Source organism: Alternaria triticimaculans (assembly GCF_023758025.1).
Source record: "Alternaria triticimaculans strain BMP 0046 chromosome Unknown scaffold_11, whole genome shotgun sequence".
NCBI lineage: Eukaryota > Fungi > Ascomycota > Dothideomycetes > Pleosporales > Pleosporaceae > Alternaria > Alternaria triticimaculans.
This window is the reverse complement of record NW_026055968.1, coordinates 726157-834153: the sequence shown is the minus strand read 5'-3', so window position 1 is coordinate 834153 and position 107997 is coordinate 726157. Positions and strand designations below refer to the sequence as shown.

Below are 107997 nucleotides of genomic sequence, written 5' to 3'. Positions count from 1 at the left end.
CAGCGTGTACCCACTCAATCGTACCGCCCGCTCCCCGGGGCCCGCCACCTCCACCCAACGCGCGACAGCCCTCTCACAGCTCTCGCTCTAGACCATGGCAGTGGCACGACTAGTAGACGCTCGCGCTCGCCGCTCATTCGGGCCCGTACGCATAGGCGCATACCTCCAGAGCAGCGCGATCAAGAGAACGATGGGGATAGATCGTTGATGAGGAGGGAAGAGGAGAATGTTAATGCGCGCTATGGAGAGGAGGAACAGCGGGGCGCGAGGATGGATGAGACACCTCCTAGGATTGGGCGGGTGGAGAGGAGGATGTTGGATTAGGTGATATGTGGGCTTTCTTATTGGGTGGTGTCTAGAGGATGGTACGGTATGGAACTGTTTGAATACGCTAGGTCATCATTCGTAGATGGATATGCCGTTCAACACGTGCCGGCTGGATGCGCACAGGCAGATTCTGAGTATAAAATCTGCCCTCTGGCCTCTTCTCTTCTGTTCATTCAAACTTTCATATTCAAATTCTTTTTTCCAAAATATCACGATTACCCTCCATGGTGCCTGTCGCTCTTTCCAAAACAGCCGACGTCCATTATCATGTGCAAGTCACCAAAAGGTCCCCATGACCCGTACATGTTCCCTCCTTCGCCTGCCGATACCAAAAACAATCGCCAGAAATGGTCATGTCGTCGTGTCCGCCTGGCTTCTCTCACAAAAACCGCCCGAACAACACATGGCCTCGCAGCATTCTCGCCATCTCAACCTACGACGCGCTCCCGACATATAAAAGCCTCCATTGAGCTATCGGCTGCCTGTCTCCTCAACCAACTTCCAAGAATTCCTTCGCAAAAATAAACGACGTCCTTGATCATGATTTCGGCTTCGCGGTCTCGAAAAAGATGACCGACGAGATAACATGTGCGAGTCGCAAGAAACGGCTACGGACCGTTTGCATGTGCTTCCGGTCTTTGCAAAACGATGGAGTATAGAGTGATGGGGAGTGCCTTTCTCTTCCTTTCTCCCAAAAAGCGAATGCTATGGGAGAATGTTTCGGGAATTGTCCGCCGCGGCCTCAAAACGACATGACAATCCTGTTATGCTACGGACACTGGACATATAAAGCCTACGGCTCGACTCGATCTCTCCCCCTTCCACCTAACTTCCGCGAAAAGACCTGTCGGAAACCAGAATTGATGAGTTCCATAACTATGGAGTTCGTGCCTGCGTCTCTCTCAAAGACAGAACGAACATTATGATGGGGGCAGTCAAAAAAGAACCGACGAACCATTCGATGTGCTTCCTCCTCCGCTCCGATCCAAAACACACGAAAAGCTCCTCGATGCTGCTGCTTCTGGTTCAACTTCTCATCTCGCGATGAACCCCGAAAGTACGAAGCATACTTCCCATGTGGCTGTGCGTCTGCTGCTGGAGTATAAAATGCGGTCGAGATCGAGTACTCCTTCTATACTCTACACCACGGTACCATCTTCCAAAACATCGTCAGCATCAGTCACATGTGCTGCTCTTTTTCCGGAAAGTCCAGACGTACATGGACATGAGAAGTGTGCGCCGGAGCTCGAAAAAACTCACGAGAAGAACGCATGTGCTGTCTGCTTCGCCGTCGCATTACGTCGACAAAAGCCGTTGAATGCTACAACACTTCCCAGTATACAAGCATTTTGGCAACTTCTTCATGCCGATGTGGGACAACGCTGGCGACGTATAAAACCACCCTCTCGGTGTCTCGCTACCTACTTCTTATTCTTCACTTTCTGGGGTTATTGTCCAAAAATACCATACGCCGTCTGGACGATCTGCTCCTCCTCTTTCCAAAAAACAAAACGTTTCGAGACATGGCTGTGTTCTCCTCCTCGAAAGCCTCACTCAAAAGCATCTGGAGATTGCTGTATGCGACTCTCCGCTGCCCACCTTCGACAAGAAATAAAAGAGGACACCTAGGATGCTGCTGGGCGGTCTCTGGCTCTTATAAATACCTCCCGTTGGTCGACCCCCCTACCTCCATCATCTTCGACAACTCTTCCTCTCAAATTTTGTTGTGGCCTTATGATGGTCTGCTTGGCTTCTCTTCTTCCAAAAATACACACGACTACGGAATGTCGCGCCTCGTCCAAACCGACAAACTCGAAATACCCGATATCACCAAAAATATGTCAAAGCAGCGCCTCATGCTGTTCCAAAACGTCCGCCGGACTCTTTCATGCGATTGCGGGTGCAAGGCAGCGGATATAAATGCTCCTCTTGAGCTCTTCTCGGCTTTTACTCCTCATCCTCACATTCATTGCGTGCGCTTCCAAAACTCCGGAGATGAGTTGGATGTTCGCTCCTCTTCTCCAAAATGCATCGCTTCGTTGTCATGGCTGCGTGCCTTCTCAAAGACGCAACGTACGCACTGATGGCTGTCTGCTTTCTCCCAAAATGAGTCTGCCGACTTCGTAATGGCTGCCTGCCTTCTTCCAAAAACCTGATCACCTCTTGGAATGACTGTGTTCTTTCAAAAGGCAGGTGCTTCGTTGACATGTCCGCCTCGGGATGTCGATTTCTCAGATATTCCGGCGCAGTAGAGTTGGTCTACTCTATTATAACGCTCGATTTGTACAAAATTATTCCTCGAGATATGCATGTCTTCTCCTCTCCGCCAAGATGCGTCGCCAGATATGGATGGCGGTGTTCTGTTCAGATCGAAAGCCAAAAGAACGATGATCTGCGTCGGCGTTACCGATACCTCAATTACTTTGGCGCAGTACACCCTCACTCCCCATTCCCGAGCTTGATCTGTTCAAATCAAAATCAAAAGGCCGCATGGTCTCGGCAGCTCTCCAAAAGAAACAAATAGAGATCCACGGCATGGCTGTGTTCCCGAAATCAGACAAGACTACAAAGATGATCTGCGTCCGTATTTTGGGCATGCTATATGGCTTCGACCCTTCTTCCTCGAAAAGTCTCTCCGCCATTTGTGGTCTTTTCAAAGCGCGAGTTGAAGAGATGATGACTGCTCGTCGTTCTCGAAATCTATGGATATCGTCGTTATGGCTACTTTCTCCGATAAAAGACTTCACACTTGAAGAGGCCGAGATACCGAGGCAACCCCTTGTCGCGAATCAAGACCGAAAGCGGCCATGGCCTTTCCTGGAGTACGGGTATTTAATCTGCCTGGAAGCAACTGGATCTTCACTATCCAACCCTACATTCGATCTATCCAAAACCAACTGGGTTTGATCTGATGACCGTTGCTGTTCTCTCAAAACGCAGTGGCTGCAAGGATATGATTGAGCTGTCCAAAAAAGCTTAAATATCATTCGGATGGTCGGCTTCGGCATCACAAAGATATCACACACTTCCCGTTCTTCTTCCCTGAACATCCATACCACCAATGTTAGGTGCTTGTTCCGAAAACCTTAAGTAGAAAGTTTCATGACCTCTGGGCTTCCACAAAAGTCCACTACTTCGGCCTTATGGTCTTTCTGTTGAGAATATTTCCACCTTCACTTGCATGTCGCGGTCCGGCCCCGCATGTATAAAAAGCCATCTCTATCGACCCGGTTTCTACTCTCCATCCTTCCTCCCATTGTGGAGTCCAAAAGAGTATTTCGAATATTTGATGGAGTCCGTCGCTTCCAAAAAAGTCGTATCAGCGATTACATGCGGTCGTTCCTCGGAAAGGCTGTACTTACAGTTGATAACATCGGATCTGCTACAACTATGCGACTCCGCTAAACAATCGAAGTCTTCAGGCCAACCACGCCATGCAGTATGAAACCAGTCAATTACACGGTATGGTCCTTCTTCTGGAAAGAGAGGATTCTGAAATTCATGTTCTGGCCCGGCGTTGCGAGTACAAGAGCCCATGGAACGGTCTTAGCTGTCGTTCTCCGTTCTCCTTCCTATATTGGAAACTTTTCCAAAAAAGCTACTGGTAGATAGTATGGAGTCCGTTGGTCTTCCAAAACTTTTTGGACATCGTCTATGATCTTGTCTTTCCAGAATTGAAACAAAAAAAGAGATTAACGGGATGATCTGTGCCGGCAGCGGCAATAACATTAACGCCTACACTCTGGCTCACGAATATACTATCTTCGAATAACTTTCAAATGCTATCAAAAATATACACCGTCTATTCATGTTGTTCTCCAAAAGCCAGACTCCTCACATACCGCTTTGGCCTCTATAGCCAAAATTTATCGCGCCCTACGACATGTGGAGTCGCGGGTATAAAGCTATCCTACATTAACCTGATCTGTACTCACTATCCTCCTATCTATCTCGCTGAATGTCAGAAAGAACAAGTGGATGTCTTGATAAACTCTGCTGTTCTTTCAAACATAATCATTACGCCTAAATGACTTTCTTCTTCCAAAACACGTTCTCCAAAGCCTAATGATCTTTGTCAGCAGTGTGTTCAAACTCACGCTCGAGATCCTTTTCTGGCATCTCTCATCTCCGAATAAATTCTGGAAAATCCAAAAAGCAGAGGCCCCACAAAATAATGCTGTTCTCCAGAAGCCAGACTCTGCACATACCACTCTATCCTCTAAAAACACCTACACCAGCACTGGATGCGCTCTGCGGGCGCGGGTATAAAATCTACCTTCTCGTCTCCCTTCTTCCTCTCTTCATCCGCACACTTGTTGTGTGATTTACCAAAATGAACAAAGTCGACTTTCATGGTTCTGTCTTCTCCCAGAAGATTGAACGCGTCCGTCGATGACCTTCCCTGCTGATCGGCGAACAACAAGACTCGGTCCGCTTCCCAAAATATGTTCTACTATCGTTATGGGTGTCTTTCAAAAACACTTACAACGTCAACATGTTTTGAGAACGACGAAAGATGAGACATACCATATCATGACTGTTCTGCACAATTTGGACCACTCTAGGATACCCAAAAAACACAAGATTGGTGGAGCTACGTTTGCTGCTGGTGCCGAAAACGCCGCTAGATCGATACATGTTGGCGTCGGTCGTAGACGTACAAAAATCCATGGAGCGCATTTATGGCCTCCTATCAGATTGGTCCAAACAACTACATGGAGCTGCAGTGTGGTTGGAAACGGTGTCTTACTTTAAAAGCTCTAAAGGCTCCCCTCATGGCTCTGGGAGTAAATAAATACAACAGTCGTTCACTGCTTGCTTCTTCGCTCCACTCAATACCTCTGTTGTATTTACGAAAAATACGACTTTGCATCTACATGTTTCCTGGTTTTCTCCAAAGCTTCCTGAAAATTGAGCCATGTGTCGAGCGAGTCGGTGTTTCCAAATATCCAAACAAAAGCCTTAAAGACCTCCGCGATGCATTTTTCAGCGCTCGTCTTCGAAACACGATATCGAAGACAAGATGTCTGCGTCGCGAGACCATCTGCGGTCTAGGGCGGGAGTATAAATCGTGCTTTCCACGGTCGTAGTAACTTCCCTCTTTACTACCATTCATCGGTGATATTTCCAAAAAGAACACCATGCTGCTTGCATGTTTGAGCTGTGCCGCTTTGACCAAAACGTATACGGATTCGATGCATGTCTCGTCTGCGTCTCCGGGCAGGACAGCTTCATCAACTATCAAAAAACACTTTCCAAACCAGCATGAGATGTCGGTCGAGAGACGTCGTAGCGATATCGCAAGTGCAGGATCGAGCCGGTATACCTATAAAACCAAAACCACACCCGTCCACGTCGATGCTTCCTCCGCCCTATCTTATCTTCATTCTTCCGAAAAGGACCAAGTTACTCCTCCATGACTTGCTTCTCCCGGCAGTTACTTCTGAGTCTCATCCACGCACGTCATATCCTACGCACAGTCACAGTCTCACGTCCACCCACCCTACGAAACCGTCAAAAGCAATATTCACCACGTCTCCGAAACAGCGTCATAAATGCCACGTGCCATACTGAGCTACGCCGCTTCTTCAAAAAAACGAATTGAGCGTAGCGCGATACAGCCTGACCCGAGTTCGAGAAGCAACTCCGAAGCGGACGAAGTGGATGGAGTGGATGAAGTGGACCGTGATATCATACGTGGTGACACGTCACATGTTTTTGAGGACAGACTGCAGAGACAATAGTACTGCATGTGCGGGGTGCCGCGGTGGTGAGGGTCCGCGGAAGGGGCATGTCGGTGCGTGGCGTGGAGGGTCAGATGATGTTTGCATGTATTGTGAGGTGTGTTGGTGGATGTCGGCGGATGTTGGTGGACTGCGCCTCTATTGCATCGTGAGCATCGGTGCTAGCCGGTGGGCTTCGAGTTCTCGCCATCGCCATAAGCCATCGGGTGCGCGTCGCCAAGCCTTCATCACGAAGCGGTCGCCTCTCAATACGTGTTGAGCTGTCGCCGATTGTCTATGAGACGTCGCCCGGGTTTGACGTCGGCACTGCGGGGTCCGACATCGAGGCAAAGAAGACGACGAGACGAGACGAGACGAGACGAGACGACGAGAAGGAAGACTCATATCTGCGGCAAGATCAGTCGTGTAAAGATCAAATCCAATGACGTTCTTTTGGGGGCCGCCTGTCTTCTTGTGGCCCAGCGACAACAGCTACAGCCTGAAACTGCGAAGCGCTGAGGGACAGCCAGCCCGGGCCGTCGCAACGCTCGCAACCGCCAGCCCTCAAACAGCAACAAGCAGATCTCCCGCCAGCCTTACACAAGCAAATTGCGCAAGCAAACCGCATACCGGGACATCTTCCAACGGTTGCGACAAGCTCCGATGCTGCCATTTTTGGGATTGGGGTGACACAAGCGCTTCTACGTGGGCGGCTCGCACGAACCCGGCCTCGATATAGCAGCCGCGGGGAATTGGGCGACTAGTACAGAGCCTCATCTGGCGCTTCGGCTAGGTAACCTTTTCGAGGCGCGTGGGATGCAGGGATACGGATTCGAGATTGATGAGGTTCAGCGCGAGGGGTTACATGACCACGTCGCGGATCGCTTAGACGGAGGACCTGACATAGGCAGGTGGTGGAGGAAGTGATGCTATCCAGTAGTCGGCGTGCAGCGACTTGTCTTAGCTGGCTCCGACCTTCTAGAACCGGCGACGACGATGGTGGAAGCGTGATTGGCGAGATGCGCGAGGCGGTGCAGCGGCTGTTGAGGTGGTCTCGAAACTGCGAGGCCGCGACACTGATTGGTACGCTTTAGTTGCATGAAGGTCCAGTCTTGGCATGCTCGAATACCGCGTGTGCGCTGGAGCAGGGCAGCAGAAGACGAACATGGCGTTGGTCGTGCTCGCTGTCATCCGTCGTCGCCCAAAGAGGCTGGTAGCATCTGGGATGGAAACAGGTGTGTTGAAACAAAGATGACTTGTTTGCAGTGCGCGCTGCCCAATGGGCGCAGACTAGATCCCTGCGCATGACGGCGATCCATGGATCGTGGTGGAGAAATCCGAGCTCCGTCCACCGTCTGGCCGAGTGGAGTTGCGATAGACACGCTGTCATGCGACTGACAGATGGCAGGGAGTAGTCACCTTGAAAAACTATGCCGTGCTGCATGCCGTGGTATGCCGTCGAGGCAAGAGGGATGGCATACGATGGCACGGCAATGCAGCAGTGTAGTGGCGGCTGAGCCACACTCTACTCCATGCTGCGAGCCTCTCCCACGGCTACGGCCGAATTACACGCATGCAACGCGTGTTCGTGAGGCAAAATGCTTTTCTGCCCAAGAGGCCAACCAAGAGTAAGCTGGGCTCGAAGAGGCTGGGTTGTAGTGCATTCCGCCCACAAATTCGTCACCGTCTGCTGGCATTCCGCTCGGGAGATATATGGGAGCAGGTGTGCTGCTACTGCGTGGTCGCATGCTATTCATCAACCGTAGTGCTCTGGCTCCACCTGTCCCGACTCACCGCCTCAATATCTGTCTCCCAACCCGGCAACGTGACCCAGCTACGAGGCCAGCAGACCCTCTAGTTCCGGCCAGCCTTCCACAAGCACCGTGATTGTCGCAGTACATAGCGGTCGCTGCTGCCGCAAACTCGAGGCCTGCAGTGCAGCAAACGTCGTGTCTGTACCAAGCCAGTATTTCGCGCACTCCACTCCAACACCTCGACTCCAACCTGCATCCATCTAAAACATACTCGACCGCCTTCGAAACGCGATTCGCATCACGGCTCTATTGGCTGTCAATTTCGCACGCCTAGAGGGCCCTGCGCTGCGTGCAAACCATTGGCTTGGACTTGAAACAGCCTATTCCTGGGGTCCTGCACCTCACCACTCGCAATCTTCCAGGCACCCCAAACGGGCCAAACAGCCGCTGGCCTGAGTCCGGCGTGGCGCGCTACGTAGCTGTTTCCTGTGCGTGAGCTCCATCCATTGGATCCCACACGCAGCCGCCGAACCACCACCCCAAAGGATCCGACCCTCGACTTGGAAACGCATCGCTACCCGCTCAAGGGGCCTGCGAAATAAGTATCACGCCGCCTGCCGTCGATACTTCTTCCTCACAGTCAGTCACCGGCTTCACTTCTCCATCCTCCCTTCTTTCCTCCTGTCATCCTAGCGGTGCAGGTGCCATTCTCCACACTCCGGCAGTGATTCGCGCTCCACCACCGACTTTCCCTCCGACTTCCCAGACTGGCAGCGCCATCTCCCGTAAAATTTCAATCGCTTTGCACCTTCCGACTGGACTCGGACTCTTCACCTTAATAATTCTTGCCTTGCCTACTCTGCCGACTCAACCTCGTCGTCAGCCACGCAGCCTCGGACTCCCGCTTACCATCGTTCAGACCGGAATTCCGACTACGCCTCACTACAGGGCATACACGGCATCCACATACAGTTCGACATTCACTTAAGACTTCACATCACCTTCGAGACTACTACTCCATCAACATCATGCCTTACTCACCAAACCTCGTTGCCGAGAACGCGGCTGCCCTGGACCACTTCATCCAGCTCCCAGTGTCACATGACATGATCTCGTACCTTGCACAGAAGGCCACACAAGTTATCCGCTGCGAACCCTCCATCAACAAGAACCTCCCTCCCACACCACCAGCGTCGCCTCCTCAGCATGCTGCCTCCAACATCCGCGAGCCTGCCCTGCCATCAGTCGAGGAGTTCATCACATCCATCGTCGAGAGGTCACATGTCCAGACTGCAACCCTTATGACTTCGCTTGTCTACCTCAGCAGGTTACGGTCGCGCCTTCCTCCCGTTGCCAAGGGCATGCGATGCACCGTCCACCGCATCTTCCTCGCCTCCCTCATCCTTGCGGCTAAGAACCTCAACGACTCCTCGCCCAAGAACAAGCACTGGGCCAGGTACAGCGCTGTTCGCGGCTACGAGAACTTTGGCTTCTCCCTCACCGAGGTCAACCTCATGGAGAAGCAGCTTCTGTTCCTCCTTGACTGGGATCTCCGCATCAACACCGAGGACCTCCACTACCACCTCGAGCCTTTCCTAGCGCCCATTCGCGTCTGGCAATCTCGCCAGGCCGAGAAGGCCAGGCTCGCAGAGAAGGAGAAGGAGCTTGCTCGCCAACAATACCAGCTCACCGCCGAGAATCTCTCGCGCTCAGTCCACCCATATGCGTCGCAATCCTCCCTGTCTTCATATGCTCCTCGGACCCAGAGGGGACCACGCTACATCCCATCCTCCCGCGCACCATCGCGCACCCCATCTCTATCACCACCCACCCGAAGCTCCTCGGTCTCCACCTCTTCCGAATCACCCGTCAGCCTTCACGACGAGCCTTCAGAAGCGATCCTCCAGCGCTACGACGCAGACCAGGGCGCCAACGTTGTATATATCAATGGCCCTCACTCGTACGTCCCCAAGCAGCAACACGCACTGCCGCTGTACGACACCCAGCCCTCGAAGAAGGTCAAGACCTCAGCGGGCGGCATCTTCAGCAGGATGTTCGGCCAGACCGGCGCCTACGCCGGCCGCCAGACTACCTATTAATGCTATTCGCTACCCCACCACCCTCGCTTCAACAGCCTAACGACTTTCCTTATTGTTCCCCAATGACATGATCTGATGAAAAGATGCTCACTGGATGGGCATCTCTTCGCCCATCTCGTCATCTCTTCTTGCATTGGCCGGCGTTATAACACAATCTCAGCATTTGCATAGCACAGCATTGTACCGGCGTTGGGATATCAATCAAATCGGAATCTTGAATCGCATCTATATTGCGATTCTCGGCGCGACCGCCTCATAGTAGTTTAGCTCTCTTATAGCTTTCTCACAGCCCACAAATAACTATATTTCGCGGGTCCTCTGACTTGTCAGATGTCTTTGCGAGTAATGGGAAAAAAGGAAAAATAAAACATTTTGTTCAAAACACAATTCTTCCGTCTCGTGTTGTTTCCGTCTCCGTCTCGGAAAGTATATTCTTGGCAACGGGCGTTCTCCTCTGTCAGTGTGATTGAATGACTCTCCCTCCCGTGTATCCCCTTCGCGGTTCGCAATTTCCGTAAATTGGGGTCTGACATGCGCGCTAGTGTGTGGGACGGGTATCTTATCTAGCTAGTGCGGACGGATTTCATTTACAGATAGGTCCATGGTTTGGTGGCGCACGCTCTTTCTTGACGCGATTCATCAATACGCGACTTTGTCCAATATTTCTCGCATCGCATGATGTTTCTCATGCCGCACCCAAACAGGGTGGTCTAATCGCTGTGCGGTAATTCGCGCGATGCGGAAGATGAGCAAGATGGCATGCAGGCAGCACAATACTCAGCTAGGCATAAAATCTTGTTTCCATAGACATACACAGCATGAAATACACCGGTCACTACTCCTACACAACTCGACAGTACAGCCACAACGCCATGCGAGACCTCAGTAGAACGCATACTCGCCAACTCGCGATGGTATCCAGTCGTTCTGCCTTGTACGACACTTTCTGCGGGCCGCATGCGCAGCCACAATAGGCTGACCACCTTGCCGACCACACATGACACTTCATACGAACAACTGCACCTGTATACCTGCTACAGAGCCTCCGCAGCCAATATATCTCCAGCTGAATGATGAGTTTGAAGACGGCTGAGTCGCGCCGGTCAAGCAAGAAGGCTGCCTCACAACCTCCATGCACCCTCGTCATGTTCGGATCCGAGTCCAATAAATCCCACCGGCATCATCATCATCAAACCTGGGAAAACGCCATGCGCATGCGCATGTCCCACATCTATCCCGTAACCCGTAACCAGAACTGCAGAAATCTTTTACCTCGGCATCTCACCTCTCCTATCTAAGCTATCCCTTGGTGTAAATCCACAAAATGCCAGATAGCGATGGATGGCACGGCAAAAGATCGCAATATACGATATGCAGGAGTCAAGGAGCTTAGGGGGCCCGCGTAGATCAAACGGGTTCTGAGTGGCAGGAGAGATGCGCTAAGCCTGGTTTGGGTATGGTGGGGGGTTTCAGGTGGGTGGCTTGGCGGTAGGGTGTTTGGGTGTGACTGGTCGGTTAGTCCAACCGAGGAGGAAGGAGGGGAGTTGCGATGGTCGGTATTTGTTGGAGTTTGGGATTGGTGAGTTGGTGGATTGGGTGGATGGCGTTGACGCGTTTTTGATGCGCATGCAATTGCGCGTTGAGAGCTCGAGGTGGAAAATGGAGATTGTAGGTGGTGATGTCATCGACGGTCGTGATCGGGTGGGTCTCAGTGTGCGACGCGGTCGCGTTGTGTGTTATGCACGATACTCTTCATCCTTCTCGTTATACTTGAGCTCACGCGTTCCAGCTTATTGGCCAGTCAGCGACGTGCTCCAATTTTCTTGCGATGCGCCAGATGAACCGTTCACCGGGTTTCAATGGCGCAACACCTTGCGGCTCCCAGGCCTAGGTACCTGGGACACTCCAGCTACAATACCCAGGCACCTTCGGCAGTCAACGTCCGATGCTCAGTTAGCAGAAGTCCTATACCGTTTAGTGCATACGAAACTGCACAATGCTTTAAGGCCTACATTCATGCTGCGTTCCTCCATCGAGTAACACGCATTACCTGCCAACCCGACAAGAGCAACACAAGAACGCAACAAGGAGAACCCGTCGTCCTTCAGCTGGATATCTGCACAATAACGATATCTCGTCCTTGTATAAGATCATGCACATCACCAGAATTATGTGAAGACTTACCGCATGCAGCCACGATCACAGTGGATCCTTCGTCTCAGGCATGAAATCTCGCCGCACCTGATACAACAACTGTCAACACTTGCCTGGTAACACGGGTAGCCTGGCATGCCAGTGCCCAAACACTCAACCACCGTCTAAGATGGCCAACATGAGGAATTCCTTTCGCTTTTTGCATCTTCGTCGCTCGTTCTACATCCACCTTGAAGGGTTTTCGCTTCTTTTCGTAACCGCTGGCCGGTCCCTTTTTCGCTCGTTGTTTAATTTTTTGTAATGGTTCGGCAATTCACATTCTTACCGGGGGATCGGAGGGATACGGGTGATGATGGCAGGACGGTGCGGTATAGCCATTGGGGACGGTATAATACTTTCTACGGACTTTCCTTTACGACGACGCTTTCGACGGTTCTTTTGCTGGCGCAGCTCAACGAATGCAGGGTTACGGGTCAACTCTTCACTCTTGCGAATAGGTTCCCGGGTTCCGCTGCGTTGGTCGTACAGCTTCTTGCCGCCTTCTTTGGACTTTTGCATCTCGCCGTTATTTGCAAGCTTATCAACTATGCGCTTCGACTACGGCTCAACAAGGTCAGCGTTTCCCTGGATGTGTTGCGCACTTGGGTGGATATGAGCATCATGCGCGTGGATTGGGACTTACCTCTACGGTTCTTCTTTCCCTCCGTATTCGTCGTTCTTCTCAGCCTTGTACCTGCGGCGCTCTGGGCTGGTTCGATGACACCGTCGGTATCGCGGACGGTGGACAGCGGTATGCTTTTGATTCCAAGCTACGAGGATGTGTCGATGATCAAAGAGTATCCGATGATGATTGGTAGTTCGGGACCGTCGCTGCGCACGCAAAAGGGCTTCTTCACGTATTCGGTTGGCCAGCAACAGAGCAGTCAGCTTCTGGCATCAGCGGCTCAAGCGTCTTCTTTGGGTGGAGGACCCCATGTCCATCGTAAACTCGACAACACGCAATTCAGCTACCGAGGCCGTTCATATGGGGTCGGTGCATCTATCGGACTCATGGACCAAGGGATCAGGTCGAACAGCCAGGTAGCAGGATACATCTACCAAGAGGAGGGCTATCTGGCAAACGTCACCTGCACATACAACGCAACTTCCAACTTCACTCTTTCCGGACCAGTCAACGAATGGATCTATGCCGCTTCCGGCAACTTACCTGACAGCGAAGAAGGCCCAGAATACTCAAACTACATCGGCCACGACGGAAAAGCCATCGTAGCGATGGGCGTGGCGTACAGCGACCGTTCGCCTCGCCGCTACCTCGCTATCGCTGCTGGTCCAGCCTACTCCTTCCTCAACACCACGCAATGCGAATTCGACTTCACCCCCACACTATTCAACGTCACCGTCGACGTCGGCAATCTCAACATCACCGTGAAGCCCGTGCGCACCATGCCCGATTTCAATCCTCAGCGGAACGTTACGCGCACGGTTGTGCGGCAATTCGAGCTCATGTCTAACGACATGACGAATCTGTATGTTTCGCTTCTAGGTGAAGCGTTCAACTCCAGTATCGCGGCATACAAGATGTCAGAGACGTTCAATAACCGGACATTTACTGAAGAGGAAGCAACACTGGCGGGTCTCACGAATAGCATGGTTGCTATGGCTGATGATATGTTGGTTGCGTATGCGTCTGCGCAGCTCATGGTTGGACGCATGTTCAATCAGCAACCAGCGAAGGTCTACGTCTATGCGCTGCAGTTTGGGCAACCGAGTTACATCTACGCTATTTTCACGCTCAACCTCGTTATCATCCTCGCTGTAGTGTTCGAGGCTGTGCGCACAGCAGCGTGGTCTGCGCTCGGCCGCTTCAACTATCTCGATCCGCGTGATCTCATCGTCGCTGCATCGAGAGGCGGAGGCGACATCGCAGCTGCAGCCGACGATATCATGGAGCGGAGAGAAGGGAGGAGGATGAAGCACATCTGGTTGCTAAGCGATCCCGACGGAGGCAACGGGTCCCTCATCGTCAACTTACGCGGCGACCAAGACGGACACGTCAAAATCGAAGTGGGCGCTGGTCAATGCAACAGAGACGCAGAGAGCGCATACCCGCCAGACGAGAAGAGCATGTATGTGGAACATGGCGCTGAGACAGAGCGGGGGCCGTTGACACCCAAGACACCTATGAAGATGAAGGTTGGCATTTTCGGGTCAAAGCAATAGAAGACATGGGCTTGAGACATTGCTCAGTGTTCGGCGCTTGGTGCGCTTGGTGGAAGTGGGTGAAAGAAGATGCGTAGATCAGTTAATGAGACTTTGTTGAGACTTTGTGGTTTGGTCAGATGATGAGCATGTGTGGACTGGAGTGAGTGACGCTGGAACGTGACGGAGGAGGGTATGCGAGGAAGTTTGGGCCAGGGGATGGGGGATATAAGAGGATGAGGAAGTTCATGATGGAGTGGACATCAACACATCATCACATCTTCACTATCATCTCACAATACCAGCACAACAGCATTCCAACCCTTCTTATCATCAAACCACCAACAACCACCCCCAATCATCTCACCAAAAATGTCATACTCACGCGTCACCCTCAGCGCTACCCCCTCCGCCTCCCGCGGCACTCTCCTCGCAAAACTCAACTCCTTCTTCCGGGAGGCCCAAACGGACACCCCACCCTCCCCCCACGAATTCGACGCCTGGTTCTTCGCTCTCACCATCGATGATCGCGCCATCGTCCACGATATCCTCCAACCGCTGCACACCAACTGGCCTAGTCAAGTCGAATATCCCAACGTTATCGCGTTGGTGCACTGGCTGCATGAGCACCGTGCTGAGTACCGGGTGGAGCGGGCTGCTGCGGTTGCGGATGGCGTTGTCACGCCGGAGGTAGAGGGAGGAGACGAGAACTTGACAGTGGAGGGGGTCATGAAGATGATTGAACAAGTCTTGGCAGCTCAGCAGGAAGAAGCGGCAGCTGCGCCTACCGTACCTGAGCCCGAACCACCCGTTCCTGAACCTACCTGCCCTGGAGGTATCGACGAGGAGGAGCCGCAGCCGCAGCCCATTCATCCTCACCCATATCCTGTTGATGGAATGGATGTCCTGGCCGTTCTCGTCATGGTCCTGGCTCCGGCATGCTTGGTACGTCTCCTGATGATCCTGTTCCTGTTCTCGGTTCTCCGACAGGCCTCTAATGGTACGCGACATCTCTAGATCGGTGTGGCATTGCATCGGCGTTGGTTCCGGTAGTTTCTGGACTTCAGCGTTTGGGATAGAATTGCTTTGAGGATTTGATTGGAGTTTGCGTGGTTTCCTTTCTTTACAAACACTCGCTGGTAGACTGACTGACTGGGTTTCGTTGTTGTCTTTCATTTAGAGGTGTTCTTGTGGTTTCTTGTGGTTTTTTTTGTCTTTGCAAACATGTCTTGGTAGGCGTTGTTGGAGTTGGGAGTGTTCTTTCTTGTAGTTGCAAACGTAGACAATAGACAAACCGGAGCGATTCGGGATATAAACGGTGTACTTCCTGTGTGAGAGTGAGTCTTCATCCGATAGCATCATCCATCATACAAGAACAACTTACAATAACCATCAATCTCAACAACACGATACCAACAATGTCCAACAACAACAACAACAACAACACCACCCCCGCCAGCGACGCCACCATGGCCGAGCGCCTCGCCTACTACGAGAAGTCCTGCAAGCGAGCCGAGAAGCGCATCGAGAAGAAGAAAGCCCTCGTCGCCAAGTTGGAGGAGGAATATGCGGCTCTTCTAGAGCAGCTCACCGAAGCCAGGCTCGCACCGAATCTAGACATGGAGCGCATCGAAGTCCTGGATGCGGCGATCAAAGCGAACAATGCAGAGCTTGAGACTGAGGCTGGGCGACACGAGCAACTGTGCGAGGACTACCAGAAGCTGATTGACATGAAGAATGGGTCGGAGGCGGAGTTCATCGCTCGTGTCGCGGAGTATATGGATAAGGAGGAGGAGCGTGACGGTGGCGATGGCGAGGATGGAGAAGGACAGGGAGAGGGCGAGGCTGCCTAGGTCGAGCTAAGAGGCACGGGGGATAGAGATGGGGTCTGGTGGTGAGTTTAGTAGCCTAGAGTAACTCATTGCGCTCTCTCACTGAGGTCAGAGGCCGACTTTGTGCTCGCGCAAGCCTTTTCCTTAGAAAATACATGTCTTGACATGAAACTTGTGGAGTCATTCGCAAAGTGAACGTGGTACAACCTCATGATTTGGCAGTGGACGTGAGCAAATTGAAAGCCAAGTGATCGCATTGAGAAGAACAATCGGCGTTGAAAGGCAAATAAAAGTACAAACGGTAGACTATGCGAACGCTAAGGGCATGAGGTGAAAGCAAAAAGACAACCAACGATAACAACGATAATAACGATCAAGCACCCCAGTCCACCATGTCACCGGTCATGCCCAAGCTTCAGGTACTCTCATCGAGGACCTGGTCGCAGACAGCGCGGTGCTTGATGAAGAAGACGTCCAAGCCCAACTTAGCCTTGGTACCTGAAGTGAGAAGAGCCTGGATGTTGTCGCACGCTTCAGGGTGATGCGCACATAGATCAGCGATGCAGACCGCCAGCTGACCTGTAGCCATCTTGAAAACGGAGTAGGAGTCGCAGGTATGAGGCCTGGTCTCGGACACCCATTCTTCGTAACTCTCATTGTTGAGCGTTAGAATGGCATGGAGTAGGTCGGCTACGTCCTGGCAGTTGACTCCGGGAACCTCTGGGTCGCACAGGGAATACAGGCAGATCCTTTGATCCTCAGGAGTGAAGGGGAAAGAATCGAAATCCGTCGGGAGAGATGGGATGCTCGCTTGCATCGGCGCCGCGATAGCTCCTGCGCAGTAGCAAGTATCGTTGAAGTGTCCGCAGAAGTCGCAGTCAGGTTCGCACTCGCATGTGGGGGCCCGGGAGATCACCGGAGCATCGATGGCTGGGTAGACTTTCTTCATCTCCTCCATAACCTCCTCGCATGGGAAGCCCATCAGGAGTGAAGCATTCACGGGATCGCAGACTGTGGGGTATATGGCACGAGCATACGACTCTAGTGCTGATTCATCGCAATCTTCGACTCCAGTGTGGTACCTCCGGACGATGTTGCACAGTGTTGGGATTACTGAGTGATGTGGGGTTGGTAGGTGTGTTGGCTCAATGTCGTCTGGAGTGTTGCGAGCTGCAGGGACCCGACGTCTTGCCGGGTAAATGACCCTGGCTAGGCATGGACTGTTTCCTGATTTCCGTGGCTTCTTGCAATCTGGGCAGTCTGTTTCGCGATGTGCAGGCGCAGGTGGTGTGAAAAAGCCCCCGCGCGACGTGGTGGAGGTGGTGTCCGATGGTTCTGGCCTGTGCGGAATTGCTGGTCCTGATACGGTACTCGCTGGCCTAGGCGGAAGAATCACTGACGATGTGGATGGTGCCGGTGCGAAACCGGGGGTGGGTTCATCGGAGAACTCAGCGGTCATGCCCATGGTATACGTGAACTTCATGGTATGAACCTCCCGCGATTCGGAACCGTCCGTGTCAGATCCGGAGTCGGAGTCGGTATCCTCTGCCACATGATCTGGAAGGTTGCCCGTGTGAACTTCAACGCTGTCTGCACCGTGGTGTGTAAGGCCAAAATATGGGTAGTCGTAGCACGACATGATATCGGCAAGAGACGTGGAATCTTTCAATGTAGTCACGCGTGGTGACGTATCGCAAAGGACAAGCTCAATGTTGTCTTTAGGGGTGCAAACATGTGTCTCAACCTTTGCGGAGCCGTAGAAGCTCTGGTGACAGCTGTGCAAGGCGATCTTGTTGTGGAAGGGGTTGCCTCGAATCGGGTCCAGGCCGACCCAGACCTTGTCTAAGGTGTCCAGGTCAATCGTGTAGGCGAAGTCCATCTCGTTGGCGCCCCTGTTGATACCTTCGAACTTGTCGGAGATCTTGATGGCAACACCAGGATTGAGGGGGGACCCAAAGTGCCATGGTTCTCGGTACTGGCCATGAGGCTTGAGAGGGACGTTTTCGGTGAGTGAGCTGCTGAGCCACTGGGGTACAGACCAGATGTAGACCGTGTATGGGCAATGGTTGGTGACGATAGCTCCGGCCTGAGCCAGAGCCGCGAGTGCGAGGACGGAGAAGGCTTGTCCGAGCATTGCGTTGGAAGGGTTCGGTATGAGAGATGATGCGGTCAGCAGTAGCAGTAGAAAACACTGGAGAAGGGGTTGGAGAAGAAGACGAGAGTCGGGATGGGAGGTGCAGTTTATGAGCGGTAGAAAGTATGTTTACGTGTCGTCATAACGAACACAGGAAGTTGTAACATCGCCCGTTGCTGCCATAAGTTGGAAAGATTTGGGGAGGTGCGCCGGATGCGTTGGAAAGTAGCTCATGCATTTCGTGAGATTTTCCAAGCCTATTGCTACCCTAGCTTCCTGTTAGACACCCAGAGATATCAGTGCGTAACCATTTGAAGATGCTGCAGCTGCCGTAGCCGATTCTTAGATGCTAGCAACGTGTGGAACAGTTCTTCGAGGTCCATGGTGCTTGCTCATGTGGCTGGAAGGGCGATCACGATCTCGCGAGATCGCTTTCCTGGCGCAGCAGGTCCATTTCGGGAATCGCCTTCTCCTTACCAGTATGAACTGCCACCATGTCTCGAGAAGGAGAGCACGATCAATAACCACGGTCGGTTAAAGGGAAGCCCCGGGGCCGGTATCTGGTGATCAGGAGATGAAGCGCGTCGGCGCACGGCGGTGATACTTTCCCGCCTGTGCGTGCTTTGGCACAAGGAGACTTCAGCGTCGTGTTATCACCACAGGAACGGTCGCGTAGGCCGCCATGCACGATGGGTGATCTCTTGAACTCCATGGTGGTGGTTGTATTGTGGGTTTGGGGTTGGTGTGGACAGATGCGCACGGCAAGGAAAGTCGCTTACTCAGCCCCTCACTCGCAGCTTGAAGCACTCCGGCTAGCGTCCTGGAGACCTGAGGCGCGAATGAAACACTGCAAACCTCAGCATCAGTGACAGTACAATAAGAACAGAATGGCCCCGTATACTGTTTGCGCAAATTGCGCATTCTCACACATCTCACTTCTCGCTCCTGGGTAGCATTGTCGCCGTAATAGATACTTTCAACGTCCGATTCGCGTCCAAGCCTCAACTACGCGCCGACGCGCCCCACCATCCTCCATGATTCAACAATCCTCTTGTATCGACATGCCCACCATGTCTTCCTCAATAAGGGAAGTACCCGTCCAGCTACCGAAGAGCTTCGACCGACCCGACGAGCCATGGCACCACTACATCAACGTCGATCTGATATGGTACGTCCTCGGGTACACGGTCTTCCACCCATTCGTATCATGGGTCGTGGTCCTGTGTCTGCGCGCGCAGTATACGCCTTATGAGAACATCGAGATGCGAATTGCCATGGCTTGGGCTATGCTCATGACCGTCACCGGCATCTTCGGGCTCATCAGCGACCGGATCGCATGGGGATCACCGCGCGAGGTGGACCTAGAGGAAGAGGTCATTGTCATAACGGGCGGTGTTGACGGTCTCGGCGGTCTGCTGGCAGAGACATATGGAATGCGCAATGCCAATATCGCCGTCCTAGACATGAAAGAGGTCGATGAAGATGAGGCGGAAAACAAGGGCGTGGTTTACTACAAGTGCGACGTGAGCGATGCAAAGCAGGTTGAAGCTGCCGTAGCCAAGATTGTCGACGACGTGAGTATTCCTCTGCTAGGACACCGTACTCTGCTAACGACTATAGCTCGGCGCTCCGACGATCTTGATCAACAACGCTGGTATGGTGCAGACCAAGTCAATCCTCGATTCAACCGCTGAAGATGTGGAGCGGTATGTATACTCTGAAATCCTTATTGACATCTGCTGACACCTCACCAGCACCTTCCGCGTCAACACCCTGTCTCAGTTCACCACCCTTCGTACAATCCTCCCGCACATGCTGAAGGAAGGCCGCGGCACCATCGTAACCGTTTCCTCCGTCCTCGGTCACCTCGGTGCCGCCAACCTATCCGCATACACAGCTTCGAAAGCGGCCCTCCTGGCGCTGCACCACTCGCTTCGCGCGGAGCTTGCACAAAACCCCGCCGCAAAGGACATCAAGACAATCCTCGTACAACCTGGTCAGATGGGTACAACAATGTTTGCAGGCCTCAAGACCCCAAGCAACTTCCTAGCGCCTGTTGTCACGCCAGCGGATATTGGCAAGGACATCATCAAGCTGATCGAGAGGGGTGAGAGCGGCGAGATTGCGCTTCCTTTATACTCGAAGTATATCCAGATCCTTGGTGTACTGCCTGTCGGCGTGAATCATCTTGTGCGGAAGTGGAGTGGCATGGATAAGGCTGTTGGAAAGATGGGTGAGCTGAGGCAGAGGCAGAGTCTGACGGAGAAGAAATAATGGGCTACTGATACCCACGATCTAATGACCTACATACGCGGATGGTCTCGGATTAATGTACAATACACGTTCACGGTCCATGCGCCCCAATATCGTGTGCGACTCTATTGCTTTCCATCAATCAATCCTGCAATGACACTTCCCATAGTGTTCTACTATCACGGCATGCATTTGCATCAAAGAGCTGCGCACAGCAATACACGAATCAGATCACACCAGCGTTCACATGTGAACGATGGTTTGCGGGGACCACTAGCGCCGTAGGGCTGATCTTAGCGAGCGCTCGCACATCTCGACCCTGAAATCGCGACGACGACATCATCATCACCACAAGTAAATGTAAGAATATACCGGGCTATTCTGTTTGGTCTAGCAAATTTGCATGCGACACATACTAATTGACTACCAGACTTCCTCTGCCTCAAATCAACACAATGGCCGACCAGAAAGCATCCAAGTACTACGCTGCCGAGGAGGAGGCGCAGATGAAGAAGGTATGCGCATTTCTCGCGATGAATTTTGAGTCGGTGGAAAGGCATATTGGCAAATGTTGGAGTTATCGCGAATATCGAGCTAACGACCCAATTCACAGGCGCGCAAGACAGCCCACCCCACCAAGTACCGCGAGTCGCTCGCCCCAGGAACCGTACTGATCCTCCTCTCTGGCCGCTTCCGCGGTAAGCGCGTCGTGCTCCTGCGCCAGCTCGAACAAGGCGTTCTCCTCATCACCGGCCCCTTCAAGTCCAACGGCGTCCCACTGCGTCGCGTCAACCACCGCTACGTCATCGCGACGTCCACCGTTGTCGACATCGCTGGTCTGGACGAGGAAGTCGTCGCACGCGTCAGCAAGGACGAGTACTGGGCGCGCGAGAAGAAGGACGGCAAGGGCGAGGACGACTTCTTCAAGGACGGCGAGACACCTGCTAAGAAGGAGACGGATCCTCAGCGGATAGAAGACCAGAAGAAGGTGGACAAGGCGCTTATGGCTAATATCAAGAAGACTCCTGATCTTGAGTCTTACCTGGGTGCTAGCTTCGCTTTGAGGAACAGCGATAGGCCGCATGAGATGGTCTTCTAGGCGTTGGCACGAGACCGGGGCGAGAACGAAGCAAGGACGAGACGAAAACGAGGTGGATATCTGCGGCAACGGTCCGACCGGGAACGACGGTTCGAACGAGGATGAGCACCTGGACGCTACGAGCGATACGGTACGATTTCATATGTAGATGAGATACCCATGAACCAAAATTCACAGCACCAACACTCCATTGCTCGCAACTGCAGCTCTACGATGACTGGATTACGATATTTTCTCCTTCGTGCTACCTCAATTTCAATCCTTACCTCCTGGCGTCATAAGTACTGCCTTGAGCATGCAAGGTTCTTTGGGGGCTATTTTTGATGGCCATGTGTGGCTATACACGTGGTACGTACCCCTCAATGGCAGCATGCAAGTCTACATACTACTTCTGAATTCTAGACAACCCCCTGTCACATTCCAGCTACGGTGCAGTACCCCTCCAAGAATCGACGAATGGGTGTGCGCACCAGGCACATCATGCGTCTTGATGGAGGGGTCTCGGTGATGTGCCAATGTGGCACGGCGGCTTTATTCATTGCCACATGAACTGCGATTTGGTAGTCCACTAGGCTGTGCTGCATTCTGTGGGAGATTGAGTAGACGATTGGCAGGTGTCGACAAGGCTGCGATTTTGGTGTGCTCCAGCTGCAATTCGAACGAGGCGAAGTAGCTGTGCTAGCGAAGATCCATCGCATGGGGGCTACATCCAGTATAACAGCCTTGCTCAGGTTCCCCCCGTGGGCTCTGCGACTCTCTGATCCTCGTCTCATTTTTGATCATGGCGCAACAACAAGAACAAAAGCTTCTCAAGCACTCCGAAGAACCCCAGCCAATAGCATGGAAAACAGGCTTCTGGCGCCGCCTACCCTGGGCCGGACACCTCGCCCTTATCGCTACACTAGTCGCATCCGCTTTCATGATCCAAATTCTGGTCACATCGGACGGTCAACCTATCGATTCTTGGACGTACCAACCCACCGTTTTGCTGTCGATCACGTACACGCTCGCCAATCTCGCTCTCCAATATGCCCTAACACAAGCGATCACTGTCGCTTGGTGGGTCAAAGCACTTCGAGGCGATGCGAAGGTCAGAGACCTACACCACATCTGGGCTTTCGGACATGGCGTCAAGGATATTATGTTTGCGGGTCGTTCGTTCAATATGATCGCCCTGACGGCTTTGGTCGTAACGTTGGTGCCTATCAACGGTCCTTTGCTTCAACGAGCTTCTGTCATCGAAAGCCGAACTGGTGCAATCGCCAGGAATCTGACATTGAATATCAACAATGAAACCTTCTCTGACACCACCGGTTTGATCACTGGACGTTTCCAGGAAGCTAATTCACTTGATGTCAGGTTCACCCAGAATGTGAAAGCACATAACAACCGCGATCCGATCAAAATGACCGATGCGGGATGCATTGGAACATGCAAAGGTGTCATAGCTGGGGCAGGTTACAAAATCGATTGTGCCAACGACACCTACACACCTTACAATCTGACTCTCGACCCGGTTCACGCCGAAGCGATGACATTTTCCCTCAACTTCTCATATTGGGAATGGGAAACGGCCCTCACAATCATCAATTATACATCAGCCATCAAGACTGGTGATGAGTGTGAGGGCTTTCTCACTCGGACGAACTGTACGCTCACGCCTGCCACTATCGAATATCCCTTTATCATAAGCAACAACACTATCTCTCTTGACCCAGAGAAATCTTGGAAGACTGATAGAGCGACTGCATTCCATGTGAAACACTTCATTCCGCAAGGGCCTGGTGTCAAGGGGACTTTACACGGTGGATTTTGGCTGTATTTGAACACTCTCTACTCGTCTAGCTCATTCACTAGGCACGAGGGCGTCTACCAATGGGGCTCAATGAATACTGGCACGACTGCCATGCGTTATGTGGACAACATCGGTGGAGGATGCTCGGGCAACTTCACAGATCCGACTTTCGATATCATGAGCGATGCGCGAGAACTAGCGTTTCGAGCAGCACTCTACGCAGACCATATTCCGGAAACCACGTTCCAAGTTGAAGTGCAGCAGGAATGGGCGAAGATCATATACAGGAGTCACTACATCTATCTCGCCTTCGCCGTAGCTATCACCTTAATAGCAACTCTATGCGTTTTCAGCATATCTCTGGGATGGTGGCACCTCGGCAGGGAAGTTTCGCTGTCACCAATCGAAGTCGCGAAGGCGTTCGCTGCGCCAGTGCTACAGAACGCAAGCTCGAATGCGGAGGTAGAGGCACTAGTCAAAGAGATTGGTTCAAGACGAGTCAGATATGGAGCTACATGGAACGATGAAAATGACATCGAAGAGACACAGCCTAACCTGCGATTTGAGGAGCCTGGGGAGTGCGAAAAGCCGCAGAATGGCCAGGTTTTCGGTCATTGAGCTGGTGATAATTTGGGTTACGTTATTCATGGCTCAATCAAGATCGCGGGCTTGTGTTATCGGTTGCTGGTTGCACCTGCTTTGGAAGAGAGTGTAATGGCGTCATCATGGGCCGAGGGCAAGGCTGTGACTTCCTTCTAACGCGTATCTGCTGCTACTTCGCGATCACTTCATCCAGTGAACCCCGTTTCCTTGGCGATGAGATGAAATCATTCCATGTGGATACCATCAGGCCATGCGATAAGGTAGTGACAACGCCACAGCATGACCTCACTCTCGTGCCAGCTAAATGTCAGCCACACTCAACTTCGACATACACTCTATTATACCTTTACCTACGCACTCTTTCGCCGACTAACAACGGTCCGATGCGTCCCCTTCAGGAACTGGCCCAGGACGCCAGTGGCCACGCCAGTCCCAGTAATCACGAAACAAGCGGTTCTTTCAGTGGCACTACTCGTAGTGTTGTGTCTGATGATAGCGCACAAGATGTACGTGACTGCCTCAACGTGGAAAGAGCCGCAGCTAACAACATATGACAGGAGAAGCTCGTACAGTTTCTGGCATCATCCACCCTTGATGAGACCAGTACTAGCAGTTTGCTCAAAACGTTCTGTAGGGACATGGAACAGCCGGTGTATTCATCACTAGGGGGCCGATGTAGTTTCGCCTTGCCTCGTCTCGTTCTCGAATACTGACATGAGCCAGACAAGTATCGATCCGCTGATGGAAGCAACAACAACATCCACCTGCCTAACGTCGGTAAGGCTGGTTCTTACTACGCGCGCATGGTCACCCCAAGACATATACCTACAAAGCTTCCCGATCCAGAACTGCTCTTCGATACACTGCTCGCGCGAGAAAACAAGCCAAAGCCACACCCCAGCCAACTATCGAGTCTGTTCTTTGCCTTCGCGGCTGTCATGGTATGCGATGTGTTTCGTACAGGCGACGAAGATAACGATGTGGCCATGACATCTTCATACCTGGACCTATCGTCACTATACGGGGAGTCCGAGGAAGCACAGAGCTCGGTCCGTACTTTCGTCGATGGGAAGTTGAAGCCTGATGCATTCGCTGATACAAGGATCCTCAGCCGGCCCGCAGCGGTAAGTCATGAGCTCTAGTTTGTTGTGTAATTGCTCATCTTTGGCAGTCCTCTGCCCTGATCGTATGCTTTTCGCGGTTTCACAACATTGTTGTCGAGCAACTGGCCATCATCAATGAGAACGGTCGATTCAGCCCTCCCTGCAACGCGGCTGGAATTGACACTGGGTTTTACAAGCGAGCTCTCAGCAAGCGCGATAACGACCTCTTCCAGACTGCACGGCTGGTAACGACCGGATTATACATCAACATTGTCCTGAAAGACTACGTGCGCACGATCCTCAACCTACAGTGCGTAGATTCATCGGTGACCTTGGATCCGCGAGCAAAAATAGAGGGTATTATCGGGCAGACAGACTTTGATAAGGCCCGCGGCAACCAGACAAGCGCCGAGATCAACATGATCTATCGGTGGCATTCGACCATATCGAAGAAGGACGAGGACTGGCTCACAGAACACATGTCTATGATATGTCCAGATATGAAGATTGGCCATCTGACATTAGAAGACATGCGAGCTGGCATGCGTCGACATGCTGCTATACCGCCTGCGGATCCTGGTCGGCGTGTCTTCGCTGGTCTCGAAAGGAAGAACGACGGCTACTTTCGCGATGAGGATATCGTTCAGATACTCACAGAAGCCACGGATGAAGTTGCCATGAGCTTCGGCCCACATCGGGTTCCTCTGGCGTTGAAGGTGATCGAAGTGATGAGTATTGAGCAAGGCCGGCAATGGGGCGTAGCTTCTCTCAATGAGACCAGACGATTCTTCGGGATGACGTCTCACACCTCGTTCAGCGATATTCACTCCGACCCTGACGTCGCTGCCGCGCTCGAAGTCTTGTACGAAGATGTTGAGAACGTTGAGCTATATGCCGGAACTATTCTGGAAGAGCCAACTGCCCCGATGACTCCGGGATCAGGTCTGTGTGCAGGAACGACGGCGACCAGAGCAGTGGTGTCACATGCGCTCTCTCTTATTCGGGGTGATCGATTCTACACCGTGGACTACACCCCGCACCACCTGACAGCTTTTGGGTTCAACGCAGCTTCCAGCGAATACTCAATCGATGGCGGAGGTGTCATGTACAAGCTACTGATGAGAGTCTTTCCCGAATACTATCGTGGCAACTCGATTTACGCGCACTACCCGCTGACCACGCCTGTGGAGATGAGACGACGACAGAAGTCTCTCGGGCACGAGACAGATTTCTGCTATGAGAAGCCGCGCTACGGGTCGCCTCCCACAGTCATCACTGATTACAAGATGATCCTCCGCATTCTTCGTGACCAGACTCTGTACACGACAGCTTGGACTCATACCTTGCGGCAATTGGAGTATCAACCACACGTTCTGCTTGGTCATACCATAGCTGCCATCAAACAGCAAGACATTATTCGGCAAGCTATACTCGGCCCAGAGGAGTCTGTAGAAATCTTTGCGCACTTCCTCAACCTGAAGACCACCCAGCTCGTGCAGAACAACAGCAAGTGGCTTTTCAAAGTTGCCGAGATAGACGCAATCAAAGACGTGGCAGCTCGCAGCTGGACACAGTTTGCGGCATGTCTGTTTAACATCCCGGTCAATGACTCGCAAGATTCAACGGCCAGCTTTGATGACAAGCAGCTCTTCAGCAAAATGATAGCAGTATTTCACTTTGTTCATCTAGACAACAACCCTGCGAAGTCTGCCGCACTCCGGAGGGATGCAATCACTGCAAGCGAAGAAATGTCGAAAGAGGTCAGGGTTGTTTGCGAAGGAATGAAAGCATCACCCGTTGTGCAGTTTCCGGATCCCCGCAAGCGACGACATGCGAAGCGCAATCTCATGCCAGACCATGGAGCCAAAGTGATGCAACGGCTTTTCGACAATGGGGCAAAGGTCAAAGAAGTTGTCTCTCTGGTGGTCATACTTGCCGTTGATCTTGTCGTGTTCAGCACCTTTGCCGTAAGCCTAGAAGTCGCTTCATGCATACACCCCTGCTGATCATTACTAGTTCTGCCAAGTCATCGATCTCTTCCTCTCGGAACCTTACCATTCTACGCACTGGCCGGACATCCAAAAACTGGCGAAAGACATCACACCAGCAAACTCCGAGGTACTGCGCGCATACGTGCTTGAGGCTCTGCGCCTTATCACACCCGCAACTGGCTTCCTCCGCATCCCTAACACCTTTCTCACTACTAGCGACTGGCGGCACGCAGAGGGTATAAACAAGGGTGACGACCTGATCCTCGACGTGGCAACCGCATCTCGCGACCCCGCTGTCTTTCCTGACCCCGACAACATCAACCTCGACCGTCCACACGAGCTATATCTACCATTCATCGACGGGCTACACGGAGCACTGACCAGGCCTATCATCGTTGCTGGTTTAGTCACCCAGTTGCGTATCTTTGCTCGGATGGAAGGTCTCAGAAAGGGGCCAGGTACGCAAGAAACGTTGAGGCGGGAGGTTCAAGAGGGTACTGTGAGCTTTTTGAGCGAGGCTAAAGATGAGTGGGTGCCACTGCCAGTCAGTAAGTACAGGTTCGCTACATGAACTGTTCGTGGGCATTCTAATCATCTGGAATAGGCATGCGAGTGCACTACGATACCTTCGACCCTACTGCATGCGCGACCTTGGCATGATGAGTACTATCATGATGAGTACTATGATGGACATCATTTGATTGAAAGAATGATAGAGACGCCACACCTCCAACCAAACGAGTTACATAGTAGTCTCAAAGATGTATCCTTAGTCTCCTACTACTTTACCTCCGCTTTTCTTCACATTTGAATCCCGCGACTCGTTCCACATTGGTCGTACATTCACTCTAATTCCTTTAGCCCCGCATCTAAGTATTGGGATTGAACCAATTGCCATGCCTAAAATAAGACTCGTAGTAGTAGTACTCGTGACGATTCTCGTAATTAAATGCGCATAATGTTCCACAGCTACATCTCGGAGGCCTATTGGAGGATTAGTAAACGTCTGACACAAATCATAGGTACCTTGTTACTCACAGTTCCTCATCCGGGGTATCAAGAATGACTTTCAACGCCGCTTCCTGGTCGTGATGGCGCTGGCCCTTGAAGATCGCCTCCCACTTCCCTTTCGTGACCGTCTTCACAGCACCGGTCAACGTCACCGTTAATCTCTCCCCCAAGCTCTCTTCCTTGCACTTGTTAATCAGGAAGGGATATGCGAAGGTACAAATCCAGTCTACTATCGTACGCTGACAGCAAATGTAATCTTCTCCTCCATATCGAGGCAGTCGATGTTTATCGGGTCTACAGCCCCAGGGGCTGCCCTGGTAGCCGTCATATGGTGTCCGAAAGCGGAGATGTAAGTCACGGAGGTTGTCAAGCTTTTGAAGACAAGAACCCATTGACTCAGAAGCGGTAATCCCGATCGGAGAATAAAGCAGACTGACGCCGAAGAACTCAAACCACTCCACGTTCGTGAAGTTCAACTCGATCTTACTCAGATGCAGGTAAGCCATCGCTGGACCCGCCCACGCTTTAATGGCTAGGACGAACAGGTCTGGTGTGAAGAACCGGCTACGCATTCGTACCCAGGCGAAATGGAGGAACTCGTTGCGAATCGTGGAGTTTACCGCCGAAAGCGAGAGACTCGGTTTGTGCACAGGAGGTCGATCTTCCGGCACACGGTTTTCATCCCATGGGGACGCCAACAATGCCTCACCCTTTAGACGCATGAACAAACCGGGGTGATAGCCCAGCCCCAGCGTTAGCTGAGCTTCACATCCGGGCTCTCCATCGGGCCAGAAGCAGGTGTACTCTTCAGCGGTGCACAAACTGTTCAGCGGGTATACTTCACCACCAAGCGCGGCCTTGTAAATCTTCTCTCGGATCTCAGCCGGAAAGTCCTCGAAGCGACGTTTACTGCCCTTGCCCTTGTACCACTTGAACTGCAAGTGATAGCCAAGGCGACCGAGCCATTCGCGCGACTTGACACTCTTCGCGAGCCAGCCATCGAAAGACACCCACTCCTTCTTGTATGTCTCGTAGATGTGGATAGTCTCGGCAGATGGCGACGAGCCGCTCGGCAAAATGGTAACCCACTTCGCCTGTTTCACACTATCCTTCTCAACGATTTCGAAGTAGTAAGACTTGATATCGAAGAGATTCATGTAAGGCGGCCAAAGCGGAGGCGCGTCGTTCACAGGCCGGATGTTGACTCGCAGAGCGAAAGCAGCGAAATTGCGCTTCTTCGGCCTGTTCATCGTGTGGTACATCTCGGCGAGAACGGGGTCGTTGAAGTGCCATCCTTTGTTGAACTCGTACGTGGTTTCGTCGGTGAAGCGGCCGACTTGCCCTTCTCGTGGACATTGCATCATCTCGAGCGCGCAGGTGATCTTGTCGTTGCGCGCGTCGGGCAGGACGCGGTTGTACTTGCGAGGGCGCTTTGCGAGATCGTCATCGGCTGGAGGATCAAAGATTGCTAGGCGACTTAGGAGGAAGGTTGGTGCTGCTGCGTTGAGCTTTGAGGACTTGACGGGCACGAAGGCGGGTGCTGTGGCGGTAAGCTTGGAGCTCGTTGCGATACCAGTGGTTCCGAGGAAGTTGTCATGGTTGAACCGTTGGGTGGCGGAGCCGAAAGTATCCGCGTTCGAAGGAGCGATCTCGCGCTCGTACTGCCAGCGGTCGTAGGAGGGATCAAGTAGGTCAGAGGGGATCACCTCGAAGCCGCTCGAGTGTTGTTGAACGGGATAACCGTGATAGCCGACGGGCGAATGCACATGGTAACCCCAATACTGATATGGTACGAACAACGGTATCCGAGGAAGAGTAGGACGAGCTATGTCGTGTTCGGTACCTGACTGCGAGTGGTAGTCAGGGTCGGAAGGCTCCGCGGAGAGACCAGAAGCAGCCATTCCGGACATCGTGTTGGAGTTGAGGAAGCTGATGGGCCTTGTAATTGAGTGTTCTGATAGACAAGGGCTTGATAGATCCGGGCATATGCACAGGGAGGTGATACTAGCGCCAAACAATAAAGACGGTCTGTGCATTTTGCTGTAGGCAGTAGTAATAGGGAATGGAGTAGCGTATACAGAGGCTTCACTTTGCTTTCTCTGGTTTCTTTCGTATTAGTTGGGCTACTAAACAACCAGAACGGCTGGTCAAAATACCTGGTGTATTAGATCGTGGCAACAAAACTTCTGCAAGGCTACCTACACGCGATGTTGAAGGCGTCTTTGAAGCCTGTGAGTCTCTCAGGGCGCAATAGAGCATGATGAAGTAAGTCGTTGATATGTTTATGGTCTTGAAAGCTATCTTCGATTCCAATGTGGCGAACACGTAAGTGAGTTTCTTGTTCATACTCGTCTTGTTTGATGTGTGCAGATTGCGATCTTAGTCTCTAAAGCTTCACTCATTCTTCGTCCAGTGAAGAAGCATGATCGATTACGACACCTTCTATCAGAATTCCAATGGCTATTCGCGTTTGACAATATCTGGTGTACTCCTCCGGTCATTTATCAACGCAATCCCGCTTTGCGACGGGCCTGTTGGACTGGATGCCTCGGTCTTCCGAGATACGGATGACATGATCCTAGTCTTGGCTCGCTCAAGAAGCATCGTCCTATTCCTCGCAGTCAAAATCGTCGGGCGGAGGTAATTTGTTCGATGGAAAGTCGGAAATGTAACGGTTACCGTGTCTAGTCTTGCAAGGCGTGCGACAAAAGCATGGAGGTGGGCTATCCATATTGTTAGCAAGTAATCAGTGTGGGAAGCTTCTTAAAGATGAGTAGATACTTACATATCTGCTGATGGGGTATCCAGAATGGCCGCCTGCTCAGCAGCGTGGTCCATTACGCCATCCTTGTCCCTTGCAGGCAACGCGAGGAGTTCATTCCATTTGTCCTTTGTGTCCTTTTTCAGGATCCCACCCAGTCTCACCTTTGGCAGATCCTTTACAAATGGCCAAGCGAATGTCATGATCCAGTCGACCATTGTACGCTGACAACAGACAAAGCTGACCATTATTGACTTATCGACATGACGCATCCCATAAGGATAGTAAGCGGCTCCGTCGTCTGGGCTTCGAAACCAAAGCTGAAGACTTGACAGTCCATCCAATGTAGGGAGTATAGGTCCAAGAGACACACCGTTATTCATACTAATGTTGTCACGAAATCCGACGCCGAAGAAACTGAACCAATCGGACATCGTGAAGTCGAGAATGAGATGATTGAGCCAGTTATAGTTCGGTTTGGTACCCGCCTCAAGAACTGATCTGAGCTGAATCGGTGAGAAGAAGCACTTTCGGGTGTCCTCCCAGCCAGCTTGAAGAGCCTCACTATAGGTCTGTCTGTTTATAGACAAGAGGGCAAGATTGGGCTCGTAAGCGGAGCACCCTGTAACTGTGTGCTCACGTCCATACAGCCGTGAGGGGTGGCGCTGATCGATTTGACTGCTGTCATGCCAACTGCGGAAACCCAGGCCGAGACAAACCTCAGCGTCCTTGGATTTAGTCAAAGGATAAATTCGAGGACCGAGAGCAAACTCGAAAATCTTCATGCGCATCTCCGTTGGAAGGTCGGCGAGCCGGAAGTGCTTCCCATTGAGCTCCCAACATATGCGCTGCGCCCTGTAGCCCCTCTCGCCAACCAAGTCTTCAGCTGGCGTCTGGCTGGAGAGCAGCCAGTCTTTTAACAAGATCCATTCTGTACCGATCTTTAAGTGTAGATTATCCTCTGTCGGACCGGGCATTACTGGGGAAAAGGTTGCCCAAGCGGTGAGGGGAAACTCATTGAATCTATCCATAAAGGTATACAGCTTGCTGCAGTACGTGGTGTAATCGGGCAAAACCAGCCAGAACGGTGGTGAATTGTTGGTAGGTTCTACTCGGAAATGCATGTCTGCGACGCCGATGTGGTCCGCTTCCATGTCGCGAATAAGAAGTGTAATGTACCACATGACTGCGTCGTTCTGGCGAGGAGCTGGTTCGAAGTTGTACGTGTACTTGTTCGGTCCGTAGTTGAGCGATGGTAGTTTATCGAAGGGTGGCGGACAGTATCGTAAGCTGTTGAAGCGGTTGATGGACTCTCCTTTTCCACTATCCGCTATCACCATGCGTTCCAGAGCGAGTATTCGGGTCTCCAAGTCAGGTATTTCTGACGACATTGTTGGTAGCGTTCGTATGTGGAGGTTGAGGTAGAGGTAGAGGTTGAGGTTGAGGACAAAGATGCTAGTAATGCTGATCCGTGATGCGGGCGCAAGTATTGACAAAAGGAGGGAGGAGTTGGCGAATAAATAGTCCAGTCAGCGCTAAAAGTGAATAAGTCAGCAGGCTCCAAGCAGAGAATCATGTCAAGAGAAGGTGTTGGAAGCCGGAGCTCCTAATGCGGTCAGTGCGCCCATTCTCGCTCGAAGCGCATGATGGAAGTTGCAGGCGCAACCGCCGAGGTTTCCTGACCCTTTTCGTTGAAATGCTTTTTCGTATAGGTATAGTATAGGTCACTCAGATTGCGACTGGATCGGTGATCTCTGAGAGGAAGACCATGTTATCGTCTCTGGATTGAGTCGACCAGCCATGATGCAGGCGAGCACACTGAGCAACGCACCGCCAAGGCTACAAAGAACAACAATTAGATTGGTCAAGAACGGACGGTGCTCAAGCGGTACGGCAGATGGAGACAAACCCAACCCCCAGAAACGCCTCGCTATACCGATACTCCAAGACTAATTGAGCTGCCTTGCACTATACTCACCACAACAGATAAGCGCCAACGAACAATGAAGCTATGGAAAGCCCTTGACTTCTCAAAATATGTGCCGCGCTGGTACCCTCTGTGCCACAGCACGACTGCTCATTGTACGTGACGTTATTGGCCGTCGCAGCAACCTGGAAGACAGAGCCATTAAAGTTGCCGTAGTTGTAGTAGTCGACGAGTATCCAATTCGGCGGACGAGTCCACATTTTTTCGCAGTTTTGTACGTTAAGACCAACGCTGCCGTTTCCGGACACAGCATTGATCTCATCGAGAAGGGAGTATGCCGGTATGAGGATGCTGCTTACACCCGGGAGGCTGACTTCGATGTTCAGGTTGTGGTTCATCACGTACATGCGCTCGCGTGAGACTTCTTCTGGCTGATTTGGGGGTCGTTGCTCCGTACAGGGGAACGCGGGATCGGTTGGCGAAAAGGGGGTTTGCCACTGGTAGTTGAATTCGCTGAGCAGCCACGGGACTTGTTCCTGGTCTGCACCATAGTCCAACATCACCACGACACGCTTAGTCCTAATAATCATCTCGGCCAATGTGGGCCAGTCCGTCAGGTTCAGACTAGCCGAAGGCGGTGTCCATACGTATTCCATAATTCCTGAGTTTTGAAAAGGTGCGATATAGTCTGTCGCTGGGTTTCGGGTATCCTGACCGTTGTTGTTGCCCATCATGATAGCAATGACTTCGAACGGGTTCTGGTCGAGCCAGCCTTTGACTGTTGCGAGGTATGATTCGAGGGTGCCCACGTCGAGCAGGCTGCAGGAGGTATGGCAGAGGCGTATAGCGGAGGTCTCGTTGGGTTTTTGGGTCTCGAATTGCACTGTTGTTGGATGTCAGCCAGAGGTTTCTAGTATCGTGTATGATGCGCTTACACCCTCGAATTCCATCATTGAGCTGATTAAGCACTGGGTAGTCTTGGTTGCTGGCTGCGTTGTGTGGCCTCACGAATGGGCTGTTATGTGCGACGACCATAGAGATGTTGGAAAACCTCCTCTGGCAAAACTCGACGTATCCATTGCATGGCTGAGTATTAGTCGGGCTTGGACGAGCAGATGTCGTGGTCGTTGAAGCAGTGCCGTTTGAGGATTCGGTCGAAGGAGACAGCCCGACTATGGCTGTCACCTCTTGTGTTGTCGTCGACGATGTAGCGGTGGCATTCTGCCGTCCGGAGGTGAATGTGCTTAGGACAATGCCCGGGAGACCGCTCGAGAAGTCGGCGGAGTAGGTGCTCGTAAAGGTACTGGAGACATCGACGATCGTTTCCGTAGAACTGCTAGGTATAGGCGTATCTGGTGCGGAGGAGGGAGAAGACTGTGCGGTTATAGGTATCGGAAGTAGGGCCAAAGGGAAGAAAAACAATGTAGGAATCATGAGGGCGATGCGATACGAAAGAATGACGAAGTACTAGTTAGCAAATGTTATGCAATGTCGGCATACAACTGATGCTATGCGCTGCACTTATCGAGAGACGAGGTCAAGACAGTCTGCCTCACCAGCACTACGTTGATGGTGCACCTTAGCTGACATTCGCCGGAAAGCACGATGACGGCATTGCTCGCCTCGAACGCCATCACACGTTGTGTCGGATCTACGCGGGGAAGGCTGAATGCGACCATCTCGAAGACCTATCCGTCCTGGGGAACGCCTTTCGCGTTAATCGGAGATTTATGGGTCCAATAGTAGCCACGCAATGGTTTGACGTAGTAGACATTGACTGCAGTAGGGCTGGCGTTGGCAGCAATAGTGCTTGTGGCGGTTTTGGCGTACGCAGGTCTCAAGAGCCGCGTCGTGAGGCATTCTGACGCGTCATTAGCCTCCAAGACTGCGAGTCACGACCGATAGGAACATTGAACGTTGAAAAGAGTGCTGAATGCTGATTTCGCTGTGGGCGTGTAGAGAAAGGCTGGGGTTGCGTACGCGACATGGAAGACGCCCAGCCTCGCGTGACACGCTAACCGCTCCAGGGCTTAAGCTTCAGGGACTGAGGGTCAAGCCTCACGGAGGTCCACCCCAAATGCTTCAGCCCATGAATGCGAGCTTTGGGCCGATTAGGCACACTACTTCCCTCAGAACTCTCGTCGCCTTTCTGCTCTCTAATGTGTTGTTTCCTTATCTCCGGAGCACGACTCCTGTAACTGGAGGCATTTGGAGGGCTCGTTCTAGCCTCAACAACAAAGAGCATGTCGGCTGAGCCTAATGACTACTTTGACATTGGAGACACCGAAATGGACTTTTAAACCGGAAAGTAGTCAGTATTGATTGTCACATAGAAGTCATGCTTCTTCCCGTCACCATTCTACTGATCCCAACAGCCGTAACATCGACGCAGGTCCACCTCACATCCGGATTCGCCGCAAACCTCCATCTATCATCTGATCAACGAAGAAGGCAATGCGCCTTGAACTCACACTAGAAGCCTGGACTTAGTTCAGGCAATCTCTCACACAAACACCCTCTTAACCCCAACCTTAACACAACTCGGCGGATCTAGCAAAAGCAGTCAGCACAGTCCCACCACCCCAAGATCAACATCTACCGGAAAACAAAAAAGCACCAAACTTACCAGGTTTCCCAACCCCCGTCCCCCACACCAAAGTGTGCCTAACATACCCCGTCCCATAGTACGTGAAGCAGACCCACCAGCGATAATATCCCGTCCACTCCCCCATTTCCGGTTTCTCCGCCCCCCAAGTAATCGGATTCTGGAAATTCAGTACGTCGTTGTTGTCAAAGGAGAGGCTGCCGTCGCCACTGTAGGTCATGGCGAGTTGGGCAATGGATAGGGGAACGATGTCTTGGGGTTGGAGGAGCACAGAGAGGTCGATGGGGTAGGGGTCGTAGGGGATGGTCCAGGAGAGGATGCCTTGGGTGCCGAAGGTCTGGGTGGGATGTTAGTGGGTGCGAGGAATGGGTGCTGTGGGTTTCTTTTGGTGGGTGATAGGGCTGATGGGGAAAGCAGGATAGATGTGTATGGGAGACGTACGTTTGTGATGGCAGTGTCGGTTGTGTTGTGGGTCAGGACAACGGGATACTGCGCCCCTTCTTCTGAAAGCGTGGGGCAAAGCGTGAAAATTGCTGCACCTGCATGGCATGCAGATAGCGTTTTGCCGTTCAGGGAAGGATCTTCAGATATGAGGACGAGGTTGAAGGGGTCAGATTGTATGGTGTAGATGGGTTCACAATCGTATTCGCAATCAGCGTCAGCGTAAGTGAGAGCTGCGAAAGCAAGAAGGATAGGAACAAGTTTGAACATGGCGGCGGTAATCTGTACGGTGCGTACAGGTGCAGACGGAGTCAGAAAAGCTAGGGAGAAAGGACGCTGGCTTATAGATATCTATAGAGGCGGCCTTCGATCACATCACGATGACTGGCACCTGTCAGAACGTACACGTAGAACGGATTGCGCATGTCAAAAGAGTGTCATTATCTATTAGCATTAATTGCGTAGCACGTCAAGTCGTAAATCCCGATTGGGCTTTCCTCCATCTCCCCTCTTCTCATCCAACCATTACGGGAACAGATTCTTCCATCACAATTTTTCGCTCTAGACAAACACCCTCGTCACGTTGACAGAGACACAGGTTGGGTTGTCTGGCTTGCCCGCGCCCAATCCCCATGCCAGGTTGTTGTACCTGTAGCTGGCATAGTCTGTGTCGCAAGCAAACCAGCGGTAGAATTCCTGGTAGTTGCCTGTGTTGTTCTCGCCGCGGACGTAGCCCTGATACGTAAGTTCGTCCTGGGAGTCGAAAGCCAGCATAGTCGTATCGCTTCCGCTTCCGGGACTGAGAGTGATGCCTGCAAGGTTGGAAGTTGGGTCGAGGTTAAATGCTGCTGATGAGGGAATGTCGAGCGTGGTGGTGTTCAACCACCAGGTCAAGATGCCTGGTACGCCGAAGCCGTCCTCTGGTGCTTGAGAGTAGACGGATGTGTTGAATTGGAATTGTGCGCCGTCGAGAGGTTCTGGGCTGTCACCTACGCCAGCGTTGCTGAGGCAGAGTGATTCGATGGCTGCACCGACGTGACAGGCGCTCAGCGTGTCATTGACCTTTCCGTCTTCGGATGTGACGACTAGGAAGAATGGTGCAGAGCTGATGTTGTAGAACGGATCCTGTGCGCTCGTAACGGCAGCTGCTGCAAGGGTGAGGGCGATGGATGAAGTCTTCATTTTGAATGATGCTAGTTGAGGTTGTAGGTGGTCGATGCGATGATAGAATTTCTGAGGTATGCTAGGCGTTGATCGAGTATGTAGGAGCTGATGAGTGCAGTTTACCAGCAACGGCACGGTCGAGCTTTATACTCACGATCATCCTTCGTAGTCGCCGTATTCGCGCAGCCTCATCGCAGCTCCCTCCAAAGGTTCCACCTGCACAGCAGTCATGTGTTCCACCATAACGGGCCCCAGCCAGCCCATGACGTTCCGCTACCCGTTAGCTTTGGCCGCCTTGCCACACCCACGATGATCCTTTCCAGTCGGCTGCGTTCGCTCCGTATGCAGGACCGCACGGCATGCCCGATGAGGGTCAGCGCAACTCAATCAGGGCAGTTATAGATCAACCCCGCGCGTTAGCGAGAGAAGCTTTCCCCAGCCTGCCGGATAAGTCTTGCATAAGTGCCACAAGTGCCACAGCCGCACAGGGCCTCAGGGTGCATGTAGCGTGAGGATCAGCTGTCAATACGAGGGTCAAATCGATAGCTCAGTACCGAACCTGCAGGTGAAAAAAGTAAAGGTGCGGCGAAAAAGCTGTGTTCGTGAGCGTGAGCAATATGAGAGGCATCATAAGCACTGCTTTGGAAGGCTGATTAAGCCTGGTACGAGGTCGTCTATGACAATGCTCGCGATGTGCTGATGCATTCAATATTGTGTTAATTGTGCACCCTCGTACGATGAAGATGATGGTGGAGAGTGTTGCTCTCCTCAATGACGCAAGGGTTCAGGCCGGTTGTAAGCCGGAGTTACCCTGTTAGCGTCAAAGCTTATCGATTCTAAACTCGCCGGAGGTGTGACATCGTCTACGGCTTCAGATTTACGCCCTCACACCAACTACGAGATGAATGGCTATGATCGGGATACTACCTTCGCGATGGTCGCCTTGTTCACTACGCTTCCGCCAGCACCTTCCGCATACGAAACTGACAGGTCGCGACACCTAATAATATACAGAGCGCCGGACGCGTAGAATACTAAGAACAGAGCTACGAAGCCATTCTCGAGCCACCGTTGCAACTCTATACTCCTAGGGTGAGGTAAGAGCTTACGATTACATACTACAAACCGTATGTATGCTTGAGGACCTTATTCCATCGACATCAGAGCGCTCACTGACGACACGCGCAGTATCGCAATAGCCCTTTCGATCAACTATGATGCAACCACTGGACACCCACTCCCCGCATACGCGCAACACGTAGCTTCGTCATATAACCAACTCCGGCAGCCGATAAGCCACCACACTAGCGATGTCTTGCTCCGCCATCATATCCACTGGCACCCAGCGCAGTGACCGGCTCGTCGTCAGCATGTGCGCTCCTCCTCTCGGCCGAGTCCCGCGATACACCCTCATAAGCAGGTTTTGCTTGCGTCCAGTACCAACAGGCCCATGTGATCCAGCAGAAGATGACATCGAATCCCACGCTGCTCACTGCTGGGTGTTCTAGCAGAGCACTTTGTATTCCCACAAAACCGCCATAGGCATACGCTGTTGCGGTAGTCCATGCCAACATCAGTCCGGCATTCCCTAGAACCAGTGCCCACATGTAGCTGTAGACCTTGTCGGTGAATTGGATATCCTCGGTGAAGGATGAGGCCGGTACAACAGCGCGTGCAATGGGCAAGAGCATCAAAGCGATGTGTGGAGCCATGAGCACCGGCATGAAGTGTGTAGGGTGATGCCAGTAGTGTTCGTCTGCTAGTTGCATCGCGGGATAAGCAGTTGCGAATATGGCGAAAAGGTTTAGGAGCCATGGACCTAGCCACGTTTGCCGGCGCGAACCATATGCCGATGGAGCTGGTGCCGGCGGGCTCAATAGTAAGGTGAGCATGAAGAGGTTTGTAGCAAAACTGATGGCCACAATCTGGCCAAGCAGCATGAATGCCCAAGTATATCGAATGCCACGGCGTATTCCTAGATATGTTAGTCATGGTTGTCAAGTAACAAGTATAAGCTTCTACCTTTCTGCTCCAGATACAACCCCAGACCCAGTGCAAAGAAGAAGATCTGGTGCGACCACCAGTACCTCGCATATCCTATTATGACAGTCTCCCATGCCTCTCGAAATAATGAAGTTTCTTTCAACCACAATCCCCAGTGATTCTGGTCAGGTTCAAGCTCGTAGTAGCTACGCCACATCAGCCAAGACTGATAGCTGACCTTGAAGTACTGGAACATGTGCGTCCATGTGGTGAGCAAGCTGCCCACGGCAAGTGCACTGAACAGCCAGACATGTCTTCTTGGTGGGAGCTGTGCGGTAGTTGACTTTCGCAGCACGCTAGCTCTTTTGACGAGCCTCAGGATGATGAAAACCGCGACAGAGAAGCATGTCAACAGATAGGAGAAGAAGATGGCATAGGGCCGGGTGTTGGTATCGGACCCTTCTGGGGGCGGTTCGCGATGCATGGAGCGGTGCGGGACAGAGTATCCAGGCGGCCCGAATCCTGGAGGGGCCATCGTGAGACGATTTTCGGGGTTTGTTGGGCAGCCATCACGTACAGTATGCTCTCCAGCCTTTATGGTGCCGTCGACAGTGACGAAACGTGTCAAGTGCGGATCAAAGGGCTCTTCTGCTTTGCCGGCAATGTGTATTGATTAACGGCTATCTTGGGACTGAGCTCCTAGGATGCGGCCGCGGTCGGTTGTTGCGCCAATGATGGCGTGGCTGACGCAGGGATGGCCAACCTCCGCAACACGTGCCCAGGTGCCTCGGTGCCAAGGCGCCAGTGAGATCGTCATGTTTTCCCAGGTCCGTCGCGGTCTCGTCTTCGAAGATTCTCGTCCCTTGTTTTGCTTCAAGTAGCTCTCTTCCCCTGTGCTAACCTTCGCTGTTGCTTTCTCGCACATTCTCCTACTCTGTCACGACAAACTGCAAACGCCAAACCTCACAACACGGTGATGTCAGGCACACGGACCATTTGAGCTTTGCAAACCCTGATTGGCTGTTGTTTCATCATTTGGACCTCACCGCCACGCCCAAGCTACCAGACGCCCAAGTTGCGTAGCTCCGTCGATATTTTCCAGTCATCTACTGTGGTGTTTGAACATTCATTGAAGCTGTCGCCGCGATGACCGATACACCGCAGACCACGGCGGGTGCCAACCCCAAGGAAGCCAGGGTCCTAGAGCAGCATCTAGACCCGAGCTTCGACTTCTCAGAGTTTGACCCAGCGACGCCAGCGGCAGAAGAGGGCGCAGATAACGCCTCCAACTCGGGTGACCGCCAGCTTCCGGAATCATCGTTGCGATTACAGGGTGGCGACATCCACCGCGACCTGTACAAGATTGCGGCACAGAACAGACGGCAAAAGTTGCACCAACGAGCAGCAACCTTTTCTGATGCAGTTCACTTTGGCCGCAACCCTGCTCCGTCAATTTCAGACGTTGACCATGACGAGCTACCCGTTCGCGATCAGCTCGCGCCCGGCGGCCTGAGACGCCAATACTTACAACGGCAAAGCAAGCGTGTCAGCTACATCTCGGAACCTGTTACGCGAAACTTCATCTCGTTCCTTGAACTGTATGGCCAATTCGCCGGTGAAGATCTTGATGAAGATTCGTCAGATGCGGAATCTGCCGTTGAAGAGGAAGATGAGGCGCAAGGCGAGCGGAGACCACTTCTCGGACGCCGACAGAGCTCGAAGAGACTGAGGGCTCAGGGTGATGCGGACCAAGTCAAGACCTTCTTTACTCTCCTGAAGGCCTTCATCGGTACCGGAATCATGTTCTTGCCCAAGGCCTTCAAGAACGGCGGCATGCTGTTTTCGTCGATCACCATGATTATGGTTTCTGCCATTACAGCGCTGTGCTTCGAGTTGCTGCTAGCGACAAGGAAGAGATATGGTGGTGGTGGTTACGGTGATCTGGGTTCTATCGTCGTGGGACCGAGATTCCGTGCCCTCATCCTGGTCTCCATCACGCTTTCGCAAATCGGCTTCGTATGCGCTGGTCTTATTTTCACCGCGGACAACCTTCGATCGTTCCTGGATGCCGTCACTCATGCAGAGGAGCCCCTCTCCACCAATGCGCTCATCGGTATTCAGATCGCTGTTCTGATACCCATGTCCTTCATCCGAAACATCTCCAAGCTCGGACCCGCCGCTCTCCTCGCCGATGTCTTCATTCTCATCGGCCTGACGTACATCTACTGGTACGATATCTCATCGATCTCCAAGATGGGCGGTTTCAACCCGTCTATCGAACTCTTCAACCCCCGCGACTTTACTCTGACTATCGGTTCCGCGATCTTCACCTTTGAGGGCATCGGCCTTATCCTCCCCATCCAGTCCAGCATGAAGGAACCCGAGCACTTCAGCAAGCTCCTCTACATCGTCATGCTCATCATCACCGTCATTTTCACGTCCGTCGGTGTGCTCTGCTACGGAACCTTCGGCGAGAACGTCTCCGTCGAGGTCATCACCAACTTCCCCCAGACCAGCAAGCTCGTCAACGCCGTCCAGTTCCTCTACTCCATGGCCGTTCTCGTCGGCACACCGGTGCAACTCTTCCCTGCTATGCGTAACATTGAGCTCAAGATCTTTGGTCGCGCATCCGGCAAGCAGAGCAACATGACCAAATGGAAGAAGAACGCCTTCAGGACGTGTCTCGTCATTCTTTGCGGTGCCATCGCTATCCTTGGAGCTAGCGACCTCGACAAGTTCGTCGCGCTCATTGGAAGCTTTGCCTGTGTACCTCTGGTGTACATCTACCCTGCCTACCTGCACTACAAGGGTGTCGCCAACCGTCCTTGGGAGAAGTTCGGTGACATTTCCATGATGGTTATCGGTGTCGTTGCCATGGTGTACACAACTAGTATCACACTCGCAAGGTGGTCTGAGACGTAAGAACAGAAAGAGGGGTGATTGGAAGAGTACGGAAAAGTCCCTTTACAGTACGGTGGAAGCAGCGTCACTATTGCATAATTTGTTTCTCGCACGGCGTTCAGGTGGACGGGTGAATGGGATGTCTTTATATGGTATTTTTAACGCGCGCATGTTACAGTTACGTGTAACGATAATGGCATACTAGTACGATCTCGTGTCCCTGCATCTCCCCTGTGATGAGCTTTACAGCTCAGTTACCTCGCCTCCCCTCTCACAACCGCCTTACTACTGATCAACATTGAACGCTTCTTGCAAGCTACGCCAGAACGGGAATGCCTCTCTCGATACCCATAAGTCAAGTAGGCAAATAATGACACAAGCTGCGACAAACAGTATGAGAAGCCCGACGGAGATGTCGCAAAGGTACCGCCAGGCGACGATCATTACCATCTCCATTAGTGTCATATCAACATCATCAGGCTCAACGACACCGAGCCATGCATTCCGAGCCTCTATCTCCTCTCTTGTCATCCTCCTCTTAACTGCCGCTTCGGCTTTCTCCTCCTCCTTAATACTCCTCTGTTCCTCCCTCTCTACACCCCGCCAAATCTCCGCTAAATCCTCTAATCCTTCCTGCTTTATCTCAAACCACTTTGTCCGACACAGTGGACATTTATTACTATTCGGCATTCCTGATGCGAGCGACTTGCGCAGACATTGGTACCCGAAGATGTGGCCAACGCAATGTGGTGTGTTGGTGATGAGAACGGGTGCGTGGGAGCCGTGGAACGGGTCTTGGCAAATTCCGCATATTGTGCCTGGGGTGGGGTAGAGGGGGTGTGAGGGTAGGAGGGGGAGGAGGTTGTTGGCGAGGAAGGTGGGGAGGGTGGTTGTGGTGGTTTGGAATAGAGTGGGAGGTACAATACGCCTACGCTGACCTGGATTGGTTCTTGGTAAAGGGGTAGGGTCAAGGAGTGTTGCAGTGACGGAAGGGGGAAAGATTTCAGTTAATGATGGTGGGGTATAGTCTTCTGGTGACGCAGCGGGTTCTGATTGTTGTATGGGAGAAGACGGGCGGTATGGTTGGCTTGGGTCTATTCCTCCGAAGCGGTCGCGTCTGCCTCCTGGATAAAGATCAAGTGGTGAGATTCTCTCGTGATGGATCCAGTAGGGGCGGGTGGTCGGATGGCTTTCGCCTGTTTGGGGAGGGGGAGGAGAAGACATGTTCGCAGGTTCGATGGTTGAGCGCTGTGGTTGTGGTGGGGGATGGTTTTAGACGTTCTTTACGTTGAGAAATGTTCACTAGTGCGTGAAAATGGGCCATTGAATACACAGCCGCATGAAGAAATCTAGTCGGATGGCTCGCGCGCTGGCTTTCATTGCTTTGACCTACTGCCTACTTTACCGAACCACAAAGTCCCTTTCGAGTGATGAGAGCCTGAAGCTTAAGATTCACCTCAAGCTAATTTAAGTCTACCACATGAGTCGAGAAAGAGAGATACCCAAGCAACCAGCTACACGCGTCTAAACCGCGTTCTTCTCCACTTCTGCTCTCGGGTCATCGACAACCTCCCACTCATCGTCCGCGTCAATCTTGTCCCACTCCTCTTCGTCCGAGTCCAAGTTCAGCGTCTCGAACTGGTCCTCGGGAACTTCCTCTTCAGGGGCCTTGGGATTGTCCATAGCCAACACCCTGTCCAGCTCGGCACGGGCAGCGGGTTCCGTTTGCACCGAAGCGAGTTTCTCGACTGCGAAACGCGATTTGATGGGTTTTGTGGTCTTCTGGCTCCTGATGGGCAACTGAGTCCTCCTACCTTCCACATCAGAGGGGTTGAGGGAGTATGTCGGCACATCGCGTTTGGCAGGTGTTGTGGGGGTTGTGCTAGTCGTCGGTCGCGGACCAACCTTGCTCTGAGCGCGCTCCGCTTTCTTAGTAGAGGTCTCCGTCTGTGGTCCATTTCTGAGCATCTCCAAAAGCTCGGGGAAGGAGAGTCCGACGTTGCCCATATTTGCGACCATTTTGTCGATCTCTGCGTCAGTGTATTTTCGCTGGCGAAGATCACGGATAGTTGCCAGGCGTGCTCTGAGGCCTGGTGAGCCGTCGAGTTGTGTTGATTCGTAGCCAGAAGCCCGAGATATGGTTTTTGGTGGGGCTTGTATCCAGGCATCCGAGGCCGATTTGGGTGAAGTGTAGACACTAGGCTGGTAAGCTGGAGGCTCGTAAACTGTAGGCTTGAGAACTCTAGACTTGAGAGGTGTAGGCTCTCCGAAGACTGGCGGCTTATGTCTGTCACCAAGACTTCGAATTGGTAACGTAGTCCTTGATGTATCTTTGGAGGCGGAAGAAGGAGTGCTGAAATCGACATTTGTGTAAGCAAGCTTGGCGAAATGAGATCCATGTACCTCTCCCGTCTCCTGATTGATGGGCGCGATCATTTTCGCGGAGGTATTGGTAGTATTTGAAGAGGTATAGCCCCATGGCCAGGGCTGTGTGAGCCCGGGGAACCTTGCTTGGTCTGAAGTGCCGTCATGGTTGACAGTCATGCCCGCCGGAGCATGGGACATTGGGAACAAAGGAGGCTGGTCGGGTGTGGATACAGCCCCTGGTGGTTTTGTGGTTGATGCAGGCCGCGCTGACTGTAATGATCGTGGTGGCTGTTTTGTTAACCATGATGACCCTGGTGATAGCGGTGCCTGCGATGGCAGTGGTGACAGTGATGGCAGTGATGGCAGGAATGGCAGGGATGCCATGGATGAACCTAGTCGCGATTCGGGAGAAGACTGCACTGCGTTGCGAAGCTCGTGCTCCCTGGGTTGTCGTATCGGTTGGCGGTGAGAGACAAGAGAGGGCCCAGCTGTGGAGGAAGCACGCACGAGAGGTCGATATGTTGACGGAGGTCTATTCCAAGGGTGCTCTGGGTCATGGGAGCGTCGTATGGTAAGCGACGAGTAGCTGGGAGGGTCATCACAGTTGAGCATTTCCCGCCTGCGCCCAGGAGGATTATTGGGAAGACTGTCTTCCGTCGGACTTTCGCAGCCCCATGTAGTTTCTTGCATGCGCCCAAGAGGAGAAGGATTATTGAAAGGATTGTCGTCCGCCGGAATTGCGGGGTCTCTTGAAGGAGACATGATTTCAGAGGTAGATGAGAGGTGGTGAGTGGCGTGGATGTGCAGGAGTGACAGAAGTGGAACTCTGATGGCGGAAGTGCTGCTTTCAAGTAAAAGCTTTTTTGAAGTGAAATACGACCAGAGCAACCAAGGAAAGGATATGTGCGACAATATGGCCGAGAGGGGCGTGGGAGGCAGCAAAAAACCACGGACCAGCGCAGTTGACAAGCGGTGCACCGTAGGGGTTTGGCTCAAGGCCAGCATTTGGTGTCATATTTTGGTTCAGAGGGGCGAGGAGCCACTGGTACCTTCCAACCCCATGCCGATTATCGTTCTCCTCGTTTCAATTGGATCTTGGATACGTACGCATGACTACAAGACCTCAACGCTCCAGGGGAGCTCTTTGATTGCATACATTGAAGGTCAGTTGCACACAGGAGTAAACGCGCTCTTGAGGTCTACTTGGGCAGCTCACTTCCATCCTCGAGCGCGAATACCGAAGGACGCGATGAGTACAAGGAGTGAAGGTAGCTAATCGATAGGCCGAAGCGAAGAAGTAGCGACAAAGACAGCCAGGTGGTCAGTGTTCAACGGCTACAGCGATCGTTTGGCGGGCCTTTGCCGCGTGCTATACTTAGCCACCACCACCGACACAAGTGAGAGAGGGCTTAAACACGCGATATCTCGTGTAGTGATAGCAAGGCTAAACATTCAGAGATAATGCAACGCAGTGCATCATGGTGAGCGATGATGCAGGTGTCGTCCGAAAAGGGAGAGGCGGGCTTGGCAACGCTATGGCCAGCGCGATGGGCGGCCCACTCGATTGTTTGGATTCGTCCCGCGTCACAACATTCAAGGTCCAACACCCCAACGCCCCGACGACGACCCCCCCAGGACTGCCCTTTTGCCTTTGGCGTTGACATACACGACTGAATTGCTTCGAGACGACATGCTCAGCTAACCTAGACGACACCTGACCTTTACCCGGAACGCGACTGCCAGCACCGCGACGCGCCCAACCACCCGCACTTACTTCTCCCTCCCACACATTCGCCATGGCTGCCCGCACAAAGGCACCCACTGTAGGGTCCGCTGGATGGATCCTCGAGGAGCGCCATCAATCCAACACGCTTGTATCCCAAGAATTGGAGGATTTTGGCTTCTCTGTGCGCAACGAGCTGGAATGGCTCAACGAGCACATGTTCGACATTTTGGCCAGCGATAGACCGTACGTCGCGTCTACCTTCCGTCAACACGCGCCAGACTGACTCCCCGGTAGACACAACCTCGACGTCTTCAAGACACCCGGCAAATTACGCGGCAAGACGCCTCGCACCGCGCGAAAGAAGGCGGTCGATCGCCAGGTAAGAATTTGCGCGTCGCCTTCCATCCCATACTAACATCAGCCAGCCTCTTGCCAGTATCAAGTCTGCGAACGCGCAAAAACGCACAAGCGCCGCCGAAGAGAGTCTACGAAACGTGAAGGCTAGATTTCAGATCGCCGAAGACGCAGAGAACACGGTTCGCCAATCGCCTACCGTCGCCCGCACGCCCATCGCGCGACAGCTGTTTACTAAGCCCGAGAGCGCCGGCAAGGAGAATGTTGACACCAGCTTCCAAGCGAATGTATTCGATAAGCGCCCAGCACAGCCTCTTGCACCAGCTTGGAACCCTGTCCAGTCATCGCAAGAGACAGTAATGACTTCAGAAGCCAGCGAGGTCTTCTCACCGCCACAAAGCTTCTCAACACAACCCACACAGCCCACTCAATCCTTCCGTCAATCGATACACGATAAGGAAGAAGACCGCGACACAGGCGATTCTTTCGTCTCAGCGAATGAGGCTTTCGCGAGCAAGAATGCCTCGCGGGAAGCTTCGCGCGCCAAGGACGCGGATGCCGATGCGATGGAAGTGGATGACGAATACAAGGCCGACCGCTCCCGATCTGATGCCGATGGTACAATGATTCATCACGACCTTTCTGACGCGGAGGATCACAGCATGGAGGATATGGAGGACTTCCCAGAGCCACCACGCGTAGTTTCCGAACAGTACAGCATCTCCGCCGAGACCCATGACGCGCTTGACACCGCGAACAACCGCGCCCTGGCGCCTGAGCCTAAGAACATCTACGCGCCCGACCACTCGACTACGCCCTCGGGCCCGCCGCCTGCGTCCCCAGAAGTCGAGCACAACGATACCCTCATTCATCATGATATCGATGATCAAATGGACATGGACGATGATGTGCGCTCCCCTTCGGACAACTCCAGCCCTGTAAAGCCGCTCGTTAGGAAAAGCAGTCTTACCTTTGCCTCCCTTCCCGCACGCGAGCCATTGCTCCCGAAGAAGAGCATGGGCAACCGAGTATCGCGCATTAGTCACATCGACCAGAGCAAAGCCCGCAACAGCCAGATGGGCAGATTCACAGGAGGAAAGAGTCTGGGAGGCTCGCAGCTCGCGCATCCTGCGGAGATACAACACGCCGATGACTCGGATGTGGATATGGAACGCCCGGAGCTTCAGCGAGAGGAATCGGAGACAACGAAGGTTCACAACAAGACCTCGACCCAGCGTCTATTCGAGCGAATCAACATGCTCAAGCAGCAGAACGAAGCGCCGAAGCGCATTAGCCAGAACATCACATCTGCGCAGTCGCAGCCTCAGGAACCCACACAAGCAAAGGAAGAAGTGGCACCTGTTCAGACTTCGCAGCCAGCGTACCCGAGTCTCCCAGCACCCGAACCCGCACAAGAGGACGATGACGATGACGACTGGATCTCGCCGGTTCGGACAGCAGCAGTTGCACCCAAGGTCGCCAGGCCTGCTTTTAACAAGAGCCATACTGCTGACGTCCAGGTCTCTCCAGCTAGGCATGTGCCGCCGAAACTCACTTCAGTCTCAAATCCGGATCTCACAGCAGTTGCTGAATCAACCACGCCGGTTGGCTCTCCGACTAGTAAGAAATACATGGATGGCCCCCTCAGTGCTTCGAAATCTAAACTGTATTCAGCATTCCGCGCAGCAAAAGAGAAGCTCATCGGATCGAGTGCTACCAGCGCTCAGGTCAAGATGGATGCACTCAAGGAGAGCCCTGCTAGGCCCAAGTTCCCCTCTTCAGATCCATCAGAAGATGCTCTAAGCAGCCCAAAGCGCGCAGAGAGACCGGCCACCATCTTCACTCATATGCGCTCACCTTCCAAGGACTCTATCAAGTCCGGTAAGAGTGCTACCATGCCCGGTAGCCCACTCAAGGGAGACGGCCGACGGACTCGCAGCTCCACTGAACGCGAAAAGCAGAAGGAGAAGGACGCGAGAGAGAAGGAAATGAGAGAGACCAAGCAACAACAGCGTGCTGAGGACAAGCTCAGGCAGATGCGCGAGAAGGAACAAAGCAAGGCTGCTGCACATGCTCAGAAGGCCAGAGCCATGGGCGCAAAGACACCGACCGCTATGTCGTCGCAATCAAGTCTTCGGCAACCCACTGCATCAGCTGCGAGTAAGACACCAGCGCAGGCAGCACCACAACAGCCCGTGTCTCGACCTGGTATCCCTCGATCAAACACTGCTTTCTCCAGGGACCAAGACGTGGACTCTGGCGACGAAATGCCACCCCCGCCACCTCCGAAGAGCCTGTTGCCTACCACTAAGACAACGAAGGCACCTCTTCGCGAGCCTAGGAAACTTGCCAAACCAACAAGCAAGGACGCTATTACAAAGGCGAAGGCACCCCAGAAGATTATGGTCAACCTCAAGAGCAGCCAGTACGGACAGGCACCTCCTCCTGCTGCTCGTCCGGCTCCTTCGTCTAGCAAACCTCTCCCGTCAGCTCCTCAGAACTTGGGGAAATCTGTAGGACCTTCGTCAAGGCCTCCTACAGCCGCAGCGAACCGCCCAGCTTCAGCTTTGTCAACCAAGTCTGCACCCGGAACAAAGTCTGCAAGGCCGATCTCTAAGCCGCCCGCGCCTCAAGCCGCCCGCCCGCAATCTGTGGTTGAAAAGCCCAAGGCTTCAACGTCTCAACCACCGCGCTCTGACCTTGGAGCTGCCCGACCTATATCTCGCCTGCAGACAGTTCAGGATGCGAACCGCATCAACATTCCTCCTGTCAACCCTGCAAAGCCTCCTCCCAAGCGACAGTTCCCAGGCGAAAGCGATGAGACCCTCCATCGCCCAGCGAAACGACCTTCACAACAGGCGAAGAACCTCAACCCAACTACTCCGGCACATGCTCAGTTCGCGAAGGGCAAAATTCCGTTCGCGGAGTCCGCATACCAACCCCAATCCCAAGCACCCACGATACAGTACCCCAACGGAGATGACATCAAGCTGCCTGAGATCATGACCGACTCGGAAGACGAAGACTCTGAGAACGAGTTCGAGCAGCCCAGCTGGGTTAACACCCCCAACCTCCGCGAGATGCTGAGCAACCAACAGCTCATGGATCCCGAGCACATCTTCGGTCCCATTGCACCGCTGGAGATGGAAAAGGTCTTCCCCAACAAAGAGCGCCACAAGCGTTTCCGCGAGCGCACCAGCAGCGCCTACTGGGCCAACGACGAAGTCACCGCCGAGGAGAAGCGCAAGGAGCGCGAGGCAAGAGAACGTCTTGTCCGCGATGGCGGATGGACGTACAACCCCTCGCCTCTTCCCAAGCAATCTGGCTCATCCCGCTAAGACTATCACGACGGCATATGTGGGGTGTCATTGCATTCTTCATTCACTGTATGTGCATGCTCCCATCCATAACGAGCATGTTGAGGCGTAAAACTTTGTGTATTGTGTATATATTATATCGGGCGCAGCATCACGACCGCATGAAGCGCATGAAGGAGCAGAGTGAGCGTGCTTCCAAAGGGCTCTTGTCATTGTTTTTATAAGGTGTTTTGTAGGATGGGATGGACGAGCATCGGCCCCGATTGAGTGGCTGGCTATGATTGCTTGGTGTTTTGAATGGGCGTTTTTTTGTTCTTGCTTACTTTCTTCTGAGATAATCTTTTGTGTAGTCGTGGTCAATGATGAGACTATTGTCATGTTCATACTGAGCTGTTCATACTGCCTGTTTGACGATCTGAGCAACATCTGTGAATGTAGTGTGGCCTCATGATGTGCGTACTATCAGCGTATCCATTCGAGAGCCTATGAACTAACTGGAGATTGTACAACCGCTGTAAGAGTCAGTCACAGTGTTTGCTATGGTCCGCCTGACTCGTCCCGTCCCCGCAAGACAAATACCTCTTCGTACAATCGAAAGCAAGTTCAACATTCCGTACGAGCCAGTCAAAAGTCCATTCTAAGCGCTGATACGATACATTCAAAGAACGTTCCAGGCCCTGCTATCAAAAGAGGAAGTGACAGCGGAAGGCAGAGGACAAAATAGGCCGACTGCATCAATACGGTAGTGGAAATGTGATATACGGGCTTACTCCATAGCGGGAGCATGTACCAAACGTGCGGTTTCTGACAGCCGTGACGTCCTCCCAATACTTGGAACGAAGACGGATATTACCTCCACGACCGGGAGCGGGGTCTTGTCAACTACCTCGGCCGGCAGCAGAGCTTGGAATCTAACGGAGCGTCAAGCCAAATGACAGGCTGTCCATGAACTTGTCATGACGCTTATCGGTGAACTAACAGAAAAGCGTCCGTCGGCGTCTTCGGCACGTATCTTGAGTTGCCCGGCTGGTTGCATGGTGGCGGCCACGTTGGTGGAGGGTATATAAACGTGTCACAGTCTCTTCCTTTTCACACCGATAGGATCGTCTATCAGTGCGGGCCTCCGCACGGGAGCGGAGCGGAGGAGGGAGAGGGTACTTACATGAACTAGACCATAGCTCGATGGCGTCTTCACCGTGTGCGGCAATTGAATGGAAGAGGCCGCCCTACTCCGAGGAGCTGCAGCGTACATTTCCCCTACGGTACCTTTGCGTGTGTGGGACCCGATGTGCTGGCTGGTGTGGTGGCCACCGCCTAAAGACCTGGAATAGACAATGACAAACACGTGAGGTCATGTGAAGAAGAAGAACATGTGACGCGCGTTCGTAAGGGGGAGAAAGACGAGGTACCTTGCCGCAGGAAGGAAAAGTAAGAAGGGAACGGGTCGCGAAGAAAGCCCAAAGAGTGAGGCATGCCTGCCCTAATCGGCTCACCTTCCGTAGCGACTGTTCAACCATGCTCGCGCATAAAGACTCGCACCGTGACACCTGTCAGCGCTGTCAGGAACATGTCAAATCGTACGCCGTGGTACCTGAAGCGCCCAAGCTAGCCGGTGCCGTGACACTTGTCCTCATTTGCGCATCTGACCCGGAGCAGGTGTTTGGGGTCTGTCTGAGTAGATTGCCAAGGACTATGTGCATGCAAGCTCCCTGTAGTTGTTCGCCGTCCTTTTTGAATGGTTCGGCGTCGATGGATCCAATAGAGTGAATGATCTCGCTTGGTCGCGGCGACTAGAAACGGGCATCGGTTCGTGCGATCCGTCTGGGTTTCCAGGTCAATGGAGTGGACTACGCCTCGGGCACTATGTTAGCACCATAGATGGAGATCGCGGAGGCATCTAGCGGACATGGGTAATATTGCGTGAGAGATGGACCTAGTAGATAGGCAGCGGTATCGATATCGGATACCTATCTCAATTGTTGCACACCGAGAGGGGCAGGGTGAGGCTCCTCTTGTCGCACTGAGAGCATCGAATTGCGTTCTCAAGAACCAATACACCGGTGTACAGCTAGTAAAGCGAGTATCGGTGTGGTGATGCGCGCATGCTTTTGCTGCTTTCACTGAACGTGCATCTGCTGCTCGAGTGTCGTCGTAAGTCGTCCTACCGTGTGGAAAGCGCCACAAAGCTTGATTGCATCACCGCAGCTGTCAGTCAGAACCTTCTCCGGGGTACAGAGCGTGCTCCCTCGACTGTTATGTGCACCAAACGTCCTTTCGCAAGACGCTGTGTGCCCGCAATTCGTCACCTGTAACGCTCCTTGACAGTCGTTCTTGAGATTTTAACCGGAAGTCGTGCTTTCTCATAGACACAATGCGAGGATCATCCTTGCATCCTTCTTGTTTAAGCGAAAAGGCACTACCAGGCGCGATCGTGAGGTTGCGTTATGGAAAGCCTAACAAGATGGCAATTAAGGAGTCCGTCGTGCAAGAGTGGTTTGGTGGGGCAGCGGACCGACTGCACTCTTGCTTCCGCCTCGTCAGGTTGTGTGAGACACGTCCCAACGCGGCACCCGTCGGGCACGAGGAAAGGCAATTCTGACAGCTTGGTGGTACTATTCGATGCGCCAGAGGGGGCGGAGTACCGTTCAGGCTGTGATATTTGAGATAGCCTTGAAGGGCTACGGGCTTTTCTCTTGTGCATGCCGTGACGTTTGTGGAACGATCGTGAAGACAACATCGGTGAAAGCAAGGATACTGGGGTGAGCCAGTGCCTCATAATCTTGATCGACACCAAGAAAACCAAGAGAGCTTTTCGTATAGTGGATGAATTTATGATAGTCGTGTCGCGATTTGACACATGCTTTGCATTAGAAGGCCGTTGAGAGATAATGGAACAAATGCGTTGAGGATGTACGCGTCGCCTGAGTACGTGAGACACGACTAGTTCAGTACATCCTCTATCGACACGTTGTCGCGCATTTTACTTTCTGGTTTTACCCAAAGAGGCACCACATCCGATATTTCCACCTAAAAAGTAGCTGTGTTACGAGACTACATGTCGTGCTGAACAGACGCATCGCTGGATACGCTCGACTTGCGCATGGGTTCTTGGACTTGTCCCCTCGATGCTGTTCGTAGTCTGTCTCGTACATCTGGTGCTTGCTGATGCGGTGAACAGCTTGAGGCGATGGAGTGCATGATTCCTCTAGTCTTTCATTACTCATGGCAGACCCTGGTCAACTTTGGGAGGACGACCAACGGCGCCGATGCGTACGGTAAAACGGCTCATCAGAGGTACGAGCATGTTGACAGCGTTGTCGTACAACCAGTTCTCTTAGACGCTGGTCCTGCGACGACACCACAGCGCGCGCTCAGCATGGCGTGTGGCCGGGTTGAGATGTTTATTCACCTGCGTCATGTCCAATAGACACAGCTATCACACCAAGACATGGCTTCGCCACAAAATTGTTTTGCCTTGCTCGACGCGGGCCATAGCTTTGGACTCGGAATTGGGTGCGAACTTAAAGAGGTCGCTGGTCATGGCTCTGTACCTGCTGATGTTCGCCGCTCAATTCCAACTTGGGCTCGCCGCACAGCAGTTTCACCCTGAATGAACCTGGCTGATCGAGGTAATTCGAGCCGACTGTCATTCCACTGTGACGGCTTCTGTGTAACCAGCGGAAGCGGAAAGAGTCTGGGCACATGCACAATGATCGATAGCAAGCGCCCATCTCCTCCCCATCTGAGCGCCATGCGAATGACCATCATCCTCATAATGCATTGATCCTTGGCCCAATCAGCGCAATGAGCTCGAGCGAGTCCGCTTAGGATCTTACGAAGTCACTCTTCTTTGACCGGAAGGCAGTGTGAGTTGTTCGAATCTCCCACCGCCGGCCACGCACAGTGACAGCGGGTAAGGCTGTAAGTATCCAAGCTGCTCTGCAGAACGGCACCAATTCGCCAGGAAATAAAACGAAAAAATACACAAGAGCCCTGGAGACGACTCTCATCAAGCCGTGGTCACGGGCCGCGACAGCTGGTGCAGCAACCTGGCTTTCGTCTTCTTTGAGCGGTCTGTACTGAGACATGAACACCGCCTTTCTTCGTGAGCAGGCCTGCAATCAATCCGACTGTATGTCAAAGCGAACGTGACAACGCGACTTGTTTGAAAAGGTCCGGTGAGGCAAGGGCCCGTCGAGAGTCCACTGTGAATGACTTCGCGTCGCAGGCAAGTGAAAGGGCTTGCATTAGAGCGCGCCATGTCTCACTACGAAGAGAAAGATATGTCTGATCCAGAAATTGCATTCAGCCTGCAATGTTTGACGGTAGACAGATTGTTGTTGCAGAGACAAGCCAGCAGTGTCTATGCTGTATACCGTATCTCGAGTATCGCCAACGGGAGCAAGGCTGAACACACACCGACAGTGTGTGCACCAATGACAGGTTCCAACGGAGTTGCAATTGTGCAGATATCCGAGATACGTGAGGAATTGGGCCACGTTTGCAACGAAAGGTAGGAGGGACGTGCGCCGTACTTCCACGGGACGCTGCAGGTAAACATTGCACCGATCCGGTTCTTTCATGCCAGGCCGACAGGGAGTATGCCAGAATAATCTGGTGTTCTCAGAAGGATTGCACGGGAACAATTCCAGTCTGAGCATGCCACTCGTACGGACTGACCAGGTACATGCGGCGTGGTGGTACAATCGCCAGGTACCTTCAGCAGCGGATACCGCTGGTATGGACGTAGCGATGGACTAGCCTCCCACAAGCCATGTTCCGTCTGGAGATATGTATAGGTGCCAATCAGGAAGCACAAAATGCCACGTCCTCCGCTGATACCGCCGGTGGCTGAAGAGTTGCTGAGCTGCTCAGCGCTGCCAGCTCGCACGTCCGCGAGCTCATTGGAAATGTTTTGGTCGGCGCATATGTCCTCTCGACAAAGGAACTCATGTATGTCCTGGTGCAGATGCAGGGTTCAGGGCGGATGTTGTGTTTGATGCCGTACGACGCTATCCCCTCGATCCCTCTTTCACTATCGCATTGTTCAGATCCCAGCACTTGCTTTCGGCAACGGCCGTTTGGTCCAATGAATGGATCCACCACGTCGTAACCTGGCAAGCCATGTAGTGTGGACGCTGGTCCACTTACACACCGGACGTAGTCTGCAAGGCGCTTGGACAAGCTTTGGCGAAGTGCGTCGCCAGGACTGAGCAACTAGCGGGCCGAAGTGAAGGCATGAGTTGACCCGTTAAGAAGCCGTGTACAGCACAAGTACCTTGCCCCAGGATACCGTCCTCCTTAGTGACATTAGCCGAAAGCTCTCCCGAGAGGATAACCTGGTTCGTTTCCCTACTCTTGGTAAGACTTGCATCTCATCTTGGTCGACAGCATCTGCACGATCGCCTCTTCTTGACACTTGCTGACTTCGCTGTCAAAGTGACTGGTCGACTGGTACTGTTGCGATAGCCGAGCAAAGTGTCCGTTGGATACCACACGAGGTCCATCCAATCGCCACGGGATCATTCCGTTTGTTGGGCGGAGCCACTGCTGTCGTATTGGGTCATCACCAACGTGTAGCGCACGTCTCCTCGCCATCATCTACCCCATCAAGCGCGTCGCCGCCCAGGTCCTCTTCGGTCGAACTCAGTACGTACGTCGCAATGACAGTCAGTTGTATCTGGTGCCGTCTGCTAATTGAAAGAAGATTTGTCGCAAGCGTCTGGTAGCCTCCGATCCACGTCCGTACTGGCCGGAGGTATACGGTGCTCATTTCGTCCTCGTGAGCATTTCGCAAACGAAAAAGACGTCAGCCTCTTCTTCCCGTCGCTGCCACCCAAACCCTCTCCACTCCAAGTCGATCTTTCCGTTCCACGGCAGCTTAGTCTCGCTTTCCCACCTGGTCTTTGCGTCTTCAAGTCCACCGTTTCTGCCAAGTACCGGTACCTTTCGAAAAGTACCTGCACCAACAGTCTTCGTCTCATCAACCGCAAGGTTCGCAAGCTATCGTTATGATGAAGATATCGCAAATGCTGAACCCTATCTGCGGTGGCCGCGACGACCACCGCAGTTCGAACTCGCCGACGCCAGCTCCATATCCAGTGGCTGCAGTCTCAGAGCCAAGACGACAAAAGATTCCGAAGGACGCTCCAATCTTTTCAGAAGGCAACAGAACCGTCGGTAACGTCAACTTCCCACCACACGAGGCCGGTGAAGACCATGAACTATTGCACCAGCATCGCCGGTTCCAAATCTATCCTTTGGGAGAGATATCCAGGAAAGGTGTAAGGCACATCCCGTACAACAGTGACAAGAAGGCCTTCCATGAAAAGACTGGACGAGAAGCTTTTGAAAGTATGTTCTCTTCATCATCCTCCTGCTAGCTTGATGCTGACTTGGGATTAGTGTTCCAGTACACGTACAAGAGACCAGACGACGAGAAAGAGTACACTGTTGTCTGGGACTACAATGTCGGTCTCGTTCGCATGACGCCTTTCTTCAAGTCGTTGAAGTATTCAAAGGTAGGTTCCTGATTAGCCCAATAGATGAAGAGGAGACTGACTGGTGCAGACGATACCGGCCAAGGCGTTGAGAGAGAACCCTGGACTGAAGGACATCAGCTACAGTATCACCGGTGGGGCTCTAGTCTGCCAAGGTCAGTTGTAATAGCAGTCATACGGAGACGGGTACTGACTTCTTGCAGGCTATTGGATGCCATACCATGCAGCCAAAGCTATAGCAGCGACATTCTGCTACGACATTCGATGGGCACTCACCCCGGTATTCGGCAACGACTTTCCTTCCGAGTGTCTGCATCCGAAGGACCCATGCTTTGCGAAATTTCTCATTGACCCGACCATTGTGCAGTTCTGCGCGCAAGAAACGGTTCGTTTCGCAAAGCTTGGTCCTGCGTATGCTGTTCCCAAGCCCGACGCATCGTCGCTGATCGAGACACCGAAGATGCACTGCGAGCCGCCCTTGCGCAAGGAGAAGCTGGTCATGCAACGGCGCGCGCGACCGACCGATATCGAGAGCGGGTATGGGACTGACACTAGTCGCCATGGCAAGTATCTCTGCTCGCCTGAAGTGTCTCCTCGCACTCAGTTCACGCCCATCAACCGCTCCCAATCTCCATGGTCGCCACGCACAATCGGCTCTTCCCTCTTGGGCTCGCCTATCAGCTTCCAGGCGCCTCCGGGGTTACTCACGCCAACGTCGGCTCCATACGAGTACCACGTTGAAGGCTTTCGAGCGAAACGGACACATTCGAAAGTCTCTTATGACGACCGCGTCACTCGTCCCGATACAGCCACCACGGTGGACAGCGCGCACGGCTCAGAGGTGTCCGGTGGCGACGACGACCATAATCGCGATGATGTAAGAGCGGCGGAGATGTTGTTGTCGCTCTGCACTGGAGACAAGACGATGCCACCGACGAAGCGGACGCGTTGTGGTTCGAGGTTCTAGGAGCGGTGTTCCCCACCTTCCTCGCGATATCGATGACTAAAATACCGCCGGTGGTGCTTTCCTTTTCCGTCAGCCCATGACGTCTCGTAGCTTTTCCAGCGCGCATCGTCGGCACACTCGTTAAGCAACCTGCATCTAGCCTGGCTTCTTCATTTCAAAGTTATCAAGGCGCACTCGTTAAGCGATTTGCATTCAGCTAGGCTTTTTGACTTGTCAGGCGCGCTATTGGCGCTTCGGTGTCGCTCTTCGGCGTTGTTTTCCCTTATTCGTTTTTCACCAGAAAGAAAATACATAGCATCAGGCAAGCATCCCTGCATGAGCAATATCACGCGGTCTGGCAAACATCATACTCAAAGGTGTAGATAGGTAGATAGCTGCATCTTTTGTGCGTAATTACAATCTTGCTATGGTCATCCCGTGTCTTGTGGATTGCTATCGTGTAAAGCTCACTTGGGAGCTGCCTTCTGGCTCTCAATTCTCTTCCTTGTCCCATCGATGACCGCCTCTTCGTCCCAGATGTACGTCACACTCTCCTGCTTGTTGACCTCAGCGGCCCACTTGGAGAAGTTGGGCAGTGCATCGAGGTCAGAGATGATGGATTTCGGAAGCAGTTCATGCTTGGCCATGGCGTATGTGCGGATAATGAAAGGTGCCGTCAGAGCCTGCAGTGTGTTAGCGTCGCTCGTAATCGTCTGACAATGTACTTACCTCAGCCAACGTGACCTTCTGGCTACCTCCAAAGAATGGCTTCGCGTCCTTCAGTAGCGGCTCGATCTCCTTGGTAACAACATCCACGAATTCCTGGCTCATCTTCGCTTGCTCCTCCTTGGAGTCGCACATCAGGATCTTGTAGAAGAAGCTCCCGGCCTTGCTAAACCAGGTATCGACGAAGAAGCTGATTCTTGCTCGGGTCAGAGCTGCTTCTGGGGTGCCAGATGCGGGGAGAACATGTGAGGGGTACGCATCTGCCAGGAACGTTGCGACGACGCCAGACTCTGTGATGATTTCGCCATTGAAGTTGATGGCGGGGACGAGGCCGCGCTTGGAGCTGTTAGTACTGGTTCACGAGTTGGAAGCAAGTCTGAACTTACAGGGTTAATCTCAAGATACCACGGCTCCCTTGGTTTACCCAAATCAATGATAACCTCCTCATATGGAAGCCCCAACTCCTTCAGCACAACATGAGCTCGATGTGCCCAAGGACAGCGATGATTAGTGTACAGCGTGATCTTGGGCGCATTTCCATTGACTTGAGCCATAGCGGGCAATGAAGACTGTCGAAGATGATGTCAACGCTAGGTGATGATGCGGCTGAGAACGCGGGATGCGGGGAATACAACTAGAAACGCCAAGTGTGAAGCTTAACTGATGCAGGACTAAGAAGTGCTTTTGAGAGAAACGGTGTTCATTTATGGTGCTATGGCTAATCTCGCAACTCGGTGTTGGGATTAGAAATCAGCAGGTTGATGTATTACGCCGGGCGTGCTGGGAGGGGCGATGCATGCCGATATGTGGGGTATGCCGTCCGCGATGTCGTGCGCCTAAGCCCCGAACCGTTTCGCCCGGAGCTCCGTGTCATGAAGGTTGGATGCCTGATGAGCGAAAGCTCGGCGGAAGACAACGTTGCATGATGACCGAATCTTAACATGAAAGGTCCGCAAGATCGGCGGAAGACAACTGTGCCTAGTGGTGCACGTAGTTCGCCAGGGCTGGGCAAGGCGGTTTCTTACAAGCTCCGAAGACGATGCAACCTGAGCGTTCCAAGAGACCAGCCCGACGTAGGCTATAGTAGACCCCCATGTGCGCATTTATCGGTCTCCGTGCCAAAGTGTAGTATGAGGATGGAGAGCCCATGGTGTTCAGCGGATGATGCCATCGCCCTCGACCTTCCACTCCATAGCAGTCGCGTCCGTCTTCTTCTTCGCCCTGCGCTTCTCATTGCGCAGCCGCCTCTTCTCCTCGGCGTCCTTCTCCAGTTGCTCTTTGGTCATGGCCAACCTCGCATCCAGATCCGTCACCTCCATAAATTTGTCCTCGTCTCGTTTGCGCTTGAGATATCGCAGGCGTTCCCGTACTTCGTGGACTGTCGCGCGGTGGACCTCGCCCGACTGGCCTGTTGCGACCAAATGCTGCTTGCTATTCAGATGCTCGACGTACTGGATGTTGTCTCTGATGGCTGTTAGCATAGTTCATAGATTACAGGTTTGCGACGATAGAAACGTACTTGAATGTAAGGTCGCAGGCTTGACAGTATGCGCCCGCACCACGTCCCCTCTTGCCAACAGCGGCTGCTGCTGATGTGAGGGTTTGCTTTCCGATCATCTTGCTCCAGTCTATGCGCTCCGATCTAGCCTCGGTCTGCTTCAGATCATCCGGAGTGGACGCTCTCCGCCTGTACGTCTTGCCCGCCAGCTTGGCCTCATATCGCTCTTTGCCCTCTTCACGATCTTTTGCCTCCCTGTCCTTCGCCCGCTGCGCCATCTCGTCGCGATCCCATGTTTTCCTGAAGTCTGTGTCACCGCCGCCAGACGTTCCGTATGCGCCTGCTTTTCCGCTCATGATGGGCGACTCGGTCAAATACGCCGTTTGCGATCGCGTGTATGTGTCGGTCGATTGTTCAGAATCAGGCGGCAGTCAAGTTACTCAGTAAATCGCGTGGTACCGTGCGGAATTTGTGTGGTCAGGTTGGTGGTGATGTGTCTAAGGATTTCTACAAGCTCAAGTCGCGACTTTCCAAACCATGGGTGCACGGACTTACGTAGCGGAAGGTGCCTGAGGCATCCATGGATGTGCCATCCGCTATCGCCCAACATCATACTAAAGAATCATCGAACTTTGATTGTATTCGAAAAGGCTATAGGAGTAGATTTAGGCTCAGGGACATGTTGAAGATCTGATAGTACCCGCTGTGAATGAAACTCCTATGAAAGAACACTCCTCGCTATGCTTGATTTCGCTTGTGAATATAGAGCGGTCGCAATACCAGAAACGCGACCGAATTCAATAGCACCAGTACATGTGACAGTATGTCTGTGCCACTCCTTATTTTTTCATTGCTTCGAAGGCTTCTTATGCCTGCAACAGCAGTACTACCCACCACCACCCGTTCCAGTGAACGTGACAGGACGTTCTGAAGTGAGCATAAAAAACAAACGGAAAGAAAGTAGACGTCCAGCGATTTAGTATCCGTAGGGATCGGGCGGCCGAGGATACGACCCGTTGTGGTGGATTGGCGGAGTCGGCACAGCAGGAGGTGGCACTCCACGCATCACTCTGAGAGCCATGTGTTGCTGCGGCACTGATCCCTCCCTCTCCCGTCGCTTCTTCTTCTTCTGTTTGACTCCATACCCTACATCCGCGTAGCCTGCCGCGGCGAAGGGTGGTTCAACGACTTCTCGAGAGCGATCGTCCGGCAGTCTGAGCTCGACAAGGCTGTAGAAGTAGTCCAGCACTTCTGGATATCGCAGCACCGATGCGCGCCAGTCGGCGTCGATACCGCGCTTGAGTTCCGCGTGCGCCTCTGCGATCTGTGTCTGCAACGTCGCAACGTACATGGGGTGTATCGGCGGGTGGCCAGAGTATCGCATGTAGACCTCGTAGTTCGGGAGGGAGGCTAGGTATGATGAGTGCGCTTGCTTGCGTGTCGAGGTCAATCTTTCGAATGCGTTGAGGATATGCTGGCGCGCATTGTTGATTACCCAGTCTCTACACATGGTCAGCACGTACTTCAAGGAGCGGATCTGGATCATACCGTATCTCAGCCATGCGATCTTCCATAGCACGCGCCTCAGCCTGCTTGACGGCTATTTGTAGCCGCTCCGACTCGCAGGAGCATTCAGGATACGGCGGCGCATTGCAGATGGCACAGTTGGGAGCTGCATCCATTTCGTGGGTAGCAAATTGGTGAGCCACTGCTAATCATCGTCGGTCCAGAGTGGGCCGTACACGTTAAGAAGCTGCCTCGGAGCTCGCTGCAGAGGCAGAGTGAGGCTGCGGTATGGAGTATCGTCGGTTTAAAACAAGCCCTAGGCGGATGCTCGCGCTTGGGTAATCAGGCACAGGCGGTGACAAGTGACATGTTACATGACGAGCAATGTGGATGCCAGTGACGGGGACTGGCTAGCTTCGGGCAGCTTATGGGCGGATTGATGTATTGGACAGACGTGCGGATGCGTTATGAGTTGGCAGAATCGCTAAGGTCCGCTCGACACCCAACCTCGCGCTATGCCAAGACTGTCTACATATAACAGTCCAGAGTCCGAGGAGTCCATCGGAAGCTAGGCACATGTCGACTAATATGCTTCACCGTCTTATGGTGATGGAGGACAGCCTTGATCGTGAATCCATGGATGTGTCTGCGTGGCACATGTCAGTACTCGATCTTCGCATCAGGTTACCCCGCCTTCGCTTCCAGCCTTGTCCGACCCCTCAATGCTCTCCGATCAGGACCAGCGCAAGTGTGCTCCGTATCCAAAGCTATCAGAGACGTGATATGTGAGTGATATGCATCGTTGTGGTACCTGAAAAGCAACGTGAGACCGATGGTTGGGTGCTTTAGGGCGTCACCTATGCGCTATTCGCGATTTGCTTGAGTTGTTAAGCATTAAGCGATGTCGACTCACCGTCAGTTCTACTCTCAGCTCGTTCCGATGTGTGTCTGATCTATGGGCGGTCGATGCTCCGTATCGGTTGGACTTCCTGGCACGCGAGGTAGGCTGAGTGACCCAGGGCATGGAGAAACCTGTGCGTGGAATACCCGTACTTTGAGTGAGTGAGTGAGACGATTTCTCCAGAAGTCATGTACAGCTTCAAAGTAAAAGAGCCCCTTCGATGCGTTTGCCGACCACTAAGCCTGGCAGATGTTCTGTTGTTATATTCTGTAGGTGCCTCCCTAACACGGCAGGCTTCGTGACGTCACGCGTCACTCTTGCCAAAGCTAGCTTCTTTCATCCGTGAGAACAACGAGAAACTCCATGCGCTTCTTGGACGTCAGGTCACAACTATTATCACGTTCTACAGCCTGGGCCCTATTCAAGACGACAGCTTCCGCGTACTGGACGGGTCAAGTCCTCCCGAACAGCCGCCAATCCTTCGGTCCCAACGTTCAAATTTTCGCCGACCTTCGCAAACCTCCGATGAACGGTGCCAGTTGACCGCTTGCTGCATGGCGTGCATATTTCGATACGTGACGGCTGCGGTTGCCGATTTCGCATCCTCCGCAAAGTCTTCCGAGCCTGGAGCGGCACCCCATTCCAACATGCAGTGCGCCCAAACGGTCTGCTATCTTCTAGATCCTCGACGACCAATGGCAAACCTGCCACAAGAGCTAGAGGATGACTTCCGCCATGTTCGTGCATCGCGCAGAACCGATGTGGGGTATGTCAGCTTCAGCTTTGCTGGGGTTCAATAGCCCGGTAATATTCGCGTCTTTGTATTGTTGGACTGTCGCAACGTCTCACATCCTCGCAAAACTGTGTAGGAGACTTTAAAACGACGTCGACTTCCATCAATTTGTACATACGTCCTGGTCAATTGTTTACCTCCAGCCTCCGCATCGAGTGTCCAACACCGCGATGTCATGCTAATGACTCAGCGGTACGAACGCGTTCTCTATCGGATGACTAGGCCGCTCAAGACTGGCTAATCTGTATCCTGCACGCGCACGGACTGCGCCCTTCAACTCGACATCCTTCAGAATACGGTTTAGCGTCTATAGAAAGTGTGCAGTGCTTTCTTTGGCATGGTCCTAAAGATGAGTCCAAGCCAGCAGTCATACTTAGCAACCATACTTCCGCAACGACATCTTGCGCCTTATTGTCAAATCCGTACGGAGGGCGTGCATTTGCCTTCTTTCCCCTCACGAGCCATTGGCACCAACCAATACGATTAACCAAAACGATTGATTGATCTTGCAAGCCGGACCACGCGCCACCATCATGGCGACGCCTAGTGCCGCCTTCGATATGGCAGACTTTGTCGATTTCGGCGAAACAGGCATGCCCAACGTGTCACAAGAAGCTTCTTACGGCGTGTCTGAGACGGCACTACCCCAGAAGTGAGTGCCCCGTGTATCCCGTCCAATCATATACCCCGTCATGATACTTGTATACTTGCAGAATAGCAAGGATAGTGGTTCATAATTGCGAAACTCTGCGTGTATGGTTCTGACACCAACTAGGTCTTTACTGGATGATAAATCTGGAGAGCTGGAGAACTCCGACAGTATCCAACCTGCAAGTGCAGAGTTCAATACGAACTTTAGTAGCTGGATTCCGACTTATCAAAAGGCTGTCCAGCCTTGCGAGTACTGTCGATCGAAATCTCTCGAATGCTTTATCTTCAACGCCGATGGCTCCAAGCGACCCGGATGTTCGCCATGCAACGCTTTGTTTCGACCATGCAGCTTCAGCAACCCTGAGCGGATGCCAGGTATGCGCCAGAGGACTGCGCTGGACACCTTAGACGTCGTGGCAGAGAACGACATTCGACATGTCGGTGGACTCACTGGTAAGAAGCAGATGCGATCGCTAGGTCACCTAGGTCCGATCGAAGATGGAAGGGAGGATGACGAAGGTCCCAAGAAGGGTGCTGCAGCTGCTCGCTTTCCACGAGCGGCTGTGAAGGTGCTCAAAGACTGGATGCTCATGCATATCGAACACCCATACCCGACCGACGAAGAAAAGGAGACCCTGAAGCAGCAGACTGGCCTATCGGTCGGCCAAATCTCCAACTGGATGGCGAACACAAGGCGAAGGCAGAAGGCTCGGCCCAAGCGAAGCGCTTCGCCAAGTCTTCGACCATCAACAGAAGCTATCAACATCCCAGCAGGCAAGACCTGGGAAAGCATGAGTACGTATTCCGAGTCTGGTTTCACAAGATCGCACAAAACTCTGGCTTCGTCCTCCACCGGAAAGTTCATCACTTTTCGTGTGGGTGACAGGCGTTCAGAGGATAGAGACAGGGACCCAGACACTAGCACAATGGCTCAAATGCCGGTGCTTCAGCAGCAGGAATGTTTCGGTTAACTCTCGACAGATCCGTTCGAACGATGGAAGCACTCTCCTCCTGAGAACGAACCTGCGCCGATGAACGCTATCGCGCACGCTGTTGAGACTTTCGACCTGCCTCAAACGGAGAGCTCGAGTAGTAGCTATCGCAAGGATATCTCTAATGATAGCACCGGAAGCTTCTCTGTGTTCAGAGCACCCTCTATCTCCTCATTGGAGACCCGCCCTACCAACGTGTCGTCTGGCTCTTTTGGATCTCACAACTCAGCTTACTCGCATGGTTCGCGTCACTCCCTGGGCTCGTTGAACAGCTTGAAGTCCAAGGAAAGGCGAAGGCGTCGTCGCATTCCCACCCGAGCGCCCAAGGCTGGTCCTGACGAAGGGCAACGGATCTTCCAGTGCACGTTCTGCACTGACACATTCAAGTCCAAATATGATTGGTGAGTTTGTTCCTGCATTCTCGCGAGGCAATGGCCACTCTGAAGCCGACAAATTCCTTCAACATCAAGTCAAGGCCTGATTGGTCGCATCGTCGTCCTTCCGCTATCCCACGTTCTCGTCGAGTGGCCTTTTTTATGTTTGGTCATTACAACTAGGATACCATGCGGATGTTAAATATGGCAAATATGGCAAATGACAACAAACTGACACTTCACAGGTCACGGCACGAGAAAAGTCTTCACTTATCACTGGAGAAGTGGTTATGTGCACCTCTTGGTGAGATTGTCGCCGACAAAGCTACCGGAAAGCCCAGATGCGTCTACTGCGATGAGCTAGATCCCAGCGAAGACCATCTAGCCACGCACAACCACTCCGCCTGTTACGAGAAGGGCCCGGAATCCCGAACATTCTACCGGAAAGACCATCTTCGACAACACTTGCGACTCATGCACGGTTGCAAGATGATCTCCAGTATGGACACATGGAAGTCTGAAGCGCAATACATCAAATCTCGTTGCGGATTTTGCGGGATGAACTTTGACAAGTGGCAAGACCGCCTCGACCATTTGGCGAAAGAGTTCCGCAACGGTGCACACATGAAGAACTGGAAGGGATGCAGGGGCTTAGACCCTCATGTCGCTATCCATGTCACGAACGCGATGCCACCTTATCTCATCGCCAACGAAAGCAAATCGCCATTCCCGTTCTCAGCATCCAACACTGCGAGCCTCAAGGTACGTACCACCGTGGCGAACATGTGGACTGCGCCCAATAGGCTGACTTCTCAACAGCAGCTTAATCTGTCCGTTGATAGTAGGGACCTTGAATACCTTTTGCCCAACGTTGATGACATCGACTACACGAACAACGTGTCTGCAGCATACCAACCTGGCACTGATCCCTCCACTATTGGACCCATCGTCTTGACGACACCCAAAGATTATTCTCCTTCCAAGTCCCCCGTTGACAACCCGAACGCAACCTGCTGGGAGATCCTCACACTGCAGTTGGGCCGCTTCGCACGAGAGCACATCGCGAAGCATGGTTCCGCAAACTTGACCGACGAAGTCTTGCAAGCAGAGTCACGTCGTATCCTCTACGATGACGATGATCCATGGAACCAGACATCTGCGGATAACCCCGAATGGTTGAATCTGTTCAAAAAAGCACATGGCATTAACTGCACAACCCCAATAAAGAGTAAGTAAATCCATTTCTGGATGCCTCAAACCTGTGGCTGACATCAAAATAGACATCAACGGAGAACACGAAATATTCGAAGACCTCGGTATCAACTACGGCTCCGCATTAGATCCAAGCTTCGACGTGAGCAACTTCGCCTGCACCTCGATGTCGCAGAACGATCCTTTGCGTGCCCTATCTTACGAATTCGCGCTATCCGGCTCGGTAGGCGCCGTTCAAGGACATGCGCGACAACTTTCCTCGGGTCGTCAAACACCCTACAGCGTACCAGGACTAACCGGATCGCCTACCTCACCAGCGTCGTACGCTCCCATCACGACTACTTCGAGCGCAGACAACTTACTAGGTTTCTGTGAGCCCATCTCAGAACTCGCGTGCACAGGAGCCGGTACTTGTCGCGGCGAGCAAGGCGAGATCGGCTTCTCGATTAAGACTGCTGGGTTACCGAAGAGGAGGTACTGGCTCGATGATTCGACTGCGCATCTGGCGCCGTTCACATCCAGTGCTAGCGAACAGCCCATGGTTGACGGTTTGACCGCGGGTGGGCCTACTGTCGACGACTTCCAATTCCCATCGTGGGATCAACTGCCAGAGGATTTCCAGAACCCAACGAGCAGCGCGGACTTTGACTCTACTATTCCTATTACGACGACTGGTGTTAGTATGGCGGCTGTGGAGGGTACTGATGCGATGCCCTGGGATGATATGGACTTTGCTATGGATTTGGATACGGATATGGATATGGGTCTTAACCAGGTATGAGGTTGATGGCCTTCAGGTTGTTATTTTGTTACCAAGTGAATTTCACACGATGAAAGTTTTCATCGTTTCTTTCAGGCTTTGGTATCTAGGCGTACCGGGGGTAAAATGTCTTAGCTTTTTGCAGTCAAAGTTGAGGTATTGCTATAGATCTAATGATCATAATTACATCGCACATCCCTTGCTATACCCCCGATATCCCTTTCCGATAATATCATTACCATTTTCGTCTCCTTACATAACCTCTCGTCATTGTTCCGCGTTCCACAACGCACCTACCCATCACACCACATACACGTAGCTGCGAATACACCGCATACTCCACCCTACAATAACTCTAAACAACCAAATGTTACGTCCCAATTATCCTCCTTCACCCTCTTGAGTTGCTCATTATATAAGTTATAAAATTGAAAATGACATCATCAATCACCAAATATCATCCTGGCGTTGTGGCGGGTAAGCTCCCCTTCTATCCATATCACATATTGCTTACTAATTCTGGGTTTCTAGAGTGGTTATCGCGTTAGACTTGAAATCTAATTCCTTAGGGAGCGTCAGTTCGAGTCTGGCCAACGTCGAGTTTCTTTTTTTGCTGGGTTGTGCGACATTGAGGTGGAAAGGCCTTGGGGCTGTGGTGAGTTCGAAGTAGAAGTTTTGGCTAGGAGATGCATGGAGACTTGGATCATAACACTGCGCTTGTGGGAAAAGGCTTCTCTTTGGTAGCGTCCATGACGATCTTTTTTATGATTTGATCTACATACCATACTTTTTGTACGTCTCTATAGTTGATCTGCGCTGACTCTTTGCACAATAATACCTGATGCCGCGCCGCCTCCGTTACAGATAACAGCAGCGCCATATTGTCCAACCTGCAGCTGATGTAGCAGCGTAACCAATATCCTGCTTCCAGAGCTACCCAATGCGTGACCTAACGCAATAGCACCACCCCTTGGGTTTACATTGTCGGTGCCGAGACCGAGGATCTTGGCGTTGGCCTTGATGACGGCGGCGAAGGCCTCGTTGAACTCCCAGATAGCGATGTCGTTCTTCGAGAGGCCGGATTGCTTGAGGAGTTTCTCCACGCAGGAGGCGGGGGCGACGGGGAAGTCGATGGGGTCTAGGTGGTGTTAGTAAGGGTGGGTGGTAAGAGGAGGAGTATGTAGGTACGTACCGACGGCGGCATCAGCGTAGGTGACGACCTTTGCTAGTACGCGGCTGTCCTTGCCGTATTTCTGTGCGATTTCTTTGCTTCCTAGGATCAGTGCTGAGGCACCGTCACTGAGAGGCGAGCTGTTCGCTGCTGTGACTGAGCCGTCTGGTCCCTTCTCGAAGGCTGGCTTCAGTGTGGAGACCTTGTCCAGCTTGAGCTTGTTGTACTGCTCGTCTTCGGAGATGATAGTCTCGCCCTTCTTTGACTTGACAGTGACTGGTACAATCTCATCCTTGAAGAGTCCGTCCTTGTATGCCTGCTGTGCGCGCTTGTATGTCTCGATCGCGTAGTCGTCCTGGTCCTGCCTTGAGACTTCGTACTTTTTGGCTGTGTTCTCCGCACAGTTGCCCATGTGGATCTGGTTGTATACATCCCATAGTCCGTCGGCGATCAGGCCGTCTTGCAGCTTCTGGTGGCCGAATGCTGGTTGTTGGCTTGCCCTGTTCAGGTAGTATGGCACTCTTGTCATGTTCTCCATGCCTCCCGCGACCTGCGCTTCCGCTTGTCCGAGCTCGATAGTCGAGGCGGCAATGTTGACTGCTTTCAGACCGGATGCGCATACTTTGTTGATGGTTGTGGCTTCGATGTTGGTGGGTAGGCCGGCGAAGATGGCAGCTTGACGCGCTGGTGCCTGTCCGACGCCTCCTGAGAGGACGTTGCCCATGTATACGGCATCAATCGAGGATATCGGAACTTTTGACTTTTCGAGGGCGGACTTGATGGCTGTGGCGCCCAGTTGGGTCGCGGATACGGTTGTGAAGTTGCCATTGAACTATGACATGTTTAGCAGCTGACATGGCTTGGGGTGATGGTCTACTAACCACTGCAGTTGGCGTTCGGCTGGCGCTTATGATGTATGCATCTCGGATTTCTTTCCTTTGCGGCGCAGAGCTGCTGAATTGTCTTTGGATGCTGGCCAGCCGTTGTTGGGGCCGCGAAGCCATTCTCATGGATGTGCGGAGGGCAGAAGACGACATGGCTGAATGACGATATCCAAAAAGTTCAAACTGTACTGAGAATGCGGAGAAAAGGACTCTAACGAGCAGAAACGTGGTTGTCACATGGCGGCAACAGTTCCGTGGCTAAGATGCGGGCGGCGGGATGTGGAGGATACGCGCTCTGACGTCTGTGCCGAGGTTCGGCAGCACACGGCACCGCCCGGCTTAGTCGCTCTCACGGGCTTTCCTCCTTCATACCCAGTGGTGAACCGACAGACCTCCAAGCTTCAATCTACGTTATGTCACGTTACTGTCGACCTTCCGCACTCTCAGTGTCGACGGAGCCGACTAGAACGGTCACGTCTTGGAAAAAGATTTACTTCGTATAACGCAAACATATTTCACCCCAGCGGTCATGTCACAAACGCGAACATGTCACGAACCTCTACACCATAGCCACGCGTGACCACGACGGCCACACAGTATGGTGTACCTTACGGATTGGCTCGTTTGAGCTCAGCTGTGATACGAGACCCATTTCTACTCTTAGGAAGCTCGCATCGTGTGTTTGTACAAGGAATTGTTGATCGAGCACAGTCACCCGCATGATGACAGTTGACAGGATTGTCGTAGGGACACCCGTCTCACGCGTTGTGATATTTCGTTACCACAACATTTATTGACGCGCAATTCTCTTTCGCTCACCGGTTAGCTCCCGTCGGTCACGCGTTCATGCTAGAGACGATTGCTTCGAAAGTGTCTTGTCGTCTTCCTACTATCCATCTCTTCTCCTATTCGCCATCGAGATCTCTTCACCGCCTGTATGTGCGGGTATCTGCACGATTGTACCTGCGTCAACATCGTGATACAACGATTGCCTCGCCATATTGGCTGCTGTGTCACGCCGGACAAGCAGGTCTATACCGTACCTTGCAGTCTCCAAGAGTCACTCTGCTATGATGGGCACGTTACTTCTCACATGATCTATGAGATCATCCAGATATCCACAGGAGATGGCCTGCCGTCACATCCGCGATCAGACACAGCCACCTTAGTCTGGGTCGCAGCATCCCACAGAAAGCAGCGCCTTCTAGTTCTGGCTGCGATACCGTACACAAATCCGGAAGGAAGCACAATTGGCTTCTTAAGACGTCCTCGCTATGTATAAGAAAGGGTCAGAGGGACGGTATGTATAGAAGCAAGCTCAAGCAATTCATTCAAGCTTCATCACAACTAAGCCACTATCGCCAGATCTTCTATCAACTTCCAACCTTATCTCGAGACTCACTCCGCCAAGATGCATTTCCCAACTCTCATCGGCTCTCTCGCTCTGATAGCCAACACCGCTTTCGCGGCCGACATCGTCATCAACAACAAGTGCCACTACTCTGTTTGGGTCTCAACCGTTCAGAAAGATGCAACTTCGCTGAAGGAGATTCAGCCCGGCGACACATCCACCGAGGCACAGAAACCTGCCGTCGACAACGTTGGGGTCAGCGTCCAGGTCATCAAGCAGGACGCCTTTTCGAAGGAGCCAATCTTGAACCTGCAGTACTCTTTGAATGGAGAAGATCTGTGGTACAGCATGAGCAACACGCCAAGCAACGACCCGAACGCTTTAGCCTTCAAAGACGAGAAGCTTCGCATCCACAACACCGACGGTCTGCCTTTTACGGAAATTGTTTGGGTCGGCAATCACAGGCCCGAGGGCACTGAACACTATCACGGCGAGGCAACTTTGACGCTTGAGCTGTGCGACGACTTTGCAAGACGCTTCAGAGCTTAAAATGCGGACGCTGGCTGGGCATGGTGGTGTCGGTAGGCGACCAATCATGGCTGCGAAGGGTACAATGAACGAGGCGGAGATATACAACGAAGTGGAGTAGGGTAATGGAAAAAATACAGCGTGTATGAATGTAGGGTGTTAGAGAAGACGTCACTCCTTTAGGATTTGATCATTGTAGGATATAATTCAAGTGGTCCGTTCCGGTCGTATCGAATGGCGCTCTTACATGTTGAAACGTCCCAACTGTCTACGAAAACTGATCATAATCTCTCAATTAATGTTGTCTGTATGCGTGACGTCAAGCATCTGAGGCGCAAAGACAGCCTTTTTGGTAGGTTTTGTTTCGGTTCATCTAAATCGGTCTTAGCGCGGTTCCTGAACGCTAGACCCTGGCAGGTGTGTGATGCTCGATTGCCGACCCTTCGCTCTTGCAAACCACATCCCGCCGTCCGCACCTCTGTCGTACTGTTTTGTCAAACGCGCAGTTGTGATCTGTCACATTCCTAGTGTCATACAGCGAGCTGACTCCAACTTCTTTTCGACGCAGCAAACCGACTCCAGCATACGCGCAGCGCTGCGACTACCCTGTTCTAGACGATCAGCGCCTCCTAGACCCTCGAGGGCATCACCTATCGCCATGGTTCGAAATGGCAGTCCGTCGCCAGCGGACAACTTTCCGCTGGGGCACTCTGCGACATCCCCTCAACCACAGCCTTCGAAGCGCGACAAACGGCGCAACATGCTTGCCGAGAAGCTGGCAGAGATGATGGCTACCTTCTCCGACAACCGGGACAGTCATTACAGAGCCCAGCTCGCCGCGCTCCAAGCCGACATCAACCTGATTATGAAAGCCGACCCGTATGCGAACCAGCCGCTCGAGGATAGCAATGAAGAGGCCGCCGAGCTCGTCTCGCAGATCATGGGGAACAACGTGCCTACCGCACCAAGCGCGGGTACCGACTACATTGCGCAATGTGGAAAACACTATTCGCGATTTGTCGACGCCGTCAACGATGCGATGGAAGAGCGCGACTACAACCTGACCATGCTCTGGGTGAGTCCTACGGCTTCCTGCTGTATTGGCACGAGACGCTAACCGCCAATTACGCAGAACAAGCATGAGAACACGAAGAACGAGATCGAAAACTCACACTACTACAAAGTCCAAATCGCCGAAGAAGAACACAAGCTGCTCGCCGCCACCATCCGCGAACGACTGGTCGCAAGCATACAACAACGAACAAACAGGCTGAAGCGGGAGAAGGAACAACTCGATCTGTCTGACAGCAATGCGATGCTCCTCCATCCCAATCAGTTCAGCATAGGGCATCCCGCAAGCCCTGGCGGACCGCAAGCGCCACGAAAGACCAGGAGGACAGGACACAAATTTGGCGACGCAGAGGAGTTGGCTGCTGCTACTGAACACAAGAGAAAGCGCAAGCTGTACGAAGACCAGGACAACGATTCGCCAGGTCCATCTGGTCGCCCCACCGAAATGGGCATCGGCTCACCCTTCCGCGAAGCCAAAGCGCGCACAGTCAACGCCCAATTCGAATCGTCCGCATACTCCCTCGAGCGCCTCTTCAGCGAGAAGGAGCTCAACATGGCCATGAACCAAGCCACCATGGCCGCGTCGCACTTCTTCGCCAAGATGAAGAACACAGAGGCCGCACCGCAGGAAGCCACAACAAACGGCAACACCAACGGCGCAAATGGCGAGCACGCATCCGAGAACGGCGACGCCATGGACCAAGACCAAGACTCCGACGACGTCCCAGGCGCAACCGACATGATGCGCCAACACTCGTCGAACCCACATGCGACCCGCGGCGCCACACGCTCAGCTCTGAACCCCACGGCGGCTATAGTGAGCGGCCAAATACCTCCGTTCATCTATAACCCGCCCTTCGTTCTAGATGCTAAGATCTTCCAGAAGATCAACGCCTCCGCACCGCCACCACCTCCCCTCGGCGCCCACGATATCGAGCAAGACCTGAAGTTGATGCTTAGAGACGCACCACCCGACGACGATATCAACGAGAAACTGCTACAAGCTGCTTGCAACCCTGTTAAAGCGCGCGACTACCAGGTCCAGCCACCGAACTTCTCGGAACCTGTTCATGAGATGACGAGTGCGCTTAGGAGTACGGCGCCGCATCTTGAGGTTGGTGCTAGCTTAGGCGGTGTTCCGATGAGTGCACAGAGTAGTATGGCGGGGTGGTCGGATGCTGGTAACAACACCCCTCTGGGTCGTTATGGAGAGAGGGACTCGTTGGCTGTTGGCGGTCATGGCGGTGGTGTTGCGATGTCACGGACTGCGAGTGGGAATGGGAGGGGACGTGGTAGGGGACGCGGGGGTGGAGGTGGGAACTGAACGTGTTCTTTGCGGCTTACACTACAGTCAGAGTAAATCAAGCCATTCTGCCTTGATGTAGGCGTCCGGCTTGCTTTCTGTGGTAGTAGGGGACGTGTTCAGTCTTTCCCTAGAGTAGGATCCCACGGTGTATCAGGTTTCGCGTTACGGTCTCGCACTATATACCCACGACAGGCGTTTGGGCTCGCGGTGCATCACGGTTGTGCATGTGTACTTATATGTCTTGTTTGATCTCCTTTGTTTATGTGTGCAAGTATAGACTTGGGTGGAGTTCTCTGTTCGTAGTACTTATGTAAAGTATATTATGATATGCTCTCTGTCTATAGTCTGTCTTTATGTTTATCACACATTCCCGCGATAAGCTATGCTGGAAGACATGCTGGGACAAGCTGGAGTGCGCGCCGTATTGAAAGCCAGTGGAACACACGTAGGTACGTTGCAGCTTCGTGGAAGTACATGTTGAAGACACCACGGTCAGAGATAAACCCAAACACAATGCAGGCTACATGGAGATGCAATCGAAAGTTAGCAAGCTCTGGACGCAAATGTAGACTCCTAGGTCACATGTATCTTTGAGGATCTGTGAATAGGCGTTCGATCTTTGCCTGAGACAAGGTGAGCCCTTAATAAGGTACGCCACCACAAACCCCAGCCACAGTCATATCATCACAGGCTTCCAGATCGATACATCAACGTCACAAAGCACAGCAAGAAGACGAAGTATTTGAAGTATTCTCTCAATTCTCTCTACACAGGATATGGAAATCCCACTATTAGAGTACATGCTATACCACCCAACTTTTCCTCCGAATCATTGATCGTTATTCATCCGATGCATTCAGTAAAAAATCCGTGAAAATGGGCTCAATGTTGGCCGTTGAAACGCCGTGAACTACCACCTTAAAGAAAGAAGAAGTCTATGCTTGAAGATGCACAAGGAGAAAGAAGACGAACAGACTGCATCAAGAAGAAGCGATCCGCTTAGTCGACCTCCTCGACAGTGGGGCCGTCGTCGCCGCCGGCACCACCAGGGGCACCGCCGCCGGGCATACCGCCACCGGGCATACCACCGGGCATGCCACCCTCACCACCGGCTCCGTAGAACTTCATCATGATGGGGTTGGCGACACCCTCAAGCTCCTTCTGCTGAGACTCGTACTCGTCCTTGGTGGCGGTCTGGTTGTCGTCGAGCCACTGGACGGTCTTGTCGATCTCGGCGGTGAGCTTCTGCTTGTCGCCAGCATCGAGCTTCTCGTCGACCTTGGAGTCGCTGAGGGTGTTGCGGAGCGAGTAGGCGTAGGACTCGAGAGCGTTCTTAGCAGAGATACGGGCAGCCTCAGCCTCGTCCTCAGCCTTGTACTTCTCGGCCTCGGCCAACATGCGCTCGATCTCCTCCTTGGACAGACGGCCCTTGTCGTTGGTGATGACAATCTTGTTGGTCTTTCCGGTACCCTTCTCGAGGGCAGAGACGTTGATGATACCGTTGGCGTCGACGTCGAAGGTGACCTCGATCTGAGGAACACCACGGGGCGCAGGTGGGATACCAGTGAGCTCGAACTTTCCGAGCAGGTTGTTGTCCTTGGTGCGAGCACGCTCACCCTCGTAAACCTGGATGAGCACACCGGGCTGGTTGTCGGAGAAAGTGGAGAAGACCTCGGACTTCTTGGTGGGGATGGTGGTGTTGCGCTTGATGAGAGCAGTCATGACACCACCAGCAGTCTCGATACCGATGGAGAGCGGCGCGACGTCGAGAAGCAAGATCTCGGAGGTGGACTTGGAAGATGTGTCACCAGACAGGATAGCGGCCTGGACGGCAGCACCGTAGGCGACAGCCTCGTCGGGGTTGATGGACTTGTTGGGCTCCTTGCCGTTGAAGAAGTCGGAGACCATCTTCTGGACCTTGGGGATACGGGTGGATCCACCGACCAAGACGATCTCGTGGACGGAAGACTTGTCGATCTTAGCATCGCGGAGGACACGCTCGACGGGCTCCATGGTGGAGCGGAAGAGGTCCTGGCAGAGCTCTTCGAAACGGGCACGGGTGATGCTGGTGTAGAAGTCGATACCCTCGTACAGGGAGTCGATTTCGATTGAGGTCTGCGCGGACGAGGACAGGGTGCGCTTGGCCCGCTCGCAAGCAGTTCGGAGACGGCGGAGGGCACGGGCGTTGGAGGTAAGGTCCTTCTTGTGCTTGCGTCTAGAGTATGAAGTTAGCATATGTTCATGGATACAAGGCAGTCTCCGTGAACAATGTGTTGTCGACGAAGACAATGTAGGCGCCAGGGTGGATTTTGTACTTACTTGAACTCGTTGGTGAAGTGGTTGACCAGACGGTTGTCGAAGTCCTCACCACCCAAGTGGGTGTCTCCGGCAGTGGACTTGACCTCGAAGATACCCTCCTCAATGGTCAAGAGGGAGACATCGAAGGTACCACCACCCAAGTCGAAGATGAGGACGTTGCGCTCACCCTCGGTCTTCTTGTCAAGACCGTAGGCGATGGCAGCGGCGGTGGGCTCGTTGATGATACGGAGGACGTTGAGGCCGGCAATGAGACCAGCATCCTTGGTGGCCTGACGTTGCGAGTCGTTGAAGTATGCGGGGACAGTGACGACAGCGTTGTTGACGGTGCCACCGAGGTAGGACTCAGCGGTTTCCCTCATCTTCACCAGGACCATGGATGAGATCTCCTCGGGTGTGAAAGTCTTCTCCTCGCCCTTGAACTCGACCTGGATGACTGGCTTGCCGCCCTTGTCGATGACCTTGAAGGGGAAGTGCTTCATGTCGGCCTGGACCTCAGCGTCGGCGAACTTGCGGCCGATGAGGCGCTTGGCGTCGAAGACGGTGTTGATAGGGTTCATGGCGACTTGGTTCTTCGCGGAGTCACCAATGAGACGCTCGGTGTCGGTGAAGGCAACGAACCTTGGACATGTTAGTAGTGGTCGTGACTGTAGGCAAGAAGTGGTGACTTACGAAGGTGTTGTCCGGTTACCCTGGTCGTTGGCGATAATCTCAATGCGGTCATCTCGGAAGATACCTACGCAAGAGTAGGTAGTACCAAGATCGATACCAATCGCGGGTGCCATGATGTCGATATGTGTGTGTAGTGGGGTATCAAAAGGGAAGAAAAAGTAGTGGTATGCTCACAAGTCGGCGACTTATAAAGGTGAGGCTTTCGCGGTGTAGTGTGGTTTGTGTTGTGTAGTGGAAAGAGAAACAGTCCCAAGGCGCGGGCAGACGAAGTTTTTGTATCGCCTGGCAGCGTGGTGTTTCTACAGAATTCCAGCGCCTTCGACGCGCCAAGCAACCAACCAGAACCTTCCCGCAAGCTCGCGCAAGCTCTGCGACCCACTAGAAACAGCTGCCTGGCACGCTTTCCGGGGGCAAATGCCTAATTCTTGTCATCCTGGCTCCACTCGCGGCTGATTGCACGGCCGCGGTATTGCGCCCAACGCCTTCTGCTCGCGGACTGTGAATCTTCGTGCATCTTCTGTCGCCGCCGCAAAGGGCGCTGGCCGCCGCCTTGCTATGACGGAGGCCTCACCCCACCAAAGCCTCAAACGGGTGACATAAGCGAGTTGCCCCGCCATGAGCGGGCCCATATGTCATTCCGCCCATGGCAACGACGGGTAGCTTCAAGTAGCTTCCAGATGTCCAGGATTTTTTCAACCGCCGCGATCGAGTGAAGTCACTGCAGCGGGGTTTGCCTACCAATACGGCCAGCGTCCTGTTTGATCGCACACAACACGTACCAACAGGCTTGTTGTTCTGGCTTGTACCTTGCCACGCATGTGCTTTGTTCGCGGCCTAGACAAAGGAAGCTTCAAGGTACTCGCGGCATTCACGTGTTGCCAGGGTACTAGAGACGCGCAATCTCCTCATACAAGGAGTCGCTGACCGGGTCTGCAGCCTACGTCAAGATGAAAGTGTGCAACTTAGATGACACGAGGTCAATGTGGCTTCCAGAGTGTTGAGATTTCCCCTTGAACGAGATGCGCCTTCGACATATGGAGCAGGTTGTGGCTCCTGACAGTTCAAAACATACCATGAATGTATACACCGTGTCTCATTGAGAATTTCGTTCTGAGAAACACAAGAATCACTTCAGATGGTGGTTGATTAGTGATTCAATGCAGTCAAGCATCTTCCTGGGTACGCTACCCTGGTGCTGCTACTTCATCCATGCTGTCTACGGCATTCTGATCTCAGTAATATCGTGTCTGTTGACGCGCAGACTGCGCAATAGTGACGCTTCTCAGCCCATGATACAAGCTTAACGTGCTAGAGTTTGCGGATGCTGGGGAATATTACTGATGCGTCGGAGTGCTCCATTTTCTTTGGTTGAAAGACCCCGATGGGCGCGTTGGTAGTAATAACAGCACTACTAATCATTCGCTCGCTGTGCCTTACAAGCTGGGAAAAGTGATTTCCTTGCAGAATACATAGTGTTGCTCCATATCATCTGCTACGGGATCTGGGGCCCAGGAGGTATTCAATGAAACCGCGCAGATTGATCACGGAGTCAAACTACACGCCTGCCATATACGACGCGCCTGACCAGCGACAATCTGTGGGTATACGCTCAATGTCATCGCCAGAGTTTACTCTTATACACCATGCTTGTGTACAGTCCAAATCATACAGCCTCATATATCGTACATCCGTCTTCTTACTGTTCCAAATCCTCCGCCGCCCTACTAAACGCGTTCTTGACCTCCTCCCCAGGGCCCCTCTTCCTCCAGATATTCTCACTATTCGGCCCACTCTTCAGCTTCTCCTCCTTCTCGAGATACCGATCCTGAATCATCCTCTCCTTAACATCCTGTCCGCTATAGCTGTTCTTGGTGCGCATGCAGAACCAGAAGTCGTTCCAGTGATCGGAACAGCTGCGCAGCTGGCCGTAGCGGTATAGATCGTTGAAGTGGCCGCCTAGTGAGGAGCAGTAGAAAGCGCTGTCGAAAGCGGCGCGGCAGGACATTGAGCGAGGGAGGGTAGGGTCGTACTCTTCGGGAGTTTCGGCATTATTGGAGGGGGTCTGAGTATTTGAGGGCGAGGATGAAGGCGTGTTTGTGGAGAAGGATGGCGGTGCGAGATGTGGGTGGGCGGCGTAGAAGTCGGGGTCGTGGGGTGCGGAGTCGGGTTGTTGCTGTGGAGGTGTGTCTATTGTTGATGTAGGCGCATCGCTGGGCTTTTGTACAGGCGATGCTGTGGTGGATATGGTTTGTGGTTGTTGTTTCGCAGAGGCATCTGCGCCTGAGCTTGAGAAAGGCCACCAGGTCATTGTGAGGTATGCGCGTGTCTATAGGAACCGGCGTGGTAGGTATGCGAGAGACGCGCTATTCGGAAGACTCGCGATACGAGCTGTAGCAGTCGATGGTGCGGATTGTCGCGCGTCAAAACTCTGGCAAACGTCTAATCAATATGCTGCGACGAGCGGTAATGCAATTGGTCGAGGCTAGTATGTTGTAGCTCGAATGTTCAGACGTCTAGGCTCTGGGTGCAATCCGCGGGGCTTGAGACTTGGGCAGAAATTCAAGAAATCCCCAAGGGCAATTGGCACTTCCGGCGAATCAGACATGAGACGGCCCGCACACGTGAGCGGGAAGCCTATACGCTACGTCATGCATCGCACTTGCAGCTGCCTTGGAGATCCCTCAAACTCCACCTTTACGCGTCTTGTGCGTCGTCTAATTCCTCGGTTGTGCCTACACGACGTGTCGCCTTTGCGTGTGTATTCTATTCTCGACACTCCCTACGGCCTGTTAGCGATCGACGTCTCGGTAATACTCCACGCAGCACAACACCCAACCTGTGCCGTATCCGCCCCACCTTGTGTTTACCACCTACAACCGCCCCGAACGTGGCATCCACGCATTGACGGCCGTTCCCTATGACTCCACGCAGCCCTACGACATAACGATACCCCTCCGCCTCCGACACACCCTATACCCCGCCTACCTACCTACCTACCCCCTTCGCCCGGCCTGGGTAACGGCCCCCCACCGCCACTATGCTTGAGGGACTCGTGTCAACTCTGCTGAATCGGTTCTTGGGCATGTATGTCCAGAACTTCGATCCAAAACAGTTGAACGTCGGCATATGGTCTGGCGATGTCAAGCTGCGGGACCTCGAGCTCCGTCGCGAAGCCCTAGACCAGCTACGCCTACCGCTGAACGTCGTCGAAGGACACCTCGGCTCACTCACACTATCCATACCCTGGTCAAATCTAAGAGGGAAGCCGCTGAAGGTCAATATCGAAGATGTTTTCCTACTGGCAGCGCCCAAGGAGGATGCAGACTACGACGCTGAAGAGGAGGACAAGCGTGCGCACGCCGTCAAGATGGAGAAGCTCGACAGCGCAGAGCTGCTGAAAGAGCGGAACACCGAGGGCATGAGCGCGGAAGAGCAGCAGAAGAATCAGAGTTTCACTGCGAGCTTGATCACTGCCATCGTCGACAACGTCCAGATCACAGTCAAGAACATCCACATCCGATACGAAGACTCCATCGCCGACCCCGGACACCCATTCGCCCTTGGTGTCACCCTCGCAGACTTCAGTGCTATCAGCACCGACGAGAACTGGAAGCCGACGTTCATCCAGGGCACATCCACCTCGACACACAAGCTAGCCACACTTGGCTCGTTAGCAGTATACTGGGATACAGATGCGAAGCTCATTGGAACTGGAAAGGGCAGCCAGAGCAGCGATGAGCAGCAAATCGACCGAGCCGACTTCATTGAGCGTGCAAAGGGCATGATTGCACGAGGCGACAACCCAGACTTGGGTGATCATCAGTTCATTCTCAAGCCCATCAGCGGTCGCGCTGGAATAGAGATGGACAAGACCGGTAAAATGGACGTCGCAAAGATGAAGGCCCGACTCCTCTTCGACGAGCTTGGTTTCATCATCGATGAGGACCAATATCGCGACGCGCTCATGCTGGTCGACCTATTCCACTACTTCATCCGCCATCAAGAGTACAAGAGGCTGCAGCCAAAGTCATCACCTAAGGAGGATCCTGCTGGGTGGCTTCGCTTTGCCGGCCAGGCTGTGCTCGACAAGATTCACGAAAGGAACCGGCAATGGAGCTGGGATTACTTCAAAGAACGCCGCGACGACCGCATACGGTACATTGAACTCTTCAAGAAGAAGAAGCGCGAGGAGAAGCTCGATGCTACGGAAGCTGAAGATCTCGATAAGCTCGAGCGAAAGCTTACGTACGAGGACCTCCGCTTCTGGCGCTCGCTGGCCCGCAACCAGCTGCGCAAGGAAAATGTCGGTGTCAAGAAGCCGCCGCCCAAGCAAACCTGGACTTCTTGGGTGTGGGGAAGTAAACAAGAAGAGTCCCACGAGGACGAGAACACTCAGATGAGCGAACAGCAAAGAAAAGAGCTTTACGACGCTATCGATTGGGACGAGAAGAAGGCCATCACCGAGTCGGTGGACATGCCTCGCGAATACGTCAAGTTGGAGGTCAATATGAGCCTGCGCACAGGCAGCTTCACACTCAAGCGCGATCCCCATGGCAAATCGAACGAGATACTCCGGCTACTCTTCGACTCGTTCAGCACCCAATTCCTGCAACGTACAGATTCCATGTTCGTCAAGGTCGCGCTTGAAGGCATGCGTCTATACGACGGTACCACAGAAGGCAGTCTTTTCCCCCAAATCATCACAGTCAAGGATGCACCGCCTGTGCCGGACGACAAGCGCATCGAAGAGCTCAATGATGATGAATCACCCAAGGACGATGATGACGACGAGGAAGGTGATGAGAAAGAAGACCCGTTCTTCTTCCTCACGTTTGAGAACAATCCACTCGACGGAGCGGCCGATACGAACTTAACCATGAAGTTGAAGGGAATGGAGTTCGTCTACAACCCCAGATTCGTGGTTGAGGTGGCCAAATTCTTCAAGCCTCCAGAGCGGCACATGGAGTCTATCGGCGCACTCATGGAGACTGCCGGAGCAACTGTTGAGGGCATCCGGCAACAGACACGCGCAGGTCTGGAGTTCGCCCTTACCGAACACAAGACCATCAACGCGCAACTCGACCTGCAGGCCCCACTCATCATTGTGCCAGACTCTGTCACGAAGAAGTCGAGTAACTGTCTCATTGTCGATGCCGGTCATGTGAGCGTAACGAGCGAGCTTGTCGACAAGGATACCCTTCGCGACATACAGTCGAAGCAAAAGCAGCAGTACACCGACGAGGATTTCCGAAAGCTGGAGAAACTCATGTACGACAAGTTCAACCTAGCGCTCCACTCGACACAAGTGCTCATTGGACCATCCATCGAGGAAACTCGCGCGCAGCTCGAACAAGACTCCAGCTTGAAGAACTACCATATCGTTGACCGGATCAACATGGACTTCAAGATTGAGATATGCATCGTCCCTAAGGCGTCAGATCTGACCAAGTTCCGTGTGTCTGGAAACCTGCCGGTGCTCCACGCATCGGTATCGGACTCCAAGTACAAGAACCTAATGAAGCTGATCGATGTCGCCATACCCAAATTTGATAATGACGGACCCAAAAAGCCCGTCATTGAGGGTGCGAAGGGTCCGTCCAACCTCAAGCCCACAAGCGACGCCAAGGCTGATTCAGACCCTCTCGGACGGACGCGCTCAAAATCATTCGCATTTGCTGCACAAGAACATGAGCTCGTGATGGAGGAAGAAGGTCACAACGATACAGACGAGAAGTTTGCAGATGCCACGGAGAAGCGAGATGAGAAGAAAGAGGCACACCTGCATCAGCGCAACTTCGAATTCAAGTTCACTGTCGACAAGCTCAAGGGTTCGCTGTACAGAGCAGACCCAGAGGGGAGGAAATCTGACCAACTGCTGGTTGAGCTTATTGCAGAAAGCTTCGATCTTGATTTCTATCAAGAGGCTTTCGAGATGGCCGCGGATGTTCGTCTCAAGAGCTTGGCAGTGGAGGACCACGTCGAAGAGTCTACCATTCCAGAGTTCAAGAACATCATCTCGTCCGAAGATGTCTCTGCAGACGAACAAAAGGATCTATTCACGCTCAAGTTCGTCAAAGTCAACAAGGAGTCTCCGGAGTTCCAAACCAAGTACGAGGGCATCGCAACCAACTTGGACGTGGCTGTCTCAACGATCAACCTGATAGTAACCAGGCGGACGTTGCTCACGCTACTGGATTTCGTCCTCGATACATTCACCAATCCAGGCCAGCCGCAAAACCAGCAAGCCCAGATAACGGATAAAGAGACAGAACAAGCCGTTGCTGTCCAAACTCAAGCAGAGCCCGACAAGATACGCATCCGAGCAGAGATGAAGCGCATTGCTGTTGTTTTGAACAACGACGGAATACGGCTAGCTACGCTGAGTTTGAACTCCGGACATGTTGGCATCTTCCTGAGCGGCAAGACGATGCGCATCGGTGGACGCCTTGGAAATCTGTCACTCATTGATGACATCAACCAAGGTGTCTCTGAAGAGTCGTCTCTCCGCCAACTTGTGACTATTGAGGGCAAGAATCTGGCCGACTTCAGTTACGAGACCTTCGATGCGGACGCGGAGAGCTACCCTGGATACGACATGGCGGTCACGCTCAAGACGGGCTCTATCAAGATCAACTTCCTCACAGAGCCATTCCGCAAGATCATGGAGTTTGCTGTCAAGTTCGGTAAGATGCAAGCCATCTTCAACGCGGCTCGTCAGGCCGCGGCGAACCAGGCGACACAGATCCAGCAGCGAGCGACCAAGTTTCACTTCGATATCACCATCAGTACGCCTATCGTTGTATTCCCACGTATGGTGGTATCCGACAAACCAGATCGCGATACTCTTACTGCGAACCTAGGAGAGATCTACGCCAAGAACAGCTTTGTTCCTCTTGATGATTCCAAGGGTGCCGAGACCGCGAATAAGCTTTCGGCTGGTATCAGGAACATCAAGCTCACATCGAAGCTGCATTACGATGAGGACCGCTCAGAGGAACTGCAGCTGATTGACAAGGTCGATCTCGATTTCAACATCACAATGGTTGAGCACAAGGCTGGACAGAAACGGCCAGACCTTGAGATCGACGGTTCGATGTCGGACATCAACTTAATGCTCACACCAGAGCAAATGAAGTTCGCACTAGAACTGTCTCGCTCCATACCCGCAGCGTTTGCCACCGAGTCTGACGCTATAGATCAGGATGTGCAAGCCGAACTACCTCGCGAGACGACGGAGCCTGCGCGACGACTCACGGACAAGGACAACACAGAAGAAGAGTCCTCCAAGAACGCTGTGTCGTCGCAAGGACCTGAGCTGCAATCTGACGGCGACAAGTGGACGAAGCTGGACTTTGTCTTCAAGGTCGGCACTATCGGATTGGAGCTTGTCAAATCTGAGGATGCCCAGCCTGTAGGCGATGTTGAGGCCGCTAGTCTCTCGAAGTTCTCCCTCAACGACACGAACGTTAAGGTCCGCATGATCAGCGATGGAGCGATGGAGGCTGAACTAGTTGTGCAATCTTTCACGATCCGAGACAGCCGCACGCAGGGAACGAACAAGTTCCGCAAGATCATGTCGCTCATCAACAACGATGTCAAGCAGCAATTCATGGCCAGTGTTTCCATTTCGGGCGGGAAAGAGAAGAGCATGATTGCGCTTCTTACCATTGATAGTCCAAGAATTATTCTGGCTCTTGATTATCTCTTTGCTCTGCAAGCCTTTGCAAACGCAGGTCTCGCTACCGACGAGCCTTTGGCTATCGAAGAGGCAGCTGAGCAAGAGGAGACTGATAGCGATGACGACATCATGTCACCAGACGGCTCTCGAACATTAGAACTTCCAGAGCCTGCGAAAGAGCCTACCGATGGTGGTATGAACATGTCGTTCCGTGTCAACTTGGTAGATGCCCAGGTTGTGCTCATTGCCAACCCAGCCATGGCCAGCTCAGAGGCCATCGTCCTTGGTACAAAGCAAGTGCTTATATCCAAGCAACAAGCAATGACGCTGCAGGTCGACAAGGTTGGCATGTTCCTATGCCGCATGGATCGCTTCGAGACCAACCGAATGCGCATCCTTGACGACTTCAGCATCCAGACAGCGCTCGACATCAGGAACCAAGGCGCAAAGTCTTCGATGATGAGCATTACCGTCGACATTGAGCCTCTTGTACTCCGCTTGTCACTCCGTGATATCCTGCTAGCTATGCAGATTGTCAACAGAGCATCAGCAATGGCTGCCCCAGCTGAGAAGAGTATGCCCTCTGCAGAAGCCAAGCAAATCAAGACAGGCACACCTTCCAAGAAGGGGACTTCTCATGCAGGCAAAGCCGTGTCCAACAAGCCTCGTACCAAGTCTCTCGCGACCACCAGACGATCTAGTCAACAGGTCGGGAAGCAGCAGGCAATCCCTTCTTCCGCTGTACTCAAGCGGGAAGAACTTCACATCAGCGTTGAAGGCATACGCGTTGTCCTTATCGGTGATGTACATGAGATGCCCATGCTCGACTGGCGCGTGAAGAAGTTTGGTGTCGACGTGAGAGACTGGTCGGGAGCGATGGTTGCCGACACCTCGCTTGACACCCTCGTCAATGTGTACAACTTCTCCAAGTCTGCGTGGGAGCCGCTCATCGAGCCTTGGGCCGTTGGCTTCCACATGTCCAAGGATCAGAATCCCGACAAGCTAGCCGTCGATATCTACTCGCGCAAAGCTATGGAGCTCACAGTGACAGCCGCGACGATTGCACTGGGATCCAAATCGTTCGACTTCCTCACCAGCGAAGATGACATCTTGTCCAAGCCTCGGGGTAGCGACGCTCCGTATCGTGTACGTAACTACACAGGTTTCAGCCTCGATGTCTGGGCTGAGGGCAAGGAGCAAGAAGGCTTTGCAGCTAAGCTTGAAGATGGGGAAGAGCAGCCTTGGCGATTCGAAGACCCCATGTCGACAAGAGAGTCGCTCTCCACGGATGGCGCAACCGGCATGCTTGGTATCAAGCTTCAGGGCAGTGGTTTCGATACTCTTACACGGGTACCTGTTCACCGAGAGGGCGAGTTCCTGTACAACCTCAAACCGAAGCAAGACCGCATCCAGCATCGTCTATTGATCGAGGTGAAGCTCGGCGCCGACAACATCAAGAACATCACCATTCGTTCCCCAATGTTGGTAGAGAACAACACTCAGATTCCGATCGAGCTTGGTATGTACAGCCCAGAAGATGGCCATCTCCTCAAGATCGATAAAATCGCTCCTGGAGATGCCAGACCAGCACCAGTCGGCGCCTGCTTCATGCACTCTATCGTCATCCGTCCCGATCAAGGCTTCGGCTATGCTTGGTCTAACGAGCGCTTGTTCTGGAAGGACTTGCTCAAGCGACCCACGAGGACAATCACTTGCCGTGGCGAGCAAGACGACCAATCGCCGCCGTTCTACTTCCAACTCCATGCGGCCTACGACAAGAAGGACCCTCTCACGGGCGTCTACCCGTACATGCGACTACGCCTCCAGGCACCCGTCGAGGTGCACAACCTTCTTCCATACGACTTCAAGTATAGGATCTACGACAGCAACACGAAGAAGGACTGGACGAACTTCCTTAGAAAGGGTGGTATCAGCCCGGTTCATGTAGTGGAACTGTCGCATCTTCTCCTCATCAGTGTTGAGATGCAGGATGGACCTTTCAAGCCCAGCAAATTTGGCATCATCAACTCGACCGATCGCGAGAGTTTTAGGAGAGAGAAGGTGTTGGAGGTCAAGGATAACAACGATACTACTCTACACCTCAACATGCATTTCTTGTAAGTACATTACATTGAGATCTAATTACAAGTACTGACTGTTCTCAGCAACTTCCCCGACGGTGGCGGTGCTTTCAAGGTTGCGATTTACAGCCCTTACATCGTCCTCAACCGTACCGGTCTTCAGCTTGATGTTCGAGCTCAGCAGCTCATGGGCCAAGCCAGAGCTGCTGCTGGACAGGGTGTCGTAACAGACAACCAGAACGATGCTGGCAAGGCCTTGCCCTTCATGTTCTCTTACCCGACAGAGAACAAAAAGAACCGTGCCCTCATCAGGGTTGGCGAGTCAAACTGGAGCAAGCCTCAGAGTTTCGATGCGATCGGTAGCACATACACGGTAGCCTTGCCATCAAAAGCGGCACGCTCTGACATGCACTTGGGTGTCTCTGTCTCAGAGGGCGAAGGCAAGTACAACTTGACCAAGACCGTTTCCATCGCACCGCGCTTCATCGTCAACAACAAGATGAAGGAGGAACTACTCATCCGAGAGCCTGGTCAGTCTGATTGGATGACGGTGAAGGACGGCGAGCTGTTCCCTCTCCGCTGGCTGCGACAAGGTGGAGCACCACAATTGTCCCTTTGCTACCCCGGTGTTAACAACCAGTGGTCTTCTCCCTTCAACATCTCCAACGTCGGCAACGTCCACGTCAAGCTTTCAAAGGCTGGACAGCGCCAGAAGCTTGTTCGTGTCGATATTTTGATGGAGGCAGCGACGATCTTCTGCCATGTCAGCGTTGAGAACAAGCATTGGCCGTTCTCATTCAAGAATATGAGTGACCAAGAGTTCCTGTACTGGCAAGCTAATCCCAACCTGGATGAGGACGAGGACGACCGCGGTTCTGGTTTCCGACCGATCAGGTACCGCCTGCCTCCTAGGAGCATCATGCCATATGCGTGGGATTTCCCGGCTGCGAAAAACAAGGAGATTGTCATCAGCGCAAATGGCCGCGAGCGACATGTCAAGCTTGCCGAGATTGGGCCGCTCATTCCATTCAAGATACCGCCTGGCCAAGAACGTGGCGGCATGAAGGTCATCGATCTGAACGTCGTTGCAAAGGGTCCCACGCAGACTCTCGAAGTGTCGAACTACAAGCCATCTAAGAGTATGTACAAGCAGAAGTCTGCTGGCTCATCCTCGACGGCGACCGGCTTCGAGGTGAAGGATATGGACACAGACGTCACTTTCAAGGCGCAGATACGCCTTGCTGGTATCGGCATATCGCTCGTCAACCGCCACCTGAAGGAGCTGGTGTATGTTACACTACGCGACATCGAGATGAAATACTCCGACTCGCCCCTCTACCAGATGGTCAACATGCAAGTCAAGTGGATTCAGGTCGACAATCAACTCTACGGTGGCATCTTCCCCATCATATTCTACCCCAGTGTTGTTCCGAAGACGGGCAAGGAGATGGAGGCGCATCCCATCTTCCAAACGACCATCACCAAGGTCAAGGACGATTCGTACGGTGTGCTCTACATTAAATACTTCACATTCCTGCTCCAGCAGATGACGATCGAAATCGACGAGGACTTCATCTTCGCCATGATCGACTTCGCGAATATCCCTGGTGCTTCTTGGTCCGAAGAGAAGCAGGGCAAGCTATGGGATGACAATCTCAGCATACCCGAGCCAAAGCAGGAACAATCTGGCCAGGACGTCTACTTTGAGCTTCTCCATCTGCAGCCTATGCAGATCGATTTGTCGTTCGTCCGAACAGAGCGCATCAACGCTGAGGATACCATGAGCACTTCCAACCCATTCATGTTCGCCGTCAATGTTCTCACCATGTCAATTGGCAACGTCAACGATGCACCAGTACGATACAACTCGTTGATGCTGGAGAACGCTCGCATTTCGACAACTGCGTTGATCAACAACATCAAGAACCATTACGTACAGGAGTCGCTGCGACAAGTGCACGTCATCATCGGGTCCGCCGACTTCCTCGGTAACCCAGTTGGTCTGTTCAACAACATCAGCTCTGGTGTTGCAGACATCTTCTACGAGCCATACCAGGGTCTCGTCAAATCGGATCGACCCGAAGATCTTGGAATCGGTATCGCCAAGGGTGCATCAAGTTTCGTCAAGAAGTCCGTGTTCGGATTCTCGGACAGTATGGCCAAGTTCACTGGCAGTATGTCAAAGGGTCTCTCTGCGGCCACCTTGGACAAAGAGTTCCAGGACCAGCGTCGCATGTCGCGGTCCCGCAACAGGCCCAAGCACGCGCTCTACGGTATCACATCTGGTGGCAATGCCTTCGCCAGCAGTCTCGCCAGTGGTCTTGGTGGCCTCGCCCGTCATCCCATCCAAGGAGCTGAGAAGGAAGGTGCTCTTGGTTTCGTAAAGGGAGTCGGCAAAGGACTGTTGGGTGTACCTACCAAGGCCGCCATCGGAGCCTTTGATCTTGCCTCCAACATGGCAGAAGGTGTGCGCAACACAACCACCGTCTTCGACCAGGAAGGTCTCGACCGCGTGCGCCTCACGCGATTCATCGGCACAGACGGCATCGTGCGCCCCTACTCTCAACGCGAAGCGCTCGGTCAGTTCTGGCTGAAGACACTTGATAATGGCAAGTACTTCAACGAAGACTACATTGCGCATCTTGAGTTGCAGAACAAGGAGATGCTCGTTATGCTCACGTACAACGGCCTCATGATGGTGCGCACAAAGAAGCTGCAGACTGAATGGGATGTACCGCTCAAGGACGTTCAGACCATCAGCAAGGAGAGGACGGGACTGGGTATCACGCTCAAGGGAGGCACGAATGGGCCTTTCATCCCGGTTAGTGATGAGGAGAGTAGGAATTGGTTCTACCGACAGGTTGCTGTGGGTGTTAATGCTTATAATGACCGGTGGAACGCGAAGGGTTGATTGAGATGGGGAATCAGGGAGTAGAAGCGGAGGTATAATGAGGCTTATGAGTACATGGCATAGCGTGGTTTTGGAATGCGTTTTGGTTTCGATTGGACCCCTATAATGTATACTCTTTCTATCAATCAGACAATTGTCTCTTGGAAATTGAGCAGCATGATTGTGCGTCATCTTATCGACTTGACAGTATGGCCGGACTAAAGCGAGACTGGGCCGAATTATGATCGAACCGATAACATGGCGCGTGAAAGCCCCACCGCGTAACGGCACATTTTGTCTCATGGTGACAGCTCCTTCGCGTTATTTACGGGTCGCGGCACCGTTGCGATCCACTACGAGCAAGGATCACGATTGCGATGCCGAAGCATGGCCGGCGATGATGAAAAGCATGCATGACGTCAGACTGGCGTCGCGCGTCAACCTGCGGGGGAAGCTTGTAGCTGGAATCGCAAGTACTATCTAACCCTATCTTCTCTTGTCTTCTTCCCCAATATACCCAGCTCGTGCTTTGTGTACATTACTGCACCCGCGTTGTCCTCCTACTTTGCTTTTGCATAACACATCTTGCCTACATACCTAGGTACCCGCTAATCTAATATGCTTCGCAACGGAGCGTCGCGCCTCGCGCTGAGGTCCGCAGCAGCGCCCCAGTCGGCACGCCCGGCTGCGAGCTTCACGCGCACAACACCTTCTCTGCAATGGGCAACACAATTTGGTTCTCTGGCTGCGCGGAGACCGCAATTAGCGAAAGCGGCTGCTGCTGCGCAATGGAAGCCTGCGGGCGCGGTCTTGCGCCGCAGCATGGCTGATAAGACGTTGACGGAAGGGCAGAAGCAGGCGGAGAGCAGATATGCGCACGAGAAGATTAAGCCTACGCCCGAGACGGTGACGAGTACTAGTTCGACGCATCCGATGTTTTCCGAGGTGGGCACCGAGCAGCCGCAGAATGAGGTGGATATGGCGGCGGGGTTGAAGCATGATGTGGTATGTTTACCAAGTTCTCTCTGCACAATATTGACGACGTCTTTTGGTTATGGATTCTAACAAACACCAGGGCACAATCAAGGAAACATTCTCCCTCGCTGAAGTCCCGCGCGAAGCTTACTACATGGGTCTCGCAGGCACGCTTCCCTACCTCGCAACCTCCATCTCCACCGTGTATCTCTCCTGGGAATTAAACCACTCCACCGCGGGCTACGGCATGATCTTCTCTCAAAAAGACGCTACATACCTCCTCTCCCTTATCGAGCCCCTTCAAATCGGATACGGAGCGTCCATCCTCAGTTTCCTGGGTGCTATCCACTGGGGACTAGAGTGGGCAGGCTACGGAGGCACACAAGGCTACAAGCGCTATGCGATTGGTGTTGTAGCACCAATGGTAGCATGGTCAACACTGCTCATGCCCATTGAAGGCGCGCTCATCTCGCAGTTTTTGGGTTTCGTTGGGTTGTACTATGTTGATACTCGTATGTCCTTCTTCCTTCTCCCTTCTCTCTTCATCCTTTACCCATTTTAATGAACTATACTAACACAACACACAGGCGTAAGCCGCCTCGGCTGGACACCCAACTGGTACGCCGTATACCGCTTCGTTCTCACCGCCATCGTCGGAGCCAGTATCGTCCTCACTCTCATCTCCCGCAGCGAGCTTCCGGAACATATCCCTGGTCCTGTTGACCGCGAGAAGGTTTTCAAGGAGGAGGGGTCGAGCGAGGAGAAGCTGGCTAAGCATGAGCATGCGGCTGTGGAGAAGAAGAAGAATGCTGCGCGTAGTGATAACAGGGGTGAGAAATAAATGTGTGTGAGGGCTTGGAGCTTTTACTTTGTGGCGACGAGGCGTTCCTGGCGAGGAGCCCGTGATTTTGCTTTTGGCTTTTGTATATAGTTGAGTACCCTGCTTGGGCGTGTGATGAGTTGAAACGAAATCATCCTGTTATTTGACTTGTCTGTTGGTCGCGTGAGCTGTGATTGCGTGTGTTTCGCGGGCTCCACCGCTGTTCAGCGATGCTTCTTGCGTTTGACTGCGCCTGCCATATACACCTTTTAGAAAGAATCACCATTACGGGTCTCGCATGCGAAGTACATTTATCCCAATACAAGAGAATATGCGCGACTTTCTTCCCAAAATGTGAAAGACAGCGCAACCAGAATCGGGTCATTCGCGTACCAATGGCAACTGTGGCACCTCCGCCCTTGGCTCCGCAGTCCACACCTTGCCCATGCGCCGATCGTCATCGCTCCCACCTGTCCCCAACTCTCAACCCACCAACCCTCCCCTCCAACGCACACACACAACTTTCTAGCTCGACCATGCTATAGTCACTCCCAATCGCAATCGCATAATCTCCTCCCTCCCCGCTTTCCCGACCAACGCGACAATGATCTCCTCGGGCTTCACCAACGCGCCCGTAACGCAATTCCTCGTCTTCGGCACCGTCATTGGCGCGCTGCTGGCGGCGATTACGGATTCGAGATTCTATCTGCATATTCAGGTTGTGCCGCATTTGTGGGGGTATGGGCAGTTTTGGAGGTGTGGGGTTTGGACGGTATGTTTTACTGAGTTCGTGGAGAGATGGAGAGGAATGGGGAACGGGAAGGGGAATGGATGGGAATGGGGAATGGGGTGGATGAATGAGATGGATGCTAACATGAAATTACAGCTAAGTTTCACAAACTCAACCGAAGTCCTCTTCGCAGTCCTGACATTCTACCAACTCCGCGTTGTGGAAAGGATTTGGGGGAGTAGAAAGTTCGCTGTATGTATACCCCCCTCTCCCTCTTACCCACCTCCCACATCTACACCAGTCAACTAACAATCCACAGTCCTTCCTCCTCTCCACCCTCCCCTACACAACCCTCCTCCCGCCCCTCATCCTAACCTTCATCCTCCGCCCCCTAACCCTCGGCCGCATGAACCACCTCCCCGCCGGCCCAACCCCCCTCCTCTTCGCCCTCCTCGCAAACTACTACGCCGCAATCCCCTCTACCTACCGCTACAAAATCTCTCCCTGGGCCGCTTCCACCCCTTCATCCCAACAATCTTTCTATCGGCGCTCCATAACGCTGACGTCGAAATCGCTGTCCTACCTTCCCCCCTTACAACTCGCGCTATCCCAGTTCCCGGGGAGCTTACTAGCGGCGGCGGTGGGGTGGGGGGTCGGAACGGCGTATAGGCGCGATGTGCTGCCGGGTGCGGCGAGGTGGAGGGTGCCTGGGGGGGTTGTGGGTGAGGAGAGGAAAGGGGGGTTTGAGGGGTTGAGGGCGAGGTGGGAGGATGAGAGGGAGAGGGAGGGGGGTGGGGCGGGGTTGGCGACGGGGATTTTGGCCGAGGGGGCGGGGGAGGCGAGGCAGAGGAGGACGTTGGGGGATGTGGTTGCTGAGCAGTTTAGGGGGAGGGGGTAGGGTGCGGTTGTAACATTTCATGAGGGTATGAGTTCATTTGGGATTCGCTGTGTTTTGGATATTGGGTATCATGATTTACTTCACTTATGTGTTATGGGAAGAGATCTGAGGATGGGTGATGTTATTATATAGTGTTACGTCGATATCCTCGACTAGTGATACAGTGTCCAACTCTTCTGCCCTCTAGACAGACAGACAGATAAAAGACGAGTGTAGACGCGAAACAAAGCCGCAATCTCAAACAAGTCCCTCCCACGCTATTGAATAACCTCCTCGCGGAGTGGACTTTCTTCCTTCTCAAACGCCGTTATAAAAAGAAACCCAGGGAATTAGGCCGTACAATCATTAAGAACCAAGTAACTAATTCAACGAAGGGAAAAGATAGAGTCTCTCGACCCCTTCCCCCCTCTCATCTTACTCATAAAATCCTCCGTACTCTCCTTCGCATTAAACAGACAATCCTTCTCCGCAGCCACCACAGGATGACTATTCAGCGCACTCGAAGGCGTAGGCGTAGGTCTACGACTCCGGTGCTGGCCCGTTGTACTACTACTCCGCGTCCGCTGCGTAGTACTAGGAGGAGCAACAACAGTAGGAGGAGGATTTGGCCCGGCGTCATAGCCCCGTGGCACCTGTATCCCCTGTGCTTGTATCTCCTGAGCCATGACTTGAGAGTGAGTTAAACGATCGAGGCTGCGCCACCATTGGTCCTTGGCTCGACGGGGATCTAACGAGCTGGTTAGATCGAGGGTGGAGGTGTTGGAGGCGGGGGAGTAGGGGGAGTAGGAGGGGGGTGGGGTGGTGGATTCCCACCCTGATGCCATGGAATGGCGGTTCGTTTGGGGGGTTCGTGCGTCGATGGAGGAGGAGCGGTGGCGTGGTGAGGTGCGTTGGGGTGACTCGGTTGAACGCTCGGTGGTTCGGTGTCTGCTGCTGCTGCGTGCCGGGACGTGAGGGGAGGCCTCTCGAGTGGAGTGGTGGCGGCCTAGGGAACTACCGGGGGTGTTTGTGGTACTAGGGATGTAGCTTGAGGATGGGCGCTGGTCGGTTGATGCTCGGCTTGAGGGTTTGCGGGGGCGGTATAGACCGCGTAGACCGTCTGGTTGGCGGTCGGGAGCCTGAGGGGCACATGTCTGTGAGCGAGGTGGGGAGATCTCTGCTGCATCCATCAACGACAGCGGTCGTGGCTGGTCGATTTGGCGGACGTGCTCACGGCGTCTGGAGGGAGTGGCAGACCTGTCATCCGCTACGATGGAAGGAACCTGTTGCTGGTGGGTCGTAGGCACTGCGGGAACTTCTTCTGGCGTTGGAGAAAGAGACGCATCGCGTAGTGCCTTCAGGGAAACTGCAGACATGCGCTCACTCAGATCACGAGCAGACCGTCGCCGCTCTTCCTTGAGATCAAGAAACTTCTTCGACCGTTCTGAAGGCGTAAACGACTTGATGGACGCGCTGCTATGCTTTGCTTGCGGCGATTCAGGCTGGCTGTAGTAATCCGAGTCGAAGTGTGAAGTAGACGGCCGCGACTCGTCCACACTAAACACGCGAAGTGGGAACTTGCCAGGGCTGTTAACGAGCGTGCTAGCGGGGGAATGGCTTTCTATAGCCATGACTCGCTGTTTGAGTTGCTTGACTTCTTCCGAAAGCAACTCCTTCTCTTCCTCCATCATGATGATGGTCTCGGCAGCTTCTTCGATGGCGAGCTCGTGATCTGTCCAGTGTGCCGCGCTCTCGCTTGCTATAGCAGTGAGCTCGATGTTGGTCTTCTGATGCTCCTCGTCGAGTTCTCGCAGCTTCGTCATCTCTTCATCCATCTTTTCCATTTTGAGTCTGAGTTGCTTGTTCTCCGCAGTCAGCTCGTAGTTCGCATCCTCTAGTGGCTCCATCCGTTCGATTTGTTCTTTGGCGGCCGTCAGATCATGCTGCAGCACCTTGTTGTCCTTCCTCAGCAGCTCCACTCGCATGTTGGCAGTCATGAGCGTCTGCTTCAACTTGTCGATCTCTTCTGTGAGTTCTCGACTCGTCCTGGACTGCGGTGGACGAGCATCGCTGGGTCGACGTCGTCGGATGGGCGAAACCGGGGTCATTTGTTCTTCTGTGAGGGCGAATTGATCAAAGATATCCGGCGAAGTCTTAGGCGTGCATATCTCCGGAGGCTTCTGTGCTGGTGGTGGGGGCACTTTGATATCCTGAGGTGAAGGAGTGGGCGTACCCTGTGCCCTCCGTGCTTGAAGCGCATGCCGTAGGTATTCTGATTTGGGCGCCAGGGAGTTCGATCGAGAAAGCGTAGGTCTGGTTTGGTCGGGGGTAGACGGCCTAAAGTCTATCCCACGCGAGGAACCATGTGAGGAAGAGGTGTTCGACATGTTGGTGTGGAGTTCCGGTGAATAACTGCGACCGGCAGTATTATAGGCAGAGTTGCAGTGTTCTCCAGCCAGCAGAAACAACCCTTTGTTCGCGAGAGAAGGGTGGTCGCCGACAATGCGATTGTATAGTCCAAATCCTGTGCGCGAACAATGTATGCGCCTCCAGTTCTAGCAATCGTCACGCGACCAAGACGGGCGAGGTCGTGCAGTCGGCTGGATAGGTGTAGGGCGAGATATTACGTAGGGTATGCGAATCGAAGGTGAGGTTTGCGCCTATGCGAGGGTTGTTGATAGCAACGGCGCTTGAACGGTCGCGTCGCGTGCGAAGACAGGTGGATAGTCGCTCGAAAGCGGGTCGTTCTTGGGGTCCATTCGCGCTATGGCAGGGACAATGCTACCGTCGACGTATTGCGCAACTGTTGGCGTCCTGGGTTGTCGTGGTAAAAGAAAATGAGCGGTCAAAGTAGTCGAGTGCACGTTGCTGGGATCGCGTAGATGGCTTCGATCGCGACTTCACGGCAGGCGCATTCACTGGCGGAATTGAGTGAAGGACGTGAAGGGGCGGTAGTATTAGAGAGACTTGTGCGCGTGAAGAGGACTCGAAAATGACGAATTGTCTCAGGGATAGCGAAGAGTCGCGTCGGGCAGCAACTCTCAGTGGATGGGGGAGGGAGGGCCAGAAGGGAAGACTTGACCGAGATAGGGCAAGTGAGAAGGGGCACAGCGGGAGCCCTTGGCCGGCGCGACCCAGCACGGCGGATTGCACGTCGCGTCAACACTTCCTATTCGTGCTTTTGGGAGATGAGTGGGGATGAACCTGGTTGGGCCCCTTGCCTGGCCGACTTGACGAGTGCGGTTCCTGGGATTGCTGCATGAGCGACGCATGTCGTCACAAGAAACATCACGAACGAGACAATGCGATTGCGGGGGATTGCGACTATCGTGACCACTGTCTTGAGGCGTGCTCTGCTTACCTACACTATCTCCATCATTCACGAAAAGAAACACCACAGTGCGAAACCGCCTGCGAACCCGAGTGCGGCGCAGTGTGGCGCGTTCCCCGACCATCCAGACTATGCCCAGTAGCGCTGCCTCCAACGCAGGTCAGTCCTGTCGTTCTTCGGTCGTCGCCGAGGTGATTTGTGATGAGGCACACGACGAATGTCCAGGTCTCCGTGGTCTCCCAGCTTTCATCATTTACTTTCTTTTTCTCCCAGATCTGCGACCGAACTGACGTAGTCTACCACGATCTCAGTCATCCATCCAAGATCTCTTCCGACTCGGCCTTGTCCCTGCTGTGTGGCCGTCAACCTGCATACTTCAGCTGTCAAGCTCAGGCCTCAACCTTCATGTTGCCCAAGCATTCGGGCTCCCCTCCGACAAGCGATCGCCCGGCATAATGTCGGCGCCAACACTGTCATTCCGGCATTTTTTTGCTTGCTAGCTGCCTTCTTGGTGGTTTTGTCACGTCGCAAGTAGACGGTGAATTGCTGAGTTAATTGCTTGGCCGAACCCTGTGCCCCGCTGCTCTGCATGTGGGGCGCAAGAGAGAAAGTTTATGTCTATCGTGAAGTATTAAAGATATACAAATAGTGTGTGGCCTCTTGCATGTGGGGAGCGGGGGACGGTGATCATTCCATCTCCACTGCCATGCCAGCCTGTCGCAGTCGGTCCTCCCACTCGACGCGCAACCTCTCCATCTCCTCCCAGCACTTCCTCCCAGTGTCTGTGAAGCGCTCTTGGCTCTCCTTGGTCAGGTCTTTGGCGTACGGATCCCGACCCTTCCTCTTGTACTCTCCCAGCTTGCCTCCCCATCCCCATCCTGCCACCTCAGTGCGATCTACACGCTCCTGACCCCAGACATCCGCTGCGCTTCCCCACTTTCCTACGCCTTCCTTTGCCTCCATGTTGTCCAATGTGCTTTGACTTGCAAGCGCCAGCCAAACCATGGCAGTCGCGCCCTTGTCGACTGAGATGGTGTGCCAATCGCTGCCGAGAAGGCGCGCTATGTAGAAGGCCGCAACCATGGCCCATTGGAGGATGAGGGGAAGGGGGACGATCGAAGTGGCGCAGATGCCTGGGTGTGTAACGTAGAGCCGTGGCTTCGTCGTCTTTTCGGTATCTTGGGCGTGCTCGAGGTACTGGTTGACAGGCTCCGTGGTTGAAGGTAATCTAGAGGTGATGGCCAGGACGTCTGTCAGCCTCTTCGTAGCCTCGTATGGCATATGCGATGTGATGCCTTGTATGTCTTGTGTGTCGAATACGTGCTCATATGCCTCCAAGCTGCTGACCCAAATCATCCTGCCCCTTGTGCCCTCGTTCCTGGGATGTTTCGCCAGTAAGGGTGCGAGGTAGTGTCCTAGCAGATAGTGCCCAAAGACATTGGCGCAGAAGACCTCGCCTAAAGGAGGCTCTTTTTCCGTCTTCTTGTCCGCAGGTATTTGTTCCTTTGCAAGCCATTCGCGACCAGAGATCTTGTACGTCGGCCAGGTGGTGGCCTGCAACCACTTTGTGCAGACCGACCAGACGGCGCGTGGCCAGTCGATGCCCGTCCACCCGCCTATGCCAGCATTGCAGATGACTGCATCGAGCTTCGGTGTTGTTTCCCGGAGTTTCTTGCTCAGCTTCTGCACCGAGACCAGACTCAGCAGGTCCAGTCGCTCCTGCCGGAAATACACGCGGTTTTGTAGCACCTGTGCAATGCCCGGTAGCTTCTGTTCATGGCCGCGAATGACCTTGCGCAGATGCTGCTCTAGCGTCTCGATCGTCGCGTCGCCTTTCCGTTGGTCGCGTGTCGTGATGATGAGGACGAGGGATTCGTTCTGGGGGCGCGTCTGCAGGAATTCGTCGATCAGGCGGGTTCCGATACCAAGCCCCAGGCCACTATAAACGAGTCAATTAGCCATACACGAAAGAAGAGTAGATGTTCCAACCTGTTTGCGCCCGTGACAAGAACATAGAAGCCATTGTCGGGTGTGGGAATGTCTTCGAGACGCGACATGTTGGCTGACGTGATGGAGGATGAGCGATGCCTGTTCCTGAATTCGCTACGGCAGAAGGCGCGCTTTGACCAATCACGACCTACATCAACCTTGAACACGACTTTTGGTTGGATAATTCACGTATGCATGTTTTGAGCCTCGAGACAAAGTTCTATACGACTATTCAGCATCAAAGCATGGTTGCTATGTAGCAACTGCAACTTTGGACAGTATGCAAGAGTGAAGTGAAACGTGGTATCATAGGATGAAAGCGCAATGATGGAGATCACTTGTGTGGATAGTCTAACATAGACTGATTCTATCGTGCTCTGGGTCTTAAGATCATCTCTGGTGCACATATTAGTCTTGAGTCGGCTTTCAATACACAGACAACAACCACACCAGACCACTGAAACCCAGTATGCTACTAAAGCAGTTTGAAGACCCGAGTAACAACAGCGTCTTTCTACGGAAAAGAACTCTCCCCCTCTAGCCTCCTCAAAAATGCACTTCCATAGTTGTAGCGATCGATAGTCGACCGGTTGATATCACCTTGAGCCACCGCCTGTGGCTCTCCAGCAAACAAAGTTTACGACTTTACACGGCGCCCAATCCCCCACATTGACCTCGTCACGAGACAAAGCAAACCACCAAACAACCAAGTCCCACACGGCAGACGCAAATAACCCAACGTTTTTGCACTTGAGATAAACTTCTTCAAACTCTATTGCCAATGTGGGTTCCACATTGCATTATCTCGCTTTCGTTCCTCGTCTCGATACCACACTCCTTGTAGTGTAGTAGCAGTAGCGCAGTTGATGCGCAAAGTCCAGCATGCCAGGATGTACCATGTGTAAACCAAGGGATCCACGACATGGACTTACGCGCATACGTAGGGTATGACAGACAGTCTGTGTCATACACCTATCCGGATATCTGAGAAACCGTCCGCTAATCATGAGCGTGACCCCAGACACGAGTCTGAGGAAGCCAAGACGGCGTGCGTATGCTGGAGCCAGGGATGCATACGTAGACAAGACTGTTGTCGTCAGCTTTGTAAACCCCCCATGCTGCTGCCCCAGATCAACATATCCGGCAAGGATGTTTGCGCGTGCATCTCGGTAGCCTTGGCGGTTGCGCAGCAGGGTCCTGGCGGAATGTCGCGGATATGCAATGCCTTGTAGGTGATTGTTCACATGAACCCAAACCCTGTAAGCATGTCAGCCTTACCGCCATCAACGCCGCGCCCTGAGCGAACCGACTATCGGTGAAAACGCCGAGATACGGCACAGACGTGATCACCCGCCGCCTCACAGCACGACAGTCTTTCGTACATATGCTTCCGCCGAGGGTCCGACCGACGCTTGAGGTTCGTCCGTAGTTGGGTTGTCCTTGCTACACCTACAGGGAGGGGATGTGGGGCCTGTTTGCGGTAAGACCACGCGGTTGACATCGTCAGGTTAGGTATGAACCTCATACATTGCTTTCTTTGCAGCGGCCCAACCCAGGACAGGGCTGACGAAATTGGTGATCACCAGCTCCAAAACGCGTATCAGTGTTACTGACAAATCATCCTATGCTGATCCCGTTTGTTCGAACTATTGGGGTAGGGACTGCGAGGTTATACAGAACATTGTGCGTTACCAACCGGATGGTGAAGCGGAGGTTGAAAGTATATGGCCGAGTAAAGGCCGCCGTCTCGACGCGCCAACGAGGCATATCGTCGGTTTATGCCGGTTATCAGATTGTGGAAGCAGAAGCGACGAGCCGGATTGGGGGTCAATGTAAGTGTTGCTGAACCCGAGCTAATCTTGACCAAATCTAGACCCTGAATATACTTTCCAAGGTTGCCGTCTGTTCTGTATAGCGAGCGGTCTCCGCGCGCGCCCACGGGCGTGGAAACAATGCTAAACCTCCGAAAGGCGATCCACGACTAGCTCTGCAGTCGTTATGCACGTCATACCTGTAGCCTTTTAGCTGCGTCTCAGATCGTGCTAGTGAAAAAGGCCAGACTTTGTGCCGTACCGTGTCCGTAGCGGGGCGGAGATGGCTCCGCTGTCCTAGTAGGGAGCGGACAGTCTCACGCGCCGTTACGGCCGCGCTCGCCATTCGGTGTGAACGCTCCGACCGACCGAGGCTGAGCAGGATGTATACGTTATCCGTTTATCTACTCCAAAACGTTTGCGGTATGTTCCGTTTGAGGAGTTCTCTTGGAAGAAGGTTTGCGATGGCGGTAAAACATGCGGTGCTGCGTCCCCCACCGCTTCAACCCGCGATTCTGCTCTTGCGTAAGCATGGGATCCCAGTCGCCGCGGCGGAGCTCCAACTCTGTCGAGCTCTCCGAGATATGCAGCTCGTGCTGATCAAGAGGTGACAAAGAGCGGTGGATGTTTACACAATACACTGATCGGGCCGCTGAACCCAAGGTATATGCAACGCGAGAAAAAGCAAAAACAGGCGATTCTCGCACTGGTATTGATTTCTGGTGACAGCCCGGGCCGTGCCGGATAGGCCACCAATGCGGATCCTCAGGGCTCAGGCACCAGGCATGAAACATGATCCTCCTCGACTGTGTGTCACCTGTCAGGCTCGTCGTGACAGTCACAGACCATTACGCGTTGCAGAAGGTCGATACGAGTTTTGGGTCGGAAGTACCGGCGCAGGTTGCAAGTGCCGGCATGGAAGACTAGCCACCCTCCGATCCGCCGTTGGCTAGGAGGATTACTCCGGCGTTTCCTGCGAAGAACGAGGGAGAAAAAGGCCGTGGTAAGAACATGACGGTAGAGAGATGCGGTGGGCTTCCAACCAAGACGTTTAGTCAGGTGCGATCGACGAACCTAATACATTATCTCATCCGCTCCGTGTGCTCCTGATCCTATAGAGACTAGCTTGTGTCTCGTAAGCACAACCAGGAGGTGGCATGTACCAACGTGTTACCGTGGGTTGACGACACTCCTAGTGTTGATGGCGATGCAATGCTGGTCGTCGACCGTGCCCACTGAGGTGCGCACTGTACTGTGACGAGGGTACGACGGGCTGCAGATAACATGACCGCGCATGCATGCGGGAATCGTACCACTCCAAGCATTGGTGGCACCCTGCATCAACGTTAGCATATTACTGTTATATCCAGTCGCAACACGTCTCTTCGCCAATTTCAACTCACCTGGAAGCCGGACGTTTATCCACGCGAATCGCTACGAGTCACATCCCGTGCCCGGGCAGGACCCACATGCCCTTCGCGCAATTGCTGCCATGGCCGGGTGCGTAATTGCCCGCCAGCAGCTAATCATTGTCCCAACGTCGTTAGATGTGCCCAAATCAAGCTCATCCGGGCCCCGGCCCCATGTCAACTCAGAATTAGGTTCCTGCTGAACGCGGGGCGGCGGGAGGGTATGCTTATATCACCGAAATAGTCCGTGACAAACCGCGCAAAGGTAATGTTGGGATATTGGTACAATGGAGACATATCACTGGCTTCTGAGATTGCCATGTCGTGGCCGGAAGTAACAACCAGCTGCCTCGTCGCGACGTCCAGTCCTGTCATTGAGTTGTTGGTTTCAAGTTCCGTTGGGCGATTGGAACGGGACTGGCAGCCGCAACCGCTGGATATCAGGACGCCAGGAGGATCGCAGTGGAGTGTTAATTGAGGGACTTACTACGCCTCCCTTAGTGTGGCCTTACGAGTTTTCAAGGTCGTTTGTGGCGGGCGGGGTGGTGGGGAAGTTGTCGTTGGTTGCGAGTCAAGCCTGTGCTTCTTTGGGGGTTCACGATGCAGCTTCACGCGGGTCAGGGTGCAGTCTATCAGTAATTCCACGCAACTGCGTCAGTGTATATCTACCAAGTTGGTAATGCATGCTTTGCTTTTCATCGTATTCCGTGGAGCTTGGGAAATTGGTAGAAAAACAACAGCAACATGCTACGCCGTCTCGTCTGCTCCTGGCCCATCATTCGGTTGGACGATGAGTCAGTAGCGCAGATCATCATCCTCCCGTGAAGCCTTGAGACAATCATGATTCGCCTTCCAGAAGATTTCCAGAGTGGACCGTAGGCAATGTGCTCTCCTGGCCCACTGCGCTTGGTTCTGGACGAGGTCTTTGAATCCTCTCGGCAGTCCTGCAGTGGTCGCAAAGGCCCCGCAATCGAGTTGGACTTCGCAAACCGCGTCAAGGCGGAGAACAGAACCTCATCTTGAGTGTCGATGAAACCAAGGTGGCGTCATGCTGCTGGCCATTCCCACATTCCAACAAGCTCCCCACACATACGAACCGGGTAACTGTATGCGTGCGTCAATGGCAATATTCGTCGTGTTCCAAGCTGCGGAGTTGCCGATGCAATGAGTTGTCAAGTAACGTGGTTGGCTCGCATTGCTCGACTCAAAGGCCGTAACCAACGTATTGACTGATGACCCTGATCTACTCGTGGAGGAAGAATGAATAGTGGGCAGGACTGACTCTTGATACCAGCGAAGCCTCAGCCTGCTAAGGAGGATCGTGACTCCACGTCACCAACATCAGGGCGACATCCTTCGAGCTATACATAGTTGCATCGAATCGTGCATAGGTCAGATCGCTATGCGATGCGACGTCCAGTTCAAGACTTTTTGACATGCGGTTGCGAAGGCACGACCCGGCCGTGCCTCTGGCGAACCAATTTTCGTGATTGGCTAGGCCGAACAATGGACAGAAGGATTTTACTGGCCTTACCAGCTCTTTTATCGCGCTCCAGGGACGTGGTAAGCCACACCAATTTGGCAACGTGCATAAGTCCGGCGTAGCTGCAGGTAGCGAGTTGGCGCTACGATGCGAGGAGCCTGTATTAAAAAAGGCCAAAAGCGGGTATTCGGCCGATCCATATCTCGACATCTTTCCAGTCTAACTTGTGATGAATGCGAGAAACTGCGAAAAGCGAACCCGACGCAGTTGGGAGTCAGGCACTGCCCGGGATGGTGCTCGAGAGTTTCTGAAGCTGCGAAACTGAGACAGACAGAGAGGCGACCGACATTGAGCCGACGCGCTCAGCTTACCTTATGCTTGGGCTTAGTTTTGCAGGTCGGAACACACGGAATGCTGTATTGAAGGTATGTTCCTCCGGTGCGCGTTCCGTGTTTTGTTCACGTTCCACGTAACTGGCGCCTGGTTTGGTGGCCGATTGCGTGCTTCGGAGTTGTCGCCGTCGGGTAAGATCCTGTGTGTCACCTGCGATTTGCTTTGGCTAACGCAGTACCGCCAAAATCACATAAACTTTGATTGGAAACCGGACCCTTTTTTAAACGTCAAGTTGCCTTGGGCTATCGTATTTCTGCGAAAGGTTGTCGGCAGATGGATGCAGCTCCGCCATCGTGGCTGGTGACCAACGCCGGACATTCGTGACTATAATTTCGGTTAAGTGCCATAGTCGGTGGAGCAGTATTGGACGGAGTACTGAAAAACGACTTTTGAAATTGACAGTGATGATACATTCGACTATCCAACAAGGTAGGAAAACATTCAAAATGGGGTATTGTGCAGCTTTCCGCCGTGTTCGCCGTGTACGCCGTGCTATATTGCAACCGTGATGATAAGAAATGATGGAGAGGGCCAGATTCGTGTCATCGTCTGCAATCGCCTGGCGTCGTGTTAGGGTTGTATCCATAACGGACATCGTGAGATGGGGCAACGAACCACAGTTCTCATTGAGTCTGTATTCTCTGGACGGGCAATCAGTTTAGGAATATGGTAGTTGGGACGAACACCTACACTGCCGTGACATTGGCCGGACACCGTACATGCGTTTGTTGGTACTTGGTACACCAGGCTTTGACGACGTAGCGGACGTGAGTGCACTTGTATTGAACTTGCGTATAGTCGCACATGATGGTAGGAAAGGAGAGGCGCGAGGCGTTAGAGGTGATTGACGAGTAAAAGCTCCAAAAGGGTAGCACAAGCAATAATGGATGGCAAGCAAGCGATTTTGTTGGTACGCTCGATGAAATCTCCGGATTAGCATGCAGCGCGACGGTCCGTTATGTTATAGTAAGCCAGACAGAGCAGACAGACGTCAGTGCGATCAGGTACCCGTGAGAGCTATGCAAAGTTAGCCCATGTCCATAGAACCTGGTTCGTCAGTTGACATGCATCATGGTAGTGGCCGTGAATGTTCAACGGACCCGGGAGCCCGAGAGTGGTCGAGCCCTTTGCACATCATAGACGTGGGTGGGGACCTTCATGTTTGAAGTCCTCTCGCTTCCATGAACCTTGAGGGAGGTAAGTGGCAGCCCAACCCGGATGCCGAGAGGGACTACAAGGGCCGCTGGCCGTATTTGAACAAGATGCTTGCACGCGTCAAGATCCTCGGTCTTGCTCTCAGGGTAGAATAGCCAGCGGACGGGCAATGGCAGCCCGTGAGTGGCTGAGGGGGTATAGGATTTAGAAGTGCGCCAATCCGCCTCGTCGTTAGTGTGCACTAAGTTCAAAGTTATCAGACGTGCACAGATCAAGTTTGATCTGCGACTACGGTTCCACGTTAAGGTGGCGCGTGGGGTGGTGCAGCCGTTGGAAAATCCTTGACTGTGGCAGACACTAAGCTTCGGAGGCCAGGGTTACCCTTCCTGCAGGTCGCGAGACAGGTCGACGATATACCAAATATTAGTTATTGCTAACGTTTACACACTGCTGGAATAGGGCGGTCGCTGCATCGTGGCGCCTGTTTCATCCTGGGCGTGCCTTTCTCGGCAGTACTGCACCGGAGTTTCCACCGATTTGTGTCCTTTATGCTTACTTTCCCGCTTCCCCGGCCCCAGTCCATATCGCGAGAGCATCCGGAGGTCGAGTGTTGCGCAATCACCATATGCCGTCCCGCGTACGGTGAGCGCGGCTGCGCGACATGATCCCACCGTTGGTGGCTGTCGGCGGGTCCCTGGTCGCTGGCCTCACTTTCTGACATCGCGAGCATAAACGCGCAAAATGCGTTGCTCGCAGGATGGAATGGGAATGGGTTTGTGTTTGAGTTCTGGGGCGAGATGTGGTGTTGTGAGCGTTTGATGAACCCAGTGCTGTTGTCGGGTTGGGTCTCGCCCGCATGACGCCATTGGGTCCGGACGTCCGCCTCAAGTTCACGACTGTTTACTCATGCTACCCTACATTTGAGCCTGCTATATGGCAGCGGCACGGTCCACACCTTTGTACGGCACAGCCATGGGGCTTCACCATGGACCGTAGGCTTCTCGCATTGGTGGACCGTGCCCGAGCGCTGTGCCGTAGCTGCGTGGAAGAAGAGGAGCAACTGCGATTCGCACGGAGATCCTCAGCAACGTGTGCATATACATATACGTATACCAGGAACCTGGTAACGTCCATTTGCAGAACGGCATTCTTACGCGGTGTTCTTGCGATAACGGGTCAGAGTGCTGCATGACATAGGTAAAGACAATGCGCATCGGCTCGAACAAGGCGGCCAACTACAACCCTGTTCGGTTGGGGTACGTTTGGTCAAAGAACTGGGCTACCAAGAATGCGGCTACCGAAAACGGGATATGGCGACCTCGTGGAAAAGTTGGGATTTTGCCGCTTCGCCTGCGCAAGACCAATGCAGAACGTCGTCTCATACGGCGACAAAAGTGTGAATGCCCGCAGAACGTACCAGGATCGCGACCCCTGGAGTGCATGTCTTGCCTATGCTCAACACTATTCGTTGCTGATCGGATAAGTCCGTCCATTCGCATTCGCTCGACACTTCAGACGCGAGCTTATGACGAGCCGAATCACCCACGAAGCGAACTTCGTAACGATAGACCATGACTGCATACAAACGCGTCATACGATTTCTATCGGAAAGTGGAGAATCGATAGGATGTCTCTCGTACCACGAGCATGTGGCACAGCTCCATCTTCCATACATGTGGGCAAGTGTATATTGGCCTTTGCAGGCTGACTATCGACGCCACTATTGAAAGGGGGACCTGTGGCTCGAAGCGCCTCTCCCGCGGAAGCCGGGCAGAACCCAGGCCGTATAAGACGCCATTTACACCCACAGCCTTTGTCAGAGTATTATAACTTGTCGACGCTTTATTGGGTCCTCCTCGAAATCTCCACCTGTTAGGCACGCAATCCGTCGTTCATTGGCAAGAACCACGGACATTCAGGCTGAACGTGAGACATGGATATCAACATCAATGCCATCAGAACGGTGAACTGACTGGGCAGACTATATATGTGGATCCGACACTGCCCCGCGTTGCCAAACCGGCGGTAAGGCCAAAAGCAGTGGTGTGGCTATAGCACTGAGTCTTATAGATATTGGAGACTGTCAGCCCACCTGAGGCATAAACCCTGTGTAAGGGACGGATAGCGGACGGCACTGGAAGACGCAGCGGCCCGAGTGTATACAAGTCACCGGGATGCGTAAGCGCAGGTGTCTTCGTTAGAAATAGTTCATTATTCTCCATACGACGATGCAGAGAAAAGCATCACACCAGTTGTGGATATCTAAGGCTCCATTGCACGTGTTGATCATGAGAACTCTCCATTGGCCTCCCCGGCATCTAGCCAGCCGCGGCACATCTCGACTGCCTAGTAAAAAAATTCAAGTCAGCAACTGTCACTCTTGGCTCTGGTTCGTGGAATCTGCTTACCCTTCCCCACTTCTTGAACATCTTCTCGCCTACCTCCTTGTCGACATTCGGCTTGAAGACCATGCGGTCTTTCTGGTTAATCTCCTTCAATTCGTCAAACTCCTTCCATACGTCGACCGCAAATCCAGCTGCGATGGCTGCGCCCAGGGCCGTGGTTTCGCGCATGGCGGGACGGTCGACGGGAATGCCGATGATATTTGCTTGCGTCTATCGAAAACAGTTAGTGGAGGCCGCGTATACGGGCATATGTAGGGAAGATCACGTACCTGCATGCAAAGGTTTGAGTTACTCATGCCACCATCGACTGCAAGCATGTTGAGCTTGTGGCCACTGTCAAGCTCCATGGCGTCCAGAATGGCCCTGGTCTGGAAGCAAGTCGCCTCCAAAGTCGCACGAGCGATGTGCCCCCGCTCGGTGAACTGGGTGATACCGAATATAGTGCCCTTGGCATCGTCAATCCAGTAGGGAGCGAACAGACCACTGAAGGCTGTCACAAAGACACATCCACCGTTGTCTTCCACAGACGCTGCCAGGTCACTGATCTTGTGCGAGTGCGTGATGAAGCCCATATTGTTCATGAGGAACTTGACACCACTGCCTGCGACCGCGATACTGCCCTCAAGCGCATACACGGGTTTCCGCTTTCCGCCAAAGTCGTATGCGACGGTTGCCAGAAGTCCGTGCGACGAAATGACCGGCTTTTCGCCCACGTTGTACAGCAGGAAGCAACCAGTACCGTACGTGTTCTTGGCAGAGCCGGGCGTAAACCCCTGTTGACCGACCAAAGCTGACGATTGGTCACCTAAGCACCCTGCGATGCGAACGCCTTCCAGTATACCGGTGCGCAGGAATCCGAAAGCGTCTGGTGAAGAAGACGGCACGATCTTTGGCAACTTAACCTTGTTTTTGTCGATTCCAAAGAAATCCAGGAGCTTGTCATCGTACTGAACGGTGTGCCTGGGCTTGCATGAGCGGGCTTTTTCGCTTAAGCAGAAGCATGTAAAGGATGACCTACAGGTTCATGAACATGGTTCTAGATGCATTGGTAGTATCCGTCACGTGAATTCCGGCCTCCTTTCCACCATTCAGGTTGTATAATATCCAAGAGTCGATAGTACCGAAAGATAGTCGGTTCTCGTCGTATGCTTTGCGAACGTCGTCGTTGTGGTCTAGCAGCCACCTGAGCTTGACCGATGACGGGTAGGTCGACAGGGGAAGTCCACACATCTGGAGTAGCTCGTCGGCGCCTTCGCGATCTTTCAGTTCACGGACCAATCCCTTGGTTCTGGTATCTGGCCTAGAATCGCCTGAAGTCAGTCGCCGTGTGCTCGTCTTTGGGGTGTATTCTGTACGTACCATGCGATCGCATTGCATAGTGGCAGCCCACTATTGGTATCCCAGACGACTGTTGTTTCACGCTGGTTGGTGATGCCGACTGCCTTGATGTCTTCGATTTCGTGTCCGTTGTCGAGGAAGATGTTCGTAGCCCTATCGATGCATTGCTCCACGGTGTTGATTATTTCCCATGGGTCGTGTTCATGCCATCTACGCTAATTAACCAATGTAAAGTCACGAGACATGCGCAGTACTGACCCTGACTGAGGATATTTTTGGGTGAACTCAATCTGATGTTGAGCTACGGGCTCACCGAGACCGTCAAAGATGATGAAGCGGGTACTCGTGGTTCCTTGGTCTATGGATCCAATGAAGAACTGCCTCAACCTCCCCTCGTCCAGATGCGCCTGCGATTCGTCTCCAGCTTCTTCTCCCTTGGGGACTGGCTGTGGCTCAGTGTTGTGGGCGGAAATGTCTTGTGTCGCCATGCTGAAAGTTGCGCTGGATGGTTTCAAATGTGTATGCGACCCGTTGTACTTATACGGAAGATGTCTTCCGTCCGCGGTCGGGGCTGTGGAATAGGTGCGACGGGTGCAGCTGTTGGTCGCGACGTGTTGCTTCCCGAAATTCGGCACCAAGAAGGGTACTGGGTATTGCGAAGGTACGGAAAAATTTCTAATCAAGCCAATCAGGTCTAAAAACCGATTCGCTTCTCTGCGGTGTCCGCGCTGAAGGATGTCTGGATTGCGCTGGGTTGCGTGTGAGTGTGCGGTGCCGCAGCAAAGCGCAATTGCCGATGACGTTGTTCCGAAGGTGCGGTGCGAAGGAGGTTTCGCGACAAAGAACACCGA

At 53.1% G+C, this 107997-nt stretch overlaps 32 protein-coding genes and 1 non-coding gene across 33 annotated transcripts; 17 read left to right on the top strand and 16 right to left on the bottom strand.

Moving 5' to 3' along the window:
- Positions 1-8832: 8832 nt before the first annotated feature.
- Positions 8833-9903, top strand: J4E78_007432 (uncharacterized protein; the record flags this gene model as incomplete). Its single annotated transcript, XM_049368038.1, has 1 exon — positions 8833-9903. The coding sequence occupies one exon, from the start codon at positions 8833-8835 to the stop codon at positions 9901-9903; it is 1071 nt and encodes a 356-aa protein (XP_049220359.1).
- Positions 9904-12357: 2454 nt separating this feature from the next.
- J4E78_007431 (uncharacterized protein) lies at positions 12358-14277 on the top strand (the record flags this gene model as incomplete). Its single annotated transcript, XM_049368037.1, has 1 exon — positions 12358-14277. One exon carries the CDS (start codon positions 12358-12360, stop codon positions 14275-14277), a length of 1920 nt encoding a protein of 639 aa, XP_049220358.1.
- Positions 14278-14628: 351 nt separating this feature from the next.
- On the top strand, positions 14629-15273 carry J4E78_007430 (uncharacterized protein; the record flags this gene model as incomplete). Its single annotated transcript, XM_049368036.1, has 1 exon — positions 14629-15273. One exon carries the CDS (start codon positions 14629-14631, stop codon positions 15271-15273), a length of 645 nt encoding a protein of 214 aa, XP_049220357.1.
- Positions 15274-15674: 401 nt separating this feature from the next.
- J4E78_007429 (uncharacterized protein) lies at positions 15675-16109 on the top strand (the record flags this gene model as incomplete). Its single annotated transcript, XM_049368035.1, has 1 exon — positions 15675-16109. One exon carries the CDS (start codon positions 15675-15677, stop codon positions 16107-16109), a length of 435 nt encoding a protein of 144 aa, XP_049220356.1.
- A 394-nt stretch (positions 16110-16503) lies between these two features.
- J4E78_007428 (uncharacterized protein) lies at positions 16504-18222 on the bottom strand (the record flags this gene model as incomplete). The annotated part of the gene is made up of 1 exon (XM_049368034.1): positions 16504-18222. One exon carries the CDS (start codon positions 18220-18222, stop codon positions 16504-16506), a length of 1719 nt encoding a protein of 572 aa, XP_049220355.1.
- A 1034-nt stretch (positions 18223-19256) lies between these two features.
- J4E78_007427 (uncharacterized protein) lies at positions 19257-20496 on the top strand (the record flags this gene model as incomplete). The annotated part of the gene is made up of 3 exons (XM_049368033.1): positions 19257-19796; positions 19843-19928; positions 19977-20496. 3 exons carry the CDS (start codon positions 19257-19259, stop codon positions 20494-20496), a joined length of 1146 nt encoding a protein of 381 aa, XP_049220354.1.
- A 434-nt stretch (positions 20497-20930) lies between these two features.
- On the top strand, positions 20931-21574 carry J4E78_007426 (uncharacterized protein; the record flags this gene model as incomplete). Its single annotated transcript, XM_049368032.1, has 2 exons — positions 20931-20990; positions 21089-21574. 2 exons carry the CDS (start codon positions 20931-20933, stop codon positions 21572-21574), a joined length of 546 nt encoding a protein of 181 aa, XP_049220353.1.
- Positions 21575-22355: 781 nt separating this feature from the next.
- Positions 22356-23987, top strand: J4E78_007425 (uncharacterized protein; the record flags this gene model as incomplete). Its single annotated transcript, XM_049368031.1, has 1 exon — positions 22356-23987. The coding sequence occupies one exon, from the start codon at positions 22356-22358 to the stop codon at positions 23985-23987; it is 1632 nt and encodes a 543-aa protein (XP_049220352.1).
- A 788-nt stretch (positions 23988-24775) lies between these two features.
- Positions 24776-27726, top strand: J4E78_007424 (uncharacterized protein; the record flags this gene model as incomplete). Its single annotated transcript, XM_049368030.1, has 4 exons — positions 24776-25096; positions 25144-27042; positions 27092-27614; positions 27671-27726. The coding sequence occupies 4 exons, from the start codon at positions 24776-24778 to the stop codon at positions 27724-27726; spliced, it is 2799 nt and encodes a 932-aa protein (XP_049220351.1).
- Positions 27727-28100: 374 nt separating this feature from the next.
- On the bottom strand, positions 28101-29987 carry J4E78_007423 (uncharacterized protein; the record flags this gene model as incomplete). Its single annotated transcript, XM_049368029.1, has 1 exon — positions 28101-29987. The coding sequence occupies one exon, from the start codon at positions 29985-29987 to the stop codon at positions 28101-28103; it is 1887 nt and encodes a 628-aa protein (XP_049220350.1).
- An 871-nt stretch (positions 29988-30858) lies between these two features.
- On the bottom strand, positions 30859-32229 carry J4E78_007422 (uncharacterized protein; the record flags this gene model as incomplete). The annotated part of the gene is made up of 2 exons (XM_049368028.1): positions 30859-31014; positions 31558-32229. 2 exons carry the CDS (start codon positions 32227-32229, stop codon positions 30859-30861), a joined length of 828 nt encoding a protein of 275 aa, XP_049220349.1.
- A 583-nt stretch (positions 32230-32812) lies between these two features.
- J4E78_007421 (uncharacterized protein) lies at positions 32813-36081 on the bottom strand (the record flags this gene model as incomplete). The annotated part of the gene is made up of 5 exons (XM_049368027.1): positions 32813-33648; positions 33701-33851; positions 34596-34626; positions 35439-35707; positions 35812-36081. The coding sequence occupies 5 exons, from the start codon at positions 36079-36081 to the stop codon at positions 32813-32815; spliced, it is 1557 nt and encodes a 518-aa protein (XP_049220348.1).
- Positions 36082-36372: 291 nt separating this feature from the next.
- On the bottom strand, positions 36373-36993 carry J4E78_007420 (uncharacterized protein; the record flags this gene model as incomplete). Its single annotated transcript, XM_049368026.1, has 1 exon — positions 36373-36993. One exon carries the CDS (start codon positions 36991-36993, stop codon positions 36373-36375), a length of 621 nt encoding a protein of 206 aa, XP_049220347.1.
- Positions 36994-38279: 1286 nt separating this feature from the next.
- On the bottom strand, positions 38280-39493 carry J4E78_007419 (uncharacterized protein; the record flags this gene model as incomplete). The annotated part of the gene is made up of 2 exons (XM_049368025.1): positions 38280-38950; positions 38998-39493. 2 exons carry the CDS (start codon positions 39491-39493, stop codon positions 38280-38282), a joined length of 1167 nt encoding a protein of 388 aa, XP_049220346.1.
- A 611-nt stretch (positions 39494-40104) lies between these two features.
- On the top strand, positions 40105-41880 carry J4E78_007418 (uncharacterized protein; the record flags this gene model as incomplete). The annotated part of the gene is made up of 1 exon (XM_049368024.1): positions 40105-41880. The coding sequence occupies one exon, from the start codon at positions 40105-40107 to the stop codon at positions 41878-41880; it is 1776 nt and encodes a 591-aa protein (XP_049220345.1).
- A 1503-nt stretch (positions 41881-43383) lies between these two features.
- On the bottom strand, positions 43384-44295 carry J4E78_007417 (uncharacterized protein; the record flags this gene model as incomplete). Its single annotated transcript, XM_049368023.1, has 1 exon — positions 43384-44295. The coding sequence occupies one exon, from the start codon at positions 44293-44295 to the stop codon at positions 43384-43386; it is 912 nt and encodes a 303-aa protein (XP_049220344.1).
- A 1727-nt stretch (positions 44296-46022) lies between these two features.
- J4E78_007416 (uncharacterized protein) lies at positions 46023-49644 on the top strand (the record flags this gene model as incomplete). Its single annotated transcript, XM_049368022.1, has 3 exons — positions 46023-46195; positions 46247-46331; positions 46378-49644. 3 exons carry the CDS (start codon positions 46023-46025, stop codon positions 49642-49644), a joined length of 3525 nt encoding a protein of 1174 aa, XP_049220343.1.
- Positions 49645-55634: 5990 nt separating this feature from the next.
- Positions 55635-57090, top strand: J4E78_007415 (uncharacterized protein; the record flags this gene model as incomplete). The annotated part of the gene is made up of 4 exons (XM_049368021.1): positions 55635-55977; positions 56029-56144; positions 56194-56278; positions 56327-57090. The coding sequence occupies 4 exons, from the start codon at positions 55635-55637 to the stop codon at positions 57088-57090; spliced, it is 1308 nt and encodes a 435-aa protein (XP_049220342.1).
- A 446-nt stretch (positions 57091-57536) lies between these two features.
- Positions 57537-58349, bottom strand: J4E78_007414 (uncharacterized protein; the record flags this gene model as incomplete). The annotated part of the gene is made up of 3 exons (XM_049368020.1): positions 57537-57752; positions 57799-58131; positions 58182-58349. 3 exons carry the CDS (start codon positions 58347-58349, stop codon positions 57537-57539), a joined length of 717 nt encoding a protein of 238 aa, XP_049220341.1.
- Positions 58350-58949: 600 nt separating this feature from the next.
- Positions 58950-59649, bottom strand: J4E78_007413 (uncharacterized protein; the record flags this gene model as incomplete). The annotated part of the gene is made up of 2 exons (XM_049368019.1): positions 58950-59259; positions 59315-59649. The coding sequence occupies 2 exons, from the start codon at positions 59647-59649 to the stop codon at positions 58950-58952; spliced, it is 645 nt and encodes a 214-aa protein (XP_049220340.1).
- Positions 59650-60269: 620 nt separating this feature from the next.
- On the bottom strand, positions 60270-60975 carry J4E78_007412 (uncharacterized protein; the record flags this gene model as incomplete). The annotated part of the gene is made up of 2 exons (XM_049368018.1): positions 60270-60795; positions 60842-60975. The coding sequence occupies 2 exons, from the start codon at positions 60973-60975 to the stop codon at positions 60270-60272; spliced, it is 660 nt and encodes a 219-aa protein (XP_049220339.1).
- A 2051-nt stretch (positions 60976-63026) lies between these two features.
- On the top strand, positions 63027-66503 carry J4E78_007411 (uncharacterized protein; the record flags this gene model as incomplete). Its single annotated transcript, XM_049368017.1, has 6 exons — positions 63027-63145; positions 63269-63939; positions 64126-64537; positions 64756-65272; positions 65330-65738; positions 65791-66503. 6 exons carry the CDS (start codon positions 63027-63029, stop codon positions 66501-66503), a joined length of 2841 nt encoding a protein of 946 aa, XP_049220338.1.
- A 500-nt stretch (positions 66504-67003) lies between these two features.
- J4E78_007410 lies at positions 67004-67081 on the top strand. Its single transcript has one exon. It is a non-coding gene; the product is annotated as a tRNA-Ser (tRNA).
- Positions 67082-67282: 201 nt separating this feature from the next.
- On the bottom strand, positions 67283-68663 carry J4E78_007409 (uncharacterized protein; the record flags this gene model as incomplete). Its single annotated transcript, XM_049368016.1, has 3 exons — positions 67283-67620; positions 67675-68485; positions 68535-68663. 3 exons carry the CDS (start codon positions 68661-68663, stop codon positions 67283-67285), a joined length of 1278 nt encoding a protein of 425 aa, XP_049220337.1.
- Positions 68664-69811: 1148 nt separating this feature from the next.
- J4E78_007408 (uncharacterized protein) lies at positions 69812-70437 on the top strand (the record flags this gene model as incomplete). Its single annotated transcript, XM_049368015.1, has 2 exons — positions 69812-69837; positions 69903-70437. 2 exons carry the CDS (start codon positions 69812-69814, stop codon positions 70435-70437), a joined length of 561 nt encoding a protein of 186 aa, XP_049220336.1.
- A 637-nt stretch (positions 70438-71074) lies between these two features.
- Positions 71075-72811, top strand: J4E78_007407 (uncharacterized protein; the record flags this gene model as incomplete). The annotated part of the gene is made up of 2 exons (XM_049368014.1): positions 71075-71491; positions 71549-72811. 2 exons carry the CDS (start codon positions 71075-71077, stop codon positions 72809-72811), a joined length of 1680 nt encoding a protein of 559 aa, XP_049220335.1.
- A 981-nt stretch (positions 72812-73792) lies between these two features.
- Positions 73793-75894, bottom strand: J4E78_007406 (uncharacterized protein; the record flags this gene model as incomplete). The annotated part of the gene is made up of 3 exons (XM_049368013.1): positions 73793-75008; positions 75113-75730; positions 75782-75894. 3 exons carry the CDS (start codon positions 75892-75894, stop codon positions 73793-73795), a joined length of 1947 nt encoding a protein of 648 aa, XP_049220334.1.
- A 1583-nt stretch (positions 75895-77477) lies between these two features.
- Positions 77478-78089, bottom strand: J4E78_007405 (uncharacterized protein; the record flags this gene model as incomplete). The annotated part of the gene is made up of 1 exon (XM_049368012.1): positions 77478-78089. One exon carries the CDS (start codon positions 78087-78089, stop codon positions 77478-77480), a length of 612 nt encoding a protein of 203 aa, XP_049220333.1.
- A 729-nt stretch (positions 78090-78818) lies between these two features.
- J4E78_007404 (uncharacterized protein) lies at positions 78819-88451 on the top strand (the record flags this gene model as incomplete). Its single annotated transcript, XM_049368011.1, has 2 exons — positions 78819-85576; positions 85625-88451. 2 exons carry the CDS (start codon positions 78819-78821, stop codon positions 88449-88451), a joined length of 9585 nt encoding a protein of 3194 aa, XP_049220332.1.
- A 597-nt stretch (positions 88452-89048) lies between these two features.
- J4E78_007403 (uncharacterized protein) lies at positions 89049-90246 on the top strand (the record flags this gene model as incomplete). The annotated part of the gene is made up of 3 exons (XM_049368010.1): positions 89049-89435; positions 89506-89917; positions 89993-90246. The coding sequence occupies 3 exons, from the start codon at positions 89049-89051 to the stop codon at positions 90244-90246; spliced, it is 1053 nt and encodes a 350-aa protein (XP_049220331.1).
- Positions 90247-92867: 2621 nt separating this feature from the next.
- Positions 92868-94219, bottom strand: J4E78_007402 (uncharacterized protein; the record flags this gene model as incomplete). Its single annotated transcript, XM_049368009.1, has 2 exons — positions 92868-93012; positions 93090-94219. 2 exons carry the CDS (start codon positions 94217-94219, stop codon positions 92868-92870), a joined length of 1275 nt encoding a protein of 424 aa, XP_049220330.1.
- A 1631-nt stretch (positions 94220-95850) lies between these two features.
- J4E78_007401 (uncharacterized protein) lies at positions 95851-97220 on the bottom strand (the record flags this gene model as incomplete). Its single annotated transcript, XM_049368008.1, has 2 exons — positions 95851-97102; positions 97153-97220. The coding sequence occupies 2 exons, from the start codon at positions 97218-97220 to the stop codon at positions 95851-95853; spliced, it is 1320 nt and encodes a 439-aa protein (XP_049220329.1).
- An 8469-nt stretch (positions 97221-105689) lies between these two features.
- On the bottom strand, positions 105690-107634 carry J4E78_007400 (uncharacterized protein; the record flags this gene model as incomplete). Its single annotated transcript, XM_049368007.1, has 6 exons — positions 105690-105749; positions 105812-106018; positions 106078-106768; positions 106827-107108; positions 107168-107356; positions 107405-107634. The coding sequence occupies 6 exons, from the start codon at positions 107632-107634 to the stop codon at positions 105690-105692; spliced, it is 1659 nt and encodes a 552-aa protein (XP_049220328.1).
- Between the last annotated feature and the right edge of the window lie 363 nt (positions 107635-107997).